Source organism: Sarcophilus harrisii, chromosome 3 (genome assembly GCF_902635505.1).
Source record: "Sarcophilus harrisii chromosome 3, mSarHar1.11, whole genome shotgun sequence".
Lineage (NCBI taxonomy): Eukaryota > Metazoa > Chordata > Mammalia > Dasyuromorphia > Dasyuridae > Sarcophilus > Sarcophilus harrisii.
The window spans coordinates 427,705,852-427,842,897 of record NC_045428.1 but is presented as its reverse complement, the minus strand read 5'-3'; the positions used below and the strand labels follow the sequence as shown (position 1 = coordinate 427,842,897).

At 34.5% G+C, this 137,046-nt stretch overlaps 1 protein-coding gene across 1 annotated transcript; it reads right to left on the bottom strand.

The window, feature by feature from the left end:
- Positions 1–27,914: 27,914 nt before the first annotated feature.
- Positions 27,915–124,611, bottom strand: CCDC169 (coiled-coil domain containing 169). The gene is made up of 13 exons (XM_031961359.1): positions 124,365–124,611; positions 123,684–124,221; positions 117,125–117,207; positions 111,472–111,582; positions 111,349–111,389; positions 104,357–104,428; positions 103,724–103,822; positions 103,469–103,522; positions 85,225–85,260; positions 80,031–80,104; positions 49,788–49,841; positions 49,028–49,172; positions 27,915–27,990 (listed from the first exon to the last, which is right to left on the bottom strand). Exons 1-12 carry the CDS (start codon positions 124,609–124,611, stop codon positions 49,070–49,072), a joined length of 1,512 nt encoding a protein of 503 aa, XP_031817219.1. The 3' UTR covers positions 27,915–27,990; positions 49,028–49,069.
- Positions 124,612–137,046: the final 12,435 nt, after the last annotated feature.

Here is a 137,046-nt window from a genome sequence, read left to right as displayed (position 1 = left end):
TCTCTCAGGCGGTTTGCTGGAGGCGAGCGGCTTGGGTGCTTTCCTTCCAGCCGGATAGGAGCTTTCGGGGCTCCCGGAGGTGGCGCGCCGCTCTGAGAGCGCCGAGGAGTTTCACAGGGTTCTCCAAAAGTCCTAAAAAAGTCTGAGCATCTTGAGTCTCACTGGAACCTGCGTTTTAGGAAATTCTATTCTATTCATCCCCCCCCCCCCCCCCCCCCCCGCCTTTTATTTTTTCAGCAGAAGAAATTGACACACAGGAGATACATCGGGATAGATACATAGTTAATAGACCCTCTGGGATTTTTTCCCCTTCTATTTTATTTATTGTGATTTCTCTATTGATGGGTAGGGTGAGAGAAATATAATGGGAGGAAGTTCGTTCTTGTCATTTTAGAATTGCAAGAATCCTGAGATCTCACTTGTATACCAAATACCAAAATGTCTTACACACACACTGTCCCGACAGGTGGGCTCTGGGCATGCTTCCCGTAGCTGCTCCATGGTGCCGTAGGTAGCCTGCTGGCAGTGTGTCATACAGGCCTAATTTATGTCGGGCCGGCATAACAGAATGCCATTGTGGTGCGTTATAATCTGGTGGGAAGAAGAGAGGAGAGATGTTACTCCCTAATCTTACACCACGTTGCTTTATATAACATAACTCCTACCCGTTTTCTACCAAATAAATTTTAAACTCTCTTCCCCTGCTCTTTATATTCTAGTGCCACTCGAGATTTCCAGCTAAGTCTCTCTTTTTTTTTTTTTTTTTTTAAATTTAATAGCCTTTTATTTACAGGATATATGCATGGGTAACTTTACAGCATTAACAATTGCCAAACCTCTTGTTCCAATTTTTCACCTCTTACCCCCCCCACCCCCTCCCCTAGATGGCAGGATGACCAGTAGATGTTAAATACATTAAAATATAAATTAGATACACAATAAGTATACGTGACCAAAACGTTATTTTGCTGTATAAAAAGAATCAGACTCTGAAATATTGTACAATTAGCTTGTGAAGGAAATCAAAAATGCAGGTGGGCATAAATATAAGGATTGGGAATTCAATGTAATGGTTTTTAGTCATCTCCCAGAGTTCTTTTTCTGGGCATAGCTGGTTCAGTTCATTACTGCTCCATTGGAAATGATTTGGTTGATCTCGTTTCCAGCTAAGTCTCACATTCTCTCACGGGCCATTTACTCCAGCAAAACTGTAGTAGACACACTACCACACTCACTATTCCAGTTTCCATCCCTGCTCAAGTTGTTCCCTATACCTGGGATGGCCAGCACTCTTCCTCTATCTACAGAATGCCTGTCCTTTAAAGCCCAGGCTGAATGGTTCCTTCTCAGCAAGGCCTTCCCTCAACTCCATCCAAGTTATAAGTAACTTTTCCCTAACCTCGGACTTGGCAAGAATCTTTCATGTTATCTGTGATTCTGTTTAATGATTTGTGCACATTTTATATTTAAGTTATTTCACTGTACATTAATATGTCACCTTCTAAGACAAGAGGGCAGCTTGCCTAAATTCTTTATTCCTCCTAGGGTATTAATGTTATTTTTTGTTCATCCTTCATTTTCAAAGAGGACATCTCCATTGATGTCTTGACTTGTTTGTGAATGGGATTTGTCAAGGTTGCACAAAGTTGTAAGCTTCGTTATCTTTTCCAGAGCTGTCAAAAGTCCAGCCAGAAAATACGAAAGATGACTAGAGATGAGGGGCAGCTAGGTGGTGCAGTGGATAGAGCTCCAGCCCTGAAGTCAGGAGGACCTGAGTTCAAATCTGGTCTCGGACACTTAACACTTCCTAGCTGTGTGACCTTGGTCAAGTCACTTAACCCCAATTGCCTCAGCAAAAAAAAAAAAAAAAGAAAAAAAGAAAAAGATGGCTGGGGAAGGCCCAGGATGCAGTAGAAGACCTTAGCATCTTTGATATTGGACCAAACTCCAAGTATTCTCTCTCAGAAGCTTATTCTGTCAGGGAAAGTCTTCACATGCTTGGGGGTATGTTGGCTCACTAAGTTTGAGGCCTGTCAGTTACCCTCAACCTGATTTAGTCCATCTGCCGAGATGCCCTTTAGGTGTGCCTGTTCCACAGCCTCAGGCTTCTTATTTATGATTTGGTTTTAGTGAAGGGATATAACAATACTAGAACATTTGGAGGCATTGTTCTATTTGGAGAAGCTCAAGCCCCAGATGAAGGTGATCTCTGCCCAAATTACTTACCTGTCCTATACTCCATGATGAGTTACTTACATTTCATATACCCTGAAACTTCCTCATAACAAGTTACTTATTATACCCCATAAGAACCCCATAACAAGTTATTTATATTTCATATACCCCATAACAAGTTATCTACATTTTGTATACCCTATAACTGGTAATAAATTATCATTAGTATAAGTTTGTATCTCTGGATAATCTTTCTTTGCTGTGGAGGTCCTGTTACTTGGAAGAAACTGTCTTTATTTCTCTACTTTTAAAATCAGCCATCATATCAGACCTCCTTTAATAATTATTTAGCATTTATATAGTATCATCAGTCTTTATGGTACTTTAGTAAGAACATAGCTAATTGTTACAGTATCTCTGAAAACTTGGGAAGTTTTATTTTTAGAATCTCCGATTTCTGGAACCGTGCTTAGAACATTGTGGTAAACTGTACCCATAAACAAGTTTTCTTTTTAACTGTATGTTAAATGTATTGGACTACCTGCCATCTAAGGGAGAGGGTGGGGGGAAGGAGGGGAAATTTTGGAACAGAAGGTTTTGCAAGGGTCAGTGTTGGAAAAGTACCCATGCATATGTCTTGTAAACAAAAAGCTTTAATGAAAAAAAGTGTATGTTAAATCAGTCAATAAAAAATTATTAAACACTTGTTATATGGGAGGCACTAAGTATTGGGGATAAAAATATGAAAAAGAAAGACAGTTTCTGCCTTCAAAGAGCTTATAATCTAATAGGACAGTGCACAAAAAGAAGCTGAAAAGCCTAGGGGAGTTGGGAGAAGAAAGTCCCTGGCATGGGAGCTAGTGCTGATTCTGGTGGTGCTTCTGCTTTTAGTTCTGCCCTCTGAGGAAAAGAACAAGTCTAGGCCCTCTTGTAGGTGTGTGATGTCATTATTGTTTGTCCTTCACTCTGGAAGAACACCAGGACTTCAGGGATTCCAGGCCGTGACATGCAAGTGAGTTGGGTTTAAGTGAGGAAGGGCTGGCTGGGCAAGGTCACCAGTTTCGCTGTCTCCTCCAGATAAGTCTGGTTCTAATGGCAAATAAAAATCAGGATGACTGAAGATGGCCCTGAAGGCTGAGAGAGACCTTAGCCTTCTTCTGCTTAAGACCCTTAATAGGGCTTAGTTTGACTGAGGCAAGGTCCAGCAAGCAATGTGGCAGAGAATGATCACTTTTACCTAGTCATGAAAACCAAAAACAAAATCAGGGGAAGAACCTCAAGGTCCAAGGAACATAGATTGTGGGAAATAAAATGATGATTGGTCTGGGAGCCCTCTTTAAATGGAGACTTTGGGAAGATATTATTTACTTTACTCTCCAGCCCTTCACTCAGAGAGACAGAGAGTACTGAAGATGATAATGAGATGTGAATACCAGATCTAATGCATCTCAAAGGATGATTAATTTTTGGGTGATAACTTTCCTGGAAGCATGATTATGATGCAGTCCAGTCCAAGAAATGGGCATGCTGGAAATTATCTAGTGGTTACTGATTTCCATTATTTGGTTATATATTTTTTTATGTAATATTTTATTCAATTCTTTAATTTTCCTGGTTCCTGATTCTATTCATTTTTGCATCCAAAAGGTTATTTTATTCACTTTAAAGAATACTTTTGATGTACTAAGATTCCCCAATGAGGACAGTTAAAGAAATTGTAGCCTGGTTATTTAAAAGAATAGGAGGAAGAGGATTCTAGGAAAATAGTGGGTGGTGTTGGTCAGTAAATTTGAAGCTCTCCAGATTTTCCCCAAAACAAAACAAATTTGGACCTCAGGGCAAATATAGATTGCTGAAAAATCAAGAATACTTGGAGCACAACATGGATCCTACTGATACCATCCAAGAAAATTAGAAGACCCCAGTTTGAGGATTAACCATCATGAAGTGCAAAGACCTCCAGGCTAGCTCTATAATACCAAGTTGGACAAGAAGGAACTAGTGTACTTGGAGAGGGCAAAGCAGTGGAGCAGAATCACTGCTGACTGTGGGCACTTGTAAGTGGTTGGAGCTCTTGATTTGGGGTTCCAAGTCAGAGAGGAGAACTGAAGTGAAACTAGAGGCACCACCCCCACCCCACAATTAGAAATGTTTACACTAATACTTCTCATTTAAAAAAATGAATTGTCAAAGAAAAAAGAACCCAACCATAGAAACTTACTAGAGGAACAGGGAAGACTGGGGTTCATCTTCAGAGGAGGACAGTGCAGTCAAAAATTTTCTTCTATCCCAAAGAGCAACATGAAATGACTCCCTGCCCATAGAGAATTTATAGAACTCCAAAAAAAAATTTAAATCACAGGAGAGATAATGAGGAAAAACTAAAAAAATTAAAATTAAATTAAAAACCATTCAAGAAAAACAGAAAGCTTATGGGAAAAAAAATGTTAACCTACTAGAAAAGGAGATACAGAATCTTAAAGATAAAAATAATTCTTTGAAAATTATAATTGGGGAACTATGCTCAAAAAGTTATCCAACTGTGCATACCCTTTGATCCAGCAGTGTTACTACTGGGCTTATATCCCAAAGAGATCATAAAGAAGGGAAAGGGACCTGTATGTGCAAGAATGTTTGTAGCCCTCTTTTATGGCCAGAAACTGGAAACTGAATAGATGCCCATCAATTGGAGAATGGCTAAAAATTTGGTATATGAATATTATGGAATATTTTGTTCTGTAAGAAATAACCAAAGATTTCAGAAAGGGAAAAGAGACTTACAAAACTGATGCCGAGGAAATGAGCAGGGCCAAAGATCATTATATACTTAAAACAAACTATATGATGACCAAACTGATGGACCTGGACATCCTCAGCAATGAGATGAATCAAATCAGTTCCAATGACAGTAATGAACTGAACCAGCTACTCCCAGTGAAAGAATTCTGAGTGATATAAAACCAAATTGAATTCCTAATCCCTAATTTTTTCCCACCTACATTTTTGATTTTTCAATAATTTAAATATTTCAACCAATTTTTGTACAGCAAAATAATGGTTTTATGTATACTTATTGTTATCTAATTTATTTTTAATATAAATATTTTTAATATTTTAACAGCTACTGATCATCCTGCCATCTGGGGAGGGGAGGGGAAGGAGGGGAAAATTGGAACAAGAGGTTTGGCAATTGTCAATGCTGTAAAGTTACCATACATATAACCTGTAAATAAAAGGCTATTAAAAAAAAAAAGAAAAGAAAATTATAATTGGGCAAGGAGAAACCAGTAAAGTACAAGAGACCAAGAAATGACAAAATAAATATAAAGAATGAAAAAAATGAACAGAATGTGAAATATAAGAAAAACAACAGAGGGATGGAGCCAAGATGGTCTTTGAGCCCTTCCTGGCTTCCCTCAGATCAGCAAGAGATAAAACCTGAGGTTTTGGAGCGACAGAACTCAAAAATATTTGGAATATAACAAATTTCCAATGGAAGATATTTTGAAAGAACTTCAGAAAAGGTCTGACTCAATCACACAGAGCAGCACAGTGCAGGGAGACCCAAAGTGGAGAGGCTTCTAAGAGTTGGGGAACTTATGGGAGGCTTCTAGCCAAAATACAGCAGTATTTGCAACTCTGTCCTGGTTCAGAAGCCCATGGATCAGCAGATTGACTGTGAGACTTCCAACACAACCACAGATGGCACATACTGAGCTCATGAACCCCAGCATAACAAGCAGGATTTGGCCACACTTACAAAGCAAGAGAAGGAAGTCGGCAGCACTGGCCCCAGGACAGCATGAAACTGCTGTCACCGGGGGCAGAGCCAAGATGGTGGAGAAGGCACAGGCGACTTTTTAAGCTCCTCTCTTACCCTCACTAATAATATTATATTCAACCTCAAAAATAGGGCTTGACTGCTACAATTCAAAAAGATTAGAAGTACATCAACTCACCAGCCAAAGATAATCTGAAATCTCTCCAGAAAAGGCTTGTTCTGAGGGGTGGGGGAGAAGATCAGCACAGGCAGGGAGAGAACTAGAGGCTCTGAATGGAACCCCAAACGGAAAGTGAGAGCACAGAGCACAGCACAAGCTCGCAGCCCCAACTCGCAGTACGGGGCTTTTCCTTGGGGCAGTTGCGAACCTGCACAGCAGGAGGGCACAGCTGGGGGCAGCCTCTAATCTGTACAGTGGGGGGCTTGGCTTGGGGCCATAGAGCTTTCTAGGGGCGATTTGCTTCTGGGCAGAGACTTCTGGTGGAGCTGGGCTATTCTCTGGTCAGCTGCTAATACTCACAGCCCCACAAGGGGCTCTCGCCTGGGCCAGTGACACTTTCACAGCTTAGTCTCTAGCCTTAGGGCAGTTGCTAACCCACACACAGCGGTTCTCCGATGGGCTAAATCACCGATGCTAAATCACCTCCGGTTGGGGGAGGGGGAAACTTTCACTCAGAACACTCTGGAAGCTGGTTTACATTTCTCCCTGCTCTGCAGAGGAAGCTGGTAACCCCCTTGCCCTGAAGGCAGACCCTAAAGGTTTTTTAAAAAATGAGTAAAAAAATTAAAAGGACATGATCGCTTCTATACAGAAAAAGAGGAGGTTTGCAACCCCAAGGAGACTAATAGCAAACAGTCACCAGACAATACCCCAAAGGGGAATGTTACCTGTCCCCTTTTATATAACGCTCTCATTCAAACTGAGTGGTTGCCCATCAATTGGAGAATGGCTGAATACATTGTGGTATATGAATGTTATGGAATATTATTGTTTTGTAAGAAATGACCAGCAAGATGAATACAGAAAGGCCTAGAGAGACTTACATGAACTGATGCTGAGTGAAATGAGCAGGACCAGGAGATCATTCTATACCTCAACAACAATACTATATGATGATCAATTCTGATGGACATGGGTCTCTTCAACAATGAGATGAACCAAATCAGTTCCAATGGAGCAGTAATGAACTGAACCAGCTACACTCAGCGAAAGAACTCTGGGAGATGACTAAACTCCATAGAACTCCCAATCCCTATATTTTTGCCTGCCTGCATTTTTGGATTTCCTTCACAGGCTAATTGTACAATATTTCAGAGTCTGATTCTTTTTGTACAGCAAAATAACGGTTTGGTCATGTATACTTATTGTGTATCTAATTTATACTTTAATATATTTAACATCTACTGGGTCATCCTGCCATCTAGGGGAAGGGATGGGGGGAAGGAGGGGAAAAATTGGAACAAAAGCAACTGTCAATGCTGTAAAATTACCCATACATATAACTTGTAAATAAAAAGCTATGAAAAAATAAATAAATGAAAGAAACTGCTGTCACCTTTGAGGAACTTTGAGACAATCTCCCCTTTACTCTAAGAGCAGACCTCAAGCTTTAAAAATTAGCAAAAAAAACAAAAAACAAAAAGATCTCTGACTATAGATAGTTTTTTATGGAAAACAGACCTCAAACCCTGAGGTCACTAAAGGCAAAACATCTCCAGATGAAGCCTCAAAGGGTGATTTAAATTGGTCTCCATCTCACAAGGCTCTCTTGGAAGAATTTTTAAAAAGATCTTAAAAGAGAGTTTAAAGATAAATAGGGAAAGGAACTGAGAGCTTTGGAAAAGGAAACAAATTGCCTGAAGAAAGTCACTCTTTAAAAAATAATTTTGGTAAAATAGGAAAAAAAACAATTCCTTGAAAAACAGAATTTGTGAAATGGAAAAAAAATCCAGTGAATAAAACAACTTATTTTAGAATTAAATTAGCCAAATGCAAAAGGAGATTTAAAAAGTTAACTGAAGAAAATAAATCACTAAAAATTAGAATTGAATATATGGAAGTGAATGACTCAATGAGACATCAAGAATTAGTCAAAGAAAATTTTTTAAAAAGTAGAATACATCTCTGGAAAAGCAACTGACCTGGAAAATAGATCCAGGAGAGACAATCTCAGAATTATTGAATTACCTGAAAATCACCATGAAAAAGATGTCGAAATCTTTCAAGAAATCATCAAAGAAAACTTTCCAGATGTCTTAAAACCACAGGGTAAAAATAGTAATTGAAAGAATATACCAATCATTTGCAGATTGAAAGATTGCAGAATGAAAACTTCAAAGAATAGAGTAGCTAAATTCCAGAATTATCAGATCAAGAAGGAAATACTGCACGCTGCCAGAAAGAAACAGTTCAAATATCAAAGAGCCACACTCAGGATTACCCCAGACCTAGCAGCTTCCACTTTAAAGAATTGAAGGGCTGAGAATATGATATTCTGGAGGGCAAAGGAACTTGCACTGCAGTCAAGAATCAACTATTCAGCAAAATTAAGCTTCCTTGAAAGCTTTCCCTTGGAAAAGATGGACATTCAATGAGATAGATGATTTTCATTTGTTTTTGATGAAAAGACCCAGAGCTGAACAGAAAATTTTATCTTTAAATAAAAACTCAAAAGAAGCACAAAAAAAGTAAAAAGGAAGGAAAGAAATATATTTTTTAAAGGTTAAAATGTTTACATCCCCATATGAGAAGATATGTTTTAACTCTTGAGAAATGTATCTTTTTAGGTGTATACTTAGAGCATGTGGATATAATTTGACTTTATTGTGATGATAAAAAAAAAAAAAAAACTAGGGTTGGAAAAGGGATTGTCCTGGAAGAAGAGGGAAAGGGAGGTAAAAAGGGGGTAAATTACGTTACATTACATGAAGAGGCAAAAAAACCCAGCCTATTTAGTTGAGGGAACAAAAGGTGGGGATAAGCATTGTTTAAATTAATCTCATCAGAATTGGCTCAAAGAGAGAATATCCGATATATTTAGTTTAATATATAAACTTGTCTTATCCTAGAGAGAAGTAAAAGAAGAAAGGAGAAAGGAAAGGGGGCTGTAATAGAAGGCAGAACAGAAGTAGAACAGGAAAGAGGTAAGAAAGGGGGAGGAGCTATAAAAAGGGAAGGCAGATTGAGAGAGGTGTTTACCAGAAGCAAAACACTGGTGACAAGGGACCCGCATGTACAAAAATATTTGTGGCAGCCCTGTTTGTAGTGGCTAGAAACTGGAAACTGAGTGGATGCCCATCAAATGGAGAATGGCTGAATAAATTGTGGCATATGAATGTTATGGAATATTATTGTTCTGTAAGAAACGACCAGCAGGATGATTTCAGAGAGGCCTGGGGAGGCTTACATGAACTGATGCTAAGTGAAATGAGCAAAACTAGATCATTGTATGCAGCAACAAGAAGACTATATGATGATCAAATCTGATGGACGTGGCTCTTTCCAACAATGAGTTCATTCGGGTGAATTCCAATGGATTTATGATGGAGAGAGCTCTCTGTACTTAGAGAGAGGACCATGGGATCTGAATGTGAATCACAATATAGTTTTTTCACCTTTTTTTTGTTTTTGTTTTTTTTCTCATTTTTTACTTTTTGATCTGATTCTTGGATAATTGTGGAAATATGCATAGAAGAATTGCACGTTTAATATATTGGATTACTTGCTGTCTAGAGGAGAGGGTGGGGGAAGGGAAGAAGAAAAATTTGGACCACAAGGTTTTGCAAGGGTGAATTTTGAAAACTATCTTTGCATGTTATTTTGAAAATAAAAAGCTATTATTATTTAAAAAATAGATCTGGAGAACAGTTCAAGAAGAGCAAATATAAGAATAATTAGACTATCTGAAAGCTGTAACTATAAAAAGGACCCTGAAACAATAATGCAAGAAATATGCCAAGAAAATTGTCCTGGAGTAATAAACATGAGGGGAAAGTAAAAAGAAAAAACATCCACCAATCACTACCTTAAAGAGATCCTTTCTGGAAAATTTTAAAATATTATTGCCAAATTTTGAAACTCCCAGGCCAAAGAGAAAATTCTGCAAAAAATAAGAAAAAATAATTCAAATACGTGGGAGCTACAGTTAGAAGCATACAGGACTTATCAGTAGTCACAATAAAAGACTGAAAATTCTGGAATCATATATACTAACGATCAAAAGAATTAGGCCTGCAGCCAAAAAACATATATGTCATATTCAGAAAAGTTATTCATAATATTGAATGACAAAAAATATGGACATTCAACAAACTTAAAGATTTTCAGGACTTTTAATCAAACTTGAACTCAGTTCAAGTAAAAAATTTAACATGGAAGAGCCATTATCAAAGATTAATTTCAAGGAACTTAACATGAACAAATTGCTTATATTTTTATGTGGAAATGTTTAACATATATTTAAAACTGACATCAGTAATTGTTTAGCTCAAAAGAAAGATTGGGACAAGGTAAAAATGATAATTATATTATCTGTGAGATGCAGAGGAAGAATGGACAGAGGCATTAAAGGGAAGAGTGCTTATAATTCTGAAAATCTACTCACATCAGGAATGGGTTAAATAGGCAACAATACAAATATACCATGAAGGGTATAACACCTTCCAAAATCTAGAAAGAAATAAGGTGGGAAGCAAAAGGTAAGGGAAGAGGACAAGGGAGGGATCCATGGGCAGGGGATGGGGATTTAAGTAATAGCAAGGCAAATTAAGGTGCATAATTAAAGCAAAGAATTAGCAGGGATAGGAAAAATATGTGTGCATGTGTGTATGGTGATGGGTGTGTATATGTGTGTTTGTATGTGTGTGTGTGTGGGTGTGTGTGTGTATACATGAATATATCCTTGCTTAACTATATAGTCTGCTTAGGAATGATAGGGGAATGAAGGGAAAAAAAAAAGTTTAAAAATGTGCAGCAGAGAACAAAAAAATAAGCTACAAGGAAGTAAAGATGGAAAGTCATGAATATGATTTCTACTATTATATATCCTTTCTTGAAATGGTAATTTATTGTTATATATTTTGAATCCTCCCTGGTGTTCTGCTAGGCACATGACAGTGTTCTATTTTGTTTTGTTTTGTTTTGTCTTTCTTTTCAGTTTTTCTTCTTTTTTCTTCTGTATTTTAATAATATAAATGAAAAATTTTCAAAAGAATGGAGGTGGGAAGGAGAAAGGGTATTCTAAGTGTGCAGTACTTTGGATTGGATATTAGTTCAGGAATCAGGAGCCTGGACTTTATCAATTCTATTTGCAATATTGACATAAACTAGTTTTTAACCACAAGCATTTAACTTCTTTTAATCTCAGTGAAGAAATTTTCTATCCAACAACTGTTTGATGATGGACATTAGTAGCAATAATTTTTAAATATTTCAAAATGAGGTTTTCTGCTACCTGCTACCTTGAACTTAGGTGCTCCTGACTTCCGGGCCCATGTTCTATCCACTGCACCATCTAGCTGCCCCCCCCCCCCAACAATATTTCTTACAGAAAATTTCAAGTATAGATTAGTGAATTATCTAGTTTTGTATGTTATAGTAATATAGTTTTAGTTGCTCTTTATTTGTCTAATTCAAATAAATTTCATCAATAACTAATTTTATGTTTGTTTTCTCCCTGCATATCCAAAAGGACCATGCTCTGTTAGGTCTCATATGAACATCATTTATTCATACATTCTCCTAGGAATTAAAAGCTAGAAATGATGTTGTGGATCAATTCTGGCTCAGTACAGCCCCTGATAGTTTGGTATCAGAACAAAATATGACACTGGTCTAAGAGGTGAGATTCACAAGTTGAGTTCTCCTTAACTGGTAGTCTTTATTTCTATTCCCTATGCTGCTCTGATTCTCTGCGATAAACAGATTTACATAGTGCTTTAAGGTTCCCAAAGTATTTTATATACATCTCATTTAAGCTGTGGGGTAAAATTTGCATGTATCTTTATCATTTTACATATGAGTAAATTAATTTTTTAAATTTTAAAATATTTCTAAAATCATATAGAACATTTTTATTTGTTGAATTGGAACATTGAAAAAAATAGCCTAAATTTTTTTCCAAATTCTATGATGAACAAAGTCCCTTATAATTGATCTTGTATAAAACTCTGAGTTTGGTTAATTCCTCAAGAAATAGAATGGGAATAGATCAAGTGTTTTTTCAAAATATAGCCTCTCATTTCATTTACATAACTACCTAAACCAACTTATAAATAAAAAGATTATTCACTATATTGTATCTTAGAGATGGTCATCTAGATTGTTTCTGAAAGCCTCCCTAGAGAGGAAAACCATCACCTCCCACTTTTAGATAGCTCTCATTATTAGGAATTTGGAGGCAATTAGACAGCCTAATGGATAGTGTGCTGGGCTTGGGATTAGAAAGTTCATCTGGCTTCTGACACTTACTTCATTATGTGACCCTGGGCAAAGTCACTTTAACCTGTTTGCCCCATTTCTTCATCTGTAAAATGAGCTGGAGATGGGTAAAATGGAGTTGTTTTTGAGACCCAGAAAAGGAGTCTGGGGCTGTAGAGTTCATAAGAGGTCATTAATTGATTGTAAACACTGTACTTGAGTTTGAGGCATTAAACCCACCAAGTTTTTTTTAAAGATAAGAGTTGGAGAAATCATGAAATCATTTGCATCAAGTATACAGTTTATATTTATGCCATAATATAAAGCAGGTATTATATGTATTCCAAATGTAGGCTAAGCTCCCTCCTGGGGGAGAAGTTTTAAGGGACTTTAAGGATCTCTTTCCATATTCCAAGTTGTTGGGGAGAATTAAGTATGCTTTAAAAAAAAAGAACAGTAAAGCTTCAATAGGATGAGGGGAAGGAAGTAAAGCTTGACTTATATCAAGACTATTAGACAGTAGAAATGTATTATACCGAAAAGAAAGAGGGAAAAATTCAGGTGTACAAATAGGTTTGAGACACTTGCCAAAGAATGACATAAGATTCATGCGTCTAATTTAATAATCAAAAAAATATGTTGTGGGCCTACAACAAGAGTTTATGTATTTTATTATGAGTGCCTGAATTTTTGGATGGAATCAATATTTGAGTAAGTTATTTGGTTGATGAATGCAATATGTCCCATTGCAGAAGTGACAATGGTGGTCAGGAAAGGGTAGGGGACTTGGATAGTTCCCACTATTGTGTTATTCAGTTTCATGTTTTGTAGCCATATAGCATCACTAGAGAGTTATTTGTGTGTGCTTTTTAAAAATGACCTTTTTTTCCCAATCTCTAAATAATTAAAATTGCAAGTTGCTCAGTAGACAATGGAGACACGTGGAAAGCTCTAAAGTAGGTTAAGCACATTCCTAATAAAGATCTGGAAAAGAGGAGAATGTGAAAAATGTTATCAAAGAAATTTATATCCAAAAAAAGAGGTAGATTGAACATGTAGAAAAAAAGATGGCTGATGTATTTATTCCATTGGCAAACTCATAATATCCAAGAGTCTAAAAGACAAGACTTTGGTATCTTGGGGTCTTATGGAGGGTTATCAGAGGAGATAGACAAGAATCATACAGGATTAAAAAGTATGAAAGACCCTGAGCTGAAATGGTAGAGAGAATATACACTTTGATGAGATAATGGTTCTGCTGAAGTATTTCCATTATCTTGAATATACAATAAAAAGCCCTTCCAACCCACCCCATCTCACCCCCAATTCCAAACATTTAACAGAGGAGACAGGCACAGTAATTGCTTATTTTGCCCTATCATGGATTCTGCTTGTATACATTCATTTAAATATGCCCAGAAACATTTCTCCTATCTTTAAAGATATATAGTTTGGGAAATCAATTATGGTTTTGTGTCTACTATCTTTCAAACTCTAAAAAAATTTAATCTTGTCACAAGAAAAATATTATCAAATATTATCATTAGGATCTAGAAGTCCTGACATGACAACAAGGCAAAAAATGAAAGGAATGGCATGGTTTTAGTTGTCTACAAATTTTAGTTTAAATATTGGTTTTATAAATGTGAGGTCCTTATTCAATGACCACAAATGGAAGTAGTACTAAAGGAACTGAATCATAAGTTTTAATATCCTCAAAAGTAGAAGCACAAGAAATTAGCAGTGAAATGGAAGGATGACTCACAAGCACAAAAAGAAAAGGAATTGAATTCATTGTGTGCTCAAAGGTAATAAGAAATATCATCTCATAATTCATGGACAAGCACTGCAAAGGATGAGATATGGGTTGGTTGCTGTTTATAACATCTTAAGTATACATATCAGTGAGAGTCTATCTAATAAAGTATTAACATATATTCTCTATTCTAATGTCTATTTTCCTTGGAAAAAAATTTCCTTCACTTTTTTTTTTTATTTTTGTATCTATAAAATGAAATGAAGTGGATTTATAAAGTGAAGTGGAAAAGTGAAGAATATAGTCTATGGATGTTTTGCAAAAGAAGCTTCTGAATTTATAAATTTGAGGATCACTGTGTTTCTGCTTAGTGCTAATGATTTTGTCATAGATTTAATAATAATATGGGCAAAGATTATTGTTGTCCATTCATATCTGGCTCTTTGTGACCCTATGAACAAGCTGAATCTGGGGTTTTCTTTGGAAAAATACTGAACTGGTTTGCCATTTCTTTCTCCCATGGATTACCTTTTGTCAGAGAGTGCTGACTACTTCCATGAGGAAGCAGTGATCCATGAGGCAAATAAGGATTAAAGGATTTGCCCAAGGTCACACAGCTAGTAAGTTTCTGTAGATAAATTTTTAACTCAAATCTTCCTGGTTCTCCTGGTTGTTAAAATTGTTGATGGTGAAAAAGAGGGAATCCAATTTAGCTTTAATAGAGTATAGGATAAAGATAGAACAGGGACAGATTTTGGAGAACAAAAAAAAAAATTGTATATTTTTGGGTAGGCAATGGAGTATCACCATAAGCTGTTGAACCAGAGGATGAGAATACTGAAGCACTGCTGAAGAAAAATAAACCAGAAGTGGTGTGGAAGGTGGTTTGGAGAAATAATAGATTTTAAGCAGGAAGACCAGGTAGGAGACTGTTTTATTACTTCAAATGACAGGGACTTAACAGGCTAAATGAGATAAAATAGTGATAATAGGAATAAACTAAATATTGTTCTATTTTATGCCTACCAGAAGGAGTGAATAACAGTTTCATAACAATGTAATGCTACTTGCAGGAAAATGTTGCACTGCCATTACCAGTGCCTATGCTCTCACCATGGCAAAACCTGACGAAGTCAAAGAAAAATTTTATGAAGACCTGGAGAGACCTTTGCATCAGTGTACCAAAAGAGGATGAATATAAATTTGTGACTTTATTGCTGGAATAGGCTCAGACTACCAGATATGGCATTCAGAAGCTTCTTTTGCAAAACATCCATAGATTATATTCTTCACTTTTCCACTTCACTTTATAAATCCACTTCACTTCATTTTATAGATACAAAATCAAAAAAAAAAAAAAAGTGAAGGAAAAATTTTTCCAAGGAAAATAGACATTAGAATAGAGAATATATTTTTATACTTTATTGGATAGGCTCTCACTGATATGTATACTTAAGATAATGTTATAGATAACAACCAACCCATATCTCATCTTTTGCAGTGCTTGTCCATGAATTATGAGATGATATTTCTTATTACCTTTGAGCACACAATGAATTCAATTCCTTTTCTTTTTGTACTTGTGAGTCATCAACAGCAGCAATGGTCATTTACCATTGAAGACTTGTGCATTTCATGCTCTCCATGTCACCTGTCCGTCTTCCATTTTTCAAAAGCAATAAAATTTGGGCTTGCATCTTCAGAGCAAACAATGGCATTTAATAACTCTGTATAAAAAGAGACAAGATGTGAGAGTGAAGAAGGCAATGCTGGAGTCACCATAGACTTATACTCTCCAAGCTAAATATTCACATTCCACAAAAGTAGCAGCTCCAATGCAAAAAAGTCATGATGTCAACAAAGTAGACAATTTTTTGAGTGAGAATAATCTGTTGCTAATTTATAGGGAAAGATGAGCAACAAGTTGGCAACAGTGGAGCAGAAAAGTGTGCGCACCTTTCAGAGATTTGGTTTACAGCACTGTATTTGCTCATCTGAGTCAGAACATTTGCAAACAACACTAGTGTAATAAAAATGATGGAGAAATTCAGAAACTGCTAAATAAAAAATGGAAACTCTATAGGATTTACCAGAAGGATAGTTCATCTATGTCTAAGAAAGTAGCATTTAACTCCATCAAAAGGAATGTACAAGTGAAGCTCAGAGAGATGCAAGGTTCTTGGTTCAGTAAGAAGGCAGATGAAATTCAGTTTTATGCTAAATAACAATCCAAAGTGCTTTTATGATGCTCTGAAGGCATCAAGACCTATGGTGCATCTCAATTAGTACTGATGGAGCCATGTTGATTAGTGATAAAGAAATGATTCCAGAGAGACGGACTGAGTGCTTCCATAATGTTCTCAACAGGCTGTCATTAATCAATGCAGAAGTCATTGACTGTTTACTTCATATTGAAATCAATCCCTCCTTAGTTGAAGTTTCAACTGAAGAAGAGGTTTTGAGCCATTGGCTTTTTTCATGTGGCAAATTCTATATTTTGCAGATTTTATTCCAGCTGAGATTTAGAGGGTGGAGGGGGTCTATTGCTCAAACAAAAGCTGACTGAAATTTTCCAGGTGAGACAAGGATGCTTCTGCTATCTCTAGTCTCTCTTAGTCCTTGCTGACAGGATTCTTGCCCGAGTCCTTCTTGCTAGCTAATCCTTCACTTGGCAGATGATCATCTACCTGAGGCTTCAGAAAGGACCAGGGAACGGTCACTATGGTGTTTACTGCTGAACAACTCCAGGAGAAGGGCCAGAAGCAGAACAGAGGTCTATAAACAGCATTGGTGGAGCTGACCAAGGCTTTTGATACTGTCAGTTGCAAGGGCTTATGCACAATTATGTCAAAATTTGGTTGCCAAAAAAATTTCATCAGAATTGTATGTCAGTTTCATGATGGCATTTTTGGTTCTGGACAATGGATAATGCTCTAGCACTTTCCAAGTCACCAATGGAGCAAAACAAGGCTTTTTAACATGGTCTTCATAAAAAGCATAGGGAAAAACATGATTGGTTAGAAGTTTGGTAATGACCCTCTTTTCTTTCCTGTTACTAAAAAGTGCTTATTGTTTAAGTCCACCTACAAGGTAATGGCCTGGACTTTTGGATACCAAACCAGACAACCTTGAAGGATAGTTTGGTGGTATAAAGATATTAGGCTCAAATCCCATGTCTTCCCCCATGACCTGGATGGGCAGCTAATTCCTTGAATCAAGAACAGATCATTGATTAGCAGGAGAACTGAATTTCTAAAGATAACCCACTACAAACCAGCTGAATTCTAATTAGTTTAGAAACAGAGATTCAGAACTCATTAACTATAAAGAGAATCAGAAAGAAAATGATAAAGGATAAATATTCACAAGCAAAGTGTTTTGTAAACATTAAAGCATTATATGTGAATCATTTTTAAGAATATTGTAAGTTTTTATAATTACTACCTTAATTTTCTTTCACCTTAACAAAGGTAAGCTACTTAAGGGCAAGGCCTTTGAACTTGCATTCTGAGAACTTGGCATATAATAAAGTACTTGATGTTTATTAAAGTGAATTTTTTTTCTCTAGTTCTTTTGAGTTACTCTGGACACAGTTGCCTCGGGATTTTTTCTTACACCTAAGTTTTTCTAAGTTGACTGGCTTTTAACCAGATGCAATTTTCTTTTTTCTGGTAGCCAGATAAGGTTTACAAATTTCCTAAATCTTTATACATCCACTCCAGTTTCTTCAAGACTTTTTAATTCCCTAATTTTCTTTAAAGAAATCTGGAAAACAATTTGATAGACTTCCAGTTTATTCAAGACATTTAAAATTTTCCTATTTTTCTTAAAGAACAATGAAATCTGGAAAGCGGTTTGGCAGAAACTAGGCATAGACCAACATCTTATACTGCATATCAAAATAAGGTCAAAATAGGTGCATGATTTAGACCTACAGGGTGATATTGATGGAATATAACTTCTAGGGGAGACAGCAGTTGAGAAGTTCCCCTGACCTTAGAGTGCTTCTGTTCTAACAATCTGTCAATGATTCTAAAGTCTTCTAGCCTTAGAGTCTTACAAACATTACTGTCAGATAGATAATCTGTTGGTCAGTGATAACCAAATTCCTGAGACCCACTCCCCGGTTCTACCTCTAGGCCATAAAATTAACATTTCAATGACATGAAGACCTGGATAAATTTGTCTCCTTTCTCTTGGTCCTTCCCTAAATTCTTTTGAAACTCGGCCCACTTCAATTGGCATTACAATTACTATAAACTTTGTTCTTTGACTTGGATATGGGTTCAAGCCTGCAAATTATTTTGAGACACCTCTAGACACAGATCTGTGACCCCCAACCTTTTGGGGACCCTTCTGAATGTCAATAATATCATAAGCAAATAAGGGGATCATGAAAAATTTTACCTGTCAGAACTATGGATAAGGGAAGATGAGATCAAACAAGAAAAAGAGATCTTGGGAAACAAAATGGATAATTTTGATTATATGAAATTTAAAAAGTTTGCACAGACAAAAGCCCATGCAGCCAAAATTAGAAGGAAATTGGGGGAAAAAAAATTACAGTAAGTTTCTCTGGTAAAGACCTTATATCTCAAATATATATGGAACTCGAGCCAAATTTATAAAAATAAAAGTCGTTCCCAAATGATAAATGATCAAAAGATATGAATAGGCAGTTTTTAGAAGAAATCAAAACTATCTATAGTCATGAAAAAATGCTCCAAATGGCTATTGAAGAAATACAAATTAAAACAACTCTGAGTTACCACCTTTAATTATTATTAAATAGGTTAACATCACAAAAAGGGAAAATGACATGCTGGAGGAAACGTGGGAAAACATAGAAAATTATCACTATTGGTGTAGTTGTAAACTGTTTCAATCATTCTGGAGAACAATTTGGAACTATGCCAAAGGACCATGAAACTTTCACCCAGCAATACCACTATTATGTCTCTATCCCAAAGAGAAAAGAAAAAGGGAAAGTACTTATATGTACAAAAAATGTTTATAGCTGCTTTCTATGGTGGCAAAGAATTAAAAATTGAGTAGATGTCCATCAATTGGAGAATGGCTAAACAAGTTCTAGTATATGAGTGTGATGGAATGATATTGTGCTATAAGAAATAATGAGCAGGATGATTTCCAAAAAACCTGAAAAAACTGGAATGAATTGATTCAGAATTGAAGTGAGCAGAATCAAGACAACATTTAACACAGTAATGACAATATTTTAATGACAATCAATATAATAATCCAAGATAATTCCAAAGAATTAATGATGGAAAATACTGTCCATTTCCATAGAGAGAACTGGTGAACTCTAAGAGCAAAATGAAATATTTTTTCATTTTTCATGTTTTTTAAATAAAATGTAATTTGGAAATATATTTTGCATGATTTTGCATTATAATTGGCATCATATTGCTTCCTTCTTAAAGAGTCAGGGAGGTGCTGAAAGAAGGGAGAGAATTTGGAACTCAAAAATATTTAAATGATTATTATAAATAGATAACACATTTTTTAAAAATCACATTGGTAGACTTGGACAGTCCCTTACAAACCAGATTGAAACTCTTGATTTTTTATTCTTATTTTGAACTTGACAAACATTAAATAAAATGTGAATTTCTATTTTAATTATAGTAGAATGGAAAAAGAGGATAGTACACAAAACTATAGATCTCTTGTAAACAGTTTACTTTTCACTTTATGCAATAAATTCAACTCGTATCTTTCAAAAACAACTAATAAAACCACAACAAATTTTGTTTAAAAAAATAAAAATTCAAGTAACTGGGCAACTGGGAAAGACCTCTGTAGAAGGTGAAATTGGAGCTGAATCTTGAAGAAACCAGAGTCTCTAGCAGAATCTGATGGTAGGCAGTATAGTGAAGGCTATTGAGGGGTAAGCCTGGAGAAATGACCTGTGTGATCCAGCCTAACAATGACTTAACCCAGCAGCTGAGAAACCAGTCTTGTAAATAATGGAAATGTTTTATTCAATTGGCTCTGCCACTCCCAGAGTTCCACTTGGTGAGGGAGTTTTGTGATTACTATTTCATGTTTGAATCTGCTCTCCCTCAGTTCTAAAGTAGTGAATGAGGGTGGGTTTCTGAAGGTTTTCACACAGTACTTTGGGTCTTGCTCTATACTGTACTTTTGGTGTCCTTAGCTAAATAACCCTTTATAATGAAGTTAACTGGGTTAAATAGTTTACATTAGGAGAGACATCAACTATGTAAATGATAGTGGTGATGGGTGAGTGCATTGTACTAGAGAGACTATCTCTTGGGCTAGATTGATGAACCCTTCTCCTGTCATGGATACTCTAGAGCACTGAGGGGAAATGTAATTTGTCATTTTCTGGGGATTATACCTGCTAGGGAAGTGGGGTTAGGAGAATGAGCCCCTGAAATTATTTATTACTTTAAAAAGTATTAACAAAAACAGACTTCTTGAAGCAAAAAAAGACAAAACACAACAAAATAAGTCTTTCCAGCATCACATAACCTACAAACAAGATTATGGGATTTGAAAAGAAGATAGTATTTTTTAGTGATCAATTATCTTGAAGAATTTATTCATAAAAAACACATTTAGGAGATTCCTATGAAGATTAGGGGAGAAATCCTAAAATTATATAATAAATTAACAAAAATTATAATACATTTCACATATTACTACTTAGAATAAAGTTTTTTAAAAGGGTAAAACTTTAGCATTAGGAAATTTTTTTAAAGATATGTTAGAAGAATATCAGCATCTCTTGATGCAGGTAGTTCAGTTAGTTGAGAAAGAGAGGGGGAGGAGGAGAGAGAAACAGGTGTGACAGATATAGTGCAATAATTAAGAATTTAACTACTAGGGAAGCAAATATAATCAAAACAATTCTTGGCTCAAAAAGCTCACATTCTAATGGGGGAAGAACTTTAGAAACTTGGGACCCTGGCAAGATAAAGTAAAAGTTGACCTATCAGACCTGAGGGGCCCACACAGAAAGATCATATTATTGGTGGGGAAAAGATGAGGGTTATAGTATAGACCTGGAGCTGGCCAGAAAATGTTGAAATGGTCCTTAAGACTTGTTTGCTTGATTTAAGGGGCTGAGGCTCTGGCTGTTGTTATAACATCCTATTAAAACTAAAAAAAAAAAAAAAAAAAAAAAAAAGTCATGAGGAGCTATAATATGACCCTTAGGCTTTACCAGACACAGAAAAGAGAACCTGTGTGCTTAAATGAATCAATACTGTATTCTTGCCTTAATAGTTTTTAATCCTTCTCCTTATTTTTAATATAATACATATATAAATATATATATATGTATGTGACATACATATACATATATACATACATATACATATATGTAGAAATGTAAAAGTTATCCTTTATCCTTAGCACAGTGTCTGGAACATAGTAGGCATTTAATAATCTGATTTGAATCTCCTTCCTTTGCTGCGGCTAACTACACCGTTAACTATTGGGTGGATTAAAATGTCTTTTTGTTTTAATCTGGAAGCTGGTCAGTCCCAGGCGGCTTCATTTCATGCAGTCACCAGTATTGGTTCGAGACTTTGTTGACCCGGTGGTAGGAGCAGCACAAAGGCCAACGAGCTTTGGGCAACCTTTGTGCTTCTTGAATCCTTTGGTGATGGTGGTCATTTATTATGAGATGTTCCCTTGAAGCCGGAGAGAATAAACTAGATATGAAGCAACTGGAGACTTACATTTAAATTTGTTCTGTTCCTTAACAACTAAAAATCCACAGTAAACTCGTTTATTGGATATAGGTAACTTCTGTGTTTGGGGTGATAGTAATCCCGAAGCCCCCCAGATTTCTTCCCTTCTGTACACCCCTAGAATTTTTGGATTGAAGACCTAGAGTCAAGGACCTACTTTGTTCCTTTTAGCATTTTGGAACTATGACAAATGAGCTTTACTGTGACTGTGAAGGGGAGGACAGGGGAGGAAGGAGAGGGTAGCCATAGCCCAGGGCCACCCGGCCCCCACAAAGGGGGGCTTCCCGAGCCTCTGGAAAAGAGGCTTTTTCTAGGGGGGCAGAGCTCTCAGACCCAACCTGGCCCATGGAGCCCTCAGCAGCACTGAGGCCCTGGTATGAGAAGAGGAAGGGGCAAAGTTCGCCCCAGCAGAGTGGGGACGGCTCGTGGGGCAGTTCTTATCCTGGCACTGGGGACCGTGGCAATGATCAGGTGGCACTGCAGGGATGCAGGGCTGGGCCCAGCGGATGAGCAGCAAGGGAAAGCGCTGGTTCCAGCAGCAGTGAAGTGGCTAAGTTATGGGCAGTGGCAAAGGCAAGTCCACTCAGACAAGCTCTTTGTTTACTGTATTCTAGCACCATTGGGATCCTTCTCTATGGCTTCTTCCCATGATCACTGGAATACAATATTCAGATGAATTAGCAGTGGTTTGAGGAGGTTATCTTATTTTTTAGCAATACTGAGTAGGTACAATGCCAGCCTTTATACAAGGGACAGTCCTTCAAGGTCTCGGAAAGGACAAAAATCTGATATTCTTTCTCTCACTCACAACATGGGATTTTCAGGGAGGGGAGGCCCTCTGAGGGGCCATTTCTCTTTTTTTCCCCTGGGCCATTTTAGGAAAAATTATTTCATTAGATCAAAAGATTATTGACTTCAGATTGAAGTGAATCTCGGAATTCATCTAATCTGGACTTCTCATTTTTTTGATAAGAAAACTGAGACCCATGGATTTACAAAGTTACATAAGTATTCAACATCAGACATAAGGTTTAAACCCAGGTTCTCTTATTGTAGAGTCTATTCTCTTTTCTTTTCTTTTTAATGATAGCATTTTATTTACAAGATATATGCATGGTTAATTTTTCAGCAGACAGTTGCAAAACCTTTTGTTCCAATTTTTCCCCTCCTTTCCCTCCCCGCTATGGCAGGTAGACCAATACATGTTAAATATGTTAAAGTATATGTTAAATACAACATATGTATACATGTCCATACAGTTTTTTTGCTGCATAAGAAGAAGCGGATTTTGAAATAATGTACAATTAACCTGTGAAGGAAATAAAAAATGCAGGTGGACAAAAATAGAGGGATTGGGAATTCTATGTAGTGGTTCGTACTCATTTCCCAGAGTTCTTTCCCTGGGTGTAACTGGTTCTATTCATTATTGAACAAATGGAACTGATTCAGTTCATCTCTTTGCCGAGGATGGCCACGTCCATCAGAATTGATCATCATATAGCATTGTTGTTGAAGTATATAATGATCTCCTGGTCCTACTCTTTTCACTCAGCATCAGTTCATATAAGTCTCTCCAGGCCTTTCTGAAATCATCCTGTTGGTCATTTCTTACAGAACAATAATATTCCATAACATTCATATACCACAATTTATTCAGCCATTCTCCAATTGATGGACATCCAAATATAATAAAGATGACAATACTACCTAAACTAATCTATTTATTTAATGCTGTACCAATAAGACTCCCAAAAAAACTATTTTAATGACCTAGACAAAATAACAAAATTCATCTGGAAGAACAAAAGGTCAAGACTTTCAAGGGAACTAATAAAAAAAAAATCAAATGAAGATAGCCTAGCTGTACCAGATCTAAAACTATATTATAAAGCAGTGGTCACTAAAACCATTTGGTATTGGCTAAGATATAGAAATAAGACTAATTGATCAATGGAATAGGTTAGATTCAAAGGACAAAATAGTCAATAACTTTAATAACCTAGTGTTTGACAAACCCAAAGACCCCAGCTTTTGGGATAAGAATTTACTGTTTGACAAAAATTGCTGGGAAAATTGGAAATTAGTATGGCAGAAACTAGGCACTGACCCACACTTAACACCATACACCAAGATAAGATCAAAATGGGGTTCAGGATCTAGGCATAAAGAATGAGATTATAAATAAATTAGAAGAACATAGGATAGTTTACCTCTCAGTTGTGGAGGAGGAAGGAATTTGTGACCAAAGAAGAACTAGAGATCATTATTGATCACAAAATAGAAAAATTTGATTATATCAAATTGAAAAGTTTTTGTACAAAACAAAACTAATGCGGACAAGATTAGAAGGGAAGCAATAAACTGGGAAAACATTTTTACAGTCAAAGATTCTGACAAAGGTCTCATTTCCAAAATAGAGAATTGACTCTAATTTATAAGAAATCAAACCATTCTCCAATTGATAAATGGTCAAAGGATATGAACAGACAATTCTCAGACGAAGAAATTGGATCTATTTCTAGCCATATGAAAGGGTGTTTCAAATCATTATTAATCAGAGAAATTCAAATTAAGACAACTCTGAGATACCGCTACAAACTTATCAGACTGGCTAGAATGACAGGGAAAGATAATGAGGAATGTTGGAGGGGATGTGGGAAAACAGGGACACAAATACATTGTTGGTGGAATTGTGAATACATCCAGCCATTCCGGAGAGCAATTTGGAACTGTGCTCAAAAAGTTATCAAACTGTGCATACCCTTTGATCCAGCAGTGTTTCTACTGGGCTTATATCCCAAAGAGATATTAAAGAAGGGAGAGGGACCTGTATGTGCAAGAATGTTTGTGGCATCCATCTTTCTAGTGGCCATTTCTCAATATCCATCTTATTATTGGGACAGACTGACTAAAATGAATTCCAAGGTACCTTAATAAAGATAGCCCTGACCTGTAATGAGGATTGACTACATATGAACTAATATTACTTTTGCTCCTGGTACTGTTCCTGCTCATTGTCATTTCAGGAAGAATCACTATGAAATGAAAAAAATTATCACCCATTAGTGTGGTCCAAATCATTTTGATCTGGGACTAGTTCCTCTGAAGAGGAGAGATACAGCCACACATGCATAATATTGCTCTAATTTTGTTCTCTCTCTCTCTCTCCATCCTCCTCGTCACACACAGACATACACACACACACATTTAACATTCTGTTTTAGGTTTTCTTTTCCTCCTGCAGTGCTGACTATGCTAGGCTTTTCAGATCTCCAAGGTTAATTTTGTTCAGCAATCACTCCAAAACAATTTAGGTGATGCAAGGATCTTAAAACACTTTCAGTAGGTATGGTAGGAAAAGCTCTACCAGAACTCATCCCTTCCCCACTAAAGCATGGATTGATGGTATGACTTCCTACTTGACTAAATAACATTGCCGCTGAGAGGATCCATCATCTCTTGACTGGCCACCACCACAGAGGCAGGAAAGCTGGGCTTGATAGAATCAATGCTCTGTCCATGGATGAATATCTTTTTCCTTCTCCAAATATCCTTCCCTTGTTATGGCTAAATAAACTTTTGCTAATTGTTAGAATGTTATGTGTTTTTATTCCCATCACAAACTTCAGCTATCATCTGACATACTATACTGTCACAAGGAGGCAAATTTTTGTAACTTAATAGAAATAAGGAATTGGTGTTTATGTCTTTTAAAAAAAAAAAAATATATATATATATATATATATATATATATACCTGCTAGGTGTCAGGGACTAAGCGAAATGCTATATATAAGCTAAATTATAGTGTGTATATGTGTGTGTGTGTGTGTGTGTGTGTGTGTATGACAAATGGCAAATGGAGGCTTAATTACTTGACCAGGTTCACACAATTGATAACTGTCTTGAGTCTGTATTTGAACTCAGACCTTCCTGACTCCAGACCCAATGCTCACACTATTGCACCATCAAGTTGAGAAACAAAAAAAATCATTATTTATTGTAGGACAAGCACTGTGTTAACCACTGAAGGTATTAAGACAAGTAAAAACAGAGTACTAAATAGCCATATTTATTGATTTTAAGATAAAATGGATGAAAAACAATAACCAAAAAGGAGAATAAGGAAAAACAGATTATTTTCTTTTTAAAGTAATATTTTATCCCCCCCCCAGTTACATGTCAAGATGATTTTTAAGCATTCACTTTTACAAGATTTTGAATTCCAAATTTTTCTTTCTTCCCTCTCCATTTTCTAAGATGGTAGACAGTTTGATATAATTTACACATGTGCTATCTGCTATCATGTAAAACATTTTCATATTAGTCACAGTTGTGAAAAAAAAAACCATGAGAAAGAATAAAGTGAAAAAATATGCTTTGATCTGTATTTTGATCCATGTACTGCACTTCAACAAGTCATGGATCTGAGATTCCATTAGCAAATTAGAACATCCATATAGCCTACTAGATGATCTTTGTGAGTTGTTATTGTTGAACAAATTTAACTTCTGATGGCCAAACTTCTCATATTTCTCTGAACGTAGTTATCTTGGTCTTTGGTTATATCATACATCATAAAGACCGTAGTCTAAATCTTTCTAATCTGACTTATGCCTCTGGAGAATCCAACACCACCTTCTTAGAGGCATAGAAAAGCACAAGAAGCAGTCACTAAATTTTAAATACTCTTTTAATTCATTTTCCATAATTTTTTTAATTTTGTAAAAAAAAAAAAAAAGTATGACTTTTTACATGATTCTACAAATTGATAATCACACAAAACTTTACTGATATTACAAAATAACTTGGGCACAGGATATTTTTGAATATCAATTCGCACTGATGCTATGTAAAACAGAAATAATTGATTTGGATAATGATCCATGTCATGGTACCTTTAAGAAAATCTTATCTAATATAAACCTAATGTCAAGTACTAGGAAAAGTTTGTTTCAAACTTTAGTAGAACTTCTCAGAACAAATATTTCTCTGAATAATGAGTGAAATTGTACTTTTGTTGATTTCTCCACATTTGTGATGTTCACATAAATATAGAAATAGTAGATATATTTTAAAACGAAAGTTATTTTACTATTTCTTGTGATATACTTGTATGATGCAATCAATTAACAAACATTTATTATCTATTTACTTTGTGTCAAGCACTGTTCTAAGGATTGGGGATATAAAGGCAAACACAAAAACAATTCCTGCCCTCAAGGAGCTTATATTCTAAAGGGGTAGACAACATATAAATAATTAGGAATGTACATCATCTATACAAAATATATTCACATAAAAAGGTGAATATTTGACATGAACACAAAAAGAATAATCATGATACTCTCACTGGATATACTAAGAAAAGTTAAAATACTTCCAAGAAAAACACTTGATATTCATTACTAAATCTGCTGAATAAGATTTTAAGTGAGGTAGCACATAGGCGTTTAACACTATGTATTTAAAACTAGTAGTGTATACTTCTCTCAGTTGCTTTGAAAATCTGAAACTCTACCAGTGAGTTATATTAAACCTAGAAAAAAGTTCTAAAAAGTCAAGAAATTCCATTATAGAGTATGAATATATTATAACCCCATACACAAATAGCTGATTCAATGGCTTACTCTTTTAGCTTATCCAACTCAAAGCCAAATGAATGGATTTATTTCCAAAATACGGCCAAAGTAAATTAATTCACAGAAACAAGAAATATCTATAGCGTGGGCCAGGATAGAGAGTAAATGAAAGAAAAAAGCATACAACTAATCCCTTTCTTTCTCCATGTTTTACATAGATGTCTGTCAAAATCCTGGCAGTGCTATAAAACATTTTATGACTACTTGAGGAGGTTACCTCTATGCTGTCAAAGATCTTTTTGACGTAGGAGCCAAAACTTTGTAGTCTGGTAGTCAGTCCTTTCTTATCTATTTCATTCCCTCAATGAAAGTACTCAGTACTAAATGTAAAGCCTGAAAATCATGGGTGAAAAAACACGGTCAATCACTATCTGGAGTCAAATATTTAGTTTTGGAAGATGGTTTGTTCTTGCAGTCTTTTTAAATGGTCCTTTCTTGATATCTGATGTCCTCCAGGTTGCTGGAATCCATCTTCCCCTATTAAAAAAAAAAAGAAAATGCAAATAATTTAATGCCATTCACCATTTTAATCTATACAAACATTACCTGGGAAAGAGCTTTATATTTTGTTTTGTTTTTCATAATTTATTGTAATTAACACATTTTAAGAACAATAGCATCTTCCTAGAAATTAAATGACTAACCAATCATTTAATTATGCCATATTAGACATAATCTTCAGCTAATGCTACTTGGATATTAATTGTTATGTCTCCCATTTGTCAGTCAGCACCAGCACAATAGAATTAGGTTTTATCACAAGATGGGAGATAGGAAATGGAAAGGATGATTTTTGATAAGTGTGCCTTGAGTGTCTCAAGTCTTCATCACCATTTAAAAATCATTTTGAGCCTAAATATAGTGCTATTATAATAGCATAAAATCAATTATAAGTTATTTAATTGGAACAGAAAAGGAAATTGTGGAAATGTACATCTCAGCAATTAGAAACATCCTCTGCATTCATTCCTCAAATAGAACCCACAACAGATTCATAGACTAGTAGAGATTAGTTCAAGATTCAGTCTTGAGTTAGAGTTTGCAAACTACTTTTTAAAGAGCAGTCAAGGCTCCATATCTCTCCTCCTGATAACTGACAACATGAGGACTACTCCCTAAGTCCAGAGATTTCTCTCAGCTGTACAAGCATCAAATTTTTTGGCGGGGAGGGATTACTGGGTTGGAGATTTGATTATAGTCCCATTCAAGAGCCTATACTTAATATTACAGATCAGCTTTTACTTTTTATTCTCCCATCTCTCAGAAGACTTATTCCAGTTACCTGGTTTTGATATCAAGATCAAATTTTTATCATAGAATATATTTGATAGGACTCTTTTTTTCCTTTTTAAGAAATCAGCTTATCTACCACGAATTTTTTTTTGAATGTAGGATTGAGTTTGCCTTTAAATATCTGGTCATTGAATTTTCTTTTCCTTTGGGAACTAATTTATGTGTTAATTTACTTACTTCCCTCCTTCCCTTCCCTTCCCTTCCTTTCTTTCCTTCCTTTTCTTCTTTTCCTTCAGAGGCTGGCTTATTTAAAGCCATTATTTTTTGTTCTGCTTATATGAGCAGTTGATTATTTTTTGACGTGGTTAGACAGAATATTTCTAATATTTTTCTTTATTTTTGTGAATTATGCTTTTTTATTTTTAGTACTAGTTATTTTTTTCTTTTTTTTCTGGTCTGTTGCATTCTTAATCCTTTTTGTTTTGCATCAATTTCTCCTTACTCCAAACCATCCCCAGGTAAGTTGCCAAATTGATTTTTTTTTTTACTAAAGTGTATATCTGATTGTGCAAAATTAGCCACTTGTGCAAGTCAGTCTGAGAGGCTCCCATGTTTGAAATTTTGCTTAAACGTTGGGTATGTGAACCACCAGTCTGTAAGGAGATAGTGGTTTGAAAATATCCTTATGTACTCAGACATGGGGAAAACAGCTAAGTGGCACAAAACCCATCTCCTCATGATACACATACCAATCAACATGCTTTTGTACATATATGGAAATTGTTTACTCCTAACTATAAAAGATACATATGTTTTGAAGTTTACATTGCTGTTTGTTCCTTTGGTGTGCTAATAAAATACTTTTGCTTTTCTTTTTCTCAGTTTGTCTCACTGACTAGGGTTAGTCCAAGCCAAAAAAAATTTAAAGCAATTTTGCCAGCCATGACAAGAACCTCTGTGCTCACATGACTGTCACTGGATAAATCTATTCTAACTCCATCATTGGCACTTAGATCTTTGTCTCATTGCAGTTTGTTGTATATTCTCTCACAGGTCAGTCAGTTGTGAAATGGTCAAAGAATTAAACTCTGGTCCAGACTCATGAAGCTTAAGGAGGAACAGGGCCTAAACCCCAAACTGAGCTTCTCCTATTTGTGCAGAAAAGAGTGGTGCTGTGTGAAGAAAAAGGCAGAGGCGAATAACTAGTCTTAACCCAATACTAGGTCTTCAAGGAACAGAATGTCAAAGCAATACAAGTGTCATAAGAGTGGGACAAAGTAAATCTCCTACTGGATTCCTCTTAAGTTGGGATAAAGGAAAACTTCCAGTTCAATTGGGAATGTCCAAAACTTTGGTGGTAAATTTGTATTGGACTCAGTATAAATTGTGGAAAGCAAATTTTACCAGATGACTATGGGACCTTTGATTATAGTCAGTTGTGCATACTGAAAATCAGACTTGAAGACCAGATCTAAAGCCTGGGAAATGCTCAGTGATGTAAAAATTGCCCTCTAGAGCAGCCTGCGTGACAACTAATAGATTGGGGGAAATTCTATAACACTATACAACATTTAGGTAAAAATACCAATGTTTTCTATATTTATGTGCTCAGAAAGATACAGTAAATGAGCATGGTCTAAATTGTTTAGTTTTTATCAATCACTCAGAAGATGTATTTACGATTATTTTCATAAATTCTGTCTTGGCTAGAGTGGGGTCAACTCAGGAACTGTGATGTGGTTGATGGGCAGGAAGAAAAAGAATTTAGAAAAAAAAAAAGGAAAGTAAGTTTAAGGAAATGAAGATTTTGATGGTCACTCTCAAAGGAGGAAATGCTGGAGTACTGAGGAGGAACAAGAGACCAAAAAGGAGATTTAGAACACGGTAATGAGGTACTCAATGGTGGGTGTGGTTGGCACAGAGAAATCGGGCCTTTAATGTTCCCTGGGGCAGGCAGAGAGGTCCTACCCTCTGGGGAGGTCCTCTAGTCAGAAATCCAAGTTATGTCAAACCCCTGAGGACCCCTTCTCCCCTCCCTTCCCAGGTGTCTTGGGCAGCTTCACTTTGCCATGTCCAGTCAGAAATCCTAGCCATATCCCTTAGGTTACATTTTCCCTATAAATCTACTTAGGGCCCATGCCATGCTGCTGCCTTCCTTTGGGTCTGCCTGCCCTGGCACTCTGCCTCATGGTGTCTTTCCCCTTGACCCTCTCCCTCATGCCACATGGTGGCTCCTCATCCCCCATACCTTATGTCAGGGGTCCTCAAACTTTTTAAATAGGGGGCCTGTTCACTGTCCCTCAGACTGTTGGAGGGCCGGACTATAGCAAAAACAAAAACTTTGTTTTGTGGGCCTTTAAATAAAGAAACTTCATAGTCTTAGGTGAGGGGGGATAATCGTCCTCAGCTGCTGCATCTGACCCGCAGGCCGTAGTTTGAGGACCTCTGCTATGGTGTCTCCTCCTTACAGCTAGCTAACTCTCTTGCATGCTATGTCCCTTTCAAGATGCCCGCTAAGGGGGTGCCCCAACCTCATGGGATATTTCCTTTCTTCTGTTAAATGACACCTTACACTAGGGAACTTGCCCTTTCCATCATTAAGTATTAAACCCCTTTCTATGCTCTCCCAACTCTGTCATACTTACCATTCCTAATGTCTACTATATCCTACATTTTGTCTGTACTTCTTCTCCTAAATAAACCTGCCCTTTACTAAAGAGAATGGCAAATTCGTCACATGACTGAATCTAACATTCGGTGCCCACCATTATCTGCTGTCTGCATCTGTCACAACCTTATCCTTAGCCTTTTTGACAAAAATTAAGAAATGTACATCCTAACATTTCCCCACCTATGCCTCATCTAAAGGCAAAAATACTTTGAGGTATTTTTACCTAAATGTTGTATAGTGTTATAGAATTTCCCCCAATCTATTAGTTGTCACGCAGGCTGCTCTAGAGGGCAATTTTTACATCACTGAGCATTTCCCAGGCTTTAGATCTGGTCTTCAATGCAGACCAGACTTCAATGCAAACTCTGGCTGCATTGAGGACGCATCATTAACGGGAGACATCTCCTTCCCTTATTGGCTGTGCGTGTGACCTCACAGATCCAAGGTAAGTAGTGGGGACCAGGAAGTAGCAGGAGTGCAGGATGTGATCTTACGATAAAGACTTGAGCTTCCAAGCTCCTTTTGTCCGAGTGTTCTGTCCAACAAAGAATTACTGCTCGATGAGACAGTGACCAGAGAAGACTGAAGACCCAGGATAAGGTAATACTGGCACCCAGTGACCTGGATGGTCACAGGACCCCAGCAAGGCCGCAGAGTATGCTCCTTACATAATCACTTTGCTCACTGGGTAGTGAGTGATGGATCTAAAAATAGGGGCAAAATGCATATCCCCATTTCTTTCTATTTGAGAGCAAGATTTGGGGTTTTTAAGGGTATTTGCAACCAAAATATTGCAAAGGGAACTAGTAATATCTGTCCATCTAGGATTTAAAAAGCATGGTTTCTCTGGATTGTTCCTATTTCTTTCTGCTGTGAGAATCTACTTTTTCTGTGCAATGAAAGCTAACATGATTTTTTTCCTTAAAAGTTAAGCTTTTCAGCCCTTTATATAGTGATAAAGAATTGGAAACTGGGTGGATGCCCATCAGTTATAGAATGGCTGAATAAGTTATGGCATATGAATGTTATGGAATATTATTGTTCTGTAAGAAACAATCAGCAGGAAGATTTCAGAGAGGCCTGGAGAGACTCTCATAAACTGATACTAAATAAAGTGAGAACCAAGAGAACATGGTAGACAGCAATAACATGATTATATATGATGAAGGACTTGGCTCTTTTCAACAATGAGGTGATTCAGACTAATTCCCATAAACTTGTGATGAAGAGAGCTATCTGCACTCAGAGAAAGGATTGTGGGGACTGAATGTGGAAAACAACATAGTGTTTTCACCTTTTTATTGTTGTTTGTTTGCTTTTTTGTTTTCTTACTTTTTTTTTCCTTTTTGATCAGATTTTTCTTATGTAGCATGATAAGTGTGGAAGTATATGTAGAAAAATTGCACAAATTCATCCTATATTGGATTACCTGCTGTCTGGGGAAGGAGGTGAGGGAAGGTAGGGATAGAAATTTGGAACACAGGGTTTTGCAGGTGTAAGTATTGAAAACTATCTTTGCATATATTTTGAAAATAAAAAGCCATTTTGTAAAAATAAAGTTAAGCTTTTTCACAAACAAAATCAATACAAATAAGATTTAAAGAGAAGCACAAAGCTGGCAAAAATTTTTTAGCCAATGTTTCTGATAAAGACCTAATTTCTAAAATATATGAAGAACTGTATCAGATTTATAAGAATACAAGTCAATCCCCAATTGATAAATGATCAAAGGATATGAACATACAATTTTCAGATGATGAAATTAAAGTCATCTATAGACATCTGAAAAAATGCTCTAAATCACTATTGATTAGAAAAATGCAAATTAAAACTCCTCTGAGGTACCACCTCAGATATAACACCTCAGAATGATAAATGGTGGAGGAGATGTGTGAAAAATGAGACACTAATGCAGTGTTGATGGAGTTGTGAAATGATCCAAACATTCTGGAGAGCAATTTTATAGCCTAAAGGGTTACTCTTTTATCCATTACTGGGTCTGTATCCCAAAGAAATCATAAAGAAGGGAAAAAGACCCACATGTACAAAAATGTTTGGAGCAGCTCTTTATGTGGTGGCAAGGAATTGGAAAATGAGTAGATGCCCATCAATTGGGAAATGGCTGAATAAGTTATGGTACATGAAAGTTATGGAATATTATTGTTCTATGAAAAATGATGAACAAGCTGATTTTAGAAAATTAGAAAGATTTACATGGACTGATGCTGAGCAAAACAAGCAGAACCAGGAATACTTTGTACACAATAACAGCAAGATAGTGTGATGATCAACTAGGAAAGAATCCCAGCAGTTCAGTGATCAAAGGAAAGCCCAATAAACTTTGGATAGAAAACACTATCTGAATCCAGAGAGAGAACTATGAAAACTGAATGTAAATCAACATGTGCTATGTTCACTTTTTTTCTCTCTTATGGTTTTTCTCTTTTGTCCTGATCTTTATATCCCTACAAGATTCATAAAGAAGTGTGTATAAAAAATGAATGCATGGCCATTATGTGTGGGGCAGAGCTAAGATGCTGGAGAGGACACACGCTTCATTCTAAGCTCCCCTTCTACCCTCACTACTGATTACCAAATTCAGTCTCTGAAATAGTTCTTGACTGGTAGAATCCATGAATACTGGGAGTACAACAAATTACCAGCCAAAGATAATCTGGAAGATAGCCATAAAAGGTTTGTCCTGATCAGTGGGAGCAGGCCAGTGCAGGTAGGGAGGCAGATCATAGAGGCTAACACACTGAATGGACGGGGTGTGGGTGGTCTCTGTGGGTGGAGAATTCACAGGGAGGTCTCTACCACAGGTTGGCTGCTCTGCTTTGATTGCAAAGCAATAGATCAGCAGAGAAGTTACACAAATGCTAAAGGTAGAGTGTACCCCAAAACCCCAGAGTTAAACAGGACCTGGCCACACCCACCCAGTGTTGGGAGTGACTCGGCACAGATCACAGTGCAGCTGCACAGCCACATTCTGCAGTGCAGGATTCTGCCCAGGGCAGCCACAAATCTGCATAGCAGGGGGCCTCTGCCCAGGGCAGTGACACTTCTGCACAGGTGGGGGAAGGGGAGGTTTCTGCCTGGGACGGAGGCACTTCCGCTGCTGGGCTCTTCCCAGGGTAGTGACACTTCCACAGCTTGGCCACTCTTTGCAGCCACTTTGCAGGATAGATATTGTCCATCTTTCTATCACTCTTCTGTAGAGGAAGCTAGTAACCTCCTTGCCCTGAAGGCAAACCCTAAGGGCTTTTTTAAAAAATGAGCAAAATCGCCAAGTGAACTCTAACTATAGATAGCTTCTATACAGAAAGAGAGCAGATTTCCAACCCTGGGGAGACTAATAGCAGTCAATCTCCAGACAAAACCCCAAAGTGGAATATAGCCTGATCCCTTTCACACGAGGTTCTCCTAGAAGAAATTATAAAAGATCTTAAAAGAGAGCTAAAAGAAAAATGGGGAAAGGAAAGAGAAGCTCTGCAAGAGAGTACAGAAAAGGCATATAACTCATTAAAAGAAAAATTTGATAAAGTGGAAAAAGAAAACAACTTCCTGAAATGTGAATTGGAAAAGGTAAAGAACTCCCAGAGAAATAGAATTTGTGAATTGGAAGAGATAAAGAACTCCCAGGAAAAAAGGATTTGTGAATTGGAAAAAGAAAATAACTCAAAAAAAATTAGTGAAATGGAAAAAAATTCCATACAGCAAAACAACTCATTTAAAAACTTGATTGAACATATACAAAAAGAAGTAAAAAAAAAAAAAAAAAAAAAAAAAAGCTAATGAAGAAAATAACTCATTAAAAATCAGAACTGAACAAATAAAAATGAATGATTCGTTGAAACATCAAGGATCAGTCAAACAAAACCAAAAAAATAGGAAAAAATATTAAATGTCTACTTGGAAAAACAGCAGACCTGGAAAATAGATCTAGGAGAGATAATCTGAAGATTATTGGACTTCTTGAAAATTATGATTTAAAAAAAAAAGAGCCTAGACACTATTTTATAGGAAATCATCAAAGAGAATTGCCCAGATGTAATAGAACAGAAGGTAAAATAGGCATTGGAAGAATTCATTAAACACCACCTGAAAGAGAACCCAAAATAAAAACTCCAAGGAATGTTGTGACTAAATTTCAGAAGTATCAGACTAAGGAAAAAATATTACAAGCAGCCAGAAAAAAAAAAAAAAAACCAATTCAAATACTGAGGAGCCTCAATAAGGATTACTAGGATCTAACTGCTTCCACATTAAAGGATCAAAGGGTGTGGAATCTGATATTCTAGAAAGCAGAAGAACTTGGAATGCAGCCAAGAATAAAGTACCTAGTTAAGCTGAGCATTTTCTTCCAAGGAAGAAAATGGACATTCAATGAAACAGGTGAATTCCATTTATTCCTAATGAAAAAACCAGAACTAAAGAAAAAATTTGACCTCCAAATATGGGACTCAAGAGAAGTAGAAAAAGGTAAAAAGAACTCTTGAGAACTGTATTTCTGTTATGGGCATACATAAACAGCATGTGTATAATTTGATTTTATGGTTGTAGTACAAAAAAAAGGAAAGTAAAAGTGGAAAGGGTATAGTATCATAAAAAGAGGAAAACTACATTCTACGAATAGGCAAAGGAAACCTATCATATCGCAGGGAATTTAGAGAGGGGGAGGAACATTGTCTGAATCTTACTCTCATCAGATTTGGCTCAAAGAGAACATATTAGACATATTTGATTTATAGAGAAACTTCTATCACCTCATTAAAAAGTGGGAGAGGAAAAGGGAAAAGAAAAAGAGTAATAAAGGAAAGGTATAAGAAAGGTAAAGGGACTCAAAAGGGGTGGGAGGGATTCTAAAGAGGGAGAGCTGCATGAAGCAAGTGGTGCCCATAAGTTTAATACTGGAGAGGGGAGTAAGGGAAGAAAAGAAAAGAAAAGCATAATCAAGGGATAATAAGATGGCAGGAAATACAGAATTAGTAGTTTTAACTGTAAATGTGAATGGGATGAACTCTCCCATAAAGTGGAGGCAGATAGCAGACTGGATCAAAAGCCAGAATCCTACAATATTATGTTTACAGGAAACACATTTAAAGCAGGGTGGTACATATAGAGTAAAGGTAAAAGGCTGGAATAGAATCTATTACGCTTCAGATGAAGTAAAAAAAAAAAAAAAAAAAAAAAAGCAGGGATAGCCATCCTTATCTTAGATCAAACAAAAGCAAAAACTGATCTAATAAAAAGAGATAAGGAAGGAAACTATATCTCACTAAAGGGTAGCACAGACAATGAAGCAATATCAATATTAAACATATATGCACCAAATGGTATAGCATCTAAATTCTGAAAGGAGAAGTTAAGAGAGTTGCCGGAAGAAATAGACAGCAAAACTATTAATAGTGGGAGATCTCAACCTTGCACTCTCAGAATTAGATAAATCAAACCACAAAACAAACAAAGAAATTAAAGAAGTAAATAGAATATTAGAAAAGTTAGGTATGCTAGAACTTTGGAGAAAATTGAATGGAGACAGAAAGGAGTACACTTTCTTCTCAGCAGTTCATGGAACTTATACAAAAATTGACCATATATTTGGACATAAAGACCTCAAAATTAAATGCAAAAAGGCATAAATAGTAAATGCATTCTTTTCTGATTACAATGCAATAAAAACTACATTCAACAAAAAGCTAGGGGGTAAACAGATCAAAAAGTAATTGGAAACTAAAATCTCATCCTAAAGAATGAATGGGTGAAACAGCAAATCATAGACACAATTAATAATTTCACCAAGAGAATGACAACAATGAGACAACATACCAAAATTTGTGGGATGCAGCCAAAGTGGTAATAAAGGGAAACTATATCTTTAGAGGCTGGTTTGAATCAAATAGAGAAAGAGAAGATCAATGAGTTGGGCTTGCAACTTAAAAAGCTAGAAAAAGAACAAATTAAAATCCCCCAATCAAATACTAAACTTGAAATTCTAAAATTAAAAGGAGAAATTAATAAAATTGAAAGTAAAAAAAAAACTATTGAATTAAGTAATACCAAGAGTTGGTTTTATGAAAAAAACAACAAAATAGATAAAGCTTTGGTAAATTTGATTAGAAAAAGGAAAGAGGAAAATCAAATTGTTAGTTTTAAAAATGAAAAGGGAGAACCAATGAAGAGGAAATTAGAGCAATAATTAGGAGTTACTTTGTCCAACTTTATGCCAATAAATTTGATAACCTAAGTGAAATGAATGATTACCTCCAAAAATATAGGCTTCCCAGATTAAGAGAGGAAGAAGCAAATTGGTTAAACAGTCCCATCTTAGAAAAAGAAATAGAACAAGCTATTACTCAGCTCCCTAAGAAAAAATCCCCAGGACCAGATGGAGTTAGATGTGAATTCTACCAAACATTTAAAGAACAATTAACTCCAATGTTATATAAACTATTTGAAAAAATAGGGAACAAAGGAGTCCTACCAAATTCCTTTTATGACACAGACATGGTACTGATACCTAAACCAGGTAGCTTGAAAACAGAGAAAGAAAATTATAGACCAATCTCTCTAATAAATATTGATGCTAAAATTTTAAATAAAATATTAGCAAAAAGACTACAGAAAATCATCCCTAGGATAATACACCATGACCAAGAAGGATTTATATAGGAATGCAGAGCTGGTTCAATATTAGGAAAACTATTAGCATAATTGACTATATCAATAACCAAATTAACAAAAACCATATCATCTCAATAGATGCAGAAAAAGCATTTGATAAAATCCAACATCCATTCTTATTAAAAACACTTGAGAGTATAGGAATAAATGGACTTTTCCTTAAAATAGTAGCATCTATTTAAAAGCATCATATGTAATGAGGATAAATTGGAACCATTCCCAATAAGATCAGAAGTTATTAAAACTTTTTATTTTTTGTTCCTTATTTGTCTTCTGTAAAATCCTCCATCCTAACTTTTGTCCTAAATTATGACCTTTTCTTTTACATCCTAGTAAGTTAGTTTGTTAGCTAAGCCCTCAATTTTCAGTATATAAAATTAATTTGCTAGACTTCATTTAGAGTTTAGCCTATCAATTATGGTATAAATAAACTCTTTTGTGACTTTAAGAGAATCTCTTTGAATTATTTACCCAGAAGGTCCTCCCTTTGAGGGCCTAGATTCTCTTGGAGTCACACAAGGTAAATGCTTTCCTTTGAACTCTTTCAGCAAAGGCCAGCTCTGCAGGAGGCCCAAGACTCATGGAAGAAGTGTATCCCCCAGCTCTTCGGCAGCTGAATGTCCAGACAGGCTTTCTGAAAGGGGCACATTTCAACTTGCCACTAGCTCTTCCTGTCATATTCTCATCCTTTGGGACACTGAAAGAAGAGAGATTGTGGGATATGGGGCAAGGTTTTATTTACCTCTGGTATGTCTTGTATACCTGGGGTTCCTTCCTAAGCAACCATTTGGTAAAAGGGAACTTAAACAAAAGCACCTCATCTTCCTTTGCAAAAACTGCTTGGTCCCAGTACAATATTGGGAACTAGGAAAATTGCCTAAGAAAGGCTCTCAAAGTTATATTCTTATAAATTACTTTTAGCTAGTAGTTCTTTTTAGCTTTTTTTCTTTCAGATGGGATTCCAAATCTTGAACTCCACTCTTACCTTGAATTTCCTATTCATTCAAGTGGGTGCTAATTTACCTTTGGAGGCCTCCTAGACCATAAGGTTATGTTGAGAAAGCCCCTCTCAAGCAAGTGAATGATTAAGTATAACTTTTATTATTTTAATAGCATTTGTCTTACCTTGTAAGATTTTAAATGTAGCCAGAAAGAAAAACTTCTAAAGGGTGAAGTTAGGGAGAATACAGGGAAAGTTTCCATGTTAAAATGTGCTGTGGATCCAGCACTTACCAAGTTAAGTCTATAGAAATAATGTTAGTTTATTAAAGTTTGTAAAACTGTTAAAAACATTTTTTAGCAGATTTGGGGGCTTCTGAGATTAATCATTAAGTCATGTGGCAGTCATTCTAAGGTATTACTCTGTAGAATTCATCTTCAGAAAAAAGGATTCAATCTTATAAAAAATTTTTTTAAAACATTTTTTAAAAGGAATGATCTAATTAGAATTTAGAAAATCTCACAATCTAAAGTTAAATAGTTTGGTCAATTTTAAAATAACTTTTAATTAATTGTTACTACAAAACATTTTTGTGACAGATTATGTTCTATCTGAATTTTAAGGATTGTCTTTGTTTTTCTCTAATTCAAAATGGAAACTCATTTGAGGTTTGGAAGCGCAAGCTCTCTTCTAAGAACTCCCAGAGTTGCAAAAGCTTTGGAAAAGAAAATCTTATTGGTTGTGTCTATATAACTTAGTAAATAGTAATAGTGATAAGTAATGGCTTCTTCTTTTTGGAATTGCAGAACTGAGGTTTGGCCTATAACTAAAACTTGTGGAAAATATGTTTAAAATTAGCTAAAACTGGTAGTTATTTTGTATGGAAAAGTGGGGATAAAGTGAAAAATCTTATCTGGACTGGTTTTATAAATTGTGAATGAATTACTTACTCTTACAATTGTATGAGATAATCACTATTAACTAGTGTGTGCTAAAATTGTGAACTTGTTTATCTGGGCATTATTCATCTTTAATACTGGAGTATTAGTACTAGAAATTTAAATCTATACTTAAGCAAAGTTTTATCTGGTAATTTATTCAAAGTGGTCACATGTTTGTTATTTCATTATAAAATGAAATATGTTTAAAGTGTTATGTTGCTTTCTAAATTGTATATTGTGTAATTTGTAAAATTGTGTAAAAATTGTAGGAGCTATGTTTTAAAATTCTGTCAGCCCTTCTCTGAGTTCCCCTGTTGGTTAAATGAAATTTCTTTAATTTTAAATTGCTTCTGTTGTTTAAAGGAATAGCCTATATTTATAAGCTGTTAACTGAATAAGTTTTATTTTTTTACATCTGTGGTTGTTTTAAGAGCAAAATAATTTCATAATGCTGAAGATCTACTTAGATAAAATGCTATAGCCTATATTTATAAGCTGTTAACTGAATAAGTTTTATTTTTTTACATCTGTGGTTGTTTTAAGAGCAAAATAATTTCATAATGCTGAAGATCTACTTAGATAAAATGCTGTATCAAGAGTTCTACTGCTTAGTGATTCAATGGAACTTCTAAAAGAAGTTTGTTAGATTACTGGTTAACTGTAAATTCTCTGAAAAGCATTATTTCTACCATGGCTTCCATCTGTCTTCAGAAAATTATTTCATATTTATTAACTGTATCATGATCTCATTATTTAATGAGCAACAAATGTGATTATAGCTTTCTTAAAATACATGAGGCAGGATTTTAACCTGACAGTATTTGTTCTTTTGCAAGTTTTCCTGCACCTAATTTTGGCTGTGTCCTGCAGGCACATGTGAGAAGTATAGCATGAAAATGCCTCCCTTCATATCAGCCATGAGATAGCTTAGGTTAGGCACAATGATTTGTAAGCTTTTTTTTTTTTTTTTTTTTTTTTTAAGATCTGAAGCCTCTGATATGGAACTTGGCTATTTAAGAAAAATTTGGGGGGGGGGGGGAATCATCATTAATATTTTTCGAGTTTGAATTCAGGTATGGATGAAGACCTTCAGAAGGTGGAAGTTTGTGAATCTATGTAAAAAGGAGTTTGAAGATGGCCTTTTGAGTTCTACTTGAGGTCAGACCCAACTAACTTGATCCTTTCTATAGGAATGATTCCAACCTACTCCTGAGTCTAATAATGGGGTAGAATTCATTTATTGTTTTCATATCTTAAGTCAAACAGCTAAGAATGCTTTGTGCTGCTTCTGCTTTTTCTTGAGAAATTTCTATATTCAGAGCAAGTGATAAGCTTAAAAGCCATAAGCAAAAAGTCAGTTTTATGTAAGCTAATGGGTAATAACATCTGTCCTGTGTATTCTGTGACACAAACATGTTTTCTTATAACTTATTGGATAGGACCAATTTATATTGGCCTCTCCCAGTCCACCCTACAACCAGACTCTGGCAAAGAGGAGATATACTCTTCCCTTTCTGGGTGGTTTTAAACATCATCTAGTCAGCTTCTAATCCCAGACATGTAAGTGAAAATTTTCTTTGGCCTATATCAGACTACAAAGAATGCCCTTTAGTCACTTGTGAACCAGCTAGGACAAAATATTAGGCAGGATGCTTGTCTAGAAAAGACTGGCAGATTTTTTTTATACATATGCCTCATAGGGTATGGACTAATCTATCTCAAAGTCTTACTTTTTAACAGTTTTATTCTCACTTCCTTGTTAAGAAAGGGTTGGAAGTCTCTGTTAGTCTAATGGGAATCTTCCTTTCTGAAAATTGCTTTTGGATCAAATATAACTTCAGTTCCCCAAAGCAATCTCCTTCATGGGGATCTTGGCTAGTAACCCACTTTTAATAAACATTCCAGTCTTAAGTGGGTCTTTTGTTCTTAAGTAGGCTTATGGAATTTTAATGGAGGTCTCTGGAAACTGAGATCTGTGGAGTCCACCCTACTCCCTATCCTTTTAATTGTTACTTTTGAGTTTTCCTTATCTACTAAGTGCAAGATAGTTGTAGATAAAACAGCCTCAACTAAAAGAGTTCATGTCTCATTCTGGCCTTTATAGAGTACCTAGCCATCACATCACCAAAAATCTAAAATAGGGCACTTAAAATGATATCCACTATGAATAGCATCCTCAATCTTCAGGGAAGTGGAGAAAACTGATCATGTTCTCTTCTCCAGGAGAATTGTTTTCCCCCATTACTTCTTGAGTCATTTTTTTCCTACTTTTTAAACCATATATCCCAAGGATGAGAGCTCTGCTCTTAGTGCTCTATCTCAAGCTATGCTTGTCTCACCCAGTGGTTCCTATCAGGAGAAAGATAACACTTTGGTCAGATTAGGATAAAACCTGATTTCAAGGACCATCTATGCCCCTAAGGAAATGCACTTTTATATTTCTGAAGGCTCTATCAAGAGAAATACCTCCATCTGGAGATCTCCATCTTCAATCTGTCATCTTCTCTACTCAATGCCTAAGTCCTTTTGAACACTGGCACATGTCATCAAAGTCTTTAATGTTTGCTACTGTTCCTAATCTCTATTTGTTAGAATTGTTTTCTTCTATTGCTCAATTCATCTTCAAATGACTAGCACTGGACAATTGTATTGACCAGCTTCAGGGATCTCTATAATTCCCTCCAATCTCTGGGCCCATCTTTCCAGCTTAACATCCCTCCAAATCAGCTCTGCTTCCATTCCCATCAGGAAGTAGTTTCATTAGATGTGATCACCATCTTATATGCCCAAAGGACTTTTGATCTCTTATTTGTTTGGAGGGAAATTGTTGGAATGAGTGAACCCCAGCAAAATACTACCCTAACCCTGCTATTGTTCTTTGGTAACCAATTTTGTATACCTGTGATATCACCAAACTTTGGCTTTGGTTCATCTCTGCAACACTTCAACCCCATAGATCACTGTATTCACTATCAGCATCTGGACACTACTTAATAAGTTTCCCTTGATTTAGTTCCTAAAATTTTAGTATTGGTCTGCTAGATCCCCTTTTCTGTTTAGAGATTCCCAACCCACTTTTTAAAGATTTAACAAATTAAAAGAGTGGGGCAAATGATGAGGTGCTGAATGGTGGGTGTGGTTGGCATAGAGAAATTGGGGCATTGATGAAATTGTTCCTTAGGGCAAGCAGAGATCAGTCTAGTTCCATGCTCTCACGCTCTAGGGAGGTTGTCTAGTCAGAAATCCAAGTTATGTCAAACCTCTGAGGCCCATCCTTTGTAGGGTCATGGGCAGCCTCACCTTGCCATGCAGGTCCTAACAGAAATCCTAGTTCCTGAGGTTAAATTCTACTTAAGAGCCCATATCATACTGCTATCTTCCTTTGATCAGTCTGCCATTAACACTCTACCTCATGGTATCTTTCTCCTTATCTTTCCTCCATATCACTTAATATATTACCAAATTCTACTATGCTTCCCAACCCCAATTCTCTTCCCTATAGCTAGCTAACTTTTTTGGGTGCTATGTCCTTTTCAGGATGCCAGCTAAGGATGTGACCCAACCTCATGGTTCCTTTCTCCTGATAAATGACAAGGTTCTCTTAATGAACTTGTCCTTTCCATCATTAATTATCAAAACCCTTTCTTATGCTCTCCTATTTCATATTTACCATTCCTGATGTCTACTATAACCCTACATTTTGTCTGTAATCTCTTCTAAATAAACCTACCTTTTGGCAAAGAGAATGGTCATTGTGAATTCTTCACATGACTGAACCTAACACCTAACTTTTGGGGCCTGTCATCATCTAGTGTCTGCATCAGTCACGTCAACAAGGGAGGGGCCCCAGTATGCTTTTATTATAAAAAGGAGGAGCACTTTAAGAGAGATTGCAGGAAATGATTAGGACATGGCCTCCAGCAGAGGATCACATCCTCCAAGTTATTCAAAGGAGTCCCCATGAAGAACCAGTTACTAGTTACTAGGTGGACCCCATCCACTGATGCCTTGATATTCACAATCACAATCCCCAGGCATTCCAAATAATCTGTACAGGGTTTTGGATTCTAGGGATGAATATTCACAAAGACAGGAGGAAGTAGGTGCTAGGGAACTAGGGAGTGTTTCTTGAAAAGTTGAAGAGGAGTTAGGTACAATGCAGGAGATTTTAGTTAAGATTTCTGTAAATGGAATACCTTTTGTTTGCTTGGGGGACATAAGGGTGATTTTCTCAATATTTAAAATGATTAAATGCCCCAGGGGCTTCCGGGTGTTGAAGACTGGAAGGGTAATAGGCAAGATGTATGCCTTAAATAAGTGGTTTACAGTTTTCATTAGTTTTTGTTAATGTCCAGTTCCCCTATATCATTGGGTGTTATATAAACTTCAGGCCATTATTCATTAGAATCTGAGAAGTGTTAGATTAGAATATAAAGAAATTGATTTGACTCCCTAGGCAATTTTAAAGGAGCTTAAAAAGTTTATGGGACCCCTAGTGACTGATTTGTCTCCTATTTTACGAACTTTATCTTGCCACTTTGTGGGAATGGAACCTCATGGATATGGAATTCATAATATTATCAGAACCAGGACAAATCCATACTAAGGATGAACCATCTGCTTGTGTGCAACAACATAATATTAATTTAGAAGCTAACCAATTCAGAAATTCAAAAATAACTTATGTCCATCTAGGGGTAATAGCATCTTGCCAGTCATCTTGCAATTCTTGCCTATTTGTATATCTTTTTGTCCAGAATATCAGCATTATCAATAATTTTGTCAGACCAAGAGCTTTAGTAGTCCTCAATCCTGTTTCTATTATTACCAACTTTCCTTACAATATAAAAGTATATTCTGTTAAAAAGTATTTTGTATGAAGCTGATTATAGAAAGGCCTGGAACTATTTACATAAATTGATGCTGAGAAAAACAAGCAGAACCAGGAATACATTGTACACAATAACAGAAAGAATGTGTGATGATCAGTTAAAGGTTTGGGTTTTTTTTTTCAGTAGTTCAGTGATCCAAAGCAATTCCAATAGACTTTGGACAGAAAATACCATCTTCATCCAGAAAAAGAACCAAGGAGACTGAATGAAAATTAACACATGCTATGTTCACTTCTTTTTTCTGCTTTTTTTCTCTCTCCCATGGTTTTTCTCTTTTGCTTTTATATTTTTCTCCCAACATAATTCATAAAACAATGTGTATTAAAAATAAATAAACTTAAAAAAAAAAAAGTATATTGTATGCTGCCCTTTTTTTGTGTTCCAGGAGACCAAGATGCATAGTACCTTTTTGCCTTTACTTAGAAAGGCTATCAATACCCTTAGATCAGGCTGTCACCAGAGTTATTGTGAATCTCTTTCAATTCATACAAGTTCTGTCAAACACCAATAAAATATACACCAATTCTGGAGGTCCAATTTATTTCAATATGTTGATAACTTACAATTTGCCTCTGTTTCTTGGGGAGCCTATGAAGAAACTTTTCTCCTATCCTGTCTTTATGAAAAAGACCACTGAGTCTCCTTTAAAGTTACAGTTTGTGGGGAAACATTTTTACAGTCAAAGGTTTCAATAAAGGCCTCATTTCCACAATATATAGAGAATTGACTCTAATTTATAAGAAATCAAGCCATTCTCCAATTGATAAATGGTCAAAGGATATGAACAGACAATTTTCAGATGAAGAAATTGAAACTATTTCTAGCCACATGAAAAGATGCTCCAAGTCATTATTAATCAGAGAAATGCAAATTAAGACAACTCTGAGATACCACTACACACCTGTCAGATTGGCTAGAAGGACAGGGAAAGATAATGTGGAATGTTGGAGGGGATGTAGGAAAACTGGGACACTGATACATTGTTGATAGAATTGTGAATACATGCAGCCATTCTGGAGAGCAATTTGGAACTATGCAAAAAGTTATCAAACTGTGCATATCCTTTGACCCAGCAGTGTTTCTACTGGGCTTATATCCCAAAGAGATTTTAAAGAAGGGAAAGGGAACTATATGTATAAGAATGTTTGTGGCAGCCCTCTTTGTAGTGGCCAGAAACTGGAAACTGAGTGGATGCCCATCAATTTGAGAATGGCCAAATAAATTGTGGTATATGAATATTATGGAATATTATTATTCTGTAAGAAATGATCAGCAGGATGATTTCAGAAAGGCCTGGAGAGACTTACATGAACTGATGCTGAGTGAAATGAGCAGGACCAGGAGATCGTCATATACTTCAACAACAATACTATATGAGGATCAATTCTGATGGACGTGGCCCTCTTCAACAATGAGATGAACCAAATCAGTTCCAATAGAGCAGGAATGAACTGAACCAGCTATGCCCAGAGAAAGAACTCTGGGAATTGAACCAGCTACACCCAGGGAAAGAACTCTGGGAGATGACTATGAACCACTACATAGAATTCCGAATCTCTCTATTTTTGCCCGCCTGCATTTTTTATTTCCTTCACAGGCTAATTGTACACTATTTCAAAGTCTGATTCTTTTTGTGCAGCAAAATAACTGTATGGACATGTATGCATATATTGTATTTAACTTATACTTTAATATATTTAACATGTATTGGTCAACCTGCCATCTGGGGGAAGGGGTGGGGAGAAGGAGGGGCAAAGTTGGAACAAAAGGTTTTGCAATTGTCAATACTGAAAAATTATCCATGCATATAACTTGTAAATAAAAAGCTATAATAAAAAAAGTTACAGTTTGCACCTCTCACAGTACAGTACTTGGGATATGAACTAGGCCCCAACCCCACAGCCTTGACAAATGATAAAGAGTCTTGGGTATCCTTCAAATGCCAATATCAAAAGCAAAACTTCAGGTAAGTACTCTGCTGGGAGTTGTGGAATACTGTTGCCTTTGGATTTCAGCACTAGAGGAACAACAAGGTATTGAGGTTCAAGAGCATTGGATCCCAAAAATATATTGGGATTATGGCTGGTATTGCTAGGAATCTCAAAATAATTTGTAGTTTTAGACTTTCTTTGACTCGGGAGGCAAAGATTTTATTATCTTGCTAATAATGGGCTAAATCATGTGGCTTTTTTTTTTTTTTAAGCAAGGAAAGGGGGCTCTAGATAGGATTTTTATAAAGGAAAAATAACCTCTGGGATTGGTTTCATATCTTGGCTTTCTGGAAAGGGGGTTCAGATAGGATTTTTATAAAGGAAAAATAACCTCAGAGGGTGGTTTCATATCTTGGCTTTCTAATTGGATACATTAACTATGGAATTATGATAGTTTTGTCCATACAAAGAATTCAATTAAAAATTCAAACAGAGACCTCTACCTCAAGTGGGGCAGTTATAAAGGTTCTTTTTAAGAATAAAAGGCCCAATTAAGATCAAAAGGTTAAGGTAAAAAGCCCTCTCTGTTTGCCCCAGGCTGTAAAATTCATGCTCTCTCTCATAATGCTGTTCCCTGCAATCAAGGGCTTGCCCAAAGATCTGTGGTTTTCTCCCCCACTTTCATCAAAAGAACTAGTTTATATGACTAAAGAAGTTCTGAGATCTTTACACATTCAGAAGCCTTGGAATTTTAAGCAAGTAAAACAAATAATGATGGTCCCAACAAATCTGAGACTTCCCAATTATGACAAATTATTTTTCCTTTTTTATACATGAATGGAGAGGGGCTGTTGAGATAGGTCGGTCTTTATTATTCTTGCCAGTTTGATCCAATAACATGAGTTACAATAAGGTGCCTTTGGGCCCTCATGGCAGTTTGTGAAAAAAGACCCAAATCCTTGTCCTTGGCCATCCCTCAACTATCTAGGGACTTAGACCTCATAGTGTTGCTCCATGTTATTCCAGTCTAAGATTCAAGCTTTCTTCCACCAGCAGGTGCATATTTTTGAGGTAAATTTTTGATGTCCTAATCTCTCCATAGTAATATCTTTAATCCAGGTATTTTCCTTCCTAAACTCTTAAAAGATAATGAGGTATAAACTGATTTAGTGTCTTAAACTCATGGAGAATCTATAGCCTGACCTTACAGATGGTCCCTTGGAGAAGTCTGATCTCATCTTGTTCACAGATGGGGTATAAAGGATTGTGAGAGTGATTATGTCCCTTGGTCTATTGAGCCCTAACTGCACAAACTGATGGATTTGGGGTATAGGAAGTCAAGTTGCTAGTACTTATCAGGGTATACCAGATGGCTGAGGACCTTTAAGTGAACATTTAAACAGATTTCAAATATACTTTTGGAGGGAGAGTCTTTCATGCCATTGGCATCTTGTGGAAGTATTTGTGTCACCATCACAAATAATAAGCCAAGAGCTTATGTCTCATATATTGACCAAATTCTTCAAGCTATTTTGCTTCTTGGGGCTCACAGGTACTCATATTGACATCTGAGGGATCAGAATGAAACCCCTATTACTCTTAAATGACTGTGTTCTTCCTGTTCAAGAAATCCAGGCCCAGGGACCTAAGGGAACTGAGATGGCCCCTATACTGAAAGTTCTCTAGTCATGGTTTGCATCTGGTGTTTATGCAGAGGTCCATCATATGGTCTCCATCAGCCTCCTTTGTCAACAAGTCAACTTCTTGCAGAAGAAACTGTGACAAAACAGGGGAGAAAGTGAACAACCCTACCATTTGAACACCGCTGGATTGACCTTGTTGAATTACCAAAGTTTTTGGGCTACAGATGTTTTTGTGTGCAGAGATCAATTGAGCCAATAAGTAGAGGCCTTTCTGGTGCAGCACACGACAGCAAACATAGTATCAAGGGCATAATACCAAAATTTTGACTCCCATGTACGAAGGGCCATACTTGACTGCAGAAAAAACTAAACAACTCTTCAAGTTTTTTGGAATAAGCTTTCATTTGTACATACCCTATCACCCTCAACCATCAGGGAGAATTGAGTGGCTAAATAGAGAAATCTAGAACCTTCTGGGAAAACTATGCCAGGGAATACAACACTTAAAATAGCCACAGGTATTTTTCCTTGTGTTATTCCAACTAAGAAATTGTAGTAGGCAGGATCCGGGATTGTTACCTTTTGAAATTCTATTTGATTACTGCTACTCAGGGCTGGAACTCAAAACCTGAGCCTGGCCTCAGGGGATGAAAACCTGGTAAGATATGTGATTCTCTCTTGTTCTCTTTCACAGGTCTGGAAGGAAGTAGCCTTGATGCAAACTCTGTCTTTGAAAGAGATAGTGCATTCATGTAAGCCAGAATGGATCCACGACTTTAGAAAGGCATCTGTTTTCCAGCTCTTATACAATGGATCTTTCCAGGTCCTACTGATCAGTTATACTGTCATCAAGATTACTGAATGAACAATTGGGATACATCATTCCCAGGTGAAGTCTGCTATGATTGATCTCAGTCTAGCAGAGGAAGCAACCTCTGATCAACCCTTAGACCCAGGTAAGCTGAGAGAGTACCCCTAAGACCAATCAGTGGTCCTTGGATGCTTCTTAGTTTGACCTTGGTAATTAGAATTAAATCTTTCACCTATGATCTATTATTTTTTGTGTCTTACAGTCTGTTTTATGCCTTTGGGATTGAGGGAACATTTGATCCAACATGCCAGCTCACTTATAACTGGAGCAAGTGCTCCATATCCATTTGTTCTTAGGGTAAGGAAAACCTTTGGTGAGTGTGGGATCAGACATCCAAGATTTGTGTGTTTGGGTTTTTTGTTTTTTGTTTTAGCAAGTAGTAAGAAAATATAATACCAAGTAGTACTGATAGGCTAGAAAATTAAGTCTTCCTGCTCATTCATTTGTAAGTGGGAAAAAATAACTAACCTTTCACAATTCTCAACCCCCTTGAGCTTGCACCATATTGTCAGGCCACTGGTTCTGTGTTATGAAAAAAATGGAACAAAAGATCAGGAAATGGTATGGCAAATAGGACGTAATTATACCCTATCCCTAGAACGAAATGTTGACTATTCAAGAAGGGAATGGCTTTCTGAGAATTTTTCTTTAACTGGGGATCAGGCATACAGAAGCAGATTTTCAAGGTAGCCCAAAGGGATTATAAAATCCCTCAAATTGGATAGCCAGGTGTGAGTCGGGGAAGGCATTCTTTGGCTGTTAGCCCATACCCACCCTATACTTTAAGCATACACTTGCAAAGCAAGCATGCAAGCTTCCAAGTTTCTGTTACATTTTCTACTTTAGTGAGAAAATCTGAATGCACTTTTCCCATTATATTCCCCATGTATTATGAGATTAGACATAGTTTAACACTCTTGAATAAAATTAACAAAGTTTTGCAAGTATTTGTTAATAAATCCGTAGAAGAGCTTAATACTGAGGTCTCCTTAGTTTTAATTGTTTGCTATTACAAAAAAAGCTGCCATAAATCTTTCCTAACATGTAGATCTTTTCTCCATAGGGTATCAAAATTTAATAGCTTTTGGAGCCATAGTTTCAAACAGCATTCCACAATGGTTAGACTAGACTAGCTCATAGGTGCACCAATATAGTTCGTTTCTTTTTTATAGTTCGTTTATTTTCTCACATCCTCTATAGTATTTACTATTTTATTTTTTGTCATTTTAGCCAATCTCATGCAATGAGGTGCCATCTTTGAGTTGTTTTAATTTACATTTCTCTAATTATTAGCGATTTAAAGTCATATAAGTGAATTCAGTCTATTTGTAGTTTGTATTTCCTCCTCTGAAAAGTACCCATTTAGATCCCACAATTATTTATAGATTGTGAATTTTTTCCCATTATAAATTTACCTGTTATTCATGTATTTTAGAAATGTAACTTTTATCAGAGAAATTTACTGCAAAGATTTTTTCCAGTTTCTTGTTTCCCCCCTAATTTTAGCTGCATTAGTTTTGTTTATACAGAACTTTTTAAGTTTACATAATCAATGTTATCCATTTTTATCTCCTATGTTCTTTTCTATTTCTAATTTGGTTGTAAACTTTCTCCCTCTGTTTATAAGTTTGACGGGTAATTTCTTCTATTTTCTACTAATTTACTTTTGTCACCCTTTATAGCTAAATCATGAAGTTGGTATACTGTGTGAAATGTTAATCTATACCTCATTAGTGCTTTACTATTTTCTAATTTTTCCAACAGATTTTGTCAAATAATGAGTTTTTGGTTTTATAAGATATTAGGTCATTTAACTCATTTGCTTATGTATATTGATTACTTAATCTGTTCTACTAATCAACCTTTCTACTTTTTCCACAGCACCAAATTGTTTTGATGGTTGCAGTTTTGCAATATAATTTGAATTTTTAAGTGCTAACTCTTAATTAACTTTCTTTTTTGTTGAGTCAAATACATTTTGGGGACTTTTAAAAACATTCATTTTAAAAATTTTGAGTTCAAAATATTCTCCCTTCCACCAATCCCTCCCCTCACATTCTGAAACAATTTTATACAGTTGAAATCATGCAAAACATTTTTGTATTAGCCATATTGCAAAAAAAAGAAAGAAAAGAAAAAAGAAAAAGAAAGTAAAACAATGCTTCAGCCTGCATTTAAGAGTTCATCAGTTTTTTGGAGGGAGATGGGCAGCTTTTTTCATCATGAGTCTTTGGTATGGTCATAAATTTTTCATAGTTGATTATTATTACAGTATTGCAGGTACTATGTTCTTCTGGTTCTACTCACTTCATTTTGTATCAGTTCACATAAGTCTTCCTGGGTTTTTCTGAAATCATTCTGCTTGTCATTTCTTATAATATAATAGTATTTCATCACAATCATATACTAAAATTTGTACACCTATTCCCCTCGGTTCCATATTTTTGACAAATCCTTTATCAGAGAAATTTGTTGTACATCACCACCACCACTCCATTTTCCTTCTCATTTTGGCTACTTTTGTTTATGCAAAAACTTTTTTACACACTCAATATGAGTATAGAAATATATGTTATTACCCTGCAGGAAAATAGAAGGGGAATAGTATATGTAAAGGGAGAAAGGGTGATAAAAGACAAGGCATATTGGAGGAAAGAATGGTCAGTAGTAAAACACTTTTGAGGACAGACAGGGTGAAAGGAGACAGAGAATAAAATAAATGGGGGAAATACAGTTAGCAATAATAATTGGAAAAAATTTTGAATTAAGTTTTTCTGATAAGTCGTGATTTCTCAAATATAGAGGAACTGAATCAAATTTATAAAGAACCAATTGATAAATTATCAAAAAGATATGATCTATGCCCAAAGGGCCATAAATTCATGTATATCCCTTGACCTATTACTAGGCATGAATATCAAAAGAATTTTTTAAAAATTTTGTACAAAAATACTTGTAGTAGTAGCTCTCTTCTCAGGACAAAAAATTGAAAATTAAAGGGATGCCCATCAATTGAGTAATGGATTATCATAGAATATGATTGTTCTATGGGAAATGAGAACAGGAAAAAACCCTGAAAATTCTTCTGCCAACTCAAGCAAAGTGAAAGGTACTGTATGAAAAATAACAGCAATGTTCTGGGATTGACCAGCTGTAAATGTCTTTGTTCTTTTCAGCAGTACAAGGATACATGACTACTCTGAAGGACTAATGATGAAAAATCCTATCCATACCCAGAGAAGAAATTTATTGCGTCTGAATACTAATTGAATCAAACTATTTTTTTTAAACTTTATTTTTCTTGAGGGTTTTTTTTTATTAGGATGGGAGATCTATGTTTTTTTTTTTTCCACAACATGACTTTTATGGAAATGTTTTGCATAATTTCACATGTAGTTTTTTAATGAGAGGTATAAGGATAAGGGAGAGAATCTGGAACTTAAAAAGTTTTAAAAATAATGTAAAAAACTTTTAAATATAACTGGGGAAAATATTAAATATTTTAAAAAGAAAAGAAAAAGCCATAGTAAGACTTACACGAACTGATCCATAGTGAAGTAGGAAGAAGCAAAAGAAAAATTTATATTATAATAATTTTATATGACAAATTTTGAGGACTTTTAGAAAGTGATAAAATAAATAGAATCAGATAACACTATATATATTAACATCAACATTGAAAACAAAACAAAAACAAAACAACTTTGAAAGATTTAAGAATAACCAATAAAATTATCATTCCTAATTCCAGAGGACTAAATATTCTATCTTTTACAAAAAAGATGATAGATTTAGCATGCAGAATCATAATACATACATGCATATACATAATATCCACGTGTTCATATATTGTACATGTATGTGTATGTATATATAAACTTATCTGCATGAATTGAAGGACTATATCTTGCCTGATTATGCAGATTTGTTATAAGAATTTTGTTTTATTTCTCTTTGTTTTACTTCTCTGTTTTACTTATTTGGGGGCGGGGCATAAGAGAAAAAGAAAATAGATTTCTGAGAATAAAAAAATGGGTTCTTCTACAGATATCATGTGTATGCATGTTCAGTTAAGGTCCCTGTGTTGTAAATTATTCCTTTCCTCTAAATATTTTATTTTGTTACAAAACATATAAATAAAACTTTAAAAGTAGGGAAGATTAGAGGAGGCTTATGTTTTGGACAAAAGTATAAGGGTTATAAAGATTTGGGAATCTAACAGTAAAATGCAAAGAGCACTAGCTCTAGACTGAGAAAATTTTACAGGAGTCACTTGATGCTTCTGAGATTTCTACTAGTATGATTTTGGGTCTAGTCACCTAAATTTCCTTGGCTTCACTTGCAATCTCTGTAACTGCAACAGTTGGCCTTGGAAATCCTTTCAAGCTTCAAAAACCAGGATGTTCTAATAGAATAACAAAATCTAACAGGCACTAAGTGAAAGTGAAATCCCTTTCAAAATAACAATTAAAAAAAAAACAACAGAAAATTCTGGAATCAATTTACCAAAGCCTAATGAATACTTGGATAGGTTCAATTATGAAGTTTTCCTAAAAAAGAAAAAAAAACACACATAAATAGCTGGAGAATTCAGTGCTCATGACAGGTCCATTCCTGTACAAATGATAATACTGCTGAAGTTAACTAATATTTCAAATCAATCAAACTACCAAAAAAAGATACTTTAAAGATCTAGATAAAAATAGGAAAAAATCATTTTGAGGAATAAAAGTTGAACACTATTGAATAAAAGTTGTAAACTGTTCAAGGGAAGTGATGAAAAATAACCAGAATGATGGTAAGATAGTGCTTCCAGATCTCAAACTACTATGGTCTTAGGTTATATTATGCAGGTGATGATATAAATAATAAGAAGGTGATCAAGTCAAATTACACCAAATCTATAGTACTGACTTAATTCTGTCTACTACATTTTAGGAAGTATAATAAGGTAGAGAACATCCAGAATAAGATAGCCAGGATAATGAAAAACAATTTAAAAGGAAAGAAAAAACTAATTATTTATTAAGTCCTTCTGTGGATCAATCACTAGGTTAAGAGCTTTACAAATAATATTTCATTTGATCCTCATAACAACAGGTATTTGCTATTATGATTCCCATTTTAGAGTTGAAACTGAGGCAAACAAAACAAAAATTAAGTGACTTAATTAAAACTGAGGCAAACAAAACAAAAATTAAGTGACTTAATTAAAGCTAATAGCAAATGATCTATTCACTAGCCTAGCAAGGATCTGGGGCCAGATTTGAATTTGTTTTCCTAATTCTAGGATGCTAAGAATTTAGGAATTTCTTTAAGCTTATGTCTCATAAGAACCATTTTGATTATATTTGGACTGAAGAAGAATCAAAAGGAATTTGAGTTATCTTTAAATATTTGAAAATCTATGACATGGAATGATGATTAAGATTAATCTTTTTTCTGCTTAGCTTCAGAGGAAAAAGCTAGAAGCAATTGGTAGAAGCATAAAGACAAATTTAGATCTGATGTCAGGAAAAAACCCAACAACTGCTAAACAATTAGATCTATTGGAAAAGGAATATGCTTCCTCACACAGTAGTGGGTTCCATGAACTATATATTTTCAAGCATAAACAGGATTTTTAAAAATTAAATATACTGTAAAGAAAAAAAGGTCTGGTTTAGATTAAATGGTCACTGAAATCCTTTCCAGCCCTAAAATTTGATAATTCTGTGGGTATTTGAGGTATATTCTTATAGCAGGAGTTTTACTTTCAGAGGAATATTAAGGAAGCAGGAAAGCTCTATTTTAAGCAAATTGAATGCCTGAAAATATAACTAAGAAATTTAAGTAGTAATTAATTATTCTTATTTACAAAGGGATTTTTAAAAAATGCTCAAAGCAGGACATGTTAAAAGATTCATCTTACATTATGGTTCAAATTTTGTATTTGATACCTACTACCTTTATGATCTTAGACAAGTCACTGAATCATTTTGGCCCTCATTATCTTCATTTGTAAAATAATGGGATTAGATTAGATAAACTCTAATATTCCTTCCAGTAGCTTTATGATTCTATTGTCCCTACCTAGTTATTATTATTATTTTATGTGTAACATTTAGCATGCAATTCCACAAAAGGCTAAAAGAATATTCTATGTATGAGAACAATGAAACAAGAATTTGATAATAAGAGATAGAGAATTTACCTGGTTCACCAATAAATCAATATTGGCAAGGTAGGAAATTATAGCTACAGTAGGAATGATGGATATCAAGGGATAGCATTTGGAGCTTAGAAGGATTTAGAATGAGTAAAACATTGGGAGAGGCAGAAAGATAGAAAAGTAGATCACGTTTAAAAAAGCGTTCTTGAAATATTAATGTAAAATACTTGTGAGTGGTAGCAAAATCAAAGTTATGACTATCTTTACTATATAGCAGAATTAAAGTTTAAAAGTATGTCATGATAGTCAAGAAGGTTGAGGAATAGGGAAATTAGTCTATTTGATAAATCATTGACCTACATATTGAAATTCCCTAGAAGTACGGCATGATTTGGGAGATGAAAACAATGAGTCAGATACTGACTTCTTGAGAAAGGAGAACATTCTAGGAATCTACCATATTGTAGATTGGATAAGAAATGTGGATTTGATGAATCTCAAGGAAATGAGACTGGTGAATGTTAGCAACAGAAAAAGAATCTAAAATTAATAAGAGGGTACAAGAAATATCCCCCCTCCCCCGCTAAAAATAAATCTTTTTAAGTTTCATGTAGTCAAAATTATTCGTTTTATTTCCCATAATCCTCTGTGCCTTGTTGGATCATAAGCTCTTATGATATCATCATTTATATCCTGCAATTTTGCTAAAGTTGTTTCAACTATTTTTTCACTTGATTCTCCTAAATATGCTGTAGTATCATCTGCAAAGAATTCTGGTTTTGTATCTTTGTCTAGTCTTATTTCTTCTATTTCTTTTTATTTATTGTTATAGCTAGCACATATAATAGTGTTAAAGAATAATGATGATTATTATGGGCATCCCTCCTGATTTTACTGAAAAGTGTTTTAAGTCAATCATAAATAACAATTGCTCTTGAATTTAGATATGTATTACCTATAGTTTTAAGAAAAGTTGTGTTGCAAAGCTAGAAAAATAACAAAAAAATTCATCTAGAAAAATAAAAAGTTAAGAATTTCAAGAGAATTATACTAAAGCATTATAAATTATAAAAGCATTATAAAGCAGCAGTCATAAATACCATTTGGTACTGGCTATGAAACAGATTAGTGTATCAGTACAATAGTTCACAAGATACAATAGTCAATGACTATAGTAATCTGGTATTTGATAAGACCAAAAGACTTCTGTGTTCTGGGATAAAAACTCATTATTTGATAAAAATTGCAGGGAAAAAATTGGAAAGTAGTATAGCAGAAACTAGGCACTGACCAACACCTAATACACTATACCAAGATAAAACTGAAATGGGTTCATGATGTAGACATAAAAGATGATAATGTAAGCAAATAAGGAGAATAAGGGATAGCCTATTTCTCAAATTGTGGAGAAGGAAAGAATTTATGAACAAAGAAGAACTAGAGAACATTATGAAATGCAAAATGGCTAATTTTGATTCTGTCTAACTAAAAGGTTTGTGTACAAACAAAACCAATTAGCCAAGTTTGGAAGAGGAGTAGAAAATTGGGGGGGAAATTTTTATATCCAAGGATTCTGATAAATGTCTCATTTCTAAAATATATAGAGATTTGACTCAAATTTTTAAAATATAAGCCATTCTTCAAATGATAAATGGTCAAAGAATAGGAACAATTTTCAGATGAAGAAATTAAAGCCATTTCTAGTCACATGGGAAAATGCTCTAAATTACTATTAGAGAAATGCAACTTAAAACAACTCTGAGATACCACTACATACCTCTCAGATTGACTAAAATAATGATGAATGGGTATGTGGGAAAATTGGGACATTAACACATTATTGGTGGAGTTGTGAGCTGATCCAACCATTCTGGAGTCCAATTTGGAACCATGTCCAAAGGACTATTAAACTGTGCATATCCTTTGATCCAACAGTCTGTACTGGGTCTGTATCCCAAAGAGATCATTAAAAAGGGAAAAGAACCCACATAGACAAAAATGTTTGTGGCACCCCCTTTTGTAATGGTAAGAAACTGGAAACTGAGCCCATCAGTTGAATAATTGCTGAATAAGTTATGGTATGAATATTATGGAATATTATTCTATAAGAAATGATCAGCAGGATGATTTCAGAGAGTCTAGATAGACTTACAAGAACTGATGCTAAGTGAAGTGAGTAGAAATGAGAATAGTGTACACACCCACAAGGAGATTATATGATGATCAACTATAATGAACATGGCTCTTTTCAACAATAAGGTGATTCAGGTCAATTCCAACAGATTTGTGATGGCTCTCTGCACCCAGAGAGAAGACTGTGGGAACTGAATATGAATCACAACACAGTATTTTCACTTTTTTGTTGTTGCTTTGCTTGTTTTTATTTCTTTCTCATTCTTTTCCTTTTTGATCTGATTTTTCTTGTATAACATGATATATATGGAAATATGCTTATAAGAACAGCACATATTTAACCTATGTGGATTACTTGCTGTCTAGGATGGGGGGAGGGGAAAAATGGGACACAAGGTTTTGCAAAGAAACATGTTGAAAACTATCATTGCATGTATTTTGCAAACAAAAAGCTATGGGGGTAGAGTCAAGATGACAGAGAGTAAAGAGGACTTTGCCTGAGTTCTTCTGGGCTTCACTCAAAATTAACACCTGATCAAACCTCTGAATGGATTTCAAAGTGACAAAACTGACAAATATTTGGAGTGTGACGGATTTTCAGCAGAAGATAGTTTAGGACTTCAGGAAAGGTCTGTCTCAATAGCGTAAAGGGGTGGAGGAGCAAGGGTCATGGCCCAATGCAGGAGTAGTGCAGGGAGGTCAAGGGAGGAGAGGCCCTACATAGGGAATGTACAGCAGCATTGGCTACTTTGTCCAGAAGCCAGGGGATCTGCAGACTAGCTGTGAGACCTGCAACTCAACTATGCAAGGCAAATAGTGAGCCCCTGAACCCCAGCACAATAATTGGGACTTGGCCATGTCTACTCAGCATTGGAAGGAACTGGCAGCATTAATCTCAGGGATGTGGAAAACCCATGTCATCCTTTTAGAAGAAGCTTGGGACAATCTTATCCTTGCCCTAGGAGCAGACCTCAACCTTTAAAAATAAGCAAAAAAAGCAAAAAGAGAGGGAAGGAGCCAAGATGGTGGAGAGTAGACATGTCTCTATCTGACCCACTCCAAGCTTCCCTCAAATTAACAGCAGAATAATCCTCTGACCAAGTGGAATGACAGAACCCACAAATATGTGGAGTACCAAAAATTTCCAGAAGATACTTTGGAAGAACTTCAGAAAAGATCTGTTTGGGCAGGGGAAGAAGCTGCTGGGATTAGGTCACAGCACAGGGAACTTGGGACAAGAACCAGATTATTGTGGAGTTAGTGTACCAGGGAAACTACTGTGAGGCTTACAGGCTACTCTGACCTGGTTCAGCAGCTGTGAGACACATAAAGCAAATACAAAAGGCAAATAATGAGTCTCTGAACTCCAGAAAAGCACGGGACCTGGCCATGCCAGCCTGGACCCAGAACCTGAAGTCAATCAATAGCACTGGTCCCAGGGCAAATGAAAGCAGCTGTCTGTTGCCCCTTTACCTTAAATAGATTTCAACCTTGGAAAAACAAATGATCCCCTCTTCAACAATGAGATGAACCAAATCAGTTCCAATAGAGCAGTAATGAACTGAACCAGCTACACCCAGCAAAAGAACTCTGGGAGATGATTATGAACCATTACATAAAATTCCCAATCCCTATATTTTTATCCACCTGCATTTTTGATTTCCTTCACAGGCTAATAGTACACTATTTCAAAGTCTGATTCTTTCTGTACAGCAAAATAACTGTTAAGACATGTATACTTATATTGTATTTAATATATATTTTAACATATTTAACATGTATTGGTCAACCTGCTATTGGGGGGAGGGAATGAGGGGAAGAAGGGGAAAAAGTGGAACAAAAGGTTTGGCAATTGTCAATGCTGTAAAGTTACCCATGCATATAACTTGTAAATAAAAAGCTATTATTAAAAAAAAAAAAGAAAAGAAAAATAAATGATCAACTTTTATGGAGAAAGAGAAGAACAGACCTCAAAAGAACAGACCTCAAACTCTAAGGATCCTAAAGGCAACTCATCTCCAGATGAAGCCCCAAAAAGTGATATGAGTTGGTCTCCATTTCACAAGGCTCTTTTGGAAGAATTAAAAAAAGGATCTTAAAACAGAGTTATAAGAAAAATGGGGAAAGGGAAATGAGAAATTGGCAAGAGAGTTTGGAAAAAGAAAAACAGAAATTATCTGAAGAAAACGCCTTAAAATACATTTGATGAAATGGAAAAATACACATAACTCATTATAAAATAGATATGAAAAAAAGAAACCAATTTCTTGAAAAATAGAATTTGTGAAATGGAAGGAAAAAAATGCAATGAACAAAACACTTCATTTAAAAGTTCAATTGGCCAATGCAAAAGGAGATTAAAAAGTTAACTGAAGAAAATAATTCACTAAAAATTAGAATTGAACAAATGGAAGCTAATGACTCAACAAGACTTCAATAATCAGTCAAACAAAACCAAAAAAAAAAAAAAATTGAAGAAAATGTAAAGTACCTCACTGGAAAAACAACTGACCTGGAAAACAGATCTAGAAGAGAAAATGTAAGAATTATTGGACTTCCTGAAAACCATTTTGTAAAAAAGAACCTAGACATCATATTTTAGGAAATTATCAAGGAAAACTGACCTGATGCCCTAGAACCAGAAGGCAAAGCAGCCATTGAAAGAATTTACTAATCACCTGCTGAAAGAGACCACAAAATGAAAACTCCAAGGAACATTGTAGCTAAATTTCAGAATTATCACATCAATAAAATAATATTGCAAAGAGCCAGAAAGAAAAGATTCAAATATCGAGGAGTCACAATCAGGATTACCCAGGATCAACCAGCTTCCACTTTAAAGGATTGAAAGGCACAAAATCTGATATTCTTAAAGGCAAAGGAGCTTGGGTTGCAGCCTAAAATCAAGTATCTGGCAAAACTGAGCATTACTTTTCAGGGAAAAGGATGGACATTCAAGGAAACAGGTGAATTTCATTTATTTCTGATGAAAAGACCAGAGCTGAATGCAAAATTTGATCTTCTTACAAGGGAAGCAATAAACTGGGAAAATATTTTACAGTCAAAAATCCTGGTACAGACCTCATTTTCAAAATATATAGAGAATTGACTCTAATTTATTAGAAATCAAGCCATTCTCCAATTGATAAATAGTCAAAGGATATGAACAGACAATTCTCAGACAAAGAAATTGAAATTATTTCTAGCCATATGAAAAGATGCTCCAAGTCATTATTAATCAGAGAAATGCAAATTAAGACAACTCTGAGATACCACTACACAAATGTCAGATTGGCTAGAATGACAGGGAAAGATAATGCAGAATGATGAAGGGGATGTGGGAAAACTGGGACACTGATACATTGTTGATGGAATTGTGAATACATCCAGCCATTCTGGAGAGCAATTTGGAACCATGCTCAAAAAGTTATCAAACTGTGCATACTCTTTGATTCAGCAGTGTTACTACTTATATCCCAAAGAGATCTTGAAGAAGGGAAAGGGAACTGTATGTGCAAGAATGTTTGTGGCAGCCCTCTTTGTGGCCAGAAACTGGAAACTGAGTGGATGCCCATCAATTTGAGAATGGCTGAATAAATTGTGGTATATGAATGTTATGGAATATTATTGTTCTGTAAGAAATGACCAACAGGATGATTTCAGAAAGACTTGGAGAGACTTACATGAACTGATGCTAAGTGAAATGAGCAGGACCAGGAGATCATTATATACTTCAACAACAATACTATATGATGATCAATTCTGATGGACGTGGCTCTCTTCAACAATGAGATGAACCAAATCAGTTCCAATAGAGCAGGAATGAATTGAACCAGCTACACCAAGCGAAAGAACTCTGGGAAATGAGTATGAACCACTACATAGAATTCCCAATCTCTCTATTTTGTCCGCCTGCATTTTTGATTTCCTTCATAGGCTAATTGTACACTATTTCAAAGTCTGATTCTTTTTGTGCAGCAAAAAATTGTATGGACATGTATACATATATTGTATTTAACATATACATTAACATATTTAACATGTATTGGTCTACCCTGCCATCTGGGGGAGGGGTGGGGAGGAGGGGAAAAATTGGAACAAAAGGTTTTGCAATTGTCAATGATGAAAAATTACCTATGAATATATCTTGCAAAAAAAAAAGCTATATAAAAAAAGAAAATTTGATCTTCAAATGCAGCACTTGAGAAGCATAAAAAGGTAAAAAGAAAAGAAAAAACAACTTTCTTTTAAAAATTAAAAAGCTTATATTTTTATATGGGAAAATATGTTTAACTCTTGAGATTTGTATCTCCGTTATAAACATACTTAGAAGATGCAGGTATAATTTAATTTTATTGTGATAATCTTTGGAGAAAATTGAATGGAGACAGAAAGGAGTACACTTTCTTTTCAGCAATACATAGAATCTATGGAAAAACCTGTGTATTAGGGCATAAAAATCTCAAAATCAAATGCAGAAAGGCAGAAATAGTAAATGCATTCTTTTCAGATAATAATGCAATAAAAATTATATGCAACAAAAGGCCAGTGGAAAATAGACCAAAAATTGGAAACTAAATAATATAATCCTAAAGAATAAGCGGATAAAAGAACAAATCATAGACACAATTGATGATTTCATCCAAGAGAATGACAATAATGAGACAAAATGCCAAAATTTATGGGATGCAGCCAAAGCAGTTCTTAGGGGAAGTTTTATATCTTTAGATGTTTATTTACACAAAATAGAGAAAGACAAGATCAATGAATTAGGATTGCAACTAAAAAAAGCTAATAATAATAATAATAAATTAACCCTTCCAATTAAATAGCAAATTTGAAAGTCTGAAAATAAAAAGGGTGATTAATAAAATTTAAGTAAGAAAACTATTGGATTAATGAACAAAAGTTAGAGTTGGTTTATGAAAAAAAAAAAACTAAACTAAAATAACCTTTAGTGAATTTGATTAGAAAAAATGTAAAGAAGAAAAACAAATTGTTAGTATCAAAAATGAAAAGGGAGAATTTTCCACCAATGACAAGGAAATTAAAGCAATAATTAGGAATTATTTTGCTTGATTATATGTCAGTTAATCTAAGTGAAATAAATGGAGGAATATTTACAAAAATATAGATTGACCAGATTAGCAGAAGAGGAAAAAATTACTTACATAGTCCCATTTTAGAAAAAGAAATAGAACAAGCTATTAATCAAATCCCTAGCAAAAAAAATCTCAAGGGCCAGATGAATTTATATGTGAATTCTATTAAATATTTAAAGAGCAATTAATTCCAATACTATGCAAACTATTTGAAAAAATAGGGAAAGAAGATGGTCTACTAAATTCCTTTTATGATACAGAGATGGCACTGATACCTAAACCAGGCAGGGTGAAAATAGAGAAAGAAAATTACAGATCAATTTCCCTAATGAATATCGATGAAAAAATCTGAAATAAAATATTAGCAAAGAAATTACAGAAAGTCATTCCCCAGAATAATACATCATGACGAAGTAGGATTCATACCAGGAATGAAGGGCTGGTTCAATATTAGAAAAACTATTAGCATAATTAATTATATTAATAAAGCAAACAGAAAAATAATAAGATGCAAAAAAAGCATTTGACAAAATCCAACATCCAACATCTCCAACAAGGAGAAAGAGTTAAGAAAGGGAGGGAAGAGATAAAGAAAAATATTGGTGAGGAGGGAAAGGGGGAAAGAAAAGAGAAAAGTATAACTTGAGGAAAACAGGATGTCAAGAAATAGAATTAGTAATTTTAAAATAGGAATGGGAATGGGAATGGGATGAACTCTTCCATAGAGTAAAAGTGGAGAGTAGACTGGATTAAAAGACAGGATCCTACAATACATTGCTTACATGAAACATATTTGAAGCAGAAAGATACATACAGAGTAAAGGTAAAAAGCTGGAGCAGAATCTATTATGTTTCGACTGCAGTTAAAAAAAATAAAAAAGCAAGGGTAGTGATCTTGATCTCTGATCAGGCAAAAGAAAAAATAGATCTAATTAAAAGAGATAAGGAAGGAAACTATATCTTGCTAAAAAGTTCAATGGATAGTGAAGTAATAATACTAAACATATATACATCAAATAGTAAAATAGTATAGCATCCAAATTCCTAGAGAAGTTAAGAACGCTGTAAGAAGAATTAGACAAACCAGCTATACTAATGGTTCATCTCAACCTTATTCTATCAGAACTAGATAAATTAAATCACAAAATAAACAACAAAGAAGGAGGTAAATAGAATTTTGGAAAAGTTATATATGATGAATCTTTGAAGAAAATTTAATGAGGAGAGAAAGGAATATACTTTTCTCTCAGCAGTACATGGAATCAAATCAAAAGTTTACCATGTATTAGCACATAAAAACCTCAAAATCAAATGCAGAAAGGCAGAAATAATAAATGAATCTTTTCAGATCATGATTCAATAAAAAATTGTATGTAATACAGGGTCATGGGAAAATAGTGCAAAAATTGGAAACTAAATAATCTAATCCTAAAGAATGAGTAGGTGAAACAGCAAATTACAGACACAATCAATAATTTCATCCAAGAGAATGATAATGAGACAAAATACAAAAATTCATGGGCTGCACCCAAAGCATCTTAGAGGAAATTTTATATCTCTAGATGCTTACTTGAATAAAATAAAGAAAAAGGAAATCAATGAATTAGGAATGCAACTAGAAAAAGAACAAGTTAAAACCCCCCAATTAAATATCAAATTTGAAATTCTAAAAATAGAAAATAATAAAATTGAAAGTAAGAAAACTATTTGAACTAAAACAAAATTAAGAGTGGTTTTATAAAAAAAAAATTCCAACAAAATAGATAAATCTTTAGTTAATTGGATTAGAAAAAGGAAAGAAGAAAATCAAATTGTTAGTATCAAAAATGAAGAGTGAACTTACTACCCAATGAAGAGGAAATTAAAGCAATAATTAGGAGCTATTTTGCCCAACTATATGCCAATAAATCTAACAATATAAGTGAAATATAGATTTCCAGATTGAGAGAAAATAAATTACTTAAATAGTCCCATTTTAGAAAAAGAAATTGAACAAACTATTAATCAACTCCTTAAGAAAAAATCTCTAAGGCCAGATAGATTTGGTAGAATTTACCAAATATTAAAGAACAATTCATTTCAATATTATATAAATTATTTGGAAAAAATAGAGGAAAAAGGAGTCCTACACCCAAATTCCTTTTATGACACAGATACGATGCTGATACCTAAATTAGGAAGGGGCAAAAATAGAGAAAAAATTATAGATCAATTTCCCTAATGAATATTGATGTAAAAATTTTAAATATTAGCAAAGATCACAGCAACTTATCACTAGGATAATATATTGTGACCAAGTAAGATTTATACTAGAAATGCAGGGAGGTTAAATATTAGGAAAACTATTAGCATAATTGACTATATCAATAACCCAAACTAACAAATCATATGATTATTTTAATAGATGTAGAAAAAGCATTTGACAAAATTCAGCACCATTCCTATTAAAAACACTAGAGAGTATAGGAATAAATGCAGTTTTCCTTAAAATGATCAGTAGCATCTATTTAAAACCATCAGCAAGCATATGTAATGAGGATAAACAAGAAGCATTCCCAGTTAAGATTAGGGGTGAAAGGGTTGCCTATTATTACCATTACTATTCAATATTGTATAAGAAATGTTAGTTTTAGTAATAAGAAAAAAAATTAAAGGAATTGGAGTAAGTATTGAGGAAATCCTAGAGAATCCATTAAAAAGCTACTAGAAACAATTCACAACTTAGGAAAGTGCAGTATACAAAATAAATCCACATAATTCACCAGCATTTCTATATGTTAGCAACAAAGTCCAGGAGTAAGACATACACAAAGAAATTCCAGTTGAAATAACTGTAGATAATGCAAAATATTTGGGACTATACCTTCCAAGACAAAGACAGGAACCATATGAATACAATTATAAAACTCTTTCCATACAAAATTAGATCTAAACAACTGGAAGAATTATCAAGTGTTCTTGGGTAAGCCAGGCTTCTGGCTTCTACTTACATTAATTTACATATTTAATGCTATGCCAATCAAACTGCCAAGAAATTACTTTACAAAGCTAGAAAAAATAAGGTTCATTTGAAAGGACAAAAGGCCAAGAATTTCAAGGAACTTAATGAAAAAAAAGCACATGAAGGTTGCCTAGCTGTACCTTTTAGCTGTTACCTAAAATTATATTATAAAGCAGTGGTCATCTAAACCATGTGGTACTGCTAAGAAACAGAGTAGTTGATCAGTGGAATAGGTTAAGTTTCCAAGATACAATAACCAATGACTAAAGTAATTTAATGGTTGATAAACCCAAAGACTTCAGCTTCTGGGATAAGAACTCACTTTTTGTCAAAAATTTCTGTGAAAATGGTATTATGTGTACTGACACTAAGTAAAGTGAGTAGAACCAAGTACCAGCAACAAGAAGAATATGTGATGATCGACTGTGATGGATGTAGCCTCTTTTCAACAATAAGGTGATTCAAGTTCATTCCAATAGACTTGTGATGAAGAAAGCCATCTGCATCCGGAGGGAAGACTGTGGGGACTGAATGCAGATCACAGCATAGTATTTTCACCTTTTTTTGTTGTTTGCTTGCTTTTTTTTCTCATTTTTTTTCCTTTTTGATCTGATTTTTCTTGTGGAAATATGCATAGAAGAATTGCACGTGGTTAACATATATTGGATTACTTGCTATTTAGGAAAAGGAGTTAGAAGGAAAGGAAAAAATTTGGAAAATAAGATTTTCCAAGACTGAATGTTGAAAACATATCTTTATATGTATTTTGAAAATGAAAAGCTATTTTTAAAAAAGCTATTAAAAGACTAAAAAAAAACTATTCCTATGCTTTCTTTTTCTGTTTTTGTTATAGATATGGTCAGTTATGCTTATAGTTTTCCTAATATTAAACAAGCTCTGTCTTTCTGGCATAAAAAAGCAGCCAATCATGATATATATAATCTTTGTGATTTATTGGAGTACCCCCAAAACATTGCATGTTTAATTTCAGATCACCAAATTTGGTTTCAGACTACTCCAATAAAATGAACATTGCACTAAAGTGAATCAAACCAATTTTTTGGTTTTCCAAAAACCAAATTTATATTGTGTTATTTATATTTATATTGTAGTATATTAATTGTGCAATAGTATTATGTCTAAAAAAACAAATGTACATTCAATTTTTAAAAGAAAACTACTTTATTTCTGGAAAAGACTTGAAAAGAGAGTTAAAGAAAGGATGTGGTTTGTGGTTTCTCATAAGAAGATTCTATACTTTATAATATAGATCACAGATCTCCATAATTAATAATAGTAGTAATAATAATAATAAAAGTGTGAAATATTGTGAGAAAAAACCAAAATGTGACAAATACAATGTGAGCACATGCTGTTGGAAATATGGTGTTGATAAATTTGTTCAATGCAGATTTCCCACAAATCCTCAATTTGCAAAAAAGGTATTATCTGAAAAATGCAATTAAGGGAAGTACAATAACACAAGGTATTCCTATATTGCTATAATCTCCTGGCTAGCATTTTATTGAAGATTTTTGCATTGAAATTAAGATAACTCTGAGATATACTGTACACCTGTCAGATTGGCTAGAAAGGCAGGGAAAGATAATGCGGAATGTTGGAGGGGATGTGGGAAAACAAGGACACTAATACGTTGTTGGTGAAATTGTGAATATATCCAGCCATTCTGGAGAGCAATTTGGAACTATGCTCAAAAAGTCATCAAACTGTGTATACCTTTTGATATCGCAGTGTTACAACTGGGCTTATATCCCAAAGAGATCTTAAAGAAGGGAAAAGGACCTGTATGTGCAAGAATGTTTGTGGCAGCCCTCTTTGTAGTGGCCAGAAACTGGAACTGAGTGGATGTCCATCAATTGGAGAATGACTGAATAAGTTGTGGCAGATGAATGTTATGGAATGTTATTGTTCTGTAAGAAATGACCAGCAGGATGATTTCAGAAAGGCCTGGAGAGATTTATACGACCTGATGTTGAGTGAAACGAACAGGACCAGGAGATCATTATATACTTCAACAACAATACTATATGATGATCAATTCTGATGGACCTGGCCATCTTCAACAATGAAATGAACCAAATCAGTTACAATGGAGCAGTAATGAATTGAACCAGTTATACCCAGAGAAAGAACTCTGGAAGATGACTAAGAACCATTACATAGAATTCCCAATCTCTCTATTTTTATCCGCCTGCATTTTTGATTTCCTTCACAGGCTAATTGTACACTATTTCAGAGTCCGATTCTTTTTGTACGGCAAAATAACTATTTGGACATGTATACATATATTGTATTTAATATATACATTAACATATTTAACATGTATTGGTCAGCCTGCCATCTAGGGGAGAGGATGGAGGGAAGTAGGGGAAAAATTGGAACAAAAGGTTTTGCAATTGTCAGTAATGAAAAATTACCCATGCATATAACTTGTAAATAAAATGCTGTTAAATTTTTTTTTTTTTGCATTGATACTCATTAAGGAAATGTGTCTATACTTTCTGTTTTTGCTCTCATTGGTTTTGGTATCAAAACTCTGTTTTGTTATAAAATAATTTTATAGATTTGTTTACCTATTTTTCTCAAATAGTTTATATAATATTGAGATTTGAATTTACTTATAATTTATCTTGTGGATTTTTTCTTAGGGAGCTCATTTATGGTTTGTTTGTTCTATTTCTTTTCCTAAGATAGTGTTATTTAAATATTGTATTTCCTTTTTTGTTAATCTGGGATCTTGTAAATATCCTTCTATTTTACTGTGTCATTTTTATTAGAATATAATATAGCAAAATAGTTCCTAATAATTGCTTTAATTTTATCTTCATTGATAGTTGCATTTACCACAATTTAGTTTTTTCTTGGTTAATTTATTATATTGGCTTTCTCTCTCATAAAACAAGCTCCTACTTTAAATTTATTAGATTTTTTTAAATTTTAAATTTTGTTGATTTCTCCTTTGATTTTCTGGATTTCCATTTTGATGTTTAGTTTGAAATTTGTTCTTTTCTATTTTTTTATTGTATGTCCAGTTTATTAATCTACTCTTTCTTTTATTGATGTGATCATTTAGAGATAAACTTTTCCTTAGGTACTGCTTTGGCTGGATCCCACAAAAGTTGGTATGATGTCTCATTATTGTCAAAATCTTTAATGACATTGCTTCTTCGATTTTTTCTCTGATCTACTCATTCTTTAGGATTAGTTTCTAAATTAATGAATTTTTAATCTATATGTTATGGTCTGAAAAGTGTGCTATTTTTGTTTTTTTCTGCATTTGGTTCTGATACATGGTCAATTTTTGTGAAAGTGCCATGTATAGCTGAAAAAAAGGCATATTCCTTTTTATTTCTATCTTTTTTTTTTGAGAAATATATCATATCTAACTTTTATAAAACTTTAACCATCTTTTCAATTCTTTTCTCATTGAATTTATGGTTAGATTATTTAACTCTGACAGGGGAAAGTTAAGATTCCCACTAAAATAGTTAATTCTTCCTTTAATAATTTCTTCCTGTAACTCTTTTAACTTTTCTTTTAAGAATTTGATGCTTTGATGACCATGCTAGCACCCAGGACACCCCAGAATCAGCCAGAGTCAGAATAAGCAAAAGTCCTTAGTCTTTATTCTTGGTCTTTAGGGATAGAAGTGAAAAGGATGGAAGCAGAATCTCTGCAACCTTCTTCTTCCTTGTCTACTGCTAAAATGACCCTCACTCATCTTACTCCACTTCCTAGTCCCTCCTACAATCTTCTGTACACACCAATCATTGAGCCAACACAGGATAGTGGGAAGGACCATTTTTCAAGCATATACCCATAGAGTATTGCCCAATCAGTAATTAGCCCTAAGTGCCTGAACTGACCTCAGTGCAACGACTCAAGAGTTTCAGCCATCTACAGATGCTCTGCCATTTGGTGTGTATATATATATATATATATATATATATATATATATATATGTATATATATATATATATATATTTCTTATTGATATTACTCCATTGTCTATGGCATCTTTTAGAAAAATGTACTTTCCCTGTTTATTTTTGGATCTTATTTTTGCTTTTGCTTTTGCTTTGTCTGAGAATTTGACTACTACCCCTGGCTTTTTTAAAAACATCAATTGAAACATAATAGAATCTATTCTAGCCCCTTATTTTAACTCTTTGTCTTCTGTTTCAAGTGTATTTTTTGTAAACAACATATTGATGGATTCTGATTTCTAATTCTGATAATCTTCATTCATTTTATAGGTGAATTCATCCATCCACATTCACAATTTACTATGTATTAAATGCCATCATATTTTTTTCTCTTAATTGTTCATTTTATTCCACACTTAATATTTTTAAATTACATGTAAAAATAATTGTCAACATTTATTTTTGTAAGATTTTGAGTTCTAAATTTTTTCTCTTCCTTCCGTTCCCGGGACAGGAAGCAAACTGATATAGGTTATACATATATGGTCATTTTAAACATATTTTCATATTTGCCATGTTGTGAAAGACAAATCAGAACAAAAGGGAAAAATCATAGGAAAGAAGAAAAAAAAGGTGAAAATAGTATGCTTTTTGGTCTGTATTCAGTTTCCATAGTTCGTTCTCTGTATATGAATGGCTAATTGTTCTCTTTTTACCTTGTTCCTCCTCAAAAGTCAATTTTACTTCTCACCTTAATTTACCCTTCTATCATCTCTTTCCTCTTCTCTTAGTCCTTTCCCCACCTATTTCTCTGTTGGTTAAAATAGATTTCTATATTCAACTATGTTTGAACCAGTTCAGATAAAGAATGAGGTTCATTTTCAAACCATTTCTATTCTCCCTTTCTACTGTAAAATCTCCTCTTATGCAACTCTTTATAATTTTCTCCATTCTTCCTTTCCTTTCCTCCTCCTCCCAGATCATCCTTCCTTCATATCCATTTTTTTCAATCCCAAAACAGTCTATTTACATCTGTGCCCACTCTGTAGACCACTAAATGCCTTAATAATGACAGAGTTCTGAGAAGTTTTATGTATCATTTACCCAGATAGAAATGCAAAAAAATTAATTTTATTATAATGTCTTAAAGTTTTTCTTTCATTTTTACTTTTTATGCTTCTCTTGAGTCTAGTGAGTGAACATTGAATATTCTACTCAGTTCTGGTTTTTTCATTAAGAATACATGAAAGTCACATTTTGCCTTTGAAGGATTAAACTCAGTTTTGGATTTAGAGTATTCTGGGTTGTAAATCTAGTTCCTTTGCTTTCTGGAATACCATATTCCAAGTTCTCATTTTCTCTATTGTTGTAGACTAAATATTTCGTGATTCCTGTGTTTCTTTCTGTATATTGATTGTAATTTCTCTTTGACCTAAAAGCTCTGCAATTTGGTTATGATATTCCTGAGATTTTACATTTTGGGATCTCTTTTAGGAGGTAATTAGTAGATTCCTTTAAATTCTATTTTGTCCCTTAGTTCTAAGATATTATGCCAATTTACTTTAATAGTTTCTTGAATATATTGTCTAGGATCCTTTTTTATTCATGGTTTTCAGATAGTCCAAGTAATTTTTAATTTGTTCTTAATGCTTTCCATATCAATTGTGTTTCTGATAAGCTATTTCACATTTTCTTTTGTTTTTATTCTTTTGATTTTGTCTTGTCTCATGGATTCATTAGCATTCACTTGAAAAGTTCTATTTTTTTAGGTGTTATTTTCTTCAGTGATACTTTATACCTCTTTTTCTATTTGACCAATTTTTCTTTTTAAGAAGTTACCTTCACCAGTGGGGTTTTAATATTCTTTTACCATTTGGACAATTCTGGTTTTTTAAGATGTTATTTTCTTCAGTATTTTTTGTGCCTCTTTTATGAAGCTGTCAATTCTTTTCATAATTTTCTTGCATTGCTCTCATTCCTTTCCCCATATTTTCCTCCATCACTCTTAATTTAAAAAATGTTTTTACAGTTTAAAAAATCTTTTTCTTTGGTCCTTTCAGGAATTCTTGTTGGGTTGATGTCCAATTTTCACTTTAATTTGAGACTTTGCTTATAAATATTTTCACATCTTCTATTGAATTTATGTATTGAGTTTATCTGTCTCCATAGAAGCTTTTTGTGATCAGGTATATTTTTTGCTGTTCTCCCCCTCACATCCCAGAATATTTCTTTACTTTTCTCTTTATATTAGAATTGGATTCTGCTCACCTGTTTGTAAGCAAGGGTCATTGGACCCAAGTTTCAGGAATTTTTTATCTTGCTGTTTCACACTAAGTTCTGGAGTTTTTAAGTTTTTAGTGCTTCCAAGGTGCTTTAATGAGAGAGGTGTGGTTTCTTTTCTCCTGGTCTGTATTTTGGTTGTTACCTAGGTAGGTATTCCTGTTCTGTTGCAACCACAAGTGCTAATAACCTTCTCTACCTAAAATATGTTTGAGAATTGGGAAATGAATGGGAGTTGTCAAACACAGCCTAATTCTGAAACTAGTGCCAGAATAGGATCTCATAATTTTTCAGAACTGTTGTCAAATCCCTTTATTATCTCTGGAAAATGAGAGTTCTTGAAATCACTGGTGCTGTTGCATTGCTATTGTTGTTGCCTTCAAGATCCATAACTAGTATTACTGTCTTCACAAAACAAAGGTCCATCTTTTTAATACAGACATTTTTTCAGTGTTGCTATATGACATTATCTGGTATACCACTACTCTTTAGAACCAAATATCAGTGTAATTATACTGTGACATATTATCATTGAAAAACTCCAAAGATAAATAGTGGTAAAGAGGATTTCATTAAAGAATTGATTACAAAGTGGAGCTTAAGAGGGCAGAGGGCAGAGGGCAGTCCTGGAATCCTCCAAGAATAAACTAAAGGAGTAAAAGACCTCAATGAAGGACCAGATGATGCTAAAGCAGGAGAAGCTGAAGGAATAGAAAAAGATCACTGAGGGGACCACAGAAAGAAATCAACTTGAACTTCAGGAAGAATTTTCTCCTTCTTTGAGACTATTCATCAAATATTAGACTGTGATTAAGTACTAAAGCTGCTTTTGGAGTAAACTGCTGATATTTGATGGGACTGAGATGGGACTAGTTTATTAGAAAACTAGGCAAATTAAAGTTTTTTTCATAAATAGTTTTTTGTTCAATCTTTTTATAAGTTTTACACTTATAGGACATCAGGGTCCTTAAAGAGACAAAGGTCAAATTCAAATACTGATAGGAATGGAATGGAACTTAAATCATTACTGAGTTTTTATTGAAGGGACACAAAGATCAATCTGTTCCTATCAAATCCTATTCAAATTTGATAATGTGAAGTTTAGGGTTTCATCATTTGTAAAGACAAAAAACTGGAAGCAGTTTAAATGTCCACTAGTAGGGGAATGGCTAAACAAATTGTAGTCAATAAATGTAATGGAAAAACATATAATGCCATTAAGATTGACAAGTAAGTAAAACATAAACAAATATAGGGAAGCCTTTATGAAATAAAGTAGAGTTTAAAATTGAAATAGAAGAGTTGAGTATACACACTAATTATGATCATAAAGAGAACAAGTGAAAGGGGAATAAATGAACAAAGAAAGAATCTTGATGGAAAAATAGGAAAAAATTAAATATTTTTATGGAATTTTATTCACTGAAATACACATATTTGAATGTAAATAGATTGAACATTAAATTGATTGCATTCTTTTAAATTAAAATTATTAAAATTTTAAAAAAGATTGATTGTTCTTCATTCTTGAAGAGAACCATGGCATCAGGGAGGTGATGCCATGACGTGCAAGTATTTCCCAAGTTAGTCTACATTGAGACTAATAAAATATCTACATTGTTTCCTGGAAATTGCTAAAATTCTATAGCAATATAGTATTGTTTTACATATATATATAAGAATTTTTCACATATATATAATATATGGCTCTTTATACAAGTGTTTACATTTTTAAAAAATCAAGGCACAAGCACTTCAGTATGATTTTGTGGATAAAGTTGGGGCTATTGGCCCATAAATTCTTTTCACTGTTCCTCATTGAGTGATCCACTTGGGCACTTACTCAGAATACAATAAAAATCAGCTTTACCTGGGGGCAAAATTCAATATAAAAAGTATCTACTGTATCTATGTATATGTATGTATACATCTATACATACATATATATATATATATATATATATATATATATATATAGTATATAGAGCCAAAAAATAATAAAAGAGAACAGGAAATTCCTGAGGATAAGTGATGCCAGTTCACCATGTAGTGATGGGGAAGATAGAGGAAATAAAATGGAGAAGAATTAAATTGAATGGGTCTTGATAGTAATAATAAGGAAATAGCAAATTTTCTACAGGCAGTCACTTCTCAAGTAGAACAAAGAGATATATACAAAGTTTGATAATATTCAGTTTGGGATAGCAACACCCTTGACTTGCAATCAGTTGGCTCCTGATTTTGGAGTATGCTTCTATCCCCTTAGCTAAAGCCATCACAATCTGCTAGCTTTAAAATTCCTTGGCTTCACCCAGACCCAAACCTACCATGTTCCTTCATTTCCTCCTTCTAGATAGAAAAAAATATACTTTCTGTTCTCCTCTTAATGATAAAAGGCTTCATAATCATAGCTGGCACTTAGATCTTGTTTTAAAGTTTGCAAAATGTTTTATATTGTCTCATTTGATCTTTGCCACTACTCTGGAAGGAAGTTAATAGTGGTATTATCACATTTTACTGGTGAAAAAACTACGATACAGTGAGATTACTTGATCATTGTAAAGAAAGATAATTTTTAAGATCAATTTAAACCCAGATTTCTCATGAATCCAAATTCAGCTATGTGTCCACTGTAGCATATTTCCTTTCTAGAATGTATAATATGTCATTTGGTCTGTACAACTCTTTCAATTTTGCCTCCTACTACAGGGCTTGGGCATGGCAACATTTAGCTGATTTTTCTCATTTGGAAATCTTTTTATTTCTTTCTTCTCCCTCAATTAAGAGTTAAAATTTGATGACAATGATTTTTATTATTGTTTTTCTTAAATGTATGGGTTTTTTAAAAAGCATTTTGTAGTAAACTTTTATGGACTAGCAAACAATCATAAATCTGGATGCAAATCACTGATATATATATTATATATATATATATATATATATATATATCTTAAAATATATCTCCTAAAGTACTGAACTTAATATATTGTCAGATCTTATTATTAGTCAGATAGTAATAATAATAGTGTAAGTTTAGGGAAATCAAGGATTAATTAGAACTTCCTCTCCTCAAATGTATTAGGAAATATGCAGGAAATTTGTGGAGATGAGCAAACTGGATTAGAATCTTAATTTGGACAGTTGCTACCTAGAACAATGCCATTTATAAGCAGATGCTTAAATAATTTGTAATATACATATTTTTATTAAGAACTTATTAATAAAAAAGTGAACTTTAATATTATCTTTCAAGTAAGTATCAAGGAAAACTGCCCTGATATTCTAAAATCGGAGTGTTAAATAGAAATTCAAATTAGTCACTGATCACGCTCCTGAAAGAGATCCCAGAATGAAAATTCCAGGGAATATTATAACCAAATTCAAGTCCTTCCAGGTCAAAGAGAAAGTACTGTAAGTAATCAAGAGGGAATAATTCAAATATTATGCAGTTAAATTCAGTATAAGATTTAGTGGATTGAAGGATTAGAATATGATATTGTGGAGGGCAAAGAAGCTAGGATTATAACCCAGGAATCTACCTATGCAGAAAAACTGATGAAACCTCAGGGGGAAAAGCAGACATTCAGTAGAAAAAATGAAATAGAGAACTTTCAAGCATTCTTGATGAAAAGACCAGAGCTGAATAGAAAAATTGTCTTTTTAAGCCTTTTTATTTTCAACATTAGTTTTCACATAATTTTCAACATTTATCCTTTCAAAACCTGTGTTCCAAATGTTTTCTCATTCCCTTACCCCCAGTCCTTCCCCCAGACAGCAAGTAATCCAACATTTGTTAAACATGTGCAATTTTTCTATACATATGTTCACAACTATCATTCTGAACAAGAAAAATCAGGTAAGATTTAAAAAGAAAACAAAAAGCAAGCAAACAAAAACAAAAGTGATGATACTATGTTGTGATCCTCATTCAGATCCCACAGTCCTCTCTCTGGATGCAGATGACTCTCTCCATCACAAGTCTATTAGAATTGGCCTGATTTAACTCATTTTTGAAAAGAACCACATCCATCATAATTGATCATCACATAATCTTGTTGTTGTGCACAATGATCTCCTACATCCATCACAATTGATCATCACATAATCTTCTTGTTGTGAACAATGATCTCCTGGCTCTCCTCACTTCACTTAGCATCAGTTCATGTAAGTCTCTCCAGGCTTCTCTGAAATCATCCTGTTGGTCATTTCTTACAGAGCAATAATATTCCATAATATTCATATACCATAATTTATTCAGCCATTCTCCAACTAACAGACATCCATTCAGTTCCCAGTTTCTGGCCACTACAAAAAGGGCTGCCACAAACATTTTTGTACATGTGGGTCCCTTTCCCTCCTTTAAGATCTCTTTGGGATATAAACCCAGGAGAGACACTGCTGGATCAAAGGGTTTGCAGTCTGATAAGTTTTTGAGCATAGTTCCAAACTCCAGAATGGTTGGATTCATTCACAATTCTACCAACACTGTATTAGTGTCCCAGTTTTCCCACATCTCCTCCAACATTTATCATTATCTATCATAGCGAATCTGAGAGGTGTGAGGTGGTACCTCAGAGTTGTCTTAATTTGCATTTCTCTGATCAATAATGACTTAGAGAATTTTTTATATGACTATAAATGGTTTTACTTTCTTCATCTGAAAATTATCTGTTTATATCTTTGACTATTTAATAATTGGAGAATGGTTTGTATCTTTATAAATTTGAGTCGATTCTCTACATAGAAAATTTGTCTTTCAAATATAAACCTCACAAAAATAATAAGATTAACAGGAAAGAGAAATAATAAGGGAATTATTTACATTCTTTCATGGGAAAATGATATTTGTAACTCCTAAAAACGTTCTCATTATTGGGGTAGTTAGGAATATACATAGAGGGAGGGCACACAGGTGTGATTTGAATATGAGATGATTATCTAAAAAAAATAAGTGGTGAGAAAGAGGAGTGTGCTTTGGGAGGAGGGAAAAGTGAAAGTTAGAATAGAATAAATTATCTTTATATAAATAAAGCACTTTTACAGTGAAGAGGAAGATGGAGAGGAAGAGGGGAATATGTGAATCTCTACTCTCATCAGGATTGATTCAAAAAAAAAGAGTAGCATACACACTCATAGTACAAATTTCATCCTCACCAAACAGGAAAATAGGAAAGGAAGGGGAGAAGGGAAAGGGAAAGAACTGACATAAAGAGGGGTATATTGAGAAGATAGTAGTCAGAAACAAGAGAGTTTAAGGGATATACACAGGATGAAAGAGAGAGGAGTAGGATAAATAGGAGAAAATTGTAATTGAATTACTATAATTAATTAGTAATCATAATTGTGAAAAAATTTTATATCAAGTTTCTCTAACAAAAGTCTTCATTTCTCAAATATATAGAAAATAGAGTCAAATTTATGAAAATAAGACCCATTGCCTAATTGATATATTAGGTCAAATGGTCAGGATGTATGAATGAATCATTTTTGGACAAAGTATCAAAACTATCTATTATAGTCAAATGAAAAGATGCTCAGAATTACTATTGACTAAAAAAATGCAAGTGGAACAGCTCAGAGGTATCATCTCATACCTATCAGATTATATCAGATTAGTGAATATTAAAGAAGAATTGTAAATAATGGAGGAGATATGGGAAAACTGAAACACTAGTGCACTGCTGGTGGATCTGTCAACTGATCTAAACATTCTGTGAAACACTTTGGAACTATGCCCAAAAAGCTATGGAACCATATATGCACTTTGACACAGCAGTGTTACTATTAGATCTGCATCTCAGTGAGATGAGAAAAAACAGGAGCGTGACATGTACAAAAATATTTGTAGCAGTTCTTTTGATGGTGGCAAATGGATAATGGCTAAACAAGTTGTGGCATATGATTGTGATAGAATAATACTGTTCAGTAAGAAAAGACAAACAGGATATTCTCAGAAAAACCTGTTAAGACTTACATGAACTGATGCAAAATGAAGTGAGCAGAAGGAGAAGAGCATTATAATACCTAGTAACAGCAAAACTGTATGATGATCAACTGATGATTTAACTATTCTCAGCAATATGAGTGATCCAAGACAATTCTGAAGGACCTATGATGAAAAATGTTATTCATCTCCAGAGAAAGAATCTGAAGGCTGACTAAAATATACTTATTGTTTTAACTTTATTGTTTTTAATTTTATTTTTAGACTGTTTCATTTTACAAGATGACTAATGGAAATATGATTAGCATGACTGCACATATATAATCCATATAAAATTTTTTGCCTTCAATTAACACAGTTCATACCTCTCAGATTAGCTAAAATGACAGTAAGAATGATGATAAATATTAGAGGGGATATGGGAAAACTGTGACATGAATGAATTGTTGGGACTGTTGTGAAATGATCCAACCATTCTGGAGAACAGTTTGGAACTATGCCCAAAGGGCTATAAAAATGTGCACACCCTTCTTTGATCCAGCAGTCTCTCTACTGGTTCTGTGTCCTAAAGAGATCATGAAAGAGGGAAAAGGACCCACATGTGCAAAAATGTTTGTAGCAGCTTTTTTTGTTGTGACAAGAACTGATTACCATTATTTGGGAAATGTCTGAATAGGTTATGATATATGGATGTAATGGAATATTATTATTCTATAAGAGATGATGAGCAGACTGATTTTAGAAAAGCCTGGAAAGACTTACATGAACGGATGATGAGTGAAGTAAGCAGGACCAAGACAACCTTATACACAGTAATAACAAGATTATGTGATGATCAACTGTGATGGACTTGGCTCTTTTCAACAATGAAGTAATTCAAGGCAATTCTAATAGACTCATGATGTAAAGTGCCATCTGCATCCAGAGAGAGAGAATTATGGAGACTAAATGTGGATTAAAACATAGTATTTCACCTTTTTGTTGTTAGTGTTTGTTTTTTCCTTTCTTGTGTTTTTTTCCCTTTTGATCAGATTTTTCTTGCATAACACAACAAGTACAGAAAGGTGTTTAAAACAATTGCACATATTTAACCCATATCAGATTTCTTGCTGTCTTTGGAGGAGAAGAGAAGGAGGGAGAAAAATTTAGAACATAAAGTTTTACAAAAATGAAAACTATACTTGTAATTGGAAAAACTAAAATAATATTTAAAAAACAAATGTTTTGCCTTCTTAATAAGGGGGAAAGGGAGAGAGACACAAAATATGGAACCCAACATTTTAAAAAGAATGTTGAAAATTGCTTTTATATGTAATTGAAAAAATATATCAAAAAATGTTTTTAAAATGACTAATTATATACTTTTGTGATGTAATTTTAAAATATCACCTTGAGCATTATTCAGCTTTAGATTATTATGATGATTAACTTTATTATTCTTGAAATAAAATGAATGCCAATATTTATTGGTAGCATTTGCCTGCAGAGGTAATTATCAGAGGTAAGTCTAAGTCATCTGTCCAACAGACCACTAAACCTTTCCATTCGCCCTGCTGATGTGCTCTCTGGATTCTATGCCTTCCTTTCCTATGCTACAACATTGCAATTCCTCCTTCTGCTTTGCTCTCCAGCTCACTAGATCTTGCCTCATTTGTCTTATCCACTGTATCCTCCAGACTATTAATTTCTGCATTGTCCTGAAGTATGTACTCTCTAGACTCCAGCTTCTTAAACTGTGGTTCATGATCCCATATGGAATCTTATAACTGAATATAGGGATCATAAAATTATGATTATCAATAAATGTTTGATTTGTATACCTATTTTATATACCTATATACCCAGGGTCACATAAAAATTTGTTAGGTAAAAAGGGGTTGAAAATGGAAAAAAATCTAAGAAGCCCTGCTCTAGATCACCATCCTGTGCCATCTGTCCTGCCTAACTTTCTCTATGTGTTGTTTCTTCTTATTAAAATGCAAACTTCTCAAGGAAAAGGACTATTTCACTTTTGTATATTTATATACTTCACAGTAAGCACAGTGCTAAAGCATACTATACTATGGCTAAATATTTTTTCATTCACATTCATTCATTAATTCATCCACAAAAATCAAACTAGAACTTGAACTGAAATTAGAGACATTACTTACCTTTTAAGGATATTTTCTTTCATCTTGGGCAAAGAATCCATAGGTTGTTTTTTAGAGGCTTGTGAAATTGTTAACTGAAAGAAAATTTAAAAGTAATTTATTCTTTCCTTTCATAAGTAAATAAAAACAGGGCTAACTCAAGAAGCTATGAACACAAAGTAGAATTCTAAAGTCATTAGGAGACTATCAATTCATGAGTTATATTTGCTTTCTATGTATTTGAAAGATTCAAAACACTTTTAATACATAACAAAAAAATGTCCTTGTTTACCAATTCTCATAATAGGAAAGGATTTCAAAGATTACTTAATCTAATGCCATAAATTTACTGAGAATGTCTACCATACATTCTTTTTTTTTCTTTCTGAGGCAATTGGGGTTAAGTGACTTGCCCAGGGTCACACAACTAGTGTCTGAGACCAGATTTGAAGTTGGGTCCTCTTGACTTCAGGACTGGTGCTGTATCCACTGCATCACCTAGCTGCCCCCTGCCATGCATTCTTGATAAACAGTCATCTAAACTATCTTAAAGACTTTGATTAATGGGGGAACTCAATGTATCCCCAGGTAGTTATTCCCATTTTTGGACAACTCTAAATTGTTGAGGGTTTTTTTCCTTGTGTAGACCTGAAATCTGCCTTTAAAAAATCTTCCCCATGTTTAAAATGATTGTACATGTATAACCTCTATTGAATTGCTTGCTATTTTGGGGAAGGATGGAAATGAAGAGAAAAAATTTAGAACTCACAATCTTACAAAAAATGAATTTTGAAAACTATTTTTACATGTAATTAGAAAAACAAAATATTATTGACAAATACTATTACTATCTATTTGGGGTTCAAGTATTAATAAATGTAATCTCTTCTCCAGGAAAACTCCCAAAACATTGAAAAATAACTATCACATGTCTTCTTCAGGATAACAACTCCCAATTCTTTTAATGGATAATATCATCATACTATTTGACTTTCTACATTTGTACATGCTACAGCTTACATAAAAAAGAAGAGCTGAGAATTTAGCACTACTGTCCAACTGTGATCTGATTAGGGCAGAGTAATAATTAATCTTGGTTCTACACACTATAATTTTATTAACACAGAATCAAAATGACAAACTCAGAATTGGAAGGATCATCCAGAAGCTATCTAGTCCAGTCATCACCTGAATAATAATCTCCTCTAAAATATGGGCTAGAAGTAGTTAACCAAACTTTGAACACTTCTATGAAGAGAACCCCACCCCCTCCCAAGGTATCCTATTCTACCTTTGGATATCTCTGATTGTATGTAAGGACTCTTACCCTAAATTTGCCCCACTCCCCCTCATCTCTTTTTGCAACTGCTGCATTTGCCACTAGTTCTGCCATCTAAGTCAGTTTTTGTCTTCCATGAACTTCTGGAATTCTCTGCTGCTAGTCTTATACCTATATTGAAGCTACCTTCCATGATATCTAGTTGGTGTATTTAAAGAAGTTAATTTTCCCCTTTACTCTCCTTGTACTACATTTTTGTCCAGTAGGTTGTCATTCCTATATTTTAAATCATAGTTTAGAAATCCAAATCTTGTTCTCACTTTGCATCTTTTAAACTTGTTCATTTCCCAAATCTGCATTTTTTTTCCTTCTAAAGCTTTTATCTATGAAGAACAATAATAATTAAAACATTACTACTTCCTTTTCTCCCTCCTTGCAAAAACATTTCATTTACTATAGTAATATTTCTTAGATTTCTTTTAGCAGTATTGCATGTGCCCTCACAAGAAGTCAGTTAAAGTAAAAATGTTTAAAAGTCTTGGGAGATTCTCTCATGGCTTGGCAAGACAACAGACCTCTTTATTGTTATTAAATTGGCAAATAGATGTCTCAGGAAGCCACAGTAAGGAGTTATTTGCCCTAACTATTCTAATCTATTTTTTCTGTCCCTTCCTAGAAGTTCTCTCCACCAATGGCATGATAGATTCATATCACCTTAGAAATCAGTTACCTCCTCTTTAGAGGGTCCAACTGCTTCTTCTGGAAGTCTCATCTCTTTGGTTTAGTGATTTTTCTTTGTAATTTCCTCATTTCATTCATTTATGCTGCTCCTTAAAAAATGAAGATTTTTCTCTACTTCCTTAGAAATTTTATCTTCTTTGTTTCCACATTTGAGTCCATCTTTTTTAAAATATATTTAAGGAACACCTTCAATTTCTGTGTTGATCCCAGACATTGTTATTAAAATCCCAATATCACACTTCTAGGAAGGAGACCAATCCATACTTTATGCTTAGATTGACTATAGCAGAAATAGGAGGTTTACATGCTTATTGAAAGTGAGATCCTCAATCTTCTCATTCATGTTAGTCGCTACCTTAGAGAACTTAATATATTATCACCCTGAGAGTTTAGATGCTTTTTTTTTTGAGCAACTATATCATCTATTTGGCTCATGATAAGATCTCCAGATCTTTTTCATATAAATGGTTGTTTTCACATTCCTAAAATGTATCTTTGATTCCACTCTGCATTTATTTGGGTGATTTCTTTTAATAAAAATGTAGGATTTTATTTATTTCTATGGAATATATTCTTATTAGATTTAGCCTATGGTTTTAATCTATAGAAATTTTTATAATTCTGCCATCTAAGACATTAACTATGCATTCCACATTCATATCATTTATAAATTTGTCTGATCTCTCCTCAGTATCTTCACTCACCAAATCAAAAACCTAGGAATAAAGAGGTGCCTTAGTACAAAATTCTAGTTTTTCCATGATAATTCTAGTTCTGACCCCACTATTTAACTCCTAAATCTCTGCTTTGCTTAAAGAGTATGGAAAATATTTAGCCCAGCCCACATTATGGTTTAAGCCAAACAACACAAAGGGCAAGAATATCATTTAGGAGGCAAAACACAGGATTCTTTCAGAAGGCCAGCTACAGAGGGCTGAGTCAAGGGGATGATGCTAAGATGGCAGAGAGGAGATATCTTTTTCTGCACTTTCCTCATGTCCCTCAAATTAACAACAAATCCAGCCTCTGAACTGGTTTTGAAGTAAAAGAAGCCACAAATATTTGTAGTGGTAAGAGGTGGAAAGCAGATTGTACTAAAAAAAGAGGAAAGCAGAGGTAAAAAGAGGGAAATTACATCTCATAAAGAGGCCAAGAAGACCTATTATAATTGAGGGAAGGAAGGGAGGGGGGAGCATAGTGTGAATCTTACTCTCATCAGTTTTGGCTCAAAGAGAGAATATCAGACATCTTTGGTTTCACAGAGAAATTTGTCTCACCTTATAGAAAAGTGGGAGGGAGAAGGGGAAAAGAAAGGAGAAGGCTAATAGAAGCAAAAAGAAAAGTAGGGAAAAGGTATGAGAATGAGGGAGGGGCTGTTAAAGGAGAAGGGCTGTTTGAGGGAGGGGATAATCAGAATCAAAATACTGGGGAGGAGGGAAGGGCGAAAGGAAACAGAAAAGCATAACTTGGGGGAAATAAGATGGTGGGAAATATAAAATTAGTTATTTTAACTGTGAATTTGAATGGGTGAACTCTCCCATAAAGCAGAAGTGGATAGCAGACTGGATTAAAAGTCAGAATCCTACAATATGTTGTTACAAGAAACACATTTAAAGCATAATGATACATACAGAATAAAGGTAAAAGGCTGAATCAGAATTTATTATGCTTCAGGTGAAGTAAAAAAAAAAAAAAAAAACTTAATCCTGATTTCAGATCAAACAAAAGCAAAAATTTATCTAATTAAAAGAAATAAGGAAGGAAACTACATCTTATTAAAAGGTACCATAGATAATGAAGAATGTCTAATACTAAACATATATACACCAAGTGGTGCAGCATCTAAATTCCTAGAAGAGAAGTTAAGTGAGCTGCAAGAATTAGATAGCAAAACTGTAATAGTGCAGGATATCTCAACCTTGCTCTCTCAAAACTAGATAAATCAAACCACAAAATAAATAAGAAGTTAAGAAGATAAATAGAATTTTAGAAAAGTTAGGTATGATAGATCTTTGTGGAGAAAATTGAATGTAGACAGAAAGGAGTTATTATAATTATACCTTAGGTCAGAGCTATGATAAAGAAGGTTAGGCTTCAGATGCTAATTAGGAAACTGAGTTGTAGTGTTGATTCATACTCAGGGTTTTTTGGAGTATCATGTTAGTGGGATGAGCATGGAAGTTGATACAAGGATTTTTAGCATTGTAGTAGGTTGAGGTTTTGAATGTAGTCTTTTTTTTCTTGGCAGTCCATGGAAGCTATTTAAAAATTGACCATATATTAGGACATAAAGATCTCAAAATCAAATGCAGAATAGTAGAAATAGTGAATGAATAATTTTAAAGATCATGATGCAATAAAAAATACATTCAAAAATACATCAATAAAGGTCAGGGAAATTAGACCAAAAATTAATTGGAAACTAAATAATCTAATCCTAAAGAATGAATGGGTGAAACAAAAAATCATAGATACAATCAATAATTTCATTCAAGAGAATGACAATAATGAGACAATATACCAAAATTTGGTGGATGCAGTCAAAGCAGTAATTTGGGGAAATTTTGTATCTCTTGATGTGTATTTGTATAAAATAGAAAAAGAGAAAATCAATGAACTGGACTTGCAACTAAAAAAGCTAGAAAAAGATCAAATTAAAAACCCCAAATAAATTACCAAATTTGAAATTCTGAAAATAAAAGAGGAGATTAATAAAATTGAAAATAAGAAAACTATTGAATTAATAAATAAAACTAAGAGAGTTGGTTTTATGACAAAAAAAACCAACAAAACAGATAAAAATTTAGGCAATTTGGTTAAAAAAAGGAAAGAAGAAAATCAAATTGTTAGTATCAAAAATGAAAAGGAAGCACTTTCCACTAATGAAGAAGAAATTAGAGCAATAATCAGGAGTAACTTTGCCCAACTATAGTAAATAAATTTGATAATCTAAGTGAAATGGAGGAATACCTGCAAAAATATAGATTGCCCAGGTTAACAGAAAAGGAAATAAATTATTTTAATAGTCACATTTTAAAAAAAGAAAAAGAAATAGAACACACTAATAATCAACTCCCTAAGAAAAAAATCTCCAGGGCCAGTTGGATTTACATGTGAATTCTACCAATCATTTAAAGAACAATTAATTCCAATACTATATAAACTATGAAAAAATAGGGAAAGAAGGACTCCTACCAAATTCCTTTTATGACACAGATATGGTGCTGATACCTAAACCAGGCGGGGTGAAAACAGAGAAAGAAAATTACAAACCAATTTCCATAATGAATATTGATGCATAAATCTTAAATAAAATATTAGCAAAGAGATTACAGAAAGTCATCCCCAGGATAATACACCATGACCAAGTAGGATTTATACCAGGAATGCAGGGCTAATTCAATATTAGGAAAACTATTAGCATAATTGACTATTATATCAATAACCAAATTAACAAAAATCATATGATCATCTCAAAAGATGCAGAAAAAGCATTTGATAAAAATCTAATATCCACTCCTATTAAAAACATTTGAAAATATAGGAATAAATGGTTTTTTCCTTAAAATAGTCAGTAGCATCTATTTAAAACCATAAGTAAGCATCATATGTAATGGGGATAAACTGGAACCATTCCCAATAAGATCAGGAGTGAAACAAGGTTGCCCACTATCCCATTACTATTCAATATTGTCTTAGAAATGCTAGCTTTGGAAATAAGAGTTGAGAAAGAGATTAAAGGAATTAGAGTAAGTAATGAGGAAACCAAATTATCACTCTTTGCAGATGATATGATGGTATACTTAGAGAACCCCAGAGATTCTATTAAAAAGCTATTAGAAACAATCCACACCTTTAGCAAAGTTGCAGGATACAAAATAAACCCACATAAATCATCAGCATTCTTATATATCAATAACAAAATCGAACAGTTAGAGATACAAAGAGAAATTCCATTTAAAGTAACTGCCAATAGTATAAAATATTTGGGAATCTATCTGCCCAGGGAAAGTCAGGAACTATATGAGCAAAACTACAAAACACTTTCCACAAAAATAAAGTAGGACTTAATTAGAAAAATATTAAATGCTCTTGGATAGGTCAAGCAAATATAATAAAGATGACAATACTACCTAAACTAATATATTTATTTAGTGCTATACCAATCAGAAGCCCAAAAAACTATTGTAATGACCTAGAAAAAATAACAGATTTCATCTGGAAGAACAAAAGAGGTCAAGACTTTCAAGGGAACTAATGAAAAAAAAAATCAAATTAAGGTGGCCTAGCTGTACCAGCTCTAAAACTATATTATAAAGCAGTGGATCACCAAAACCATTTGGTATTCTAAGAAATGGACTAGTTGATCAGTGGAATAGATTAGGTTCACAGGACAAAATAGTTAATAACTCTAATAATCTAGTGTTTGACAAACCCAAAGACCCCAGCTTTTGGGATAAGAATTCGCTGTTTGACAAAAACTGTTGGGAAAACTGGAAATTAATATGTCAGAAACTAGGCATTGACCCACACTTAACACCATATACCAAGATAAGGTCAAAATGGGTTCAGGATCTAGGCATAAAGAATGAGATTATAAATAAATTAGAAGAACATAGGATAGTTTACCTCTCAGACCTGTGGAGGAGGAAGGAATTTGTGGTCAAAGAAGAACTAGAGGATCATTATTGATCACAAAATAGAAAACTTGATTATATCAAATTAAAAAGCTTTTGTACAAACAAAACTAATGCAGACAAGATTAGAAGGGAAAACAATAAACTGAGAAAGAATTTTTATAATCAAAGGTGCTGATAAAGGCCTCATTTCTAAAATATATAGAGAACTGACTCTAACTTATACATGAATGGATGCTAAGTGAAAGAAGCAGAATCAGGAGATCATTGTGCATGACAACTAGGTTTTACGATGATCAATTCTTATGGATGTGGTTCTTAACAATTAGATGATTCAGTGGATGTCCATCAATTGGAGATTGGCTGAGTACATTATGGTATATGAATGTTATGGAATATTATTGTTCTTTAAGACATGACCAGCAGGATGAATATAGAGAGGCTTGGAGAGACTTACATGAATTGATGCTAAGTGAAATGAGCAGAACCAGGAGATCATTGTACACTTCAACAACAATACTATATAAGGATCAATTCTGATGGAAGTAGCTATCTTTGGCAATGAGAGGATCCAATTCCGTCCCAATTGATCAATGATGAACAGAACCAGCTATACCCAGCAAAAGAAGACTGGGAAACAAGTGTGGGACTGCTTGCATTTTTGTTTTTCTTCTCAGGTTATTTTTACCTTTCTAAATCTGATTTTTCTTGTGCAACAAGAGAACTGCATAAATATGTAAACATATATTGTATTTAAGATATACTTTAACATGTTTAACATGTATGAGACTGCCTGCCATCTAGGGGAGGGGGTGGAGGGAAGAAAGGGAAAAGTTGGCACAGAAGTATTTGTAAGGGTCAATGTTGAAAAAGTACCCATGCATATGTTCTGTCAATAAAAAGTTATAATAAAAAAGAGCCACATCTATCAGAGTTGATCATCACTTTAAAAAAAATTGGATGATTCAGATCAGTTCCAATAATCTTGTGATAATGAGAATCATCTACACCCAGAGAGAGTTCCATGCGCACTGAGTGGGAATCACAATATAGCATTTTAACTTCTTTTTTTTGTAATTTCTTGAATTTTATTTTTCATTTATTTTTCCTTTTTGATCAGATTTTTTTCTTGTGCAGCAAGATAATCATATAAATATATATGCCTATATTAAATTTAAATATATTTCTACCATGTTTATATATATATATATATATATATATATATATATATACACACATACATGTAAAAAGAACAAAAAAAAGCAGGCCAGATACTAATACAAACAAAAACATTGCACTGATGTTAAGGGACAGACAGGTCAATTCTCTGAGAGCCTCCACAACTGTGGATCATAATATCTGAATGAGTTGTAGGGCAGCCTTTGCTGATGCAGGTATTGTGGACTGGAAATGAGATAAATTGGAGGCAGAGGGAAGAGAAGAGACGTCAGACAATGCAACGGCCTCTCAACCAGAGATGTCAGAGAACAGCAACAGCCTCTAAGTCTCCTTGTATCATCTTCTCACAAAAGGAGATCCATTCTGGGTTAGACCTCCAGCAGCCACTGTTCAGATGGCTCCTGTGTATCCCAACAGCTCTCCCGTGTATTCCAACACACTGAGACATGCTAGTATCTTGCTAAGAAAAGACATCTACTCTAGATTTACGGTGGTACAAAGAGAAGACAGAGAATGGACTATGGCTAAAACCTCAGTGGAGCCATCAGGTTACAGAACTCAAACCCAAGAGTTCCTCCATATGTTAAGGGCCTAATCTTAGCCACTGTATCCAGGACCAATCAAGACCTTCCTATTACATCCAAGAGTATGAGAACCTACATGAGTCTGAACAAAGTCCCAATATAGTAACTGAAGCTGGAGATATGAGGGGAAAAAAGAAGAAATATTATGAACTGAGATAAACTCAAGAAGTAGAAACCTGGAAGAAGAAAGTAACTCCCCTAGTCCAAGGAGAAACTCAGAAAAAATTAAAAATAAAAATCTAGGAACCAGTTTCAGGATTTTCTGTAGTTTTTCATGGATATTTCATGGATAGACAGTCGAAATCTTATCATAGATCATTAAATAATACTCATAGGTAATTATGGCTCTCCAATTCTCCTTAGTTTGGTTGTTGGTTTTATGCTTTTACTTTTTTTTTTAGTAATCAAATTAGAAATTTCCTTCCCCCCATCTATTAACTTATCTTCTTTGCTATCACTCTAGTCACTGATTAAAATATTAAGATGAATCTTTCACACTTCCAAGCTTTAATCTACACTACTACTTTTGACCTCAACAGCCAACTGAATTGATCTCTACAAAGCAACCAATTATAATAATGACAAGCCTGCAAAGGGCTTTATGAGTATCTCATTTTATCTCTTGATAACCAAAACTCATTCTTTTTGACTTCTCTTCAGTACTGTTGACTACCATTTTATCCAAGAGACTCTTTCCTCTCTACATTTTTATGACACTTGTCTCTTGTGGTTCTCCTCCTGTGTTTTAGTGTGCCTCCTCAAAGCTCCCACATACCAAGTAGATGCCCTGAAGCATATCCCAGTGTATCCTAGGACAATGCATAGTCTGTCCCTGCATACTATTTCTGTCTCTAATCCCTCCCATTTTATCTCTACAAATCAGAGTTGCTTCAGAAGTATTGGAAAAGGCTTGAAAATTACTCCACAGCTTCAGGATTAACTGTAATTTTCACTAATGTTCAGGGGGTATTGAGTTAGAACCTCATCAGATTTAGTTAGGCATCACTTAAATGTATTTATAGCACTTTTCCCACCCCTTTTAAGCGGGTTGCTTGCTAATTAGGTAGAATCAGCATTTTCCTTTCATCTAACTATCTTTTCAGGCAACAAAAATAGATCCTTTCTGGTATCAGATTCACAAAGAAAATATAGATTGGTAAACTTATTTTAATTCTCATGTTGTTGCCTGATACAAAATCTTGGACCTTTTCAAGCTATTTGCAGTCTTTGAGCTGCTACAGAACAGAGACTCAGCAAGACTGAACAGTAATTACTAACAGTTCTATAGTACTTTAAAGTTTTAAAAGAACTTATCATTATCTGAAACTTTGTTAACAACTCTATGAGTCAGCTATTAAAGGTATTATTATACCCATTTTATAAATGAGAAAACTAAGGGTCCCAAAAGTTTAAGGGACATGCTTATGGTCCCACGGTGACCAAGTAAAAAGAAACTCAGGGCTGGATGACTCCAAGTCTAGCATGGTTTTCACTATTGCGCAGTAATTTATTAGGAATTATTTGAAAATGACTGAAATATAAAATATTTATAAATTAATTTGTACAAACGTTATAAATATTATCCATGTAAAGCTTTTGCATAATAAATTTTATTTTGGTGTGCTCTCTTTTTAATCCCCTAGGAAATCTAGAGGACAATCTATTATATCATGATACACACTTTAGACTTGGGAATGTCTTTTAAGGATATATATATATATATATATATATATATATATATATATATATATATAAAATTTTGGCCTTGAAAATATTCAAATAAACTCAGAATTCCTTAGTATTGATTTCAGTATCTCATAACACAGATTTGGGAAGTCTCCAAAATGTTCATTGGAAGAGATTAAGGAGGAAGAGATAGTTTCCATAAGAAAGAATCTTTTACATCTACTTAATCTGTATCTAATACAAAAAGGTTAATTTTTTTCTGCCAGTTGCACAATTCAGAAATAAAAAATGTCTTTGTAACCAAAGCAAAGTACTTTTCTATTAGGCATGTTGTGGTTCAACATATGGTAGAAAAAGTGTTTCAGTCTGTGTTCTGCCATTTTATATGTGTGTGTGTAAATTGCATATTTCTTTGTCTGACATTTCAGGAAGCCCATGATATGGTGCCATCTTCCTTTTCCAATCTTATATTTCTTTTCTCCATCCACTCTGTAATTTGGCCACATTGGGATATTCTGGTCTCTTAACAAATCCAGTTATGCACTTTTAAACCTTGTTTTATAGTTTCCTATCCCTGAAAACCCTTTATTTTCCCATACTATCTGTGAAATTACCACCCATCTTTAAAGTATTATTGAAATTCTCCATAAAACCTTGTTGTGTTGGTAATGTCTTTTGGAACCTTAGACCTCACTTTAGTTTCACACAATTCTCATGAATTTATCAGGTTTTCATGGATTATGGTACATAAAAACTGTGCATGTCTAATTTCTCCAGTAGACAGTAAGTTTTAAGAGGCCTGGAACTTATGTTTTGTGTTTCCTCCAGTATCTAGTACAATGTTTTACACTCAGAAAGTACTTAATTACATCATAGGCCTGTGATGCAAACTTTTAATGTTACCATAAAAATGAAAGTTATTTTTAATATACAGTGTCCAAAAAAGTCTTAATGTAATTTTAAGCCATTAAAGCTTAAAACCACATTAAGATTTTGGGGACAGCATTTATTGGTTAAATTGAATTTGCTGAATTATTATTTAAGTATAAACTCAAGACATTTGTCAACTGGTTTTGTTAATGAAAGTCAAAACCATTCAAACACCAATTCTGCCACTGCATACTATTGTACCAGTTAATAGATATGATAAAGCAAACTGCAACCACAGAAATAAATATTAGGAAAATAGAACCTATTGTTTTGAGTATATTGTATAATAGTGATTTATGCATTCAGATGTGATCTGAAATGTTTTTTTTTTAAATTTTTGATAGCACCAAAATCTTTGACATATTTGGGATTTGTTTCAAAATATTCTTTATGTTGGATATTCTTCATTTTTGTCATTTTTATTTTTATTTTTCATTGGGAGGCTGTATCACTTAAATGCAATTATATTTGATGAATAAACATCTGTTCAATAATTTTCTATAAGAGTAATATAATTTTCTTCCATGATTAACATATAGATGAATAAAACATATAACAGTTAATGTGCCTGATTATTATTTTTATGGAAAAGAGTAAAGACTCCCATAAGCCCACAGAAGGAACCTTTATAGGTTTACATAAGGAAAAGTAGTAACCTTTGATGTGATACAGCCCTGTGACTAAGAGTAACTTGGCTGAAGCTCTCAACCGGGTTTGGCTTTAGGCATGATAAACTGGGGTTGGCAACTTACATGGGGGGGCAGCAGCCACTACTGCATCCTGTTAGGATCATTTCTTGTAATGTAGAAAAGACTGCTGCTGGTGACTGTGGACACTGCTGGTTCTAGGGGGATCAAATTTTCCTTTCAAACCGGGCAAAAGCCTTATTTGAATGAAGAATGTGAGATGAAACAAAGTGAGATTTTCCTCTCCTCTGGACTGAAGAGGGTCTCTTCCTTATGCAACCCTGAGAGCAAAAGGGAAAAGTGGGCTTATCATTACATTATCAGCTTATTTTAAAACAGCTAATCTGTGGGGGGTGGGGGATGGGGGAGAACAAGAAAGTCTAATTTGCATGAGATCCATGAATTGTGCTTTTCCTGGTTATACAACCTCTTCTTCCTTCCCTCCCTCCCAGGCAAAACCTAAAAATATACATCTTCTACACCAGTGCACTACTAATTTTTTTTACTGTGTACCCTAACAGTAAAGTTTTTTAAGTACACATCTCTAATATAGGCTTTGCCAAAAGCCTTCTCTTTCTTAAAGAGGTTAACAACTTAAAAGTGTCCTAAGATTTCCAGGACAGTCTCTGTATATGTATAATTTACTTATAAATTATACACATAATATTATGCTAATATATTAGGTATATTATAAAACAAACACAAAAATAATTTAAAAGAATTAAACATCATTTAAAAAATAATTTTTATTTCTTAATGGTACAAAACATTTTGCTCACTAAACATTTTAAGTATTCAATAAATTTCAGAAAGCAATATAATTGAATATGGTTCATTATTTTTTTTTAAAAAGTTTGCCTTAACACTTTGTGATATAGTGATTTAAAGGTCTGGTTCTGTTCTGAGTCTAGTTTGTTTTGATACTTGGTATTTAGGTGGAAAAAGATACTTCACAAAGATATTTAGATTCAGATTAAAGAAGTGCATCACTGGCTATACTTACTTAGTCATGTATTCATTTTTCAATCCTATTAACTGATGGTTCAATATTTTTTGTTGAAATTGAACTAGTAAATCTTCATCTTTCCCATCAATTGTGCAAATTAACTGGAAGGTGTTACATTTTTAACAAGTGACTTCAAAACCTATGAAGGTCTTTGGAATACTTTTAAAATAAGTTTAAGATTCTTTTTCCAAATTTTTTATAGGTAATTATAAAGTTTTAAAGGTAACATCTTTTTTTTTACAACAAATGCTTAATTTTAAATATCTTGGTAATCATGATGGTTCCATACTATAATTAGCCAATAAGGTAAATTATATACATAAGGAAAGGTTCCTTGATAATTACAATGGATCTAAATCCAAATTTAAAGCATCTTGATAATTTTGGAAAGTTTTGCTCAATTTTTTATCATATTTTATGAGAATGTCATTGTTTTTGCCTCTGTAATTTAGCTGTTTATGAGATTGTAATAGGTATAAAAGTGCCAGCTCTTCCATTTTTCTTGGTTTTTGCTTGTGCTTAGATTATTTACATTATTAATATTCTCTTCAAATCTTTGCAGAAATCTTATTAATGCACTTGTCCATTTTATTAAAATTAGTTTAGTTAAAATTAAATAATATAAACAATAAATCCACTTAACAAAGTACACATAAATAGCAATAGATCAAAATACATTGAAATATAGTACACATGTGGTCACTGAAAGTATATAGCTTTTATTCCTCCCTCAGGGTATTATATATGAAATATGACTGTGTCTGAAATATGAGTGCAAGCATCAATCTACATTTAAATGTTTAGCTTGTATTTAAAAATAAAAATAGTTCTACTTTCATACAATAACTCTCATATTTTCTCCATTCCTTGATGCCAATTCCCTAGTTCAAGTCCTCATGATGTCTGAGCATCTGCAATAGCTTCCTGCTATTCCTTGCTCTCTGCCTCTTATCCCTCTACTCCAATCCATATCCTGTGCAATTGCCTAAGTGGTTTTCCTAAAGCATTAAGTCTAATCATGTCATTCCTTTACTCCATAAACTTTTATGTCTCCATATTAACTCCAGGACAATCAAATTAAAGCCCTTCACAACTTGCTCCAATAAACTTTTTTAGCTAATACATTAATCTCTTTTGTACACTTTTAAGATCCAGTTCTCATCGGTCTTTTTGTAATTGCTTTCATCTCTGTGTTTACTTCTTGTCTGTCCCCCATATGTGGACTGTATTCCCTCCTCACTGCTGCTTCTTTGAATCCTTTCTTTCTTTCAAAACTTATCCCAAGAACCACATTTGGCATCAGTGTTCAAAATCTGGAATTCTTGGCCCTCAATGGTTAATAGATAAATTTCCAGGAGTTCACGAACTTGGATGAGAAAATCACATCTTTATTTTTATTTATTAACTTTGGTTTCTTTTGAAACCCTATGTATTTTATTTTTTGTGTTTAAAAATATTCTGAGAAGAGTTTATAAAGTTTTGCCAGAGTGCCAAAAGGTTCCATTACAGAAAAAAGTTAAGAATCCTTGTTCTACATGAAACCTTTTTAGATTGTTCCATCCCCAACCTTCACTGCTCATGTCCTTCTAACTAAAATTTGAGCTTGTATTTTTTTAGCATTTTTCCTTTTTTGCGTTTACTTATATATGTTATTTCCAACAGAATATAAGATACTTGAGGGCAATAATTGCTTTATTTTTATCTTTGTGCTCTGGTACCTTAAGACCAAGATACCAAAAGTCATGATACAATAGAAATATGGAACTTCAATTATTTAAGTATTAGTTGGAACTCTCTATCAAAAGTAGAATAATTAATACCTTCTTGATTTTTATAATAATCAAAAGAAAATTTTGTTCTAGAGTTAATCTCTCCAAAAAGGGATGGAAATCTTGCAAAGAAATTACTATTCCATATTATAGTTTATGGTAAAGAACAAAAGTAAATACCTTAGGCAAATCACTTAATCTCTGACCTTCAATTCCTCATATTTAAAATGAGAGATGGATTAAATGACCACCTTTAAAGTTCCTTCCAGCTTTAAATATATGATCCTGGATAGAGAACTAATCACGTAATGCAAATGTTTTTTTAAAAAAGAAACTGAAGCAGGATGCAGAAGGTAAGTACAAAAAGTATGGTTTAGTCTGGTAAAAAAAAAAAAAAAAAATTCAGAAAGACTAAAGCTCAGAATGACCAGAGGCTGGCAAAAAAAAAAAAAAAAAAAAAAAAAAAAATGAAAAACAAAAGGGTTAGGAGTATTTTTCCCCAAACTAAAATGAGGGGGAAAAGCACCAAAGAAATGATAGGACTACTGCTTGTGGAAGATAGGACAATAATAATGGAAAACAGAGTGGACATATTGCTGCTCAATTCTTAATTTGTTTTTGTTTATGCTTCCAAGGAGAAGGATTTTTTCCACTGGAGAAACAGATAAAATATGGTTAATATGGAGTTGATACCATATTTATGGAAAATATGGAAAATAGCATGCAGGTATTCAGTATTTCTTCACTTTGTAGAAGCTATTGATTTTTAATGAAATTGAATAAAATCTTCAATATACAAATAAAACTATACCTTCAGCTCATTGTGTAATGAAGCTAAGATTGTGTTGTAAAAGTTTTGAGAAATGAAATACTGAGGAATATTCCTATCAGGCATACCTATTACCGATATAAAAAAAGAAAAATCCAATAACTGGAGCCATGAAAATATATAGAGTTGGATTTTGCAGTTAAAAGATCTTTCTTCATTAAAAATTGATTAGATGAAAGATGGAAAAAAATGACCAAAAAAATTTTATAACAAATTGGATTAGTAGAATCACTTTTGTTCTCGAATATCATAGTCTCAATATGCTGATAAAGTGAAAGTAGCACTGAAAAAAAAAAAAAAACCCAAAAATGGTCTAATACTCATGATGAGCTCCATGCTGAAGGTGATGAGCTCCATGCTGAAGGTGATAAGAGTTTTCAGTACCTTGAGAAATTGAGGGGCAAAGTATCTGATGGAGGGGAAGAAACCAAAAAAGTGTGAAAAAACTCAGACACGATTATTAACCCCCCCCCAAAGGAGAAAATATAAATAACTAACCCTTATGCCTACTTTCACATCTTTATAAGATTTTATGGGTATAATCAATAAACATCCAGATCATCTTTGATTAGGATACAGGTAGGGGAATAAGCAGGATTTTACAAGAAATTATTTCATAGTAGACCAAATCTCTACCTTTACACAACTGACTAAAAGATTCAGAGAGTACAAGGAGCCTACTTTATTATAGGATTTTATTGCTCCTCTAACAAGGTTATTTCCCATGCATAAGCCAAAATTATATAAGATTTCTTGAAATATTAATTTAAGAGATAACTTTGTTCAACTAATCTATAGTGATTAATAGGCAGTGAGATACTGAACAAAAAGACCTAATCTTGGTCTGTGGAGATCAATTACAGAGATCAAGAAAAAAAGATCCCTACAGATAGCGATGTCCTCCAGATATTCCTGTTCATATATGATATCCTCCTGATTATATCAAGCCCCAGAACACTGAAGAGTGCCTTAAATGAAATCCATAATCATGCTGAAATAGGTTCTAACTGTTCTCACAGGCAAATGAATGGTTTAAGAAAGTTCATTGTCCAATTAATACTATGTAGTTGACCCAACCATGTAGGCAGCTCAATCATCAGTATTTCTTTTCGATAGTCACCAAAAATGGACAAGAAATTGGCTCCACTTTGACAAGGGAAAGAGTGTAGAGGTTGGATTGCCTTTGAGAAATTGCAAAGTTCTTTTAGTGAGCCTAAAGCTTCTGCTTGAAGGAAAGACTCATCTTTTTAAATAATAACCCATCTTTTAAAAATGACATTCTTTTGGTTATATTGCTCTTAATTATGGAACACAACAGTCTCCAAAGAAATGAACTGAAGATCTTTCAAAACTGTAATGTTACAGTCTCTAATATTATTCAATAATATCCACTAATATTCACAACTAATAAAAATACCAAAGGTAAGAATCCTTATTTTATACCTGTTTTTAGTGGGAATGTATCCAATATTTGTCTACTATTATATTAGCTCTTGACATATGGAAAAGATTTTTAATTATGCTAAGAAAAAATGAGAGGTCTAATGGACTCAAAAATATATTTTTTTGTTGATTTGTTTTGCTCTACTATACATACTTGTTACAAGTGAGGCTTTTGTTATTGGTGGAAGATAAGGGAAAGCTTTGACTGGACCTGTGATCAACAGTTTGCTATTTGTATAGAGAACTCATGGTTGAAGAAACTCCCAACACTAAAGCAGGTATTCTTCCATCTTCTCTACAACTCAAGTTTTAGGTACCAGAGTGCTAAGAAATTAAGTAACTTGCCTAGGGACACAAAGTCAATTTGTGTCAGTGGTGGGATCTAAACACACATATTCCCATTTTCAAGGTCACCTTTCTATGGACATTAATAAAACATTTTAATGCACAGAAGAAAACAAAAAAGTGCAGAAGGGAACATAAACGTGGAAAAATTTTGTTGATTTGTTAATATGCATACATATATGTATGTATATATGTGTATATATATATATATATATATATATATATATATATATATATATATAGGTGTGTGTTTCTTTTAAAAAATTGAATGTAACAAATTCAGTTTCTTATGTCAATATTTTTCTAGGTTCATCTTTGTATGCTGAAATGCTTGTGTGTGTTAATGGTTCAACTCACAATAAAAAAAAGAAGTTAAAAATACTTCTACACTTAATCTTCTTAGTGTTTTTAAAAATTATCAATGCATAGTATTTTTTTCCAAAAGCTTTTCCTATATCTATTGACATATAGTAATTTTTTTGAAGTTTTCATTTTTGTTTTGTGTTTTTATTAGAAGGGAGATTTTTGAAATAGATCTGTGATTTAACTAACATAATCAAGGAAACTCAGTGAAGAAATTTCCTTTCCCAATGGAGATTTATAATGTCTTCTATAACTTACATAGTGTCTTAGAGTGGCCTTGGAAAACTAAGAGGTTAAATGGTTTGCCCAAGGTTACATACTATGGTTCAGAATTAAGACTTCAACCTTGGTCTTTCTGCTTCTAAGTATATCCTCTATCCAATATGACATTTTACCTCACTTTTTTGGATATGTGTTCCACTTTTTTTTTAAATGTAGATATTTCTTATTCAGGAGGACAAAGGGAAGCCACCTGGACAGCAGATGTGTATTATGATAAATTCTGTTTCTCAAATTTGCATAGTCTTAAAAGGGTCCAAGGGGCCCTTAGAAGTCATTTAATTGACCCATTGAGCTAAGATAAATTTATGATGCTATTAAGTATGTCTAATTGCCTTACACTGAAGACTTTTTATTCCTATGAAAATTTCATTTTTAATCAGGGGTTTTTAGGTTGGAGTTTATCTATGAGCATGTTACTTTTAAAAATATATATTGATAACTATACTTCAATATATTTGTTTCCTTTGTAACCTTACATAATTTTATGCATTTAAAAACATTATTCTGAGAAGGGGGATCCATAGTATTTGCAGATTGCCAAAGGGTTTGTGACATTTTAAAAAAAAGTTAAGAATCTTTTCTGAATTCATCAGTTTGTCTTTAGTTCTTCCTTTTGATATACCTAATTGCCCTCATAATATTGTTGACAAATGAATCTAGGTAATGAATTAAGGTATATGGTTTCTACTTGTCCTTTGCTATGTCTATCAACTTAGTTTGACCAATAATTGGGAGACAAAGGGAATCTTATCTGTGTAATTTTAATTTGGAGGAAGCAGTCATGGATTAAGGAGATAGAAGATGAAGTGCAGGAGAGATCAATTGGCTTGGGTTATGAGTCCAGAGATCCACATGGTTGAGAATGAAAGAATGTCCATCTCAATAAGATATAAAGCTGATAAAATTTCATGTCTAGAGGAATGAGCCAGAACAAGTGTAAAAAATTGATATAACCTGACCATATATACCGATTTTCCTAATTAAGCCTCCTGCCAATTGCAGGGGCTATTTTTTTTTTTTTAAACAAAAATGCATAGCCTCTCCACAACTAGATATACAATAAGTTTTCCATTGATCTGCTCATTTGTGCAATCCATGAAAGCTAAGATTTCTTAATAAGACTCTTATCACCTTGTTAAAGGACCTGACAATGAATGTGAGCATTATATTGCTATTTATTTCTTTTAGCATTCTTCCTGGTTTAAGATTTAGCTAAGAGGTAAGCTTCTTTCCCCTGACTGGATCACTGCCAGGAACTTGGCATAGTTCAGTGAAACTATGAGCTATTCTGTACAGAACTACCCAAGATGGACATTCATAATGAAGAATTCTGACAAAAGATGATTCACTGGAGAAGGCAGTAACTACTCCTGGGTTTTTGCCAAGAAAACGCCATATGGGGTCATGAAGAGTCTGACACAATGACTGAGCAACAACAAAACTTCTTTTAGTTTCTTAACTGAGAAACATACTTGGTCTTGAGTATATGTTGTGTCTATCTTCAAACTTCAAAACAAAGAATGATGGGTAGGTGTGGCTCAGGCCCAAACATCAGCAGCTAGAAACCACTGATAGCATTCTTGGAAGAATGTATGTATATACAAGGAAAGTTTTAAACTAGTCTCACTCAATGTCCTTAACACCTTCATCAGGAAACAATTGGAATGTTTGTTGTGGATCCTCTGGAGGGTCAGTGTTATCTTAGGCTTCCTGATGCCAGACAAAGCCAAAACTGCAGGAGAAGTTTTTAATCTTTAAAATCTTATTTGCAATTGTTTTCCAGCAATATTCAAATAGCTTTTTTTGTTAATTTACTTTAGGGCCATTGCTGCCTCCTGGTTTTCCTCCCTACCTATCAGATCACTCCTCCTCAGTCTCTTTTGTTGAGTTGTCATTCAGATCACAACTTCTAATCATAGGAATCTCTAGTGTTGTGTTATGGATCCTCTGTTCTTCTCATCAGCTCCTATGGATTTAATTATCTCTATGCTAATGATTCTTAGATCTACCTATCCTGCCCCAACATCTCTGCTGATCTCTGGTTTCACATCTCCAACTATCTTTCAGGCATATCAAGTTGGAAATCCAGTAGAACATCTTAAATTCAATATATCCAAAACTGAATTCATTATCTTTTCCCTTAAAACTTGTACCCTTCCAAACTTCCTTAGTACTGTAGAAATTACTACCAGAATTTCTCCTGAGTCTCCCAGACTTGCAACCTAGGTTTCATCCTCAGCTCCTCACTATCTCCCAACCCCTATATCCAATCTGTTGCCAAGGCTAATAGAGTTCATCTTTATAACCTTGAATATGAGCAAAAACTCATATTCTCTCTGATACTGTCACCACCTTGATATAGGCCCTCATCACCTCATACTTGGACTGCAATAACTTCATGGTTGATCTATTTGCCACAAGTCTCTCCCTAATCCCATCCATCCTCTAACTCAGCCACCAGAGTTATCTTCCTAATAGCATAGGTCCAAAAATGTGAACCTCCTACTCAACAAACTCCCATGCTTTCCTATCACTTCCAGAATCAAATACAAAATCCTCTATTAAGTATAAAGAAACTTTCATAATTTAGCCTTCCCCCCCCCCACTATTCTAGTCTTCTTTAGACCTCACCCCTACTCCACATATTTTTCATTTGAGTGACACAGACATTCCACATTTAGATGCTAGGCATTTTTCCTAGCTGTCCTTCATGCCTAAAATGCTTTATCTCTTCACTTCTGCTTCTTGGTTTCCTCTATGTCCCAACTAATGTCCCATTCTTCTTTCTCAATCCCTCTTAATTATTCCCTTGGCTAATTATTTCCTATTCATCCTATATGTATCTTGTTTGTATATGTTTCTTTGCCTGTTGTCTCCTTCACTGGATTGTGAACTTCTTGAAGGAAGGTACTATCTTTTGTCTTTCTTTGTATACCCAGTGCTTAGCAGAATGTCTGGCACATAGTACACACTTAATAAATGCATACTATCAACTATGATTATACATAAGTGATATATCTGACTACTGACTCATTCTCAAATGGATATCTAGAAATGGGAAAAATTGGAGAGTGGTTTCATGTATATAATAGAAGGTAATTTTTGAAGATCTTGTTGATTTCCTTCTTAGAAAAGGAAGGCCTCTCCCAGTCTGCAATTCCTTCTATTATAGATTTAAATAGCATGAAAGCACATTCCGGAAAATGACTGTTCTGAGATTCAACTTTAACAAGAATAGAAAAGAATTAAAAGAAATAAGTTCTAACAAAATTATATGAGGTCAATTTTAAAAACTCCTTTGGCACTTCCAGATCCTCTTCCCCCCACCTCCATATCTCAGTAACTTCTCCTTTTAAGTTCAAGAAATCCATATTTTCCCCCATTTTCTGTCCTCATACTAGGGGACTTCAACAAGCATATTGATTCTCCCTCAATCACCTCTCATGACTCCTCTATTTTTTCCCAGGACTTTACCCTTCCCTTAGTGATTCTTTCTTCTTTTCCTCATCTTGACCATTTGATGAACACTGAGTTCAAATCTACACTTTCCTTTTCTCTCGAGTTTTTGGCCCCCTTATCATATCATCTATTGTGCCTGACCAAGCCTCAGGCTTGGATTCCTCCAATCATCTGGTTTTATTCCTACACAAGTGTTGCTGAATAAAGATAGAGAAAAATCACATAAATATTCTGACTAGGTCTACCACAAATTTATATTACACAACCTTAACTGGACCCTTCACTCCTTGTAGCTAATTGTTTTATATCTCTTATAAATTTATTATCCACTCTTCCTAGCAGTTCTTTCAACCTTTTCATCCCTCCTCAAATATCCCATAGCTTCTTCTCAACCCTACCCTTTCTGCTGAGAACTTTGTCTCATATATTATAGGAAAAATAATGAGGCAATGTACTGTGAGCTCCATCTTCTCCCCTCTTCCTCATCTCATATCTTTTAAATACCTTCTGCCACTATTTTCCTTTACTCCTATCTCACATGAATAAGTGACTTCACTCATTACTAAAGCAAACCTCATCCCTCATAAGAAATCCCATTCCAAACCATCTCTTTCAATAGACTGCCTCCTCTGTTAACCCTACTCTATCACTTATCTTTACTGGAACCTTCTCTACTGCCTGCAACCATATTCATATCTCCTCCATCTTCCTTCCATTTCCACAAACTATCATCAATATCCTTTTTACTCCATGTAGCTAAACTCTTTGAGAAACTTATCTATTCTCTCTCCTCTCTCTTCTCTTCTGTCTCTGTCTCTGTCTGTCTGTCTCTATCTCTCTCATATCCTGGCTTATTTAAACTCATCATTCCACTGAAACTTTGCTCTCCAAACCAAATCCAATAGTCTTTTTTTCAATCTGCATTTTCTGGACCTCTGTATAGATTTTAGCACTATTTCTCACTTGCTTCTCTTTGATGCTCTCTTCTTTCTCTAGATTTTTGGACACCACTCTTTCTCATTCTTTCCCTACCTATGTGCTCCCTCTCTATCTCCTTTGCTAGATTCTAATCTAAGGTTAAACCCTATAAAAGCATAATTGTCCTTCAGAATTTTATTCTGGGCTCTCTTCCCTTTTTTCCTCTCTACTCTAAATCTACCTATTCTATCTAACTTCTCTGATGATCTCCAGTATTACATTTCCAGTTGCTTTTCAAACATCTCAAATTGAACGTTCAGTTGACATCTTAATTCAACATATCTAAAATTGAAATTGTTATTTCCCTCCTCTAAACTTTTCCATTACTATAGAGGGCAGCACCATTCTCTCAGTCCAACAGGCTTGCAATCTTGGTGTTCTGTGATTTCAATTGTAGAACATCTCTTGCACATTTCCCCTTTTTCCTCTGCTACTGCTACTACCACTCTGGTGCATGTCTACATTACCTCATCCATGGACAATACTGCATTAGCCTGTGTTGTCAGCCTGTCTCAGATCTCTCCCTATTTTATTTCCCCTTCCATTTAGCTGTGAAAGTGTTTTTCTCAAGGTAGATGTTTCAAAACATCACTCCCTACTAAATGAACCATAGTGCCTATCTAGAATCTTCAGGATTAAATAATAAAATCATGTTAGTGTTCAAAGCCTTTTATAATCTAGCCATTTCTTTCCCCCTTTTTCAGTATTCTTACACCTTTTACTATATCCCTCCCCAGACTCTTCAATTCAGTGACACAGACTTCCTTGCTGTTTCAAGAAAAAACACTCCAACTCTCAGCTCTGGGAATTTTCTCTACTTGTCCCTTTTGCCTGGAATGTTGTTCTTTCTAATCTGTCCCTTCTAACTTCCCTATCTTTCTTCAAGTCCTAACTAATATACCACCTTCTACAGGAAGCCTTTCCCAATCTCTCAATTGTAGTGATGCATTTGAGTTATTTCCAATTTGTTTCGTATCTATCTTGTTTATATATGTTTTGCTTTATTGTTTACTTATTGTCTTCCCCATTAGTTATGAGCTTTTTGAGAGCAGGGACTGCAAATAAATTGATTATGTAAAGGATTCTTTTAGTTGGGCAAATTGAGTGCTTTTATCTACTTCTGCCTTTCTTCCCACTTTCCATACTTGGAGATTCTGTTTTTCCTCAGTTTTAATATATCTGCCTATGAAAACAATCTTAGGAAAAAAGAAAAAAGGAAAAATCTTAATAAGTTTAGTATTCTAAAGTGAATAATTGATTTACCTGAGATACTTCTGCTAAATAGGCACGTCGCTCATCATTGGTCTTATGGAAAGCCTAAATTAAAGAGACATATAAATTAATATTAAATAATATTAACACTATTATTAACTAATAAATTTAAGTCATCAAGGAACTTCTTAAGTTACATGTTTCTCATAAAGATTTCATTATACTATATACTGTTTTTGCTACAAAACATTAAATGCTTAGTTTTTTTCTAAAAAGAGTTGTTTGTTGAATAGAATAAAAACAAACCTTTGATGCTTGTTCCAGTTTAAGCTCATATTCTTTTACTTGGCATTCAAGACTTCGTTTTTCTTTTTCTAGCTGTTTAAGTAACTGATTTAAAGAATTCTGGAATTATATAAAAGAAATTTATCACATATATTTATCAATAACTAAGATATTTTATATGACAGATTTTAAATTACATGTTTCAAATTCTATATAGGAATTTTTTTAAATGCTGACACTATACTGAAAAGAAATATAGGGATAGGCATTCAAAAAATAAATAGTATTTTTAGTGGCATAATTCACATTATAACTTCAACTTTCTTATAGACTTCTTTAAGAAATTTCTCAGGAAACTCAAGAGTTAAAATAATGAAATGTGAAATGTAGAGGGGCCTACTTCCTAAATCCCAGCTAATATCTCAAAAGGAACTTAGAATGAACAATCATAAAGAAAACCAGAGAGTTTACACATAAGCAAACTCTTCAACCTAATCTAAAAACTGTACAAAAGGCAGTCTGAAGCTGGAAGAAGCTGTTATAAGGGTTATACAACAGAAAATGGAGCAAAACTCCAGTTAATATGACAATATAATTGCAGAGGCTAAAAAAAATAAAAAAAAATAAAATAAAAAAAACATAACAAATTCCTACCATAAATGAGACTGGCAGATATAGGCTGGGAGAAGACATTCCAGTGTAGACAGAATGAGATATCATAAATAGCTGAATTGTAGAGGGAGACAAGTTTCAGCTGCACACTCTCTGGAGCACTATAAGCAACAGCAAATAGATATGGCTAACTAAGAATCTAGATCAGAGGTCCTCAAACTTTTTAAATAGGGGGCCAGTTCACTGTCCCTCAGACTGTTGGAGGGTTGGACTATAGTAAAAACAAAAACTTTTGTTTTGTGGGCCTTTAAATAAAGAAACTTCATAGCCCTGGGTGAGAGGGATAAACGTCCTCAGCTGCCGCATTTGGCCCGCAGGCATAGTTTGAGGACCCCTGAGTCCTAGATACTGATGCTAAAGGGATTGTGCATGATTGCATTTGCCAAAAAATGACATGGAAAGACTTATTAAAGTCAAAAAGTATAGTGAATCACTAGAAGACTGAGGTAGAAAGTCAAAAACTAAGGCAAAAGTTAGAACCTACTACCATTCAGATTGAAATTGGCAGCATACCCAGAAAAGAAGAATAGCACTTAAATTTTAAAAAAAAGTCTTGTCAAATGCATCCAATAATGCAAGAGTGGCTTGGTTTAAGCATAGAGTTCTAAATGTAAAAAATGAGGCTGGAGATATGGAAATGAAAAAATAGATGTTGTGTAGATGTGAAAGTAGTCAAATGGGTAGGCAGTGTTATTCTATCAAGTAGATTTTGGGGAATAATGAAATTTTTCTATGCTTCTGCTGTCTTCCTTCATTTCAAATCCTCTCAGAGTCCACAAAATGATTTCACTTCCAGCACAAACCACCTTTTGTGTATATTTAGACTAGTCAATTTGCTTTTCTATCAGTTTTCTTCACTGCCATTCCCACTTGCTCATAGTTTATCTAGGGACTTAATATTAAATAAACTCAAACATGGCAGGCTGTCTGAATTTTTATCATGTAAAGAGTTTGTTATAGACCATGGAAAGGTAGATGCATGTTAGGACCTAGGAAACTTCAGATCTCCTACAAACACTATATAAAGCTTTAAAAATGCACAGAAGAAACAAAGACAAAGACCACCAAAAGGAAACCAAAAAGCATCTACATTTAGTTCAGTTTGAAAGAGAGAGAAAGAGAGAGAGAGAGAGAGAAGGGGGAGGTCAGAATTCTGTAGAAACTCTAGAGACAAGCCATGACATGTGAAAACAAATCTTGTGAATTGAGAACAGGAGATGGTGCTAGACCAATGCTCCAGCAACATAGTCTGAAACATAGCAAAGGACAGAGCCTGCTCCAGGTTCAGAACTGTGCAGCAAAGAGTCTGAAAAGGAACCAAGGCCATAATCTAAATTGAGCTAGCAGAAGATTAAACTAAAACCTAAATTCCTACAAAGGACAAGGTCTAACCTTGATCTCCACATCCAGGACCAACCAGGAGAGGCCCACAATATCCAAGTATATGGGATGAAGCAAAATCTGATCTAAGAACAAATCCCCAGTCCAGAAATGGTAGAAGATAAAAGTAAACAGAAAAAAACATGTCAACACAATAAAGAATGCTAGGAATTGCTAGAAACCCAATGGTAAACCCAGAAGAGGAGAATAATCATATAAGGCCTAGTAAAGCTTCAGAGAAGACTATCATGGATTAAAGGACTATAAGTGTAACTGGAAAAAATGACACAAGATATACAAAATTTAATGTTAAAAGGAAGTGTCCACTAAAGAGGAAAAAATGGCAAGGATAAGTAATAACTTAGTTGGTTATAAACTTTATCCAATAATTCCTTGAAAATTATAATGAATCAGAGCTTGTCCCATTTCTCATCTATTTAATAGTTCAATTTCCAATTATATCCTTAAATTTCTTTGTAGGACTTTGATTAGTTGGGTAGCTGATCAAACTTTGCTCAAACATGTTTTCTTCTCCATTTGCCTCTTGCTATTTTATGAAATTTGTGAAAGAATTTTTTTACCCTCCTTGTTCACAAGACTTTACAAGTGAGTAATGTAATGGTAAGGGGATTTACATCAAAGTGGCAACTGAAATTAAATCAAACAAAAAAATCTAGACCTTTATTAAATCACTATTTTGTGTAAGGCACTTTTAGACAATAAGAAAAAAATAAGACTGTCATTACTGTTCCAAAGGCTGCAGTATTTTCATTTATAGAAAGTGAAACAATAAACTTCCAGATGGCTAAATTGAAGAATACAATATTAGTATACAAGAGTTAATAGCTAAAGTGAAGTTGAGCAATTTTTAAAAAATAGATTTTTTAGGGGAATAAGCAAAAAAAAATTACCAATTTTATATTACAGAAACTATGAATTCTAAATATTCAAATACAATAATTATTAATTACAAGCAATCTATATGAAGAATTAAACTTCACCTTTCATAAACACCAAGTGCCCTCTTGTGGTAAATATTTTTTAATATTTGAAAACTAATGAAAAATGAAAATGGACCTAGATATTTATTAGGACAGCGGTTTATAAACTCTATTGGCTGTTGAGGATACAATTGTATCAGCCTTCCAGGTGATTGGTGACATCTGAAGAGAACCAAAATGCAGTGATTCCTAAAATACAATGTCCCATGAGACAAGCTCAGGTTGTTACTACATCTGCCACCTGCTAACCTTACAGGTAGGTATTATGCTATGTCTGTTGCCTCTGGGTATGCTTCATACTTGGAAATCCAAAACTTGCAAGAGTGACCTTCACTGGTATAACATATGGCTGGCATTGTGGCAAAAGAACCCTTATCTTCATCATTAAAAATAAATTTAGTCAAATCAATGGTATCTAAGAGACAAGTGTCTAAATCTAGTTATTATGTTTCAAGGATATATAAATACAATTTTGAAAACAGAATTTTCTGAACTCAGAACATATTACAAAAAAAAAAATTTCTACTAGAATAGGACACAAGGGAAAATATTGCAGTGAATTGCTTTATATTACAACATGTAAAGAAAATGTGCTTTAAAATGAATAGTTTTACTTTATAAAATCATATAAACGAAGGATTAGCAACATTACAAAAATTACATAGTAGTCCCCAATGTGGCTAATCAAGCTTGGCTGAAGATGGAAAAATATACATGATAGTAATATTAAGCTAACATTTTTTTCTGAGCCCTGAGTAGAACTGTAATTGTAACCATGACTACATTTTGGCTTAGGGCTCACTCTGGTGTTTCTTGGTGTAATGGAAAGCATATTAGATTTGGAATTAGCAGATACTTGGTTTCACAATACTGACCAATAGATAGATTCTGGTTCTTTTGTATAATGGATATGAGTAGAAAGGTTTGGAAAAAGTCTTCTTGGCTGGAAAAGGAAGATAAAAAAGGTTTTCACCCCACTAAAACACTAAGCTATGTATTCCTATGAGTTTTATATCATCTGAAAATCTGATAAATATATCAATTAAGTCTTAATCCAACAAATAGGAAAAAAATTAAACATATTAAGGTCAAGCAGAAGTCCTTGAGATACTCAACTGAATCTCTTTCAAGCTGATATAGAACCATTAATAACCCAAGTATTCTTTGGGTCCAGACATTGATCCCAAACTGAATTCACCTAAACTACACTAGTTTACACTAGCCTGTCCACAAGAATAGAATTTAAGATGTATTTCATTTAGCTCTGGAGTCCCATGGTGAATAAGTTCAGCGGGTAGGAGAATGGTTCAAGATTGGCAAGCCTTTTCTCCTCATAGAATAAATCAAATCAAAGACTTTAATTGCAATAGAACAGAAAAATAAATAACAGCAAAACACATGCAACAGAATCCTTCTTAGTCTCCATATACAAATGTGTTTGCTGACTTACTGTCGTTGAGGGAAGGCTACAAACACATGATAGACACTCCAAAGTAGAGAAGTTTGGGGTTTGGCATCATCTGCTTTGCATTGAGGAAACATGTTCAGCCAGATTCTGTTTCCTATCAACTAGGTTATGTCTAGACTGTTGATTCTACCTCCTTTATTTCCAAAGCATCGAACAATCTACTCTACTTCTGCAGGTTACTCATGGAAGGGTTCTAGTTGATAACTCATCTATGCCTGAGAAACTAATACTTCTCCTTCATGCTACTGCTTCAAAGATTGTTATTATTCTTAGAGTGGTATTTCTCAGGCCATCATGCCTTAGGGCCCTATTGTTAGTGAGCTTCAAAACTTTAATTTGGTGGGTCAGGAAGCTATCTATAAGACCTCAGAGATGTCTCGTAGCCCATACTCTTAGATGAGTTAAGGCAGCTGAATTCCAATCGTAATTCAGGATGCTGACCTCAATCTATTCTGTTCTGTTTCTAAGGTTGGGGATAAATAGGTACCCATTTTCTTATACTGAACCTTAATTCTCAAGAAAGTACTAGAAATATTACACTTGGGAAGAGACACAAATTCTACCAAGCTCCTCTCAATGTGGCAAAGTTTTTTCATCTCTTACAATCTTCTTCCTGTGAAAAAATGTGTGCTGTCCCTGTAAAATATACCACCATTTAAAGAAATGTTTGTAGCTAATATCATTCAATTACTAATCAGTCATTTTTCAGTTATGCCCGACTCTTTTGAGACTCCATTGGGGATCTGCAGTTTCTTTGGCATCTCATCTGTCTGACTATTTCATGTAGCTGCAGCGACAAGTCACCCAAGAATCAGAAGAAATAATGATAATGATGGCAATAGTGACAACTAGCCTCTATGTAGGGATTTCTACATAAATGCTTTACCAATATCTCACTTGATCACTACAACAATTTTGAAAAGTAGGTGCTAATATCATCCTCATTTTATAGCTGAGGAATTGAGGCAAACAGAAGTTCTAGTGAATTGCCCAGGGTCACAGAGTTAGTAAGGAGATGAGGGTGAATCTTAATTCAAGTTTTCCAGACTCCAGGCTCAACCACTACCCAGTTGCCTCGATGACAGAAAGCACCAAAGGCTCCAGATATAGGCATGCTATTCAATTCTGCCCTTCCGACTGCTTCTAAGATGAAAAAAGAACTCTTTATGGTTTCTCCTACATAGCCTCAGAAATTCAAGTTCAAATGTGTCACCAACCGGCAAACTTTGGGATAACAAGCGCTTGAGTTTTGTCTCCATAGCAAGATTTACACATACTGTGGTCTGATCCAGAACTATATTTGTTGTTGTTCAATTGTTTTTCAATTGGATCTGATTCTTTGAGATCCTATTAATGTTTTCTCGGCAAACCTACTAAAGTGGTTTGCCATTTCCTTATCCAGCTTATTTTACAGAGAAGGAAATTGAGGCAAATGGAGTTAAGTGAGTTGCCTAGGGTCACAGAGTTAGGCAGTGTATGAGGTCAGATTTCACCACAGGAAGAGAAGTCCGCCTGAGCCTGACTCTAGGCCTGATATAACCAATGCACCACCTAGTGTCCCACAACTGCATCGTACAGCTTTACTTCAGTCACTTATTAGACATGAATGAAAACTGAAGATAATTTTGAGAAGTAGAAAATATTGAAAACTGGGAAACTTGAGAAACTGGGAAAGGCCTTGTAGAGGAGGAAGAACCCAAGCTGAAGGAAGAAACCACAAGGCAGATTTAAAGACACTGAGGTCCACCTGGGCAAAGACCCAGAGACTGGAAATGAAATGGCCCCTATGGGGAAGAGAGACTACAAGTGGGAAGTGGAAATTAGACTGTGCAAAAATCTTTAAATGCCAAACTGAAGAATATACATATAAATATATATACATGTGCATATATATATATATATATATATATATATTTCATCATAGAAGCAAGTGAAAATCACTAGTGATTTCTGAGTGGAAATAATATGGTCAGATCAGTGTTTGGATTGGGAAGGGGAAATATCAATGAATGAGAAGTCTATATTACCACGATAGAGACAAAAAGTGATGACGACCCAAATTGGGGGAAATGCTGCATAAGTGACAGGGATGGGCTCCATAGATGTTGAGAAAGTATAGTCAAAAAGACTTGAAAACTGGATGTTAAAGAGTTGAGGGAAAGGAAAGAATTAAAGTTGACTTCAGTGTTCCAAAGGATGGTAGCATCCTTAAGAAAAACAGGAAAATCTGAAGGGCAGATGCATGTAGGGGAAAATAAAATGCTTATTTATTGGTTCTAGTGACATGCCTGATATTAATGAGTTATTAGATGTTCTCTTTCAGCTCATTTATTTCCAGACCCCTCACTAAATCCACACCAGTGATTTTGGGGGCCCCAAATCTGCTGCATTCATTCCTTGTTCCTGTTGTGGCCTCACACCCTGTTTATAACCAGCTTTTTACCAATGTTTCTGGCACTGACATTTTTAGCCATTTTAAATCATGTTACCAAGTCACTCTATCCTATGTTTCTGAATTTATCTTCAGTTCCCAAATTAACATGTCCTTAGTTTATTTCATTTCCAATTACTTCTTAAATTTACTAAGATAATTTTAATTCTGATTCTTCAACATGCTAGATACTTGCTTTTTATTTTAGTATCAATTTTTTAAAAAGCCACAAAATCCTATCTTATTCATTAGAACAAATTAAAGTATTTAAACACCACTAGGCTCAAATACCAATCCCTGTAACTATTTTATAACATTTCAAAAATGGACATTAAATAGTTGGCATGATAAAAATGTGGTATGGTAAATAATCTGCATAAATTTTTGACTCTAAATATAAAAAAATCAAACAAAATAACTCTAATCGCAATTTCCAAAAGTTACACAAGATGGTGATATTGCTCCAAGAAAAATTATTTGCTTCAATACCAAGTCTAACTTTCCAAAAGCTTAGAGATATGAAAAGCATAGACTTTTCTGTACTGAAAATAAGAGAATTCTGTGCAATGTATATGTAGTTAAAGCTATATTTAGGATAACTGCTTCTGGGGAAAAAAACTTCGTGAAGTTATCCAGAATCATTTACTTTGAAATTTTCCCTTTAATTATGTAGAAAATTTACTATTTCACTCACCAATGGCATCCGTTCATAGGCACGAATAGAAGATAATCTATCTACAACAAAGCAAACATCAGTAATTGATATAAAATCAAGTCTCACTACATTCATAAGACTTTCATATAATCACTCCTTTACCTGAAGGATTCCCATGAACTTTGGCCATTTTCTCTCGAAGACTTAATATTTGCTTTTCTAATTGATTATTAAATTCAATTTGCGCTTCATAACGAGTTTTCCATTCATTACCTTTGTAAGGAAAAAAGACAAATGCAAAATTACAAGTTTCATTTCTCAACATTAGCTTCTTATTCAATTTAAATTTATAAGTGCTATAACTTATTAAAAAAAACAGAAAAAGAAAAACATTTCTTGTGCATAGCAGAACATATGAAAAATTTCAAAACATATAACAAATTTCCCTTTAAAGAATAATAAAAGTGTATTCAGAGCTGTCCATTTTTGCTTCTTTTAAAGTTTTCTTTTGTTCTTTGCTGTGCATTTTTTACTTTTTTTCTTCCTTTCTCTACCCCCCCTCCCAAATCTCTTCCAAGCAAGGCTACAGTTAAACACAAATATATATGCCTATAACTAGATTATAGAGAGATAGACATATATGTATACATACCATACATATATGTATTTCTTTTTTCCTTTACTTCTACCCGCTAACTTGCTATTTATTACTTAACTTCCTACCTTCCATTCCAGGGATTTCTCCTGTATTCTCTCTCTCTACCTTTTCCCTTCCTTTCTCGTTAATCTACTCACTTTATCCCACTCCCATTAATCTACACACACTTCTCTATCCTGTTATATCCTTATATTCTATTTCCTCCCCCTCTTATTTCTTTATAGATTTTGAAGAGTGCTATACAGTCAGTACCCTTCTTCTGGGTGTATGTGTGTTGTTCCTGCTTTAACCCATGTAACCCAAGAGTAGAATTTCAGAATTACCGGCCCTCCTCTGCCTCTGTGTTGATAATTGCTCTTATACCTCATTTGTATAGCATAATTACTGTTTTTACATTTTTCTACCTGTTTTTGTTTTTTAATAATCACATCATACTCAGCTTTACCCCAATTTTTATTTTGAGCTACCTGATTACTAATAACAATCTTAGATATATGGTTTACATTTCCATATATAAACCACAAAAAGTTTGTCCTTTGTCCTTTGAAATTAATCTTTCATATTGATTCATATTTCAGATTTTCTATTGAGTTCAGGTTTCTTTGCAACAAAATCCTTAAAAGTTGGCAGTTCAGTGAATGTACATTTTTTCCATTTAATTTTAAATTTAATTTTGCTGGATGTAATATTTTTGTTCACCCTAGTTCTTTTGATTGTCAATATATAGTATTCAAGGACCTTAAGTCTTTTAATGATACTCCTTGATAGGTCTTAGGTGATTCTAATTGTAGCCCAAGCATATTTGAATTGTTTTTGTTGTTATTGCTTAAAATTTTTTCTCTTTGATGTGGGAGTTTTGAAATGTAGTAATCATATTTCTGTATGTTTTCCTTATAAGATCTCTTTCACATGATGATGTGTGGATTTTTTCTATTTCTTCTTTTCCTTCTTGTTCTACCACTTCTAGACAATTTTCTTTGATTATTTCTTGTATTATTGTTATCAAGATTCTTTTTTGGTCATAACTTTCATATAGTCCAATTTTTATGTTTTCCCTTCTTGATCTGTTCTCCAGATCTTTTGATTTTCTTTTATCTCACATTCTCTTCTATTTTTTCATTCTTTATGTTTTGTTTTATTATTTCTTGGTCTCTTATAATTTCACTGGCTTCCTCTTATCCAACTCTAATTTTCAAAGAGTCATTTTCTTCCTTAAAACTCTAGAGCTCCTTTTCTAGTTGACTTCCTTTTCATAATCATCTTCATGGATTGTTTCTTTTAAGCTTTGACTCAATATCTCATTTGATTTTTAAAGTCTTTTTTTGAGTTCTATGAATTCTTTTGGGGCAAGCAACCATTTAATGTTACTCTTTGGAGAAGGAGAGGCTTTTTTTTACTTCAGTATCCTCCTCTGAAGATATATATATATATATATATATATATATATTATATACATATACGTAGAGATGAATCTATATGTACATATATATTTACATATATACATATATATATATATATATACATACAGAGAGACAGACAGACAGAGGAAGAGAAAGAGGGAGAGACACACACACAGAGATAGAGACAGAGAGAGACAGACAGACACTATTGTATTGGACAGTTTTTTTTTTAATAGTTTTCATTCTGGTAATATGAATGACTTCCAAAAAATCTCAGACTCTCATAAATGGGAAGACCTTAGAGTTTATTTGGCACAATTTGTCCCTTTAACATTTCTCAAAAGTGACTATATGCAGCTTTGACTTAAAGAATTGTAGTAAATGAGAAACATACTACACCTCCAGTGAAGACCAGAGGGAAGTTATATGTTATTATTATTAAGTGAAAAGTCATGAACTAAAAACCCATTAGAGGGATGGAAATTAAAGTATATGATGAGGCTCTGTGATAAGCCTAATTATATTGAATAATGAGTAAAGTATAAACTTTGAATCCTAATACATTCCCTATTCTTGTCACTCTACAAGGGACAAGAAGACACCACTGAAAATTTTTTCTTGACATTGGGGAAGATGGATTTTCCTTATTAATTGATATCTGTCAACTCTGAGGTACTACTTCACATCTCTGACATGACAGGAAAACAAAATGATAAATGTTGGAGGGGATGTGGGAAAATTGGGACACTAATACATTGTTGGTGGACTTGTGAACTGATCCAATCATTCTGGAGAACAATTTGGAACTATGCCCAAAGGGCTATCATACTGTGCATACCCTTTGACTCAGCAGTACCATTACTGGGTCTGTATCCCAAAGAAATCATAAAGGAGGGGAAAGGACTCACATGTGCAAAAATGTTTGGAGCATCTCTTTATATGGTAGCAAAGAATTGGAAAATGAGTAGATGTCCATCAATTGGGGAATGGCTGTACAAGTTTTGTTATATGAAAGTAATGGAATATTATTGTTCTATAAGAAATTATGAGCAGGCTGTTTCACAAAAGCCTGGAAAGACTTTCATAAACTGATGCTAAGTGAAGTGAAAGCAGAACCAAAAGAACATTGTAACAATAAGATTATGTGATGATCAACTATGATGGACTTGACTCTTTTCAACAATGAGATGATTCAAGGCATTTTTAATGGACTCGTAATAAGTTTCATCCACATCCAAAAAAAAAACTATGGAGACTGAATGTGAATCAAAGCATAATGTTTTTCACCTTGTTGTTATTGTTATTGTTTGTTTGCTTGTTTTTTTCTTTCTTGTCTTTTTTCCCCTTTTGGTCTGATCTGATTTTTCTTGTGCAGCATGACAAATACAGAAATATGTTTAAAAGAATTGCACATGTTTAACCTATTTTGGATTGTTTCATGTCTTGGGGAGGAGAATGGGGAGAGAGAGGGAGAAAAATTTGGAACACAAGATTTTGCAAAAAGTGAATGTTTAAAACAATCTTTGCAATGCTATTAAAAAAAAAAGAAAACTACAGAAAGGAAAAAAAATTATGTCTGAATGAGCAATTACAAAATATCTAGCATGCCACTCTAAGATAACATTCTTCATGAGGAGAAATGAACTATTATTACGTCATTTAAACTTCTAAAAATACAACTACTAGATATTTTGAACTGTGACTCATAAGAAGTGGTATAAGACATATAATAAAGTAAATATGTCATCAGAAAAATAGAATCTGGCTACATATTGAAATTTAAGAGATAAGATACAACTTCCTAATGAAAAGATCATAGCTGAATAAAAAATGTGACATCCAGATGCAAGAACTGAAAATAGTATAAAAGTGTAAACAATAAAATTAAACTGTTTAAATTCCTACATGAGATGACATATGTAACTTTTAAGAATTTAATCATTATTAGGACAGTTAAAAGGAGTTTATAAACAGAGAACATGGGGAAAGTCAGTTATGTTGGAATGATTTCTAAAAAAATGAAGGAGTAAGAAAGAAGGATGCAGTGGAAGAAAAGGAAAAGAAGTGGTATAATGGGGAAAATTTTCTCACATAAAAGACATACTCAAGAAGAGCTTTTACAAAGGAGGGGAAAATGGAGATGTGGTGGTTTGAACCTCTCTCTCATATACACACACTCAGTTGTGTATAGAAATGCAACTTATTCAATAGGGAAACAGAATAAGAAGGAGATAAGAGAAATGGGGGGAGATAATAAGAAGTACAGCAAATTAGAGGTGGCTGTGATTAGAAGCAAAATAAACTTTTGAGGAGGGATAGTATAAAAAGAGAGAAAGAGGAAGAAACATAAGAAAATGGGAAGGTAAAAAATACATACTTAATCATAATTGCAAATGTGAATCAGATGAGCTCATCCCAAAAATGGAAACAGATAGAATGGATAATCCAATAATATGTTATTTACAAGAGACATACTTGAAACAAAATTAAAAGGATGGAGCAGAATCTAATATGCTTCAGCTAAAGTTTAAAAAAAAAAAAAGCAATGTCAGCGATCATGATCTCAAATAAAGCAAAAGCAAAAATAGACCTAGTTAACAGAGATAATCAGGGAAAAATGGGTACACTAATGAATTACTAGTGAATTTAGCTAATTATTCTGGAGAATGATTTGGAACTATACGTAAAAGGCTATAAAACTGTGCGTATCCCCATTGACCCAGCAATACCATTACCAGGTTGGTATCTCAAAGAAATCAAAGAAAAGAGAAAAAGACTATATATATATATATATATATATATATATATATATATATATATATATCCTATTTATAGTAGTTCTTTTGGGGCAGCAAAGAATTGGAAATTGAGAGAATGTTTATCAACTGGGGAATGGCTGAACAAGTTGTGGCATATTATTGTGATAGAGTACTGCTGCGCATCAGAGAAATGATGATAGGAGTGGCCTCAGAAACACATGGCAAGAGCTATATGAACTGATGAAAAGTGAAGTGAGAACCGGGAGATCATTGTACACAATAACAACAATGTTTTATTAATAAAACAAATAAAACAAATCAAAAGATTAGGCTATTCTGGTCAATTCAATGATCAAAGACAATTCTAAAAGTCTCATGATGAAAAAAGCTATCCACCTCCAGAGAGAGAACTCATGAATTCCAGATGCAAACCGAAGTATGTGTTTCTCATTTTATTTTTCTTCCTTTTTTTGGAAATAGGATTAATATGGAAATATGTTTTGCAGGACCACATAAGTAATTGATGTCTTACTGCTTGCCTGATCAGTGGGTGGGAGACAGGGTGGGAAGAAATGACAGAATTTAGAACTCAAAATTTAAAAAAAGAATGGTAAAAATAAATAAATCAAAATGTTAAAAAAGGGAATAGTGGTAATGGTAAATGTTAATATTACACACATACATCAACAAAACAAACACGGCCAATGCACAGAAATGGTATTCCCAGAATGTAAAATGACATAGAATAGGATCTATGGGAAAATAAGCATAAGAACAATACATGATGAAACTATATAGAAAGTTATCAACCTACGACAGTGAAATAAAATACTTCCACATTGATAGAATATATATTTTGAGATTGAATTTTATTGCACTATTATTTATATGCTATTATTAACCACCAAAAATATAGACAGTTATTGCAACATTGGTTGCATGATCTTCTCTAATATTTTTTCTAGTAAGCAAACATTAATATGTAGGAAAAACTATACCTTCATCATCAACATTTTTTAATCCTTCTTCCAATTCTACTATCTTGTTCCTGATTTCAATCGTTGTGAGTTGCACTATATCCCTGTGTAATTAAAGAAATTGATTAAAATAATATACATCATCATTCAGTGGAAGAAAAATAGTAATGTACAGTGATATTTACTTAGCCAGGATACATTTATTGTGACCCTTCAATTGGATAATGTGTATATGAAAACAGAGAAAATATATAATCTCCACAACTAAAATAGTCTCAAAGCTAATCCATTGAAAGTAAAGCATTTCACACAATAAGGCAACTATTATGAGCCTATTTACTCTTATTTTGTAAAAGATAGTCTAAAGAGTCTGTTTATATAGTTTCTCAGAAAAAAATCAGAAAATGGAAGAGAATGTTCCTAGTAGCAAGCAAATTCAAAGTATAAGAAGTAACAGCTTGACAGCAAAGGAAACAACTGAGGAAATTGTAAAAACAGTGTAGTAGAGGGAAATTGTCCAAAATACCTGAATAGTCAGTAAAATATTACTATATTGCACTTAATGAGAATTATCTCATTAATCATAGAATTAAGAGTTGGAAAAACTTGCAATGAGCACACCTAGTTTAACTCCCTATTCTGACAAATAAAGAAACTAAAGTCTAGAGATTAAATAAATTTTCTAAGGTCATTAGCAGGTTTTTAGACTCAAAATTCAGTGCTCTTTCCATTATATTGTCTAATGCTCATGATAACCCAAAAGTGAGATGTAAAAAGTCAAATTATATTTAATATAATTTAAGACAGAACTATATAAAATGTAGTTCAGAATTATTTCTATCCAGAACAGTTAAAATTAAGACTTTGGGTGTTTAAGAAAATAAGCTTCAGTTATTTGAAAAATTCACCTTTAATTTCTTAATATGGAATGTTTCCCTGATATTAGAACTATGTCTCTATAAAAAATGGAACCACATTTCTGTTTCAATTCAGTTCAATTAAACCTTTTAACAACCTATTATATGTGAGGCACTGTTCTAAATGCTAGGAATTGATTCAGATAAAAATATGTCTCTATCCTCAAAGAGTTTATAATTTTCTGAGGTAATCCACCAGGTACACAAGGTCAACCTTCAATTAGTAAACATTTATTCAGTTTCTTTTATGTCAGTCATTGTGCTAGGTGTTGAGATACAAAGTTAGAATAGTGTCTCTTCTTAAGTAGTTTACAATCTATAAGGGAAGACATTATATATCTCTAAGTACCTATAGACAAATTTCCATATATACATATAATATCTAGCTAAATATTTATACTTATCTATATCTATACACAGAAAGTATACAAAATGAATTTATGGTATCTTAAGGAGGAGGGCACTAGCGGCTGGAAGGATCAGTAAAAGATTTTTGTAAAAGTGGTTCCTCAGTAAAGCCTCTCAAAGGACATTAAGGGAATCTATAAGGAAGAATGAGGAAGGAATGTATTCTACTTAGCATAGTGAAAACAGAGCTATACTTGGAAATAGGAAGAATTGATTTGGGAGCTATGTGGAGAATAGAATGAAGTTAGAAGAGACTTGGGACAGGAAGACCAGTTAGAAGGCCATTGCAATAATCTAAGAGGTATAACACGGATCTGAACTAAGGTGGAGATTGTGAGAGTAGTGAAAAGGGACAGGTAGAAGGCAGAAAGGGCAAGATTTGGCAGCTGCTGAAATATGTAAAGTTGAAGAGTGAGAATAATGCTGAAGCTGCAAACTTTTGGAATACTTAGGAAAATGGTGATGCACTTTACAGAAATGGAACTTTTGAAGATGGCTGGGTTTGGAGGGGAAAGTTATGAATTCTGTTTCCAAAGTATTGGGTTTATAAAGTTCTAAGCGGCAGCTGGATGTAGAGATCTGAGAGTCATTTGTATAGATATAATAGTAAAACTCAGGGGAGCTGACTTCTATAAAAAATGAAAAGGGCCCATAAAAGAAGACAACCTTGGTTGGGGGGAGAATGATATGGGTGATGATTCAACAAAAGAAACTGAGGACAGCCATATTGGAGAACTAGGAGAGAGTGGTGTTAGAAAAAACCCAGAGGAGAGAGTATATTGAAGAGATAGTACTCAATAATGTCAAATGCAGCAGAGAGCTCAAGAAGAATTAGGAGTAAGGTTTTGGCAATTAAGAAGTCTTTTTACTTTAGTGATGAAGTAGCAGGTCAGACTTCAAAGGCTTGAGAAATGAATGGGAGGATAGAAAAAATAAAAAATAACTTTTTCTAGGAGTTTGAGAAACGGAGGAAAGATATTACAATGATAGTTTAAAGGGATGGTAGAAATCAGCTAAAGTATTTTTAAGGACTAATAAGGGAGAGAAGCATGTTGAAAGCAGCTGGAAAGGAACTAGTAGGTAGAGTAAGATTTAAGATTATAGGAGAGAGAGATAATAAGGATAGAGGATGAATGAAAGCACAAGACATCTCTAATTAGAGACTCAGGGATGGAAAGGACCTTGGAAGCCAACCCCCTCATTTTTCAGATTGTAAACTGAGGCTGAGAAAGGTTAAGTGATCACTTAAAGTTATACAACTGTTGTTGTCTGAGGATAGTCATTATCAGAGACTGGAATATAAGAGGAGAGAGTAGGGGATGGTAGAAAGAGGTTTTAAGATAAACAGTAAGACAGCCTCAGTTTTTTTGTTTTTATTCTGTGTTGTAAATTATAAGGCAAAGTACTCAGCTGAGAAGTTGCAGGGAGGAAAAGATGTGAAGAGACAGTTCAAAATTGCCTCAGTGACTAGTAGGATATAGAATTAGAGAGCTTTAAAGAATTCTTTGATTCAACTTCAGTAAGGGCCTAGGATGAGGTTAGATTGGGTAATCTGTAGTGAATCTAGTCACTTTATTTGCATGAATTCTTACTATTCTTTTCAGAAGCTCATGAAGTGGAACAGAAGAGTTTGTTGAATCATTTTTCAATCGTGTCCCCATTTGGGATTTTCTTGGCAAAGATACTGGAGTCATTTGCCATTCATTTCCTTTTCCAACTCATTTCACAGAAGAGGAATCTTGAGACAAACAGGGTTACATGACTTGCCTAGGGTCACAGGGCTCCTATCTGAGGTCAAATTTGAACTCAGGAAGATGAGTCTTCCTGACTCTAGGTCCAAGAAAAGATAGGGGTGGTGGGAATAATACAAGATTGGAATTTGGCAAAACATGCAGCCAGAGGACGAGGCAAAAGTGATTTGAGAATAGGGTACAATGTGGTACTGCACTGTTCAGGGTGCTGAGCCTGTAAAGAAAGGAAAGTCAGAGCAGCAGGAATGGCTTGTGAAAAGGCTAAGACATGGAGGGATTGGAAGTCACAATGAGAAAGAATAGATTTAGTAGTAGTAAGACCTATGGGAACAGATTAAAGCATAGATAGGAGATTATGATCAGATATAGAGGAATGTCAGGTTTTTTTTTTTAAATCATAAATATGGGTAATGACAAGAACCAAGATATGATCATCTTTGAGTGTATGTATTTTAGGGTGAGTGTATGTATTTTAGGTTGAATGTAATGCAAAATTTAAAAAAGGATTTGAAATTTCAGAACTTTGAGATTAGATTTTTTAATAGAAATCAGTAATCAAATATCACAGGGGCTATGAGAGTAGGAAGGGGTTGGTAACCATAACCATAGCATACCAACCTTATGATTGATAACCATACCAGGTAGCAGATGCTTTAAGTACAAAACAGAGGAATGATTTGTATTTTTCCTAGAGGTACTAGCTAACCTTGATCAGGGAAGAGAAATACCAAGTGTATTCTCTAGACATATCACTTTGGCACATCCTGGACTAGAGTATGTAATGCAAATAGGTAATATTGGAGGCAGGGAAACAAATTAGGAAGCTACTGATGAGAAACATAGGAAACAAGATTGAAAACATATAAAACTTCTTCATAAAAAAAACCGTAAAATTTTTACCAAAAGATAAGGGCTATCTCTTCCTCTGAATCAGTAGTAAAGGAAGAGAGGATGAGGGAATATATAGAAAAGTTTTTAATTACAGAGTAGGAGAGTAATAGTAGTTCAAGACATTATCTTCTCAGTAAACTAGAAGATGTGAACATTAGTGTTAAAATGGTGCTAGAAGAGACATTGGGAGTAAAGGAAAGATTGTGAAAATTGCTGAAGAAAGTGATAATAGAATCAAGGAAGAATAAAAATTTTGCCATGTACCAATTTCAGGGATAGTTGAAATTCATTAAAAATTTGTAGTAGACATAGTTAAAGTGTTGTCATTTAATCCCAAGCTATCACACTTGCAGTACCCTCTGATCTTACCTTACCATATCCTAGCCTTGCACTATTTCCACCATCTGCTGCCTTCAGGTTTGTACTGAATGAAGATGGAGAAAAATAAGCATATAAAATTATGCTTACTGGTTTCACCACAAATTTACATTACATAATTTTAACTGGGCCTTCGATGTGGTAGGTCAATACTTTTATACCATCCTAATTAACTCACTATCCCACTTAGCACAGCAGCTCTTGGAAAATTTTTTATCCTGCCTTAAAATACCCTCCTCCCTTCCCTCTCTCAGATGAGAGCCTTGTTTCATATTTCATTGAGGGAAAAAATGAGGTCATTCACCAAGAGCTCCTCCCTCTCCAGTTATCTCACATCTCCCAGATGTCCTGTCATTATTTCCTCATTTCTATCTCACAGGAAGAGGTGGCTCTTCTCCTTGCCAGTGCAAACCCCTCTATCATTCCATCCATGTGATTCCATTGCATTAGATTATCCAAAATTTTATCCCTATTATCATTTATCTTCTCTTCTATTTACTTGCTGCTTCTCCACTGCCTATAAACATGCCTACCTCCTGTTCCTTTCAAAATCCCTTAACTTCATTCATCCATCTGTTAAGGATCATGCCTAAGTGCACTGTAAGGGGGCAAGTCAATTCTTTGAGAGCCTCCACAGCTGTGAACATCTGAAGGCTTTGCAAAGCAGCCTTTACTGACAACTTTAGTGTTGCTTGTGGACTGGGAAAATTGGAGACAGAGGGAACAAGAGAGAAGTCAGACAGCCTCTCAGTGGAGAAGTCAGAGAACAGCAATTGTCTCTCACAAGAAAAGATCTGGTAAAGCAAAGTTACACACTGTGTTCCCAACATCCATCCATCATGACTATCTTTTATGTCTCTTCTCTTCCTCCTTGAGAAGGCTTCTACAATCAGTAATTGTACTTCCTTTCCTCTTGCTGTTAATTCTTTACTTTCTGCCTTCTAACCTTCAATCCAACTTGTTCTGTCCAGTTACCGGTGAATTATTACCAAATCTAACCTCCTTCTCTTCAGTCCTCAGCTTTCTCCATCTCTTTGCAGCCTCTGACACTGCCAATCACCTCCTTTTCTTGATACTATTATCCTCCTTGGATTCCATGACACTATTCTAACCTGATAAATATTGATTCAAGTTTTGCCTCCTAATGGTGGATATCCCCTGCCAAGGCTCATTTTAGGCTGCTTCTCTTCTCCTACTCTATTATTTCCCCTGATCTTATCAGTTCCCATGGATAGAAATACATGCATGCGTACACACATATGTGTAACTGTATGTGTATGTGTAGATATATACACACAAATACGTGTATGTAAATGTTATGGGATATAGATCCAGTATATATGACAGATATGTATGTCTAGCTATTGTGATTCCGATTAAGATTAGTAAGGATAATGAATCCCCTGTCCACAGATATTGAAATTAGTGCCAATAGAAATTATAATTTGTCATGACAGTGAGTTCCCGGACCACATATGCCCTGATCCCTTGATTTAGTGCGCATGAATCCCCCAACTGGTCGCCTGAACTGAAATTCGACCTACAGAAATTCTGTTGGATGAGATAAGGCAGTTGGTTCCAGGCCATCAACTAGTCCAACCTCCCTTAATGCGAATGAATCCTCCAAGATTCTCCCTGTCTAAGGGTGCAGTTATATGCAATACAGCCCTTGGTTCCAGGCCGGTGGAAATGCTACGCGTTCAAAGGACGCGCTCAATCCACCGGTTTCATTCTGGGTCACCTCAATCTGTTATCGCCTCGGCAAAAAGGAGACATCCGTTTAGGCACTACGAGATTCAAGGCTGGTGGGGGGCACGAAAGATCGTCTTGGTCAGACGGGGAAGCTGAAGCCCCGAGAGCCGGGGACAGGACCTCAAAGTTCGCCACTCTGACGGCTTGGGCGTTGGGACGCGGACCTTCCGCAGGGACTTAGCCGCGAGTCACGGGGAGAGACAGAGGAGAGAAGGGGCGGCGAAAGGAAGGAGGGGCTTACGTACGGGGCATTTTCTCTAGGAATAAAGCGTAAGGGAGCGTTGCAAGCATCTGTGTAAGGCACAGACGGCTGGGGAGGGAGCATCTCTCTTAACTCCATCCGGGCTCTTTCTCCTCGTTTCTTTCCAACTCACTTCAATCGAGTTTCCTCCAGTAATTCCAATCTAAGGCGGTCTGTGGTCCAATTGCACAGGGTGTCCCCTCTTCCTTCCCCCATAATTTGAGCTCACTAGGCTCCCGCACCTTTTTAGACGAGGGGCCGGTTTGGAAAGGCGAGTGCGGGATGAAGGCTGGGGAAGCCTCCCCCCTGAAGAGGCGCCGTCACTATGGCGAGGACCAGCCTCTATAGTCACGTAACCTTGACCCTCCCAGCTTCGGCTGGAGGGGCCTGGCGGCCGGCAGATCCCCCCCCGCAGCTCCCGGGATGCAGAAGCCGTGACGAAGGGAGAGGGTGGGCCCGGGAGGTAGAGAAGCGGTTCCGTGGGTGGAAAGAGGCGAGGATTCCGGGCACACCGAGAAATGCCGCAGGACCGCCGAGCTCGCGCACGACGCCCCCATAAGGACCTGCAAAGTCTGAGGGAAGCAAGAGAGCCCCCGGGTTCTGGGCGCTGGGAATTCGATCTTTCCCTGATTGGTGAAGTAGAACAATACGGCCCCGCCTTTCGCTCGGTGATTGGCGAGCGCCCGTGTCCGAAACCGCTTGCGGAGCATCTTCCCTTTCTGAGAGCCCCTCCCGTCCCTGTTCCCCCGCGCTGTGGGTGTCGCTCAGCTGCGGGGCCACCTTAAGTCTAATTACTTCACAGACACTAAGATAAAGTCCCCTTCCCAGCTCTTATCACGTAGCAAAGAAAGATCTTGTTCCTTCAGCCCAGGCAGTTTCCCTAAGATGAGGATTTTCTGTAGCCAAAGACTACAATTCCATACAGATTAGACGCTTTTCTCCATCTCCTGACCGGTTTGCGTTAGTGATCTCGTTTGGCCATCTATGAAGGTGGGAGAAGGGAATGGGCAAGTCCTGGCCCAAAGAAGCTTCCCAAACGCAGAGAGAATAACCGGTGTATCTAAGTTTGTAGCTTCCCGGATTTACTGATGAAGAAACGGGGCTCAGACAGGTAGTCTTCTGACTCCAAGTCAAGTCATCTTTCGGATACTTTCCTTCTTGAGCCCGCATGAGTCTTACTGATTCAGACACTTTCAGTGAATTGTAAGAAGGGCTACCCATAGAACACCTTCTTCAAAGAAGGGAGGCAGGACAAATACATTTATCCTCGTTTCCCTGCTCCCCTTCTCCTTCCAGGAGGAGAAAGAACAAGAAGTTGGGGTCTGAAAATTGCTCTGTGCAGAGTGAGGAATCCGGGCTAGAGTTGATTGGCTGCTACCTTTCATGCTCAAAGAGGACCAAAATGGCATCACTGTATTAAGTTAGTATGTCCAATTGTGGCTATCAGACCAATATGAGCTTGGAAAGCTTTCCCACGCACGGGTCAGGAACAAATAGTTTATGTGAACATTTGAAGTAAAGATGTCTCTAGATTTGTGTATTTCACAAATCTTTTGATCCTCAGCAATTTCTGCTTTGCTCATAGTGTTTCTTTGATGTGGCCATGCCCTGTTGGCTGGTTGACTCCCACTCATAATTGATTCCAAAGTTCATCAGAGGGACTTTGAGAGTAGTCTTCTTTTGCTTCTTCTGACCTCCCTGTGAGTACTTGTCGTGTGTGAGTTCTCCATAAAATAGTCTTTTAGGCAAAGGTACTTCTTGCATTTGAACAATGTGGTCATCCCATTGGAGTTGTTCTCTCTGGTTTGAATAGAGCTCAGCTCAGGAAAGGATGGGGAGTATCTGGTACATTATCTTGCCAGGCAATCCTCAGAATCATCCTGAGACAATACAGATTCAGTTTCCTCTCATGGTGCCCGGTGTATTGCCCACATCTCACAGGCGTACAACAATGAGGTGTGAGCACAGTACCTCTTACTTTGGTAGACTGTCTAATATTTCTTTCTTACCTTTTCCTTCAGAGCCTCCCAAATCCTGAGCCAGCTCTGGAAATGCATGAATAAACCTCATCATCTATTATGCATCCCTGGAAAGTATACTGCCAAGGTAAGTGAACTAATTCATGGCTTTAAAAAAAGACCTGTATGTGCAAAAATGTTTGGAGCAATCCTTTTTGTGGTAGCAAAAAATTGGAAAATAAGTAGACACCCATCAATTGGAATCGCTGAACAAGTTGTGATATACAAAGGTAATGGAATATTACTGTTCTTTCTACAAAAAATGATAAGTTAATTATAGAAAGGCCTAGAAAGATTTACATGAACTCATGCCGAGTGAAATAAGCAGAACCAAGAAAACATTGTGCAAAATAACAGCAAAAATGTGCGATTATCAACTATAAAAGGCTTGGTTCTTCTCAGTAGTTTAGTGATCCAAAGGAATCTCTATAGATTTTGGACAGAAAATGCATTTGCAACCAGGGAAAGAACTAAGGAGACTGAATGTAATTCAACACATGGTATGTTCACTTTTTTTTTTTTTAATCTCTCCCATGGTTTTTCCCATTTGCTCTGATTTTTACCTCCCAACATAATTCCTAAAACATTAAAAATACCCCCCCCCAAAAAAAAAAGAAATTAGCCGGCCATGGCTATAGGTAAGGAGTCCAATTTAGTAAGTAGGTGACTTAGACTGATTGAAATGGGGAAGAGTTGAGTGATTAAAAATCTAGGTGAGAAGAATGATTTTATGGATGTGTCAACTTGAAAGAACTGGTAAAGGAGATTGTATTTGGAAAAGTAAGGATGACATCAATATCAGAAGAAGACTAATGGCAAAATTAAAGGCAAAATTGCTGTCATGGTAAAAGAAGGGAGCCCAGATTTTTTTTTTTTTTTTTTACTGCTGAATTAGAGAAATTAAGTTATCTCTTTGGGAGAGAGAAGGCAGAAGTATAGTACCTTTAGGGAAAAGTCAGATTAGAGTTAAGGCAAGAAAATGAAGTGACTAAAGGTTGTGAAGAAGGGAAAGATAGAAGAAATATGACTGGAGAAATAGCTTGCAGCCAAATTTTGGAGAGTCTTGAATGTCAGAATAAGCTTATATTTTATTTTCTAAATAAAGGGAGAAATTTAAAGGAATGTGCAGGAGACATGAATAGTGGAGTGAAATATTCAAAGTGATATATTAGAAAGTTATCAGTTCATGACCATTTATTTAGCATCTGTTATGTGTGAGGTTCTGAAGATATAAAGACAAAAATAAAGAGTTCCTGTTTTCATGAAGCTTACATTTTATCAAGAGAGAAAAAAATATACACATATAAATATATGCAAAAAATAAAGGCAACTTTTATAAGACGACAATAGCTAGAGGGATCAGAAAAGACCACATGTAGGAGCAAGTATTGAGCTTGACTCAGGAGTCAAGAAGACTTACCTTCCTGAGTTCAAATAATATCTTAGATATTTACTAGATATGTTCTCCTGAGCAAGTCAATTAACCCTGTTTGCTTTAGTTCCAAATCTGTAAAATGAGCCAAAGAAGGAAAAGGCAAATCACTCCAATATTTTTGCTAAGAAAACTGCAAATGGGGTCACAGACTTGAATGTGACTGAAATGACTGATCAACAACAAGTATTCCATCACAATTATACCATAACTTGTTTAACCATTTTTCAATTGATAATCATTCTGCCAATTTCCAATTCTTTGCCACTACAAAAATTTGATAGCCCTTTGAACATAGTTCCAAATTATTATTTGCAATGGTTAGACTAGTTCACAACTCCATCAACAATGCTGGTTTTCTAGAGTTCTCTAACTATATCATCATATCATCAGCAAGGAATGATGTTTTGTTTCCTCATTGCTTATTTTTATTCCTTTCATTTCTTTTTCTTATCTTATTGTTACAGCTAGCATTGTGGTGGTAATGAACAGCTTTGTTTCCCCACCCTATCTTATTGAGAAGGCTTCAAGTTTATCCCCATTATAGATGTTTGCTCTTGGTTTTAGGTGAATAATACTTATCAATTTAAGAAAGGTTCCATGAATTTGCTTTCTAGTGTTTTTTCCCTCCATGGAAATAAATGGATGTTGTATTTTGTCAAAGGCATTTTCTGCATCAATTGAGATAATCATATAATTTTGTTTTTCATTATTGAAATGGCTAATTATACTTATAGTTTTCTTAATATAATACCAGTCCTGTCTTCCTGGTATAAATCCCACCTAATTAAAATGTATGATCTTTGTGATGTATTGCTATTATCTTCTTGCTAGTATTTTAAATTTTTTGCATAGATAGTCATTGGGGAAGTTGGTCTGTAGTTTTCTTTCTCTGTTTTTCCCACCCTGGTTTAGGTATAAAAACCATATTTGTGTCACAAAGGGAATTTGGTAAGACTTCTTTACTCATTTTTAAAGAAATAGTTATTTATAAATTATTGGGACTATTTTTAAATGTTTCACCTATGAAACCATCTGGTCCTGAGGATATTTTCTTAGGGAACTCATGAGTTGATCAATTCTTTTTTTTTTTTTTTTTTCTTTTCTAAAACAGATTTATTTAATTATTCCATTTCTTTTGTTAATTTTGGAAATTTATATTTTTGAAAGTATTCACCTAGTTCTCTTAGATTGTCAGTTTTCACTGGCATATAATTGTGCAAAATAACTGCTAAAGATTGCTTTGATTCATCTCCATTGATGTGGTACAGTCTCTTTTCATTTGTGATACTAGTAATTTGGTTTTATTTAAAAATAAATTGATCAATTTTTTTAAAATATAAAACCAGCTCCTAGTTTTATTTTGTGATTCAAAGTGTTTTTTAATCTTTTGGTTTTATTGTCTTCTTTGATTTTTCAAGACTAATTAGGGATTTAAATTTATTTTTCTAGCTATTGTAATTGCATGTCATATTTGTTGATCTATTCTTTGTTTTATTGAGAAAAGAATTTAGATATTAAAATTTTCTCTTGGCTGTATCTCAGAAATTTTGGAATGTTGTCTTGTCATTTTCCTTAATGAAATATGAAAAGTTTGAGAGATTTAGTTTCTGGGTAATTAAGCATTTTATTAAATATGGCTATATTAATAATGAATACAAAGATGGTCATCTGACCTTCTCTCACCAAAGACTCTCCTGATGGCCTCTTGATGTTTATACATCTTTGGAACAGTAAATATTCCCAACAGGTGGCAATCAACTTTGGTTAACAGTTGAGAGAATGAATATTATAATAAGAGGTGGAAAGAGCTAATGAGAGGCTGGGTCATGCTACTTTGATTATGTCATTCATTCCCAGACCACACCAGCTCAGGCAATCTAGACAAAGAATTTATTCGGCAGTCCTCTCCCCTAAACTTGAGTAGAATACAATGGACCAATATTTACTTAGATTCTCTTTATAAGATTTTCCTAGTTGGGTGAAGTTATTAATACAATATAAATAAAATGATAAAATGGTCTACATAAATATTTTTTGGGCAAGATCAGAAATTTCCTTCAAAGACTGGCTGGATTAACCTACAGAGTTTTATTTCTTAATTAGGAAAAAGATAAAATCTTAATCTTAATAATTGATTATTAATATAAGAGAAATAATTTCTCTCCTAATTCTTTTAGACTTATGAGAGACCCTTGAACAGTAAGGAAATGCAATCAATGCTTAAAGAAATGAATTCACTGGAAGGTCAAATGCTGAAGCTTAAATACTTTGGCCACATAAGAAGATAGAACTCATTGGAAAAGAATCCCGATGTTGGTAAAGACTGAAAGCAAAAGATAAAGGGGACAGCAGAGGGATAATATGGATAGATAATGTGTTGGAAATAATGAACATGAACTTGGACAGACTTCAAAAGATGGTGGAAGATAGGAGAACCTGTTATACTATGATCCATGAATAACAACATATTTTAAAAATTTTATTTTCCCCAACTATATGTAAAGCAGTATTTTTGCATTTGTTTTTAAAATTGAGTTCTAGATTCTCCCCTTTCCTCCCCACACTCCCAAAGAGAAGGCCCATGTGAAGCTGTGAACATTTCCATAAAAATCATCTTGCAAAAGAAAACATAACTCTTCCTCCCCCAAAATAAAAAACCCTCTTAGGGGAAAAAAAAAGTATGCTTCAGGCTGTATTCAGATTCAATCAATCAGTACTTTTTACTGGGTATAAATAGCATTTTTCATCATAAGTTTTGAATCATTGTAATGTTGAGAATAGAAAAGTCATTCATAGCTGATCATATCACAACTTTGCTACTACTATGTACACAGTACATTTCACTTTGCTTGAGTTCATGGATTTTCCAGGTTCTTCTAATAGCATCCTGCTCATCATTTCTTATAGAACACTAATATTCCTTCACAATCTCATACCACAATTTATTTGGCCATTCCCCAATTGATGGACTTCCCCTTAATTTCCAATTCTTTGCTCTGAGAAAAGAGCCTCTATAAATAATAAATATATATATGGAGGTTCTTTTATAGTTTATCCTTTTACTCACTTATTCTTTAGAATTAGATTGCTTCCAGTTAATTTTTTGAATCTATGCTTCCATGGTCCTTAATTAAATGTAATTTGTGTTTATTAAACTATGGTCTCAAAAGGGTGCATTTAATAATACTTTTCTGCATTTGATTGTGAGTTTTTTGTCTTAATGGTCAATTTTTGTAAAGATGTCACAGTTGAGAAAGATATATTCCTTTCCATTTCCATTCAATTTTCTCCAGAGGTCTATCATATCTAACTTTTCTAAAATTCTATTTATTTCTTCTCTTCTTATTTCATGGTTACATTTATCTAACTCTTGAGAGGATCAAGTTGAGGTTCATCACTAGTAGAGTTTTACTATTTCCTCTCAAAATTAATTTTTCCTTTAAGATTTTGGATGCTATGTTATTTGGTTCATATATGTTTAGTATTAATTATTCATAATCTGGTTCCTTTTAGCAAGATGTAGTTTCTCTGCTTATTCCTTTTTTATTAGGCTTATTTTGGCTTTGCTTTGTCTGACATCCTGATTTTTCCTTTAAGATTTTGGATGCTATGTTATTTGGTTCATATATGTTTAGTATTAATTATTCATAATCTGGTTCCTTTTAGCAAGATGTAGTTTCTCTGCTTATTCCTTTTTTATTAGGCTTATTTTGGCTTTGCTTTGTCTGACATTCTGATTACTATTTTTTTTTTTAACTTCACTTGAAGCATAATAGATTCTTCTTCAGCCTCTTATTTTAATACTCCATATGTGTCTATTTCAAGTGTATTTCTTAAAAAAAAATGAAAAACATGTTAGGATTCTGGTTTCTAATTCATTCTTTTATCCACTTTTCTTTCATAGGTAAGTTTATCCCATTCACATTACCAGTTATGATTAGTAAATATGCATTTCCCTAATGCTCTATTTTTCTCCTGTTGCTTTTTATCTTTTCCCTACTCTAAATATGTTTTGCTTCTGCTCACTGCCTCCTTTTGTATGCTCCCCCTTTTACTCCCTGCGCCTCATCTCCTTCCCCTCCAATTTTCCTCTTTGGTAAGTGATTTCTATTAGTGATTGTGTATGTGTATATATTCATATATACATACATGTACATGCATATGATATACATATTTATTATGTGTGTGTATATATATGTGTGTATATGTGTATGTATGTGTGTATATACATGTATGTCCTTCTTTGAACCAGTTTAGATGTGAGGTTCTAGCATAGTTTGTCCTCCCAACTTCATATTTTCTTCTTCCTTATAAAAGTTCCTCCTTGAATGCTTCTTTTATGTCAGGTAATTTTGTCCATTCTTCCTTTTACTTCTTCCTTCTTTCAGGGCATCCTTTTTTGCACCTTTATATATACTGCCAAGGTAAGTGAACTAATATATATATATATATATTTAATTATCTCAACATAACTGACTCAACTCCTGTGCCCTTTATGGAAAATCACCTACATATTTTTTTCATTATTCCAACATAATTGACTCAATGCCTATACCCTCTTTCTATAAAAAAAAAAATGCTTTTAACTGCATTAGTAATGATAGTTTTTAGAAGTTACATATATCATCTTCTCATGAAGGAATATATACATTTTAACCTTCAGTTCTCATGATTTCTTTTTAACGATTTTATCTTTTTAACATTTCTCTCGAGTTTTGTTTTTGAAAGTCAAATTTTCTCATTACCTCTGATCTTTTTATCAGGAATTCTTGACAAATCTTTTTATTCATTAAATACCGTTTTTTTTTTCCTCTGATGGATTATAGGTTATTCTTGGTTATAATCCCACCTCTTTTGCCTTCCAGAGTATCATACTCTAAGCCTTCAACTCCTTTAATGTGGTAGCTGCTAAATCTTGTGTGAACCTATTGTTCCACTTTAGAAATTTCCTTCTAGCTGCCTGAAGTATTTTCTCTTTGATCTCTGTGAGATATGGAATTTAGCTATAGTATTAATGGGAGTTTTCCTTGGGATCTCTTTCAGGTAGTATCTGGTAGATTCTATCAAATTTTTATTTTACCCTCTTGTTTTGATCATGATATTCAGGTAGCCCAAAAATTCTTAAATTATTTTTCCTTGATATATTTTCCAGGTCAACTGCTTTTTCAATGTAATATTTCATATTTTCTTCTATTTTTTCCATTCTTTTGACTTTTATTGTTTCTCCATGTCTCAGGTTGTCCTATAAAAGACTGAAACTCTGAAAAGATGTGCTTGAATCAGACAACCGAGTACTTAAAACTGATTACCTACTGGATATATGTCAATGACTCTATTAGCATATGTTTGGGGAAAATGGCCCTTCTAGTCATTGGTGCTGGTTCAATGTTTGGGGTTAAAATAATTGTAGGCAAAGATTAGAGGGTGGGGTGACAGAGGCCAGAGATTCACTTTGCGGCAGGATGAGGAGGAGAGAAGTTGGTGGCGAGCATTGTGGCAATTTGTCTTTCTCCTTCACTTCTCCCCCAAAAGACCAAGGACTTTAATTTATCCTGACTCTGGCTGATCCTGAGGCCTCCAGGTAGCTAGCTTGGACTTAACATTGTCCAGTTCTAATTTTTAAGAAATTACTTTCTTCAGTGAGCTCATCCATGAATTTTTTATATCTTCTTTACCATTTGGCCAATTCTGTTTTTGAATATATTATTTTCTTCAGTGTTTTTTATGCCTCATTTACTATTTTGTCTTTTCACAATTTCCTAACTTGCTCTCAGTTCTTTATTTTTTTTCTTTTACCATCTTCAATTTTGACAATCATTTTTAGCTCAAAAAATGTTACACTTATGTCCAATTCACATTTTTTCCCCTTTAAGGCTTTGCTTGTTAATTTTTTTAAATGAGCAAAAAAGTAAAGAATTCTGACTATAGAAAGCTACTATGGAGATAGGGAAGATCAGAACACAACGCTGGAAGAGGACAGCAAAGGCAAAATGTCTTCAGGCGAAGCCTCACAGCTGGGGGATATGAACTGATCTCTAGCTTAAATATCTCTTAGAAGAATTTTTAAAATCTTAGAGAAGATAAATGGGGAAAAGAAATGAAAGCTATTTAAGAGAGTTATGAAAATTTTGGGGGGAAAGCCAACAACTTAGAAAAGGAAGCACAGAAATTGGTTGAAGAAAACTTCTTAAAAATAAATTTGGCAAAATGAAAAATAGCCAGGTATTAAAGTCCAAAAGTCTTTAAAGTCTCCATCGCCTGGTGCTCAGCTAGCTTTCTTGTGGCCTTCAGAGGGGACTTGGTTTCAGTGGAGAGAATGAAGGAGAACAGGCCAGCCACCACATGGCTGATGAAGATGGAAATGAATCTGAGTCCAAGGGTTTGTGCTTCAGCCTCCAGCCATCACAAAGGTGGATGATGAATGAATCTGTGTCTGCCTCCTTTGGCTGAGTTTGTCTCAGCTTATATGCTCTACATTAAGTGTAAACCAATCGTATTTCTAGGAAACCATTATTTGTTGTAAGATTAAATCAATCATACTGAACTTAGACAATCATTGTTTTTATCAATTCCACTGACTTAACACCTTGTAAGAATCCTTGTTTCAAGTTCAGAGTTCTGGCCCATAACATCTCCTGCTTTCTTTTGTTTTAGAACACAGGTGGTCATGCCCTCCCTGACTTCTCAAGGAAGTGAGAACCCCAAAAAGGAGAGGTGATCTCGCTTTCCTTGACTCACAAAAAAGGGGTGAAAAAACCAAAACAGGTGATCATGCCCTCCCTGACATCTCAGGGAGATGAGAACACCAAAGGAAATGGGGAATCAAACCAGATTAGTGGGTTTCTGAAGAGTCTCATTTGAAACAGGTATACATAAATCCATCAACATGGGAGTTATTATATAACAAACAACATGAATCAACATGAGGAATTATACATGTCCATAAGTCCTAGAAACAATCCAAAACCAATCTATTGTCCATTACTTCATTGTTAAGATTCTTACAAGGTGCTAAGTGGAATTGAGGAGACAATGGTTATGTCTAGTTTAGCATTGATTTAAACCTACAACAAATAATGGTTTCCTAGTGATATAATGATTGGTATATACTCAGTGTGGGACATATAAGGAGGAGCTGTCAGGGACAGTAAGGACAAGCCCACTAGAAGTTCTAGGAGCCTCAGCCAGGATTCAGTTGAGGAGATTCAGAAGCCAGAGAAGGCAGTCGGGGAGAACTAAGGAAGACAGAGAAGTGGTGGCAGGCTATCCTGTGGAGAACACCGAAACCAAGATCCAGAAGGCCTCTAAGAAAAGCCCCAAGTGAAGGAGACAAGACTTTGAAGGAGACAATAAAGGATTTAGACTTTAACTCCTGGCTGCATTTGGGGTGATTACACTGAACTGAAAGGAAGGCTGATACCAGAAGCACCCTCCCAAGAAACCTGTTCCCAAAGAACATTACATTTTAGAGAAGAATATTACACTTCATGTGTCAGAGAATCCAATGATTCCTGCAGATTTTGAAGTTCAGCAACAGTCTTATCAACAATTTTTCATCTCAGGGAATCCAAAGATTCCTGTGGGTTTTGAAGTTCTGAGACAGTCTTATCATATCTCAGGGAATCCAATGATGCCTGCTGGTTTTGAAGTTCTGCAACAATCTTATCATGTGTCAGGAAATACAATGATTCCTGTTGGTTTTGAAGTTCTGTGACAGTCTCATTATCAGCCATAATCTTTCAGTGTCAGATGTTTCTTAGGTTTTCTTCTTTGTTTTGAGGTTTTTTTCTCTTTTTCTCTCTTCAGGTGCTCACTAGCACCCATCTGTTTCCTTCTTCATCTGTAGAGAGACAAGCAAACCCTTTCCCCCAAGCAGTTAACCTATCTGGTCCCTCCCATTTACAATTTTTGGGATTTCTTCCTCACCTAGCAATTATATTGGAGCTGCCTGTACTGGACAACACTGCCCTTTTGTCGGATTCAAAAGCCTGTATTCTCCCCAATTCTAATCCCTTTCTGCTATCTGATTGCTTTGCGGTTGATTGATCATATCAGAGTCCTGAACATCTAAAAACTCTCTGGGTGTAACCTTGGCTGCCATCACACCCCACCTGTTTTTTGTTTAAGGTCTTGGAGCTGGGCCCTGCCTCTCATTTCCCTGGGTCAATCTACATTCTGAGGCCCAGTGGAAGCCTTGGTTGCATTTTGGACATGGGGTTTTAGGTCTTCTTCTCTTACCCTGTCCTCTCACTCTATCTCTTTGCCTACATTGAGCTTTCAGATGCCCTACTTTACCACACTGAAAGCATTGACTCACTCTGGAAGTCCCTTGCCAAGAGGGACCTTGTCTTCCTATATTCTGCATTATAGCCTGGGTATAAAAGGCATTTGTGCCCACTGTGGCACAGCATCTTATGATCTCCTCTAAATGAGCATCTTTGTGCAGACCCCATATAATTCTTCTACAAACCTTATTAGCATTTTCCTTAGAAATGATTGAAGAATATAATCAATTTTCAGATGAAGAAATTAAAACATTAGAGAAATGCAAATTAAGACAACTCAGAGGAACTACTTTCCACCTCTTGGATTGGCTAAAATGACAGGAAAAAGATTATGATAAATGTTAAGAGGGCATGAGGCAAAACTGGGACACTAATCCATTAATGGAGTTGTGAATTGACCCAACCATTTTAGAGAACAATTTGGAACTATACCCAAAAGCCTATCAAACTGTTCATACCCTTGGACCCATCAGGATCTCTACTGGATCGGTATCCCAAGGAAATTATAAAGGAAGGAAAAGGACCCACTTGTACAAAAATGTTTGTAGCAACCTTTTTTGTAGTGGCAAAGAATTAGAAAGTGAATGGATGCCCATAAATTGGGGAATGACTGAATAAGTTATGGTATATGGATGTTATGGAATATTATTCTCCTTAAATGATAAGCAGGATGATTTCAGAAAAGCCTAGACTTACATGAACTGATGATATGTGAAGTGAGCAGAGCCAAAAGAACATGGTACACACTACTTTAATAAGATAATGTGATAACCAACTGTGATGGACTTGGCTCTTTTCAACAACAAAGTGATTCAAAGCAATTCCAATAGATTTAGAAAGTGCCATCCACTCTAGAGAGATAACTATGGAGACTAAATGTGGAACAAAACAGGATTTTCACCATTTTAAATTTTACTTTTGATCTGACTGATTTGATTTTTCTTGTGTAGCATGACAAATATGGAAATATATTTACAAGAACTATATATATATTTAACATCAGGTTGATTGCTATCTTGGGGAAGGAATTGGGGGAGAGAGAATTTAGAATACAAGGTTTCACAAAGGTAAATATTGAAAACTTCTTTGCATTACTTGGAAAAGATACTATTAAAAATAAAAAATTTAAAAGAATTTTATTGAAAAATTTCATATCAAAATTCCTTCATGATATTGGTCTATAGAACTTTCTTTGTTTTATTGCTCTAATTTGAGTAACAAGACAATAGTTGCATCAAAAATTTTTGGTAGTGTTTTTGTCAGTTTTTGAGAATAACATGTCATGGCAGGCATTAATAATTCTTTAAACATTTCTAATTCTCCCCAGTTGCTTTTCTCTTTAAGGTTACTTTCCATGTCCGCCAAATGTATCTTACATATGCCTATATTGTTTGCTTGTTATAATGCAAACCCTGAGAAGACAGCATAATTTGTCTTTCTTTGAAACCCCAAAGATTAGCAGGTAACTAATAAGGTACTTAATAAATGCTGGTTGATTTGCTGATAAAATTCTCCTACAGATTTATGTCAACCAATAATGTGTGTGTGTGTGTGTGTGTGTGTTTCACCCAATTTCACTTTCAAGACTGGATTTAGATCCCTTTTCATATTCAGTTAATTAATATATTTTGTATTTTTGTAAACAATCCTTTCTTTTAAATATTTTCTTCACATTCAATCACAGGCTCTATTAAAACTATTTTCTTTCTTTCTTTTTTTTTTTTTTTTTTAACTTTTTATTGAAGAACCTATGCCAGAGTAATTTTTTACAACATTATCCCTTGCACTTACTTCTATTGGTATAAATGACCCGGGAAGAAAAACAAAAATGCAAACAGTTTACATTCATTTCCCAGTGTTCCATCCT

What these genes read in the sequence shown, in the direction of transcription:
- CCDC169 (XM_031961359.1), bottom strand. Translation starts at nt 124,611, where the DNA reads ATGCGGGCTCAAGAAGGAAAGTATCCGAAAGATGACTTGACTTGGAGT. An exon ending in CCTATGAACGGATGCCATTG is followed by an intron (nt 104,429 to 111,348) that starts GTGAGTGAAATA and finishes TCTACAATTCAG; the next exon opens with CTATTTATGATATCTCATTC. An exon ending in ATTTAGCAGAAGTATCTCAG is followed by an intron (nt 85,261 to 103,468) that starts GTAAATCAATTA and finishes CGCCTGGTTTAG; the next exon opens with GTATCAGCACCATATCTGTG.